The following is a 144179-nucleotide window of genomic DNA, read 5'->3' on the forward strand; positions in this document are numbered from 1 at the left end:
ACCTCATTTCTGTAAACAGACGGTTAAAGCGCAACATGGGGGTGTTTCGGTCTCACTTGTCTGTGAAAACTTTCTTCTCTGTATCGTCATGGATTACGTGAAGCGGGTGGCGGATGCTCTGAATCATATTCTGGACCTTAATCCGACCAGTGGGATAGATCCAGGTCAGTGTTAGCAGCGCGTACTGGACTTCATTTTCCACGATCATAGTCAGTCCTCCGACGACGACGCGGAGAACGACAGCGATGCTGAATCTGATATTACTACAGACTTGGAGAACATTTCAAACAGCGGATTTCAAACTTAATGTGAGGATGAAACGAAATATTTTCAAGAACCACCAGGAGACTGACGATACGTCCATTGTTGTTACAACGGAAAAGTAGATGACGTGATGAAGTCCGTTGAGGTTGGTGACATATTTTCAGATTTCAGATTTTCTGAGACTCATAATATTGATAGACTGTACATGTTGTTGTGTTGTTCGTACTTTTAAACTCTAAAATAATTCCACTTTTATAAACCATGTTTATTCTTACTGTTAAATAAAAGCTTTTTTAAAAAACAAAATTAGTTGTGTGTTGTTGAGCTGTTTGTGATTGGCCCATTCAGCAGCATGTTAAGTCGCCATGAGGCTTTGTTTGTCCGCCAACCCCATTTGCATTCTGGGAGCTGGCTGAATGACCCTGGTGTGGGTAAAACTTTGGAGGTGATGATCTCAGAAACACGGTTTGCCACACCCTTGTCATTAACAAGTCATAGTTTTAAAAATATTTGCTTGATTTGCACAAGTGACACCTTGTTTGGAAGCTCAGATTCTCCATTTTCAAATGATGCAAAAAAAACTCGAAAGCCACCAGATCACCCTATAGTACGCGGTGGGTCACATATGTAATTTTCAAATCCCTGAATTATATGTTAGGCAGTTGTAAGTGGTGCCCCCTGTTGACCCCTCTAAAAGTACCTGTCCAGAGCTGTCCAGAACAGTTGAAGTTCTTTCGGTAGCTCTTCTAATTACTGGGATATAGGGATTCAAAGGTGACCTCTGGGCAGGGTTCAAAGGTTAATATCTCAGTTTAGGGTCTACTGAAATCTCTTAACTTACATATGTTAACCAAGACGATGACACCTTTCAAAAAATGGGATTGGTTTTGTTCTACAGCAAAGTTAAAGAAATCCAACACTGCCGTTGCAGTGGGTTTTTCTTTTTTACTTTGAAACTTTGTAGAGGAGGATTAGAGGAATGGAGTCGAGGAGGAGGGGTATAGAAGGAGGAGGAGAGGAGGAGTTGAGGAAGAGGAGGAGGACAGGAGGAGTAGAGATAGAGGAGGAGGAGAGGAGTCGAGGTAGAGGAGAAGGAGAAGAGGAGGAGGAGAGAAGTAGAGTAGAGGTAAAGGGGGAGGAGGAGTAGAGGAGGAGGAGTAGAGGAGGAGTAGAGGTAGATTGTATAACATTAGGAGCGTAGCCCTTCTGGGGCAGAGCCTCCTTACATAGAACGCCTTCACACACTGCTGCTGTGACGTTTCACTGGTATACTTTGTTCTGATTGGACCACAGATTTCGGGTGCAAGGTTACCAATGAGATCTTTCCCGCACGGCTTAAAATAAGCGCTGCAGAGCGGCGTGGTTACTTCCTAGTTGTTTGTATCAAGCCAAAAGCTGAAACCATGTCTGGAAGAGGCAAACAGGGCGGAAAAGCCAGAGCTAAGGCCAAGACTCGCTCATCTCGTGCCGGTCTCCAGTTCCCAGTCGGTCGTGTCCACAGGCTGCTGCGCAAAGGCAACTATGCCCGGAGAGTCGGTGCTGGTGCTCCGGTCTACCTGGCGGCCGTGCTGGAGTATCTGACCGCTGAGATCCTGGAGTTGGCCGGAAACGCTGCCCGCGACAACAAGAAGACACGGATCATCCCCCGTCACCTGCAGCTGGCCGTCCGCAACGACGAGGAGCTCAACAAGCTGCTGGGCGGAGTGACCATCGCTCAGGGCGGCGTGTTGCCCAACATCCAGGCTGTTCTCCTGCCCAAGAAAACTGAGAAGGCCACCAAAGCAAAATAATCACATTTTGCTCAACAATCCAAAGGCTCTTTTAAGAGCCACCCACAACTTTGTAGAGAGTAACTCTTATCCTCCATCAAATCTCATTCTTTTCATTATTACTGCTGCTGAATATCGTTACTGTGTCGTTAGATAACCTCATTATACTGTTTTATTTTGTGGGAGTCCAAATGTTCGATGGAAATATTTAATTCAAATATTTATTTTTCCAAATGAAAAGGTGGTGTGTTTGTTTCACATATTGTCAATAGTCTATTAAATCTGAACAGATATATTCTCATCCAATAAGTATTTTTTAAAGACACATTGATTTCCAGCTTGACAATTATTCCAGAAAACACTTTTGATATTTATGGAGCAACCAACATGTTTAAACTACAGGGATAACAATTCAACTCATAGATTTTGTGATTTATTCATCTGCTTGGATACATATCCAAAACTGCTGACTTCCACTGCTCTTCTAAAAAATGATAAATCTCTTTATTCATTTGTTAATGTCATTTTAATTCTGATGGAGTCATTAAGATGTCATCTGTCATTTTTATAATTATGGCTGTTAAAATGCTTTACATTCTGATTAAAGTTTGATACACTGTGTGTATGTGGTGTCATAATGACACATTATTTTATATTTTGTGGTATTTAGAGTCCAACCTGAAGGACAGGAGAACTGTTTAATGTTGTGTAATGCTCTTTGTACTTCAGACGTACACGACAGCTTAGTCACTGAAACCCGCGCAATTTTGAATTCTGGCGCGTGATGACGAAACAATATGTGCAAGACTTGCACCACGGACTAGTGTGCTCTCCTCTACGTCCGCAGGAAAGCTGTAAATGAACAGGCTGACACAAGAAGTTGTTATAGCTTGTTTCGACTCGATCTGCAAACATGAGCGGTCGTGGCAAAGGAGGAAAGGGACTGGGCAAAGGAGGCGCCAAGCGTCACCGCAAGGTTCTCCGTGATAACATCCAGGGAATCACCAAACCCGCTATCCGCCGTCTGGCTCGTCGTGGCGGTGTGAAGCGTATCTCCGGTCTGATCTACGAGGAGACCCGTGGTGTTCTCAAGGTGTTCCTGGAGAACGTGATCCGTGATGCCGTCACCTACACTGAGCACGCCAAGAGAAAGACCGTCACCGCCATGGATGTGGTCTATGCCCTGAAGAGGCAGGGCCGCACTCTGTACGGTTTTGGAGGTTAATTGCTCTAACAACTGAATTAAACAAAGGCCCTTTTCAGGGCCACACAAACCTCCTCAAAGGAGCCTGACCCCTTGTGTAAACGATGTGTGATTTTCTTACCTAATGTACATAAACCCTTTGCTGCAACTGCTTTGGGTGGTGTACATATAAATACAAACTTCTCCATGTCACTGTATATATTGACAAATTGCTTTTGATGTTAAATTCAACTCACAAATACATACTTAAATGTTGTATTCCAACATAAGAATTTCCAAGAGGAAAACACAGGCTCAACGGAAAGTGTTTAATGTACATCATTTTGTTTAAAGGTTTATATTTTATCCATCAATTACATAGAGCTGATTCACCTACACGCGCTATTAAAATGAACAGGCAGAACATGCACAGCAGCACACGTTGCAGAAAACAGTGAGATTGTAAGCTACACACGAAAAGAACAAATTTAACTTCTGACAAACAGTTATAAATATTGGTGACAGAACAACGGAACTATGGTAATGAATCTTTGTGTTTCTGTAAGAAATAAATCCGTTAGAATAGATCCCATCTGGTCTCTAATGTGTCGCAGAAAATGAATAGTATATTATAGTATAGCCACACACAATGAGTGTGATACATATACACGAGAATGGTCGTAACATTGGTGTTGCAAATAACCAGGAAATGGTTAAATCCAAGCACATCTTTTTTCAACCGCCAATCTGCCCCTTCTATTTGTTTTCTGTTTGAAAACTAGTGGCACGTGCCACGCGTCTTGCAAGCACTGGCCAATGAAATTCAGGGAGTCACAGAGGCTGCTTTGCATGAGAGGGTTATATAGAGCAGCACCGCCCCTGAGCTTTTTTTTGGTGTTGTGCGTTGCTGCATGATCATCATGCCTGAACTCGCCCAAGAAGGGGTCCAAGAAAGCTGTTTCCAAGACTGCTGTCAAGGGTGGAAAGAAGCGCAAAAAGACCAGGAGAGAGAGCTACGCCATGTACGTGTACAAAGTGCTGAAGCAGGTCCACCCAGACACCGGGATCTCCTCCAAGGCCATGGTAGTCATGAAGTCGTTCGTCAACGACATCTTCGAGCGCATCGCCAGTGAGGCCTCTCAAAGGCTCACTACAACAAGCGTTTCACCATCACCTCCAGGGAGATCCAGACCTCCGTTCGCCTGCTGCTCCCCGGGGAGCTGGCCAAGCACGCCGTGTCTGAGGGAACCAAGGCCGTCACCAAGTACACCAGCTCCAAGTAACCACAGCCTGTAGCGCTGAACCAACGGTCCTTTTCAGAACCACCCAACATGTCATAGAAGGAGTGATCTCCACATCATTCTACTATTATTCTCCTGTTACATTGTATGTAACAGGAGCAACACTTGAATGAACAACACTTGAATTTCCACTTCAGGGGATAAATTCAGTACTTATCTCATTTGATGTTACTATACAGACAGGGCACCATATGCAGAGTTATAACATGCACATTTTATTTCACCTTATACACCAGACACATCTAATTTTAAATAATGTTCTACCTACCTGATCTGCTTTTACCTTCTTTTTTGTATAAATGGTCAATGTTTAAGATTTGATCTGTTTTGATAGATGTAATGGCTTTGAGTTATTTATTACATTAAATTACATCAAGAAATGTTAAATAATATGAAAGTAGAAAGTCAGAATTATCAAATGCCCAAACGCAAAACTTATAAACTACCAGGATAGCTAAAGTATTAATTCAATGAAGTATTCAACTGCATCACATCAGAATATTGCTTGAGAGTGTGATGGGTCAATGTACAAAGGATGTGAATGAATGAATTATGGTTTAGTCCCAGAAGCCAGTGCAGACCACAGCAGAGGAAACACACTGAAATTAGTGTCGTAGTCACAACAATAAATAAATAATAACAGTTGGACAGTGTGCGATCGAGGGCTCCATCCCTTCGCATCCCTTCTTTCCAAAACCTTTAACATTCCCTTCATCTTCCATTCAGTTAGAATATTTGTTTAGCAGTTTTAATTATACATTATTAACTTTTATTACAATTAGAACTATACCTGAGCAGCGTGCAACAGCGGCTGATGTAGGACAGCAGCTCCTGCACAGCGAGCTGCAGCAGGAAGTGGTTGCACCTTGCCTGGCCCACACGACAAGATTTTTCAAATCTTAATCAATGTTAAAAATGTGAGAGAACCCACACAACAAATATCATGATACATTTAACAGTTTTGTTCTTATAGTGTGTGCAGAGCAACAATGTGCCCATACAGCACACCACACACAAACAGATTCCTTCACCAACAACAAGAGTCCTAATATCATGAAGCCCTACAAGTTCATTACACGCAGGTGTGGCTATGTGAGGTTACCAGAGTCCCAACTCTCAAAACCGGAACCCTCATGTGACCAAACGTGACTTCAGAGTAAACAAACATAGTGGATGACGGGCTAGAACTAGCAGTGCTATTTTTTTGCACATTTGTTTTTACAGATAATCCAAAAGGAAAAATTTGAAACAGTGGATGAAGTCATGGAGACGGCGTAAACATTGACTGTACATGTTGCAACTCCAGTTTTATGCTTCGCAGCGTTCGTATTTTCAGCCATGGCTGCTGTTTTGTTGAGAACTTCTGTTTCATTCAGCTTGGCCTCAAATTGGCTATCGGTCTTTCCCACGTGACAATCCACAGAGCCCTCCTCATCGCCGCATGTTTAATAGTCAAGTAAAGTCACTTCATATATAAAGCGCATTTCATACCAGGGTACACAATGGGCTTTAAATGAATTACAATCAAAAAAAGAACATAGTTGTCAGCTGGTCATTTCAAAAGAATGCCCCTGAAACAACAGGAACAACAAAAGCAGCAGCAACAACAACAAAAACAGCGACAAAAGCAACTACAACCACAGTAGCAACAGCAGCAGCAACAACAGCAGCAACAACAGAAACAACAACCACAGCAGCAGCAACATCAACACCAGCAGCAACAACAAGAAAAACAACAGCAAAAACAGCAACAGCAGCAACAGCAGCAGCAAGAACAGAAATAACAACAGCAGTAGCAACAACAGACACAGCAGCAGCAATAGCAGAAGCTACAGAAACAACAACAGCAACAGCAACGACAACAACCACAGCAACAACCACAGCAACAAAAACAGCAGCAGCAACAACAGAAACAACAACTGAAACAGCAGCAGCGCAGAAACAACACAAACACCAACAGAAAAAGCAGCAACATCTACAGTAGAAAGAACAGAAACAGCAGCAAAAACAACAGCAGCAGCAAATGAGACAACAACAGAAACAACATCAACGGCAGCAGCAACAGAAACAACAATTCCAGCAGCAACAACAAAAACAACTACAGCAACAGCAGCAACAACAACAGCAACAACTAGCGCTAGCCACACCAAAGTCCTGCTCCACTAGTGCACGACAACAAGGGTTCCACCATCACCTCCAGGAAGAGCCAGACCTCCGTCCGCCTGCTGCTCCCCGGGAGCTGGCCAAGCACGCCGTGTCTGAGGGCTCCAAGGCCGTCACTAGGTACACCAAATCTGAGTAATTCAAATTGTCAGCTTCTCAAACCAAAGGTCCTTTTCAGGACCACCCACATTGTAACAGAAGCATTATTCCAGGGACACCCAATCCTGTTATTCAGGGACAACTACTATACAAAGGTTACATGTTGAACTATTGAATTGGCTCAAGTTAATCAGATTAACTGCTTTCATAATTATTTACATTATCATTGAGCAGAAACTTTTGAATGTTTTTTTTTTGCTCCTTGAACTGAGAGACTTGGATATATATTTATGTCAATGAAAGTCTAAATAAATGTCTCACGATCATTGCTATTCACGCTACAAAGCGTCAAGATGCACTTGTATCTTTGAGCCACTTGATGGCAGCAAATGAACTAATTGGCCGGAGAGCTGCAGTAAGGATAATCATATCAAACTCATCAAATGACAAGTTACAAGATGTTTGGGCAGCTTTTTACTAATGAGACCATTTAGCAATTCAATTTGTACGTGTGTTTTGTGGTGAAACTAAAACATGATTTCTGCAGGAAGAAAAAAGTACAACATACAAATATTAGTATAGCATACATTAGTATAGCAAACTTCATAAACCAGGGCAATTCAAAGTGTTATACATTTGGCACAAAAGACATTATATGAAAGCAAAGACAGTTTATCAAACACAGGATAAGATGTAAATTCCTTGTGCAAGCACATACCTAAGAGTGTCGTGATGAATGGTAGAACGTCTTAATGTCATCTTTTCGTCTTGGTGATGAATGGTGGTGAATGGTGGGAGCTGGATACGCATCATCAGTAGTGTGTCCTTGGATCTTGGGATGTTTCGGCCTCTACACTATACACCCTCCCCAAGGTGGCCAGCTACAGGCTGATCGGACCTGAGCTTGCGTGAGTCCAGACACGTCACGAGAAAGAAAGCCATAATGATGGCAGACTTCTCGAGGGACTATGCATGGCAGGGGCGTCCTACTCCCTGAGTCAAGCCAAAGCTGACCGCATACCTACTGGTTTGCTACTTTGGGGCCCAACAGGGGTCTTTCCTCCTCATAAAAAGCCACTGGCTGCTCCTTTCGGCTGCCTCTGATGCAGCTTTGATGGCTGAGCGCTGGTTCTGGCCTCTAACTCCCAGGTCAGCGAACAGTCTGGTGGTAGATCTTGCCACAAACCCTCTGCATCCGACCTCCACTGGGCGGACCTCAGCGTTCCAGCCACGGTGTTGTGCTTCAGCAGCGAGCTCGGCGTAGCGTAGATGTTTTCGCTCATAAGCCTCATCCACTGCGTCCTCTCAGGGTACTGTGAGTTCGATGATGTACACCTTCTTCAGGGAAGGAGACCACAGCATCAGGTCAGGTCTCAGGGTAGTTGTAGCAATCTCTGGAGGAAAAACCAGCTGTCGGCCAATGTCAGCCAGCATCTTCCAGTCACGGGCTAAGCGTAGCTGGCCTCGCTCAGATGGTGTAGAGCAGGCCTGGCCAACCCGCGGCTCGCGAGCCTCATGCGGCTCTTTGGCTGGCTTCATGCGGCTCTTTCACATGACAAGCGTCAAAAACTCAGAAAAAAAAAGCGCAGCCATTCATTCCCTATTGTGATTATAAAATCGCTATGGTATATCACTCGTTTTCCACCGCGGATCACTTCCTCATTTACTCAAAGCGAACAGCAGCAGGAGTCATGTCCCATTAACGCCTGTTTTATTAGTCCAAATGCCGCGTTTACACCAAAAGCGCCGGGGCGGCGCGCCTCCATACAAAGTCAACGCGGCATTAGGACTAATAAAACACCAAATAAGATTCAAAAAAATTTGGAAGTTTATTTTCAACACTATTGACATGGTTAGTAGTCAACATATAAGATGGATCGGCCGGCGAATTGCGTTGCGTATCAAACATCTCCGATGGAGAACTGTGAGGGCTGGAGGGGTGTGTGTGTGTGTGTGTGTGTGTGTGTGCGTGTGTGTGTGTGTGTGTGTGTGTGTGTGTGTGTGTGTCGCGACTCGCGAGCTGCAGGAGGAGGACCGACTGAAAGCTGCTTTAAGGGAAGGGACCATTGAGTTCTGGAGAAGTGTGCCAATGGAAAAATGCCCCAATGTCAAACGGGCTGCGCTTAAGATACTGTCAATGACACCCATGTGAAAGAATTGCTTCGAGTGGCAACAACGGAATTCAAGCCAGATTTGAAGAGCATTGTTCAAGATAAGGAATGCCAGAAGTCCCACTAAGCAACATGCATAGTAAGAGAAAAACGGTATTGTTAATTATTATATTTTTGTTTGTGGACTTGGTTGAACTGAGAGGTATACCGCGGAAACGCAGTACTTTCAGTACTTACAGTACTTACTTTTTTTTTTTTCAAAAATGTGGCCAGGACTCCGGAACACCTAGTCCCAGGTATATGTGGATGGCCAAAGCATCAGATCGTGTATGGTAGGCAAGAGCCAAAACTGATTCTTAAAGGTTAGGGTTTAAGGGACACTATTGAATAAATTGACCCAACATGAAAAAAATACATCCTTATCATTAAACTCTAAGTCCAATTCCCCCCTCTATGAATACATAAACAACAGTACTTTTTGAACTGAGAGTTTGTGTGTGTGAGACAGTGCACACAATGTTATATTTTTGTTTGTGGACTTGGTTGAACTGAGAGTTTGTGTGTGTGAGACAGTGCACACAATGTTAATTGTTGAAAATAACTGGCCTGTGGTCTTAGTACTCCATCCATCCATCCATCTTCAACCGATTATCCTTAGTCGGGTCGCGGGGGCTAGGAGTCAATTTCTGTCATTATCATGTTGGTGTGTGACATTTACAATAAATCTGGCTGAGCAGAGGTCTGTGTGTGTGTGTGTGTGTGTGTGTGAGGAAGGGATGGGGTGATGTTCATGTGTGCCCATGTGTATGATGTGGCTCTTTGCAGTAACACAGTAAAAAAAGTGGCTCTTAGTCTCTGACTGGTTGGCCACCCCTGGTGTAGAGCATCTTCTGGTTACCTTAGCCCCCTCACGGACAAAGATAGTTGCCCGTTGTTGGTTGGATGCTGGTGGTGGTAGGGAGTTGGTGGCAGTTCGTTTGTCCTCCAGAGTGGATGCAAGGACTTTCAGGACTTGGTTGTGACGCCACGTATAACGTCCTTGTGTGAGACTGGTTTTACACCCTGTAAGAATGTGTCTGAGGGTGGCTGGCATAGAACATAGGGCACACCCCGGATCTTCACCAAACCACTGGTGAAGTTTGACTGGTGTTGGAAGGACGTCGTATGTAGCTCTGATGGAGAGGCTCAACTGTCTCGCTTCCATGGCCCACATGTCTTTCCAGCTGATCTTCCTCCTCTCCACACTGTCCCATCTTGTCCACTGTCCTTGTTTGCCAAGAGAGACTGCCTTGGCCCATCGTGCAGCATCCTCCTGGTGACGTACTTCCTCCACCACCATCTTCCTCCGTTCTCGTGCTGTGGCCTTACTCCACGCTGGGGGGGTAGCTGTCAGCCCAAAGCCTCCTCTCCCTTGCTGAACATGGCCCACAATGTCAGCATGTTTGAGGGCTGCTGTTGCCTCCTCCACTGCTTTGGCTGGTCTCCATTTGCGGCCAAGGTTAAGGTTAAGGTTGGTGCATTGTTGCTCACCACTATGTCTCTGGATTCATTCAGTGTCATCTGGAGTCTTGTTTTTGCACACTTGAACTCCTCTGTGAGACTGGTGAGGGGCAGCTTGAGGATGCTCTCTCCGTAGAGGCCTATGGTGGTAAGGCATCGTGGAACTCCAAGCCACTTCTTGATGTATCCTGTGACTGTTCTTTCCAACTTCTCTACAGTTGAGATTGGTACCTCATAAACTGCGAGGGGCCACAACATCCGGGGTAGGAGTCCAAGCTGCAAGCACCAGGCCTTTAGCTTCCCAGGCAGTTGGGTGCTGTCAATGGACTGTAGGCCACTGCTGATGTCCTTACGCAGTTGTTGCACCTGGTGTATGTCAACAAATCTAAGCTGGAAAGAAATAATTATATCACAGAGATGAAGGGTTCATTTGAAACATGTCTACCCGGGTGCATTCATTTTCTATTTTCAAGTCAACCAGCTCAAATTGACGGCTCCAAAAAAAAGTACATGTCAAGTTTACTTATATAGATCTTAATCACAGTACAGTGTCCAAGTGCTTCACATTTACACTTTGCACAGGGACTGTGAAATACACATCTACTGCCATAACTTTGACAGGAAGAGGCCACGTGGCCAGTTGTAGTTCCAGTTTTCCTGGACCTTATTCAGTTTTTCAATATGTTTTTCAATGTTGTCGTCCAATGTTCATGTTTTTGTGTAAATGTTGTTTGTTTCTATGTTTATTTGTCTCACCGCGGTGATTCTCCCCCTCTAGAGTAGTGATCAGTTGTTTAAAGACCCAAACATGATAAATAGTTCTCCAAAGAGGGGGGTTGGTGGTGGCTCTCCATAACCAAAACTGTGTTTTTGTCATTCTACAGGTCGTCCACAGGACAGAGTTGTTGCAGCAGTTCTTGATGATTTAAGAATTAATAAAGAGTTGCATTGCAGGTTGAGAACTTGAACTCCACTTGCAGACTAACTCTGTCCTAGATGCGTTGGCATACAAATAGTCTGTGTTGAATGCCCAGCATGCTGACAGCAATGTTAAAAAAAATAATAATAATAAATGAAATGAAATAAAAAAAAAGAAAAAAAAAAAAGAAAGAAATACCACTCTGAACTATAAGCAGACAGTGGAAATTATAATATATACATTACTTTAAGATATACTACGCTATGCATATGGACTTTGTTTTCCTGCCTTCAGTGATACTGAACTTCTTATGTCTGTCCTTTTATTCTTTTATTACTGAATCTTTCTATTTATTATCCTGTTTTAACCTTTCTTTTGCAGAGTGCTGCTCCGTATCTACAGGTTCTACACAGGAATCAGGATTTTATGCTCAGTACTTAATCAGATAAATCAAGTCATTTGGATGAGGATAAGGATATTTTGATTATCATTCCACAACATGTTATACATGAAAGGGAAGGAAATAAAGTACTCAGGTCCCGGTACAGGTATAACAAAAAAAAAAACAAGAAAAAAAGCACACAGTTATATGAGGCTTTGTGTGGGTTTCAATTCCTTAAAGAACATAAAAACAAGTTATATATTATGAGGATTAAAGAAATTACATGTATTCTATTTATTTAGTGAATCTCACACAGTACACGTATTTTATTGCACCATAAATTCTAGTTACAAAATGGTTCACACTCGTAATATAGATCAACATATACTAGTTGTATGTTCAAGCACCTTGCAGTATGTGTTGTATTATCATGTAGAGTGAGAAACCTGCTAATTACACATGATACATATAGTAATCTGTAAAAGATCAAATCATATTGTAATAACTCCTCCTTTCATTTCCTGTTCATGCAATTTATATTTGACCAAATATGGTCATACCTGTGGAACAGGTCTTCCAGGTTAGCAGCTTCATGCTTGGATCAAACTGTCTTTGTAAAGTGTTTCCCTTGTTTCTATTTCTGTTCTTTCTGTTCATTTAAAATCATATTTCATTCATTCATGTATTTTTGTTTTACTTCTTCACAGTATTTAAACAGACACAAAGCCTCATCTACATCATCCGATGAAGTATGAGAAGATGATTTAGCAGCACATCCTGCTTCATATGTGGGCCACATGTAAATAGTGAACAGCACTTTGCAGAAAAGAAGACAAAGTTGAAACAGAATAATTCAAATGAGAATGATTCACTATTAAAAGAAGAACTTGGACACACACAACAAGTTGGGTCTCACTGCAGGCAGGGAAACTACAAACTCAACATGGCCGTAAAACCAATAAAGTTCAATCATTATCAATGAAACAAAAGAATCATTTTATTTTGGTACAAACATGTAATGTATGAGATTGAGTGAAACAACAGAATAAATGTCATTTGTTTAGTCCTAGAAAGAGTTGTTCATTCGTTGTCTGGGGCGGTTTCAACATGTGTGTTTACCAGTGGCTTTAAAAGTCATTTTACACACGAGCTACAACATATAAGGACAAGTTTTACATTGAATGCTTTGTCAAACATCTTCAGTGTCTCTGCAAAGCCTTTTTAGTAACTCACCAATGACTTTTCTTCAAATAAAAGACAATTGACGAAGGAAATGCGCTTGGAGTAAATCCTTCGTCACGGAGAAACAGCGATGATTTGAGAATCCGGGGGAAACGCTCCCGGCCTCGACGCCAAAAAGACCTTGTATTTATAGGTGAACATGTTGACTTGTTGTTTATTTCAACAACAATTATTACTATTGTTCTTCTGAGAAGACTTTATCAGGAAAACACGCAGGAGAAAACACAACGTGGTACCACGGAGAGACTCCGCTGGTAGAGTCTGTGCGGTTCTCATGGTGCGTTTAAGTCCAGCCCATTTCCTCGTTTCAAACACTCCGTTCAGTCACTGTTGCGGAAATCGCACCAGAGACCCGAGGAAAGAATGGCAGAAGCGGCTCCAGCAGCAGAAGCGGTGACGGTCACCGCAGCCGCTCCGCCGGCCAAGACGGCGAAGAAGATGATGAAGAAGGCACCGCCAGCGAAAAGGGCGGCGGCAGGACCCAGCGTCCGTGAGCTCATCCGCCAGGTTTTGTCCGAGTCCCTGGATCGCAAAGGGATGTCTGCTCCTGCCATCAAGAAAGCGCTGACTGGCCGCGGATACGACATGCAAGGAAGAAACTCTCGCGTCAATAATGTGATCAAGGCCATGGTGGGCAGCGGCATTCTGCTTCAGAAGACGGGACTCGGCGCTTCAGGCACTTTCAAACTCAACGAGACGCAGAGAAAGAAGCCCGAGAAGAAGCCAGCCACGAAGAAAGCAGCCGCCAAAACCCCTGCCACCAAGAAGCCAGCCACCAAGAAAGCAGCCACCAAGAAGCCAGCCACCAAGAAGCCAGCCACCAAGAAAGCAGCCGCTAAGAAACCGCTCGCTAAGAAAGGTGTCGCTAAGAAACCTGCCGCCAAGAAACCTGCCGCTAAAAAGGTCGGTGCCGCCAACAAAGCTGAAGTCAAGAAAACTGCTAAGAAGTCCCCGAAGAAAGTCACCAAGGCAGTGGTCAGGTCAGCCAAGAAGCCTGCTGTGGCCCAGAAAGCAAACAAGTCTCCTAAGAGCAAAGCAGCGAAGCTCAAGAAGGCAGGCAAGAAGTAACTCTGCTGCCTTCACCCCAACGACCCCAAACGGCTCTTTTAAGAGCCACACACAATGTCTCACAGAGCTGCTCCTTATCAAATCCTTTCCCCTATTCTTTATGTTATCTAATCATAGTGTTATGGTGCCGTACCATAAGCAATGACAGTAACTTACTACTCTATAATAATTATTACATAAACAAGCAGTGTATGTAATGCACATACAATTTTTCTAAATGCATTTATTCATATTTGACATCTAGACATGTACGCATGCATACATACACACATGCATACATAGACGCATACATACATACATACATACATACATACATACATACATACATACATACATACATACATACATACATACACACATGCATACATACATACATACAGACATACATACATACATACATACAAACATATTTGGATCTATTTGCTATTTTGTCTACATATATTTTTCTGATTCAGATTATATGGTTATGAAGTAGTAATTATTTATATTTTTATACTTATATTTATTATATATATTTGCCCTTTTATAATTTCGCTTAACAGGAACAATTATCTTGAATGTTGATCCTAAGTTCCTGGTTATCTCAAATGTATTCCTTCAAACTTCTAGTAACATGTCATAAACACGCAGCATTTTTCAAATCATCAGTCAATACTTGAACCATTACGTCAGAAAAATATTCAGAGGTTCCTCGCGCTCAAAAGGCGCGGGTTTGTTTTGAATTCCTGACGTCCAATCGACACTCGCGCACGCCTCACTTGGACCAATCAGCGTTGAGCAGCTCTCCGCACTGTCTATATAAGCTCAGTCCTCCCAGTCTACTTCAGCACAACTCCTCATCCAGCATGGCTAGAACCAAGCAGACCGCCCGTAAATCCACCGGAGGAAAAGCTCCCAGGAAGCAGCTGGCTACCAAAGCTGCGCGTAAGAGCGCCCCTGCCACCGGCGGAGTGAAGAAGCCTCACCGCTACAGGCCCGGTACCGTGGCTCTGAGAGAGATCCGTCGTTACCAGAAATCCACCGAGCTGCTGATCCGCAAGCTGCCCTTCCAGCGCCTGGTGAGAGAGATCGCTCAGGACTTCAAGACCGACCTGCGCTTCCAGAGCTCCGCTGTCATGGCTCTCCAGGAGGCCAGCGAGGCTTACCTGGTCGGTCTGTTCGAGGACACCAACCTGTGCGCAATCCACGCCAAGCGAGTCACCATCATGCCCAAGGACATCCAGCTGGCCCGCCGCATCCGCGGAGAGCGTGCTTGAAGCCACCGCTCAACAGTCCCCAAAAGGCTCTTTTCAGAGCCACCACACGCTCCGTTAAAGACATTGTTGCCTTACAACATCATATCAAATATCTGCTTTATACATCCGTGTGCCCAATCACTCCTAGGTACTTAACCCCTCATGAAATTCTACAACAACCAATAAATCTATCTATCTATCTATCTATCTATCTATCTATCTATCTATCTATTATCTATTATCTATTATCTATCTATATATCTGTCTAGCTGTCTGTCTGTCTGTCTATTATTACTGATGTTGAATATAGTTAAAGGGAGTATGGATCTTATAATGGAAACATTTTTCTTTTAATTCAAATATGTATGTTTTTTTCCAAATTAAACAAAATGACACAAGAAGTTGTTGTAGCTTGTTTCGACTTGATCTGCAAACATGAGCGGTCGTGGCAAAGGAGGAAAGACCGTCACCGCCATGGATGTGGTCTATGCCCTGAAGAGGCAGGGCCGCACTCTGTACAGTTTCGGAGGTTAATTGCTCTCACAACTGAATTAAACAAAAGCCCTTTTCAGGGCCACACAAACCTCCTCAAAGGAGCCTGACCCCTTGTGTAAATGATGTGTGATTTTCTTACCTAATGTTCATCAACCCTTTGCTGCAACTGCTTTGGGTGGTGTACATATAAATACAAACTGCTCCATGTCAGTGTATATATTGACAAAGGGCTTTTGATGTAAAATTCAACTCACAAATACTTACATACATGTTGTATTACAACATATTTATTCCAAAGATGAACACACAGATGCAAGAAAAAGTGTTTAATGTCCGTTGCAGAAAACAGTGAGATTGTAAGCACCCCACGAGAAGAACAAATATGACTTCCGACAAACAGTTCGCTAAATATTGGTGACGGAATAACAGAACAATAGTGGACAAATAAAGGAGCCCCTTATTAGGGACTCTTTGTGTTTGTGTCAGAGATACATCAGTTAGAATAGATCCAATCTGGTTTCTCATGTGTTGCAGAAAATGAATAGTGTATTATAGCATTATTATTAAGTATGTTATGAAAGTGTGATGCATCTACACTAGAATGCTCGTAACATTGGTGTTGTAAATAACCAGGAAATGGTCAAATCCAAGCATATCTGTTTTCAACCGCCAATCTGTCTCTTCTATTTGTCAGTTTGAAAACTAATGGTGCCATGTGTCATGTAAGCACTGGCCAATGAAATTCAGGGAGTCACAGTGGCTGCTTTGCACAAGAGTGTTATACAGTATAGTAAGCAGCACCGCCCCTGAGCTTTTTACAAGTGTTGTGTGTTGCTGCATGATTGTCATGCCTGAACTCGCCGCCAAGTCCGCGCCCAAGAAGCGCTCCAAGAAAGCCGTGGCCAAGGCCGCCCTCAAGGGCGGAAAGAAGCGCAGAAAGACCAGGAAGGAGAGCTACGCCATCTACGTGTACAAAGTGCTGAAGCAGGTCCACCCCGACACTGGGATCTCCTCCAAGGCCATGGTAGTCATGAACTCGTTTGTCACGACATCTTCGAGCGCATCGCCGGTGAGACCTCTCGCCTGGCTCACTACAACAAGCGTTCCACCATCACCTCAAGGGAGATCCAGACCTGGCCAAGCACCCCGTGTCCGAGGGCACACAGGCCGTCACCAAGTACACAAGCTCCAAGTAACCACGGCCTGAAGCGCTGAACCAAAGGTCCTTTTCAGGACCACCCAACATGTCATAGAAGGAGTGATCTCTACATCATTCTGCTATTATCAGTTCATTCTAATAATGCTGAACACTTGAATGTCATCTTCTAGGGGATAAATTAAGTAGTTCTCTAATTCAACCATATGCAAAGTCATAACATACACATCTTATTTCACATTATGCACCAGACAAATCTAATTTTAAATAATGTTCTGCCTCGCTGATCTGCTTTTACCTTCTTGTTTGTATAAATGGTCATTGTTTTATATTTTATCTGTTTAACTAGATGTACATGGCATTGAGTTCTTAGGAAAGTGTTTTAAGAATAAAATGCATTATTTATTGTATCATATTTCAGAAAGAAATGTTAAATAATTTTAAAGTAAGAAGTCAGAATATCCAAATTCCCAAGCAGAACACCTACGTATACACTTCCAGAATAAGTATTAATTTCATTAAGTATTCAACTGCATCACACTAAGAAACTGCTTAAGAGTGTGATGGGTGAATGTACAAAGGATGTGAATGAATTAATTATGGTTAGTTCCAGCAGACAGTACAGACCACAGCAGAGGAAACACATGGAAATTAGTGTCGTAGTCACAACAATAAATCAATAAAAACAGTTGGACATCTCCCATTCCGTCAAAGTTTTTTCTTAAGCAGTCTTAATTCTTCATTATTAGCAGTATTACCAATATTACTGTTGCAATTACAATTATTACAATTATTACATTATCCTAATTATTGTATCATCAGTCATATTGTTATTACTGTAAAGTACTGCATGGTATTTTCCCTACTATGCTGCAATTCAAGTCTATAGATATACTTACACAATATGGATATACACATATTCATTGCACCAGCATGTTTACTAGTACTATCACAGATGAATTACTATACTATGTTTTAATCTGTACATTACTTTAGTGTAACTACCACCTGCCTGTATTGGGCTCACTAGTTAAAATATTTCACACACTATATGTAGATTGTGTTAATATGTGTAATATATGCACACACACAATATATGTGTACAGCTATTGTTTTAACCTCTTGTGACCTGCACTGTTTTTTTTTTTACCTAAATTTCACCAGAACAACGAATTTTGGAGTCAGTGTCACACGTTTTTCCAAATTTATTTGAATGGTGAGATTATCTTTGACTTTCGAGATACTTTCGAGAAAATAAGTAAACTAAAACTAATCTGATAAAAGTACGCCACTGCGGAGAGGTGTGGGGTGCATGGATGGTTTAATATTTCATTTTATAAAGAAATAAAAACAGGATACTGGTTTCACTTTATCTCTATTTATAGGTGTATTAAATTGAAGGTTGGGCAAGAATAGAGATAAAGAGTCAGACCCTCAGCATGAATTTCATTCATAAATACAATTTAACTGGATATAATTCTCATAGTTTTCGCGCACGGCTGAAAATTTAATGTACCCATCAGCCAGTGCGGTCAACATTTCCATGGTAACAGCGAGCTGCATCAATCAGAGATGTTACACTTCGGGTTGTAGGTAGTGTGGTGCTTTACGTCGCAAATAAAACATGTTTTCTTTACAACAAGGTCAAAATCATACAGACTTGTAGCTTCTACAGGAGAAAAAAAAAATTATTATATACATTGTGTAATATTTTCTCAAATATTTATGAACCTTTCAAACTCAAAACCTTGCCAACTACAAAAACTACAAGTAAGGTGGTCATATCATTAGAAACTTAAAAAGGAAAATAAGGTATGGGTGAAAAACAACATGCATGTGTAACTAGGGTTTATCTTGTTCAGGGGATATATCTGCGTTGTCTGAATTTACATCTGTCCCACAACAGCAAGACTCGCCATCTCGCACATTTCTAAAATCGCCAGGAGCAGCCAAATAGGTTCACAAAACCTTTCCTGAAGGAAAATGAGATTTTTCCAGATTCGTGTTCCATTGTGGGTTTTTTCTTTATCCGTCAAGATATTTTCAACACCGAGTTTGATATATAAATAGTAGAAAAATATTTAACCGTGGAGTTATATATTCCAGTTAGATTACATGGGGAAACGCAGTTGCCTTACCGAAACGCTGAACAGCACTAAACAACGCCAATCGTTCATTTCCTTTAAAGCGAGGGTCCAGGTGAAGATCATTCATCCATATTCCATGTGATATGAAGTCACAATGTGAAACCGTTTTGATAGAATTCAACATTTATATTGTAGTACTTTTACACACACTGAGCCATTGTTGTGAAACAGTGAAGAAGAAGAAGAAGAAGCCTTCGCCTCACGCACCTACCTCATTTCCGTAAACAGACGGTTAAAGCGCAACATGGGGGTGTTTCGGTCTCACTTGTCTGTGAAAATTTTCTTCTCTGTATCGTCATGGATTACGTGAAGCGGGTGGCGGATGCTCTGAATCATATTTCGGACCTTAATCCGACCAGTGCGGTAGATCCAGGTCAGTGTTAGCAGCGCCTACTGGACTTCATTTTCCACGATCATAGTCAGTTCTCCGACGACGACGCGGAGAACGACAGCGATGCTGAATCTGATATTACTACAGACTTGGAGAACTTTTAAAACAGCGGATTTCAAACTTAATGTGAGCATGAAACGGAATATTTTCAAGAACCACCAGGAGACTGACAATACGTCCATTGTTGTTACAACGGAAAAGTAGATGACGTGATGAAGTCCGTTGAGGTTGGTGACATATTTTCAGATTTCAGATTTTCTGAGACTCATAATATAGATAGACTGTACATGTTGTTGTGTTGTTCGTACTTTTAAACTCTAAAATAATTCCACTTTTAAAAACCATGTTTATTCTTACTGTTAAATAAAAGCTTTTTTAAAAAACAAAATTAGTTGTGTGTTGTTGAGCTGTTTGTGATTGGCCCATTCAGCAGCATGTTAAGTCGCCATGAGGCTTTGTTTGTCCGCCAACCCCATTTGCATTCTGGGAGCTGGCTGAATGACCCTGGTGTGGGTAAAACTTTGGAGGTGATGATCTCAGAAACACGGTTTGCCACACCCTTGTCATTAACAAGTCATAGTTTTAAAAAGATTTGCTTGATTTGCACAAGTGACACCTTGTTTGGAAGCTCCGATTCTCCACTTTCAAATGATGCAAAAAAAACAACAACTCGAAAGCCACCAGATCACCCTATAGTACGCGGTGGGTCACAGATGTAATTTTCAAATCCCTGAATTATATGTTAGGCAGTTGTAAGTGGTGCCCCCTGTTGACCCCTCTAAAAGTACCTGTCCAGAGCTGTCCAGAACAGTTGAAGTTCTTTCGGTAGCTCTTCTAATTACTGGGATAAAGGGATTCAAAGGTGACCTCTGGGCAGGGTTCAAAGGTCAATATCTCAGTTTAGGGTCTACTGAAACCTCTTAACTTACATATGTTAACCTAGACGATGACACCTTTCAAAAAATGGGATTGGTTTTGTTCTACAGCAAAGTTAAAGAAATCCAACACTGCCATTGCAGTGGGTTTTTCTTTTTTACTTTGAAACTTTGTTGAGGAGGATTAGAGGAATGGAGTCGAGGAGGAGGGGTATAGAAGGAGGAGGAGAGGAGGAGTTGAGGAAGAGGAGGAGGACAGGAGGAGTAGAGATAGAGGAGGAGGAGAGGAGTCGAGGTAGAGGAGAAGGAGAGGAGGAGAGAAGTAGAGTAGAGGTAGAGGAGGAGGAGGAGTAGAGGAGGAGGAGTAGAGGAGGAGTAGAGGTAGATTGTATAACATTAGGAGCGTAGCCCCTCTGGGGCAGAGCCTCCTCACATAGAACGCCTTCACACACTGCTGCTGTGACGTTTCACTGGTATACTTTGTTCTGATTGGACCACAGATTTTGGGTGCAAGGTTACCAATGAGATCTTTCCTGCACGGCTTAAAATAAGCGCTGCAGAGCGGCGTGGTTACTTCCTAGTTGTTTGTATCAAGCCAAAAGCTGAAACCATGTCTGGAAGAGGCAAACAGGGCGGAAAAGCCAGAGCTAAGGCCAAGACTCGCTCATCTCGTGCCGGTCTCCAGTTCCCAGTCGGTCGTGTCCACAGGCTGCTGCGCAAAGGCAACTATGCCCGGAGAGTCGGTGCTGGTGCTCCGGTCTACCTGGCGGCCGTGCTGGAGTATCTGACCGCTGAGATCCTGGAGTTGGCCGGAAACGCTGCCCGCGACAACAAGAAGACACGGATCATCCCCCGTCACCTGCAGCTGGCCGTCCGCAACGACGAGGAGCTCAACAAGCTGCTGGGCGGAGTGACCATCGCTCAGGGAGGCGTGTTGCCCAACATCCAGGCTGTTCTCCTGCCCAAGAAAACTGAGAAGGCCACCAAAGCAAAATAATCACATTTTGCTCAACAATCCAAAGGCTCTTTTAAGAGCCACCCACGACTTTGTTGAGAGTAACTCTTATCCTCCATCCAATCTCATTCTTTTCATTATTACTGCTGCTGAATATAGTTAGTGGTGTCGTTAGATAACCTCATTATACTGTTTTATTTTGTGGGAGTCTGAATGTTCGATGGAAATATTGAATTCAAATATTTATTTTTCCAAATGAAAAGGTGGTTTGTTTGTTTCACATATTGTCAATAGTCTATTAAATCTGAACAGATATATTCTCATCCAATAAGTATTTTTTAAAGACACATTGATTTCCGGCATGACAATTATTCCAGAAAACACTTTTGATATTTATGGAGCAACCAACATGTTTAAACTACAGGGATAACAATTCAACTCATAGATTTTGTGATTTATTCATCTGCTTGGATACATATCCAAAACTGCTGACTTCCACTGCTCTTCTAAAAAATGATAAATCTCTTTATTCATTTGTTAATGTTATTTTAATTCTGATGGAGTCATTAAGATGTCATCTGTCATTTTTATAATTATGGCTGTTAAAATGCTTTACATTCTGATTGAAGTTTGATACACTGTGTGTATGTGGTGTCATAATGACACATTATTTTATATTTTGTGGTATTTAGAGTCCAACCTGAAGGACAGGAGAACTGTTTAATGTTGTGTAATGCTCTTTGTACTTCAGACGTACACGACAGATTAGTCACTGAAACCCGCGCAATTTTGAATTCTGGCGCGTGATGACGAAACAATATGTGCAAGACTTGCACCACGGACTAGTGTGCTCTCCTCTACGTCCGCAGGAAAGCTGTAAATGAACAGGCTGACACAAGAAGTTGTTATAGCTTGTTTCGACTCGATCTGCAAACATGAGCGGTCGTGGCAAAGGAGGAAAGGGACTGGGCAAAGGAGGCGCCAAGCGTCACCGCAAGGTTCTCCGTGATAACATCCAGGGAATCACCAAACCCGCTATCCGCCGTCTGGCTCGTCGTGGCGGTGTGAAGCGTATCTCCGGTCTGATCTACGAGGAGACCCGTGGTGTTCTCAAGGTGTTCCTGGAGAACGTGATCCGTGATGCCGTCACCTACACTGAGCACGCCAAGAGAAAGACCGTCACCGCCATGGATGTGGTCTATGCCCTGAAGAGGCAGGGCCGCACTCTGTACGGTTTTGGAGGTTAATTGCTCTAACAACTGAATTAAACAAAGGCCCTTTTCAGGGCCACACAAACCTCCTCAAAGGAGCCTGACCCCTTGTGTAAACGATGTGTGATTTTCTTACCTAATGTTCATAAACCCTTTGCTGCAACTGCTTTGGGTGGTGTACATATAAATACAAACTTCTCCATGTCACTGTATATATTGACAAATTGCTTTTGATGTTAAATTCAACTCACAAATACATACTTAAATGTTGTATTCCAACATAAGAATTTCCAAGAGGAAAACACAGGCTCAACGGAAAGTGTTTAATGTACATCATTTTGTTTAAAGGTTTATATTTTATCCATGAATTACATATAGCTGATACACCTACACACACTATTAAAATGAACAGGCAGAACATGCACAGCAGCACACGTTGCAGAAAACAGTGAGATTGTAAGCTACACACGAAAAGAACAAATTTAACTTCTGACAAACAGTTATAAATATTGGTGACAGATCAACGGAACAATGGTATTGAATCTTTGTGTTTCTGTAAGAAATAAATCCGTTAGAATAGATCCCATCTGGTCTCTAATGTGTCGAGGAAAATGAATAGTATATTATAGTATGATATTAAGTATATTATGAGAGTGTGATCCATATACACGAGAATGGTCGTAACATTGGTGTTGCAAATAACCAGGAAATGGTTAAATCCAAGCACATCTGTTTTCAACCGCCAATCTGCCCCTTCTATTTGTTTTCTGTTTGAAAACTAGTGGCACGTGCCACGCGTCTTGCAAGCACTGGCCAATGAAATTCAGGGAGTCACAGAGGCTGCTTTGCATGAGAGGGTTATATAGAGCTGAGCTTTTTTTTGGTGTTGTGCGTTGCTGCATGATCATCATGCCTGAACTCGCCCAAGAAGGGCTCCAAGAAAGCTGTTTCCAAGACTGCTGTCAAGGGTGGAAAGAAGCGCAAAAAGACCAGGAGAGAGAGCTACGCCATCTACGTGTACAAAGTGCTGAAGCTGGTCCACCCCGACACCGGGATCTCCTCCAGGGCCATGATAGTCATGAACTCGTTCGTCAACGACATCTTCGAGCGCATCGCCAGTGAGGCCTCTCGAAGGCTCACTACAACAAGCGTTCCACCATCACCTCCAGGGAGATCCAGACCTCCGTCCGCCTGCTGCTCCCCGGGGAGCTGGCCAAGCACGCCGTGTCTGAGGGTACCAAGGCCGTCACCAAGTACACAAGCTCCAAGTAACCACAGCCTGTAGCGCTGAACCAACGGTCCTTTTCAGAACCACCCAACATGTCATAGAAGGAGTGATCTCCACATCATTCTACTATTATTCTCCTGTTACATTGTATGTTCTATCTTTCCCCACTGAACAACACTTGAAATTCCACTTCAGGGGATACATTTAGTACTTATCTCATTTGATGTTACTCTACAGACAGGGCACCATATGCAGAGTTATAAAATACACATTTTATTTCACATTATACAACAGACACATCTAATTTTTAAATAATGTTCTACCTACCTGATCTGCTTTTACCTTCTTGGTTGTATAAATGGTCAATGTTTAAGATTCGATCTGTTTTGATAGATGTAATGGCTTTAAGTTATTTATTACATCATATTACATCAAGAAATGTTAAATAACATGAAAGTAGAAAGTCAGAATTATCAAATGCCCAACCGCAAAACCTATAAACTACCAGAATAATATTATATTATATTATAATATTAATTCAATGAAGTTTTCAACTGCATCACATCAGAGTATTGCTTGAGAGTGTGATGGGTCAATATACAAAGGATGGGAATGAATGAATTATGGTTTAGTCCCAGAAGCCAGTGCAGACCACAGCAGAGGAAACACACTGAGATTAGTGTCATAGTCACAACAATAAATCAATAATAAAAGTAGGACAGCAGCTCCTGCACAGCGAGCTGCAGCAGGAAGTGGTTGCACCTTGCCTGGCCCACACGACAAGATTTTTCAAATCTTAACCAATGTGAAAAATGTGAGAGACCCCACACAAAAAATATCATGATACATTTAACAGTTTTGTTCCTATAGCGTGTGCAGAGCCACAATGTGCCCATACAGCACACCACACACAAACAGATTCCTTCACCAACAACAAGAGTCCTAATATCATGAAGCCCTACAAGTTCATTACACGCAGGTGTGGCTATGTGAGGTTACCAGAGTCCCAACTCTCAAAACCGGAACCCTCATGTGACCAAACGTGACTTCAGAGTAAACAAACATAGTGGATGACGGGCTAGAACTAGCAGTGCTATTTTTTTGCACATTTGTTTTACAGAAAATCCAAAAGGAAAAATTTGAAACAGTGGATGAAGTCATGGAGACGGCGTAAACATTGACTGTACATGTTGCAACTCCAGTTTTATGCTTCGCAGCGTTCGTATTTTCTGCCATGGCTGCTGTTTTGTTGAGAACTTCTGTTTCATTCAGCGTGGCCTCAAATTGGCTATCGGTCTTTCCCACGTGACATTCCACAGATCCCTCCTCCTCGCCGCATGTTTAATAGTCAAGTAAAGTCACTTCATATATAAAGCGCATTTCATACCAGGGTACACAATGCGCTTTAAATGAACTACAATCAAAAAAAGAACATAGTTGTCAGCTGGTCAATTCAAAAGAATGCCCCTGAAACAACAGGAAAAACAAAAGCAGCAGCAACAACCACAAAAACAGCGACAAAAGCAACTACAACCGCAGTAGCAACAGCAGCAGCAACAGCAGCAGCAACAGAAACAACAACAACAGCAGCAGCAACAGCAACACCAGCAGCAACAACAAGAAAAACAACAGCAAAAACAGCAACAGCAGCAACAGCAGCAGCAAGAACAGAAATAACAACAGCAGTAGCAACAACAGACACAGCAGCAGCAATAGCAGAAGCTACAGAAACAACAACAACAGAAGCAGCAACAACAACAGCAACAGCAACGATAACAACCACAGCAACAACCACAGCAACAAAAACAGCAGCAGCAGCAGCAACAGAAACAACAACTGAAACAGCAGCAGCACAGAAACAACAGAAACACCAAAAGAAAAAGCAGCAACATCTACAGTAGAAAGAACAGAAACAGCAGCAGAAACAACAGCAGCAGCAAATGAGACAACAACAGAAACAACATCCACAGCAGCATTAACAGAAACAACAATACCAGCAGCAACAACAAAAACAACTACAGCAACAGCAGCAACAACAACAGCAACAACTAGCGCTAGCCACACCAAAGTCCTGCTTCCCAAAAAACAGTTATCCAAAAAACAGTTCAGGCGAGGGTGAAAGCTAGGAAATAGTAACGAAATCACAGTGCGAACAATCCGAAATCCGTAATCCAAAATCAGGTAAAGTTGGGAAACTTATGATTTGTGTTAGGATGGACTTCGGAGCAGAAGTGAAAAACTGGTAACATGCCTCACACTACAGGATAATCTGACACGATAATCTTTAGAACAATGAAAAAATCTGAACTTTGCTCACAATTGTCTGAAGGGGGGAATCGGCCCAAAGTGGGCTTTGTTATCTTGTAGTGTGAACCCCGTGACGTAGCTGATCCTAAAGGTTGTGACGAGGGTCTCCAACACACAGCCCAGGGGTGGAAGGGGGTCCCACATGCCTGTAGGTACACATAGTACTCACACAGAACTCACACAGCGGAGGAAGTACTCAAACCTTTTACTTCATTAAAAGAACAAATACCCTGAGACGAAGGTAGAAGTACCACATTGGCATTTGTACTTCAGTAGAAATATACAAGTTCTTGCTCTTAGATGTACTTCAAGTATTAAAAGTAAAAGTACTTGTTTTATCCGGTGTCCTGATGTAACAGAGTCTATAATACTTCATATAGTAACACGACTGTGTCAGAAATGAAAAAAATATATACATTTGCTTTGAAATGCCGTGAAGTTAAAGTCAAGTCTGAAACTAAATATACTGCGATACTAATATAATATACTATAATACTAAGTAAGTACAGATACTTGTACAATTCATATGGATGGTTAGGGGTGGGAAGGGAAATGTGTCTGAGGTTGCAGATTTTATTTTTATTTCTTATTCTTTTTCAATAATTATTATTTCTCCTTGTTTCTAAACACATCTTAGTTTTCTTTGTTTATATTTAAAATAACAGGCACACTTTTTTATTTGAGTATTGTTTGTGGTTTTTCATGCAGTTTAAAACAGAAGCCGTGAAACCGTCAGAACGTCTGGAAAATATGATGCTTCTTCTCAATGAAAACATTGAAGATAAAAAAGAATGTTCCAACAATATTCAAGCATTAGAATGACATTTATTTACAACGACAAATTAGGAATTAAACAATCAATAATTTACAATTACACTTCACAAGACAAAACTATCATTGCTTTGGTCTGTTCAGCCTTTTAGAAGCCAGCTGGTTGGAGTGCTGTAAAACATGTAATTCTGTTTAGAAAAATGGAGAACTGATGTCATCACATCCAAAGTTTAACATTTCACATATTCTTTGGGAAGTTTCTGAGAGCAACTCCTAATTAGTTTGTTAGTTTCTTTGTTTGCTCCAAAGATCGCTCTGTATACACCTCCATTCAAACGTACACCCTTGTACACTCCTCTGTGTACTACCCCCTTGTACACACCGCTCCCCCTTCCCCCTCTTACTCCCCCATCCCCAACTGGGTTCCTCCACACCAACCCTCTGACGCTGACACCTATGATGACGACTCCCACGTGTCATTTGCTATTTTTCCATTTGCTTGGATTTTATCCCACACAAGTTTTGACGTGGTGTATTGAATCTCCTTGAATTTATATGTTTGTTGTGTGTAGGTTTATGACAGGAGTGCTTTCTTTTATTGTGTTAATTTCTGTGTTATTTTTGTTGTATTCATATGTTTATATGAATCAAATAAACTGTTCGTCTCAGAGCGCTGCTCCCGAGTACGTCTCTCATCCGACCCTTGTACAAGCAAAACCAACGTCTGTCTGCCTCTTTATTTAAAACCACCGACTGACAAACTGAGGATTAAAGCAACCCTTTAATTTGTGGAACAGCGTTACCTGAGAATCAGCCAGTTTTAACTACATATGGAGCAGGTACGCTTCACCGAGGCCACCATGTTTCTACAGTAGCCCAGACGAGACAATCCACACACTGGCTCTAGAGAGGGACGTTCGCAAGTTTCCTGACCACCCTCTCTTCCACGGAGGCCGCCATGTTGCACCGCCATGTTGCACCACCATGGGGAGGGATGTTCAGTTGGGCTGAACAATTTGAGAAAATACTGTAATTGCCATTTCTTTCGACCAATATTATTATCTTTTGCATTATTCACTAAACACAAGCAATAAATCATTCTATATTAAAAGCAACACAACACTGGATACAGTCAACATATAAACTGCTCTTTCCTGTAGACCAGGCCCACGTGTTATGATCAGATGAGATGAATTGATGCATGAACTGATGAATAACATATCTATATCTAACTATTGGATTGTAAAAAGAAAAACATTCAAACACAGGAGAAGATTGACTGATTGAATCAACTTCAGGCTTGTAATCGTTTGAATCTGAAAATGAAAATTCCCCAAAAATGTTTCAGCAGAAATGTAGCACCGGTCTCACTGGGGGGCAGGGTGGAGATTTGGCTCCCAGACCAGGAAAGAACACCAGGAAGGAGAGCTATGGCATCTATGTGCACAAAGTGCTGAAGCAGGTCCACCCTGACACCGAGATCTCCTCCAAGGCCATGGTCATGAACTTGTTTGTCAACGACACCTTAGAAGGCATCGCCGGTGAGGCCTCTCACCTAGTGCACGACAACAAGGGTTCCACCATCACCTCCAGGAAGAGCCAGACCTCCGTCCGCCTGCTGCTCCCCGGGGAGCTGGCCAAGCACGCCGTGTCTGAGGGCTCCAAGGCCGTCACTAGGTACACCAAATCTGAGTAATTCAAATTGTCAGCTTCTCAAACCAAAGGTCCTTTTCAGGACCACCCACATTGTAACAGAAGCATTATTCCAGGGACACCCAATCCTGTTATTCAGGGACAACTACTATACAAAGGTTACATGTTGAACTATTGAATTGGCTCAAGTTAATCAGATTAACTGCTTTCATAATTATTTACATTATCATTGAGCAGAAACTTTTGAATGTTTTTTTTTTGCTTCTTGAACTGAGAGACTTGGATATATATTTATGTCAATGAAAGTCTAAATAAATGTCTCACGATCATTGCTATTCACGCTACAAAGCGTCAAGATGCACTTGTATCTTTGAGCCACTTGATGGCAGCAAATGAACTAATTGGCCGGAGAGCTGCAGTAAGGATAATCATATCAAACTCATCAAATGACAAGTTACAAGATGTTTGGGCAGCTTTTTACTAATGAGACCATTTAGCAATTCAATTTGTACGTGTGTTTTGGGGTGAAACTAAAACATGATTTCTGCAGGAAGAAAAAAGTACAATATACAAATATTAGTATAGCATACATTAGTATAGCAAACTTCATAAACCAGGGCAATTCAAAGTGTTATACATTTGGCACAAAAGACATTATATGAAAGCAAAAACAAATCTAAGCTGGAAAGAAATAATTATATCACAGAGATGAAGGGTTCATTTGAAACATGTCTACCCGGGTGCATTCATTTTCTATTTTCAAGTCAACCAGCTCAAATTGACGGCTCCAAAAAAAAAAGTACATGTCAAGTTTACTTATATAGATCTTAATCACAGTACAGTGTCCAAGTGCTTCACATTTACACTTTGCACAGGGACTGTGAAATACACATCTACTGCCATAACTTTGACAGGAAGAGGCCACGTGGCCAGTTGTAGTTCCAGTTTTCCTGGACCTTATTCAGTTTTTCAATATGTTTTTCAATGTTGTCGTCCAATGTTCATGTTTTTGTGTAAATGTTGTTTGTTTCTATGTTTATTTGTCTCACCGCGGTGATTCTCCCCCTCTAGAGTAGTGATCAGTTGTTTAAAGACCCAAACATGATAAATAGTTCTCCAAAGAGGGGGGTTGGTGGTGGCTCTCCATAACCAAAACTGTGTTTTTGTCATTCTACAGGTCGTCCACAGGACAGAGTTGTTGCAGCAGTTCTTGATGATTTAAGAATTAATAAAGAGTTGCATTGCAGGTTGAGAACTTGAACTCCACTTGCAGACTAACTCTGTCCTAGATGCGTTGGCATACAAATAGTCTGTGTTGAATGCCCAGCATGCTGACAGCAATGTTTAAAAAAATAATAATAATAAATGAAATGAAATAAAAAAAAGAAAAAAAAAAAAGAAAGAAATACCACTCTGAACTATAAGCAGACAGTGGAAATTATAATATATACGTTACTTTAAGATATACTACGCTATGCATATGGACTTTGTTTTCCTGCCTTCAGTGATACTGAACTTCTTATGTCTGTCCTTTTATTCTTTTATTACTGAATCTTTCTATTTATTATCCTGTTTTAACCTTTCTTTTGCAGAGTGCTGCTCCGTATCTACAGGTTCTACACAGGAATCAGGATTTTATGCTCAGTACTTAATCAGATAAATCAAGTCATTTGGATGAGGATAAGGATATTTTGATTATCATTCCACAACATGTTATACATGAAAGGGAAGGAAATAAAGTACTCAGGTCCCGGTACAGGTATAACAAAAAAAAAAAACAAGAAAAAAAGCACACAGTTATATGAGGCTTTGTGTGGGTTTCAATTCCTTAAAGAACATAAAAACAAGTTATATATTATGAGGATTAAAGAAATTACATGTATTCTATTTATTTAGTGAATCTCACACAGTACACGTATTTTATTGCACCATAAATTCTAGTTACAAAATGGTTCACACTCGTAATATAGATCAACATATACTAGTTGTAAGGTTCAAGCACCTTGCAGTATGTGTTGTATTATCATGTAGAGTGAGAAACCTGCTAATTACACATGATACATATAGTAATCTGTAAAAGATCAAATCATATTGTAATAACTCCTCCTTTCATTTCCTGTTCATGCAATTTATATTTGACCAAATATGGTCATACCTGTGGAACAGGTCTTCCAGGTTAGCAGCTTCATGCTTGGATCAAACTGTCTTTGTAAAGTGTTTCCCTTGTTTCTATTTCTGTTCTTTCTGTTCATTTAAAATCATATTTCATTCATTCATGTATTTTTGTTTTACTTCTTCACAGTATTTAAACAGACACAAAGCCTCATCTACATCATCCGATGAAGTATGAGAAGATGATTTAGCAGCACATCCTGCTTCATATGTGGGCCACATGTAAATAGTGAACAGCACTTTGCAGAAAAGAAGACAAAGTTGAAACAGAATAATTCAAATGAGAATGATTCACTATTAAAAGAAGAACTTGGACACACACAACAAGTTGGGTCTCACTGCAGGCAGGGAAACTACAAACTCAACATGGCCGTAAAACCAATAAAGTTCAATCATTATCAATGAAACAAAAGAATCATTTTATTTTGGTACAAACATGTAATGTATGAGATTGAGTGAAACAACAGAATAAATGTCATTTGTTTAGTCCTAGAAAGAGTTGTTCATTCGTTGTCTGGGGCGGTTTCAACATGTGTGTTTACCAGTGGCTTTAAAAGTCATTTTACACACGAGCTACAACATATAAGGACAAGTTTTACATTGAATGCTTTGTCAAACATCTTCAGTGTCTCTGCAAAGCCTTTTTAGTAACTCACCAATGACTTTTCTTCAAATAAAAGACAATTGACGAAGGAAATGCGCTTGGAGTAAATCCTTCGTCACGGAGAAACAGCGATGATTTGAGAATCCGGGGGAAACGCTCCCGGCCTCGACGCCAAAAAGACCTTGTATTTATAGGTGAACATGTTGACTTGTTGTTTATTTCAACAACAATTATTACTATTGTTCTTCTGAGAAGACTTTATCAGGAAAACACGCAGGAGAAAACACAACGTGGTACCACGGAGAGACTCCGCTGGTAGAGTCTGTGCGGTTCTCATGGTGCGTTTAAGTCCAGCCCATTTCCTCGTTTCAAACACTCCGTTCAGTCACTGTTGCGGAAATCGCACCAGAGACCCGAGGAAAGAATGGCAGAAGCGGCTCCAGCAGCAGAAGCGGTGACGGTCACCGCAGCCGCTCCGCCGGCCAAGACGGCGAAGAAGATGATGAAGAAGGCACCGCCAGCGAAAAGGGCGGCGGCAGGACCCAGCGTCCGTGAGCTCATCCGCCAGGTTTTGTCCGAGTCCCTGGATCGCAAAGGGATGTCTGCTCTTGCCATCAAGAAAGCGCTGACTGGCCGCGGATACGACATGCAAGGAAGAAACTCTCGCGTCAATAATGTGATCAAGGCCATGGTGGGCAGCGGCATTCTGCTTCAGAAGACGGGACTCGGCGCTTCAGGCACTTTCAAACTCAACGAGACGCAGAGAAAGAAGCCCGAGAAGAAGCCAGCCACGAAGAAAGCAGCCGCCAAAACCCCTGCCACCAAGAAGCCAGCCACCAAGAAAGCAGCCACCAAGAAGCCAGCCACCAAGAAGCCAGCCACCAAGAAAGCAGCCGCTAAGAAACCGCTCGCTAAGAAAGGTGTCGCTAAGAAACCTGCCGCCAAGAAACCTGCCGCTAAAAAGGTCGGTGCCGCCAACAAAGCTGAAGTCAAGAAAACTGCTAAGAAGTCCCCGAAGAAAGTCACCAAGGCAGTGGTCAGGTCAGCCAAGAAGCCTGCTGTGGCCCAGAAAGCAAACAAGTCTCCTAAGAGCAAAGCAGCGAAGCTCAAGAAGGCAGGCAAGAAGTAACTCTGCTGCCTTCACCCCAACGACCCCAAACGGCTCTTTTAAGAGCCACACACAATGTCTCACAGAGCTGCTCCTTATCAAATCCTTTCCCCTATTCTTTATGTTATCTAATCATAGTGTTATGGTGCCGTACCATAAGCAATGACAGTAACTTACTACTCTATAATAATTATTACATAAACAAGCAGTGTATGTAATGCACATACAATTTTTCTAAATGCATTTATTCATATTTGACATCTAGACATGTATGCATGCATACATACACACATGCATACATAGACGCATACATACATACATACATACATACATACATACATACATACAGACATACATACATACATACATACACACATGCATACATACATACATACATACATACACACATGCATACATACATACATACAGACATACATACATACATACATACAAACATATTTGGATCTATTTGCTATTTTGTCTACATATATTTTTCTGATTCAGATTATATGGTTATGAAGTAGTAATTATTAATATTTTTATACTTATATTTATTATATATATTTGCCCTTTTATAATTTCGCTTAACAGGAACAATTATCTTGAATGTTGATCCTAAGTTCCTGGTTATCTCAAATGTATTCCTTCAAACTTCTAGTAACATGTCATAAACACGCAGCATTTTTCAAATCATCAGTCAATACTTGAACCATTACGTCAGAAAAATATTCAGAGGTTCCTCGCGCTCAAAAGGCGCGGGTTTGTTTTGAATTCCTGACGTCCAATCGACACTCGCGCACGCCTCACTTGGACCAATCAGCGTTGAGCAGCTCTCCGCACTGTCTATATAAGCTCAGTCCTCCCAGTCTACTTCAGCACAACTCCTCATCCAGCATGGCTAGAACCAAGCAGACCGCCCGTAAATCCACCGGAGGAAAAGCTCCCAGGAAGCAGCTGGCTACCAAAGCTGCGCGTAAGAGCGCCCCTGCCACCGGCGGAGTGAAGAAGCCTCACCGCTACAGGCCCGGTACCGTGGCTCTGAGAGAGATCCGTCGTTACCAGAAATCCACCGAGCTGCTGATCCGCAAGCTGCCCTTCCAGCGCCTGGTGAGAGAGATCGCTCAGGACTTCAAGACCGACCTGCGCTTCCAGAGCTCCGCTGTCATGGCTCTCCAGGAGGCCAGCGAGGCTTACCTGGTCGGTCTGTTCGAGGACACCAACCTGTGCGCAATCCACGCCAAGCGAGTCACCATCATGCCCAAGGACATCCAGCTGGCCCGCCGCATCCGCGGAGAGCGTGCTTGAAGCCACCGCTCAACAGTCCCCAAAAGGCTCTTTTCAGAGCCACCACACGCTCCGTTAAAGACATTGTTGCCTTACAACATCATATCAAATATCTGCTTTATACATCCGTGTGCCCAATCACTCCTAGGTACTTAACCCCTCATGAAATTCTACAACAACCAATAAATCTATCTATCTATCTATCTATCTATCTATCTATCTATCTATCTATCTATCTATCTATCTATCTATCTATCTATTATCTATTATCTATTATCTATCTATATATCTGTCTAGCTGTCTGTCTGTCTGTCTATTATTACTGATGTTGAATATAGTTAAAGGGAGTATGGATCTTATAATGGAAACATTTTCTTTTAATTCAAATATGTATGTTTTTTTCCAAATTAAACAAAATGACACAAGAAGTTGTTGTAGCTTGTTTCGACTTGATCTGCAAACATGAGCGGTCGTGGCAAAGGAGGAAAGACCGTCACCGCCATGGATGTGGTCTATGCCCTGAAGAGGCAGGGCCGCACTCTGTACAGTTTCGGAGGTTAATTGCTCTAACAACTGAATTAAACAAAAGCCCTTTTCAGGGCCACACAAACCTCCTCAAAGGAGCCTGACCCCTTGTGTAAATGATGTGTGATTTTCTTACCTAATGTTCATCAACCCTTTGCTGCAACTGCTTTGGGTGGTGTACATATAAATACAAACTGCTCCATGTCAGTGTATATATTGACAAAGGGCTTTTGATGTAAAATTCAACTCACAAATACTTACATACATGTTGTATTACAACATATTTATTCCAAAGATGAACACACAGATGCAAAAAAAAGTGTTTAATGTCCGTTGCAGAAAACAGTGAGATTGTAAGCACCCCACGAGAAGAACAAATATGACTTCCGACAAACAGTTCGCTAAATATTGGTGACGGAATAACAGAACAATAGTGGACAAATAAAGGAGCCCCTTATTAGGGACTCTTTGTGTTTGTGTCAGAGATACATCAGTTAGAATAGATCCAATCTGGTTTCTCATGTGTTGCAGAAAATGAATAGTGTATTATAGCATTATTATTAAGTATGTTATGAAAGTGTGATGCATCTACACTAGAATGCTCGTAACATTGGTGTTGTAAATAACCAGGAAATGGTCAAATCCAAGCATATCTGTTTTCAACCGCCAATCTGTCTCTTCTATTTGTCAGTTTGAAAACTAATGGTGCCATGTGTCATGTAAGCACTGGCCAATGAAATTCAGGGAGTCACAGTGGCTGCTTTGCACAAGAGTGTTATACAGTATAGTAAGCAGCACCGCCCCTGAGCTTTTTACAAGTGTTGTGTGTTGCTGCATGATTGTCATGCCTGAACTCGCCGCCAAGTCCGCGCCCAAGAAGCGCTCCAAGAAAGCCGTGGCCAAGGCCGCCCTCAAGGGCGGAAAGAAGCGCAGAAAGACCAGGAAGGAGAGCTACGCCATCTACGTGTACAAAGTGCTGAAGCAGGTCCACCCCGACACTGGGATCTCCTCCAAGGCCATGGTAGTCATGAACTCGTTTGTCACGACATCTTCGAGCGCATCGCCGGTGAGACCTCTCGCCTGGCTCACTACAACAAGCGTTCCACCATCACCTCAAGGGAGATCCAGACCTGGCCAAGCACCCCGTGTCCGAGGGCACAAAGGCCGTCACCAAGTACACAAGCTCCAAGTAACCACGGCCTGAAGCGCTGAACCAAAGGTCCTTTTCAGGACCACCCAACATGTCATAGAAGGAGTGATCTCTACATCATTCTGCTATTATCAGTTCATTCTAATAATGCTGAACACTTGAATGTCATCTTCTAGGGGATAAATTAAGTAGTTCTCTAATTCAACCATATGCAAAGTCATAACATACACATCTTATTTCACATTATGCACCAGACAAATCTAATTTTAAATAATGTTCTGCCTCGCTGATCTGCTTTTACCTTCTTGTTTGTATAAATGGTCATTGTTTTATATTTTATCTGTTTAACTAGATGTACATGGCATTGAGTTCTTAGGAAAGTGTTTTAAGAATAAAATGCATTATTTATTGTATCATATTTCAGAAAGAAATGTTAAATAATTTTAAAGTAAGAAGTCAGAATATCCAAATTCCCAAGCAGAACACCTACGTATACACTTCCAGAATAAGTATTAATTTCATTAAGTATTCAACTGCATCACACTAAGAAACTGCTTAAGAGTGTGATGGGTGAATGTACAAAGGATGTGAATGAATGAATTATGGTTAGTTCCAGCAGACAGTACAGACCACAGCAGAGGAAACACATGGAAATTAGTGTCGTAGTCACAACAATAAATCAATAAAAACAGTTGGACATCTCCCATTCCGTCAAAGTTTTTTCTTAAGCAGTCTTAATTCTTCATTATTAGCAGTATTACCAATATTACTGTTGCAATTACAATTATTACAATTATTACATTATCCTAATTATTGTATCATCAGTCATATTGTTATTACTGTAAAGTACTGCATGGTATTTTCCCTACTATGCTGCAATTCAAGTCTATAGATATACTTACACAATATGGATATACACATATTCATTGCACCAGCATGTTTACTAGTACTATCACAGATGAATTACTATACTATGTTTTAATCTGTACATTACTTTAGTGTAACTACCACCTGCCTGTATTGGGCTCACTAGTTAAAATATTTCACACACTATATGTAGATTGTGTTAATATGTGTAATATATGCACACACACAATATATGTGTACAGCTATTGTTTTAACCTCTTGTGACCTGCACTGTTTTTTTTTTTACCTAAATTTCACCAGAACAACGAATTTTGGAGTCAGTGTCACACGTTTTTCCAAATTTATTTGAATGGTGAGATTATCTTTGACTTTCGAGATACTTTCGAGAAAATAAGTAAACTAAAACTAATCTGATAAAAGTACGCCACTGCGGAGAGGTGTGGGGTGCATGGATGGTTTAATATTTCATTTTATAAAGAAATAAAAACAGGATACTGGTTTCACTTTATCTCTATTTATAGGTGTATTAAATTGAAGGTTGGGCAAGAATAGAGATATAGAGTCAGACCCTCAGCATGAATTTCATTCATAAATACAATTTAACTGGATATAATTCTCATAGTTTTCGCGCACGGCTGAAAATTTAATGTACCCATCAGCCAGTGCGGTCAACATTTCCATGGTAACAGCGAGCTGCATCAATCAGAGATGTTACACTTCGGGTTGTAGGTAGTGTGGTGCTTTACGTCGCAAATAAAACATGTTTTCTTTACAACAAGGTCAAAATCATACAGACTTGTAGCTTCTACAGGAGAAAAAAAAAATTATTATATACATTGTGTAATATTTTCTCAAATATTTATGAACCTTTCAAACTCAAAACCTTGCCAACTACAAAAACTACAAGTAATGTGGTCATATCATTAGAAACTTAAAAAGGAATAAGGTATGGGTGAAAAACAACATGCATGTGTAACTAGGGTTTATCTTGTTCAGGGGATATACCTGCGTTGTCTGAATTTACATCTGTCCCACAACAGCAAGACTCGCCATCTCGCACATTTCTAAAATCGCCAGGAGCAGCCAAATAGGTTCACAAAACCTTTCCTGAAGGAAAATGAGATTTTTCCAGATTTGTGTTCCATTGTGGGTTTTTTCTTTATCCGTCAAGATATTTTCAACACCGAGTTTGATATATAAATAGTAGAAAAATATTTAACCGTGGAGTTATATATTCCAGTTAGATTACATGGGGAAACGCAGTTGCCTTACCGAAACGCTGAACAGCACTAAACAACGCCAATCGTTCATTTCCTTTAAAGCGAGGGTCCAGGTGAAGATCATTCATCCATATTCCATGTGATATGAAGTCACAATGTGAAACCGTTTTGATAGAATTCAACATTTATATTGTAGTACTTTTACACACACTGAGCCATTGTTGTGAAACAGTGAAGAAGAAGAAGAAGAAGCCTTCGCCTCACGCACCTACCTCATTTCCGTAAACAGACGGTTAAAGCGCAACATGGGGGTGTTTCGGTCTCACTTGTCTGTGAAAATTTTCTTCTCTGTATCGTCATGGATTACGTGAAGCGGGTGGCGGATGCTCTGAATCATATTTCGGACCTTAATCCGACCAGTGCGGTAGATCCAGGTCAGTGTTAGCAGCGCCTACTGGACTTCATTTTCCACGATCATAGTCAGTTCTCCGACGACGACGCGGAGAACGACAGCGATGCTGAATCTGATATTACTACAGACTTGGAGAACTTTTAAAACAGCGGATTTCAAACTTAATGTGAGCATGAAACGGAATATTTTCAAGAACCACCAGGAGACTGACGATACGTCCATTGTTGTTACAACGGAAAAGTAGATGACGTGATGAAGTCCGTTGAGGTTGGTGACATATTTTCAGATTTCAGATTTTCTGAGACTCATAATATAGATGGACTGTACATGTTGTTGTGTTGTTCGTACTTTTAAACTCTAAAATAATTCCACTTTTAAAAACCATGTTTATTCTTACTGTTAAATAAAAGCTTTTTTAAAAAACAAAATTAGTTGTGTGTTGTTGAGCTGTTTGTGATTGGCCCATTCAGCAGCATGTTAAGTCGCCATGAGGCTTTGTTTGTCCGCCAACCCCATTTGCATTCTGGGAGCTGGCTGAATGACCCTGGTGTGGGTAAAACTTTGGAGGTGATGATCTCAGAAACACGGTTTGCCACACCCTTGTCATTAACAAGTCATAGTTTTAAAAAGATTTGCTTGATTTGCACAAGTGACACCTTGTTTGGAAGCTCCGATTCTCCACTTTCAAATGATGCAAAAAAAACAACAACTCGAAAGCCACCAGATCACCCTATAGTACGCGGTGGGTCACAGATGTAATTTTCAAATCCCTGAATTATATGTTAGGCAGTTGTAAGTGGTGCCCCCTGTTGACCCCTCTAAAAGTACCTGTCCAGAGCTGTCCAGAACAGTTGAAGTTCTTTCGGTAGCTCTTCTAATTACTGGGATAAAGGGATTCAAAGGTGACCTCTGGGCAGGGTTCAAAGGTCAATATCTCAGTTTAGGGTCTACTGAAATCTCTTAACTTACATATGTTAACCTAGACGATGACACCTTTCAAAAAATGGGATTGGTTTTGTTCTACAGCAAAGTTAAAGAAATCCAACACTGCCATTGCAGTGGGTTTTTCTTTTTTACTTTGAAACTTTGTTGAGGAGGATTAGAGGAATGGAGTCGAGGAGGAGGGGTATAGAAGGAGGAGGAGAGGAGGAGTTGAGGAAGAGGAGGAGGACAGGAGGAGTAGAGATAGAGGAGGAGGAGAGGAGTCGAGGTAGAGGAGAAGGAGAGGAGGAGAGAAGTAGAGTAGAGGTAGAGGAGGAGGAGGAGTAGAGGAGGAGGAGTAGAGGAGGAGTAGAGGTAGATTGTATAACATTAGGAGCGTAGCCCCTCTGGGGCAGAGCCTCCTCACATAGAACGCCTTCACACACTGCTGCTGTGACGTTTCACTGGTATACTTTGTTCTGATTGGACCACAGATTTTGGGTGCAAGGTTACCAATGAGATCTTTCCTGCACGGCTTAAAATAAGCGCTGCAGAGCGGCGTGGTTACTTCCTAGTTGTTTGTATCAAGCCAAAAGCTGAAACCATGTCTGGAAGAGGCAAACAGGGCGGAAAAGCCAGAGCTAAGGCCAAGACTCGCTCATCTCGTGCCGGTCTCCAGTTCCCAGTCGGTCGTGTCCACAGGCTGCTGCGCAAAGGCAACTATGCCCGGAGAGTCGGTGCTGGTGCTCCGGTCTACCTGGCGGCCGTGCTGGAGTATCTGACCGCTGAGATCCTGGAGTTGGCCGGAAACGCTGCCCGCGACAACAAGAAGACACGGATCATCCCCCGTCACCTGCAGCTGGCCGTCCGCAACGACGAGGAGCTCAACAAGCTGCTGGGCGGAGTGACCATCGCTCAGGGCGGCGTGTTGCCCAACATCCAGGCTGTTCTCCTGCCCAAGAAAACTGAGAAGGCCACCAAAGCAAAATAATCACATTTTGCTCAACAATCCAAAGGCTCTTTTAAGAGCCACCCACGACTTTGTTGAGAGTAACTCTTATCCTCCATCCAATCTCATTCTTTTCATTATTACTGCTGCTGAATATAGTTAGTGGTGTCGTTAGATAACCTCATTATACTGTTTTATTTTGTGGGAGTCTGAATGTTCGATGGAAATATTGAATTCAAATATTTATTTTTCCAAATGAAAAGGTGGTTTGTTTGTTTCACATATTGTCAATAGTCTATTAAATCTGAACAGATATATTCTCATCCAATAAGTATTTTTTAAAGACACATTGATTTCCGGCATGACAATTATTCCAGAAAACACTTTTGATATTTATGGAGCAACCAACATGTTTAAACTACAGGGATAACAATTCAACTCATAGATTTTGTGATTTATTCATCTGCTTGGATACATATCCAAAACTGCTGACTTCCACTGCTCTTCTAAAAAATGATAAATCTCTTTATTCATTTGTTAATGTCATTTTAATTCTGATGGAGTCATTAAGATGTCATCTGTCATTTTTATAATTATCGCTGTTAAAATGCTTTACATTCTGATTGAAGTTTGATACACTGTGTGTATGTGGTGTCATAATGACACATTATTTTATATTTTGTGGTATTTAGAGTCCAACCTGAAGGACAGGAGAACTGTTTAATGTTGTGTAATGCTCTTTGTACTTCAGACGTACACGACAGATTAGTCACTGAAACCCGCGCAATTTTGAATTCTGGCGCGTGATGACGAAACAATATGTGCAAGACTTGCACCACGGACTAGTGTGCTCTCCTCTACGTCCGCAGGAAAGCTGTAAATGAACAGGCTGACACAAGAAGTTGTTATAGCTTGTTTCGACTCGATCTGCAAACATGAGCGGTCGTGGCAAAGGAGGAAAGGGACTGGGCAAAGGAGGCGCCAAGCGTCACCGCAAGGTTCTCCGTGATAACATCCAGGGAATCACCAAACCCGCTATCCGCCGTCTGGCTCGTCGTGGCGGTGTGAAGCGTATCTCCGGTCTGATCTACGAGGAGACCCGTGGTGTTCTCAAGGTGTTCCTGGAGAACGTGATCCGTGATGCCGTCACCTACACTGAGCACGCCAAGAGAAAGACCGTCACCGCCATGGATGTGGTCTATGCCCTGAAGAGGCAGGGCCGCACTCTGTACGGTTTTGGAGGTTAATTGCTCTAACAACTGAATTAAACAAAGGCCCTTTTCAGGGCCACACAAACCTCCTCAAAGGAGCCTGACCCCTTGTGTAAACGATGTGTGATTTTCTTACCTAATGTACATAAACCCTTTGCTGCAACTGCTTTGGGTGGTGTACATATAAATACAAACTTCTCCATGTCACTGTATATATTGACAAATTGCTTTTGATGTTAAATTCAACTCACAAATACATACTTAAATGTTGTATTCCAACATAAGAATTTCCAAGAGGAAAACACAGGCTCAACGGAAAGTGTTTAATGTACATCATTTTGTTTAAAGGTTTATATTTTATCCATGAATTACATATAGCTGATACACCTACACACACTATTAAAATGAACAGGCAGAACATGCACAGCAGCACACGTTGCAGAAAACAGTGAGATTGTAAGCTACACACGAAAAGAACAAATTTAACTTCTGACAAACAGTTATAAATATTGGTGACAGATCAACGGAACAATGGTATTGAATCTTTGTGTTTCTGTAAGAAATAAATCCGTTAGAATAGATCCCATCTGGTCTCTAATGTGTCGAGGAAAATGAATAGTATATTATAGTATGATATTAAGTATATTATGAGAGTGTGATCCATATACACGAGAATGGTCGTAACATTGGTGTTGCAAATAACCAGGAAATGGTTAAATCCAAGCACATCTGTTTTCAACCGCCAATCTGCCCCTTCTATTTGTTTTCTGTTTGAAAACTAGTGGCACGTGCCACGCGTCTTGCAAGCACTGGCCAATGAAATTCAGGGAGTCACAGAGGCTGCTTTGCATGAGAGGGTTATATAGAGCTGAGCTTTTTTTTGGTGTTGTGCGTTGCTGCATGATCATCATGCCTGAACTCGCCCAAGAAGGGCTCCAAGAAAGCTGTTTCCAAGACTGCTGTCAAGGGTGGAAAGAAGCGCAAAAAGACCAGGAGAGAGAGCTACGCCATCTACGTGTACAAAGTGCTGAAGCAGGTCCACCCCGACACCGGGATCTCCTCCAGGGCCATGATAGTCATGAACTCGTTCGTCAACGACATCTTCGAGCGCATCGCCAGTGAGGCCTCTCGAAGGCTCACTACAACAAGCGTTCCACCATCACCTCCAGGGAGATCCAGACCTCCGTCCGCCTGCTGCTCCCCGGGGAGCTGGCCAAGCACGCCGTGTCTGAGGGTACCAAGGCCGTCACCAAGTACACAAGCTCCAAGTAACCACAGCCTGTAGCGCTGAACCAACGGTCCTTTTCAGAACCACCCAACATGTCATAGAAGGAGTGATCTCCACATCATTCTACTATTATTCTCCTGTTACATTGTATGTTCTATCTTTCCCCACTGAACAACACTTGAAATTCCACTTCAGGGGATACATTTAGTACTTATCTCATTTGATGTTACTATACAGACAGGGCACCATATGCAGAGTTATAAAATACACATTTTATTTCACATTATACAACAGACACATCTAATTTTTAAATAATGTTCTACCTACCTGATCTGCTTTTACCTTCTTGGTTGTATAAATGGTCAATGTTTAAGATTCGATCTGTTTTGATAGATGTAATGGCTTTAAGTTATTTATTACATCATATTACATCAAGAAATGTTAAATAACATGAAAGTAGAAAGTCAGAATTATCAAATGCCCAACCGCAAAACCTATAAACTACCAGAATAATATTATATTATATTATAATATTAATTCAATGAAGTTTTCAACTGCATCACATCAGAGTATTGCTTGAGAGTGTGATGGGTCAATATACAAAGGATGGGAATGAATGAATTATGGTTTAGTCCCAGAAGCCAGTGCAGACCACAGCAGAGGAAACACACTGAGATTAGTGTCATAGTCACAACAATAAATCAATAATAAAAGTAGGACAGCAGCTCCTGCACAGCGAGCTGCAGCAGGAAGTGGTTGCACCTTGCCTGGCCCACACGACAAGATTTTTCAAATCTTAACCAATGTGAAAAATGTGAGAGACCCCACACAAAAAATATCATGATACATTTAACAGTTTTGTTCCTATAGCGTGTGCAGAGCCACAATGTGCCCATACAGCACACCACACACAAACAGATTCCTTCACCAACAACAAGAGTCCTAATATCATGAAGCCCTACAAGTTCATTACACGCAGGTGTGGCTATGTGAGGTTACCAGAGTCCCAACTCTCAAAACCGGAACCCTCATGTGACCAAACGTGACTTCAGAGTAAACAAACATAGTGGATGACGGGCTAGAACTAGCAGTGCTATTTTTTTGCACATTTGTTTTACAGAAAATCCAAAAGGAAAAATTTGAAACAGTGGGTGAAGTCATGGAGACGGCGTAAACATTGACTGTACATGTTGCAACTCCAGTTTTATGCTTCGCAGCGTTCGTATTTTCTGCCATGGCTGCTGTTTTGTTGAGAACTTCTGTTTCATTCAGCGTGGCCTCAAATTGGCTATCGGTCTTTCCCACGTGACATTCCACAGATCCCTCCTCCTCGCCGCATGTTTAATAGTCAAGTAAAGTCACTTCATATATAAAGCGCATTTCATACCAGGGTACACAATGCGCTTTAAATGAACTACAATCAAAAAAAGAACATAGTTGTCAGCTGGTCAATTCAAAAGAATGCCCCTGAAACAACAGGAAAAACAAAAGCAGCAGCAACAACCACAAAAACAGCGACAAAAGCAACTACAACCGCAGTAGCAACAGCAGCAGCAACAGCAGCAGCAACAGAAACAACAACAACAGCAGCAGCAACAGCAACACCAGCAGCAACAACAAGAAAAACAACAGCAAAAACAGCAACAGCAGCAACAGCAGCAGCAAGAACAGAAATAACAACAGCAGTAGCAACAACAGACACAGCAGCAGCAATAGCAGAAGCTACAGAAACAACAACAACAGAAGCAGCAACAACAACAGCAACAGCAACGATAACAACCACAGCAACAACCACAGCAACAAAAACAGCAGCAGCAGCAACAGAAACAACAACTGAAACAGCAGCAGCACAGAAACAACAGAAACACCAAAAGAAAAAGCAGCAACATCTACAGTAGAAAGAACAGAAACAGCAGCAGAAACAACAGCAGCAGCAAATGAGACAACAACAGAAACAACATCCACAGCAGCATTAACAGAAACAACAATACCAGCAGCAACAACAAAAACAACTACAGCAACAGCAGCAACAACAACAGCAACAACTAGCGCTAGCCACACCAAAGTCCTGCTTCCCAAAAAACAGTTATCCAAAAAACAGTTCAGGCGAGGGTGAAAGCTAGGAAATAGTAACGAAATCACAGTGCGAACAATCCGAAATCCGTAATCCAAAATCAGGTAAAGTTGGGAAACTTATGATTTGTGTTAGGATGGACTTCGGAGCAGAAGTGAAAAACTGGTAACATGCCTCACACTACAGGATAATCTGACACGATAATCTTTAGAACAATGAAAAAATCTGAACTTTGCTCACAATTGTCTGAAGGGGGGAATCGGCCCAAAGTGGGCTTTGTTATCTTGTAGTGTGAACCCCGTGACGTAGCTGATCCTAAAGGTTGTGACGAGGGTCTCCAACACACAGCCCAGGGGTGGAAGGGGGTCCCACATGCCTGTAGGTACACATAGTACTCGCACAGAACTCACACAGCGGAGGAAGTACTCAAACCTTTTACTTCATTAAAAGAACAAATACCCTGAGACGAAGGTAGAAGTACCACATTGGCATTTGTACTTCAGTAGAAATATACAAGTTCTTGCTCTTAGATGTACTTCAAGTATTAAAAGTAAAAGTACTTGTTTTATCCGGTGTCCTGATGTAACAGAGTCTATAATACTTCATATAGTAACACGACTGTGTCAGAAATGAAAAAAATATATACATTTGCTTTGAAATGCCGTGAAGTTAAAGTCAAGTCTGAAACGAAATATACTGCGATACTAATATAATATACTATAATACTAAGTAAGTACAGATACTTGTACAATTCATATGGATGGTTAGGGGTGGGAAGGGAAATGTGTCTGAGGTTGCAGATTTTATTTTTATTTCTTATTCTTTTTCAATAATTATTATTTCTCCTTGTTTCTAAACACATCTTAGTTTTCTTTGTTTATATTTAAAATAACAGGCACACTTTTTTATTTGAGTATTGTTTGTGGTTTTTCATGCAGTTTAAAACAGAAGCCGTGAAACCGTCAGAACGTCTGGAAAATATGATGCTTCTTCTCAATGAAAACATTGAAGATAAAAAAGAATGTTCCAACAATATTCAAGCATTAGAATGACATTTATTTACAACGACAAATTAGGAATTAAACAATCAATAATTTACAATTACACTTCACAAGACAAAACTATCATTGCTTTGGTCTGTTCAGCCTTTTAGAAGCCAGCTGGTTGGAGTGCTGTAAAACATGTAATTCTGTTTAGAAAAATGGAGAACTGATGTCATCACATCCAAAGTTTAACATTTCACATATTCTTTGGGAAGTTTCTGAGAGCAACTCCTAATTAGTTTGTTAGTTTCTTTGTTTGCTCCAAAGATCACTCTGTATACACCTCCATTCAAACGTACACCCTTGTACACTCCTCTGTGTACTACCCCCTTGTACACACCGCTCCCCCTTCCCCCTCTTACTCCCCCATCCCCAACTGGGTTCCTCCACACCAACCCTCTGACGCTGACACCTATGATGACGACTCCCACGTGTCATTTGCTATTTTTCCATTTGCTTGGATTTTATCCCACACAAGTTTTGACGTGGTGTATTGAATCTCCTTGAATTTATATGTTTGTTGTGTGTAGGTTTATGACAGGAGTGCTTTCTTTTATTGTGTTAATTTCTGTGTTATTTTTGTTGTATTCATATGTTTATATGAATCAAATAAACTGTTCGTCTCAGAGCGCTGCTCCCGAGTACGTCTCTCATCCGACCCTTGTACAAGCAAAACCAACGTCTGTCTGCCTCTTTATTTAAAACCACCGACTGACAAACTGAGGATTAAAGCAACCCTTTAATTTGTGGAACAGCGTTACCTGAGAATCAGCCAGTTTTAACTACATATGGAGCGGGTACGCTTCACCGAGGCCACCATGTTTCTACAGTAGCCCAGACGAGACAATCCACACACTGGCTCTAGAGAGGGACGTTCGCAAGTTTCCTGACCACCCTCTCTTCCACGGAGGCCGCCATGTTGCACCGCCATGTTGCACCACCATGGGGAGGGATGTTCAGTTGGGCTGAACAATTTGGGAAAATACTGTAATTGCCATTTCTTTGGACCAATATTGCGATCACGATTTAGTATAGAAATTCTTTAAGTTCCTTATGTTTTGCATTATTCACTAAACACAAGCAATAAATCATTCTATATTAAAAGCAACACAACACTGGATACAGTCAACATATAAACTGCTCTTTCCTGTAGACCAGGCCCACGTGTTATGATCAGATGAGATGAATTGATGCATGAACTGATGAATAACATATCTATATCTAACTATTGGATTGTAAAAAGAAAAACATTCAAACACAGGAGAAGATTGACTGATTGAATTAACTTCAGGCTTGTAATCGTTTGAATCTGAAAATGAAAATTCCCCAAAAATGTTTCAGCAGAAATGTAGCACCGGTCTCACTGGGGGGCAGGGTGGAGATTTGGCTCCCAGACCAGGAAAGAACACCAGGAAGGAGAGCTATGGCATCTATGTGCACAAAGTGCTGAAGCAGGTCCACCCTGACACCGAGATCTCCTCCAAGGCCATGGTCATGAACTTGTTTGTCAACGACACCTTAGAAGGCATCGCCGGTGAGGCCTCTCACCTAGTGCACGACAACAAGGGTTCCACCATCACCTCCAGGAAGAGCCAGACCTCCGTCCGCCTGCTGCTCCCCGGGGAGCTGGCCAAGCACGCCGTGTCTGAGGGCTCCAAGGCCGTCACTAGGTACACCAAATCTGAGTAATTCAAATTGTCAGCTTCTCAAACCAAAGGTCCTTTTCAGGACCACCCACATTGTAACAGAAGCATTATTCCAGGGACACCCAATCCTGTTATTCAGGGACAACTACTATACAAAGGTTACATGTTGAACTATTGAATTGGCTCAAGTTAATCAGATTAACTGCTTTCATAATTATTTACATTATCATTGAGCAGAAACTTTTGAATGTTTTTTTTTTGCTCCTTGAACTGAGAGACTTGGATATATATTTATGTCAATGAAAGTCTAAATAAATGTCTCACGATCATTGCTATTCACGCTACAAAGCGTCAAGATGCACTTGTATCTTTGAGCCACTTGATGGCAGCAAATGAACTAATTGGCCGGAGAGCTGCAGTAAGGATAATCATATCAAACTCATCAAATGACAAGTTACAAGATGTTTGGGCAGCTTTTTACTAATGAGACCATTTAGCAATTCAATTTGTACGTGTGTTTTGGGGTGAAACTAAAACATGATTTCTGCAGGAAGAAAAAAGTACAATATACAAATATTAGTATAGCATACATTAGTATAGCAAACTTCATAAACCAGGGCAATTCAAAGTGTTATACATTTGGCACAAAAGACATTATATGAAAGCAAAGACAAATCTAAGCTGGAAAGAAATAATTATATCACAGAGATGAAGGGTTCATTTGAAACATGTCTACCCGGGTGCATTCATTTTCTATTTTCAAGTCAACCAGCTCAAATTGACGGCTCCAAAAAAAAAAGTACATGTCAAGTTTACTTATATAGATCTTAATCACAGTACAGTGTCCAAGTGCTTCACATTTACACTTTGCACAGGGACTGTGAAATACACATCTACTGCCATAACTTTGACAGGAAGAGGCCACGTGGCCAGTTGTAGTTCCAGTTTTCCTGGACCTTATTCAGTTTTTCAATATGTTTTTCAATGTTGTCGTCCAATGTTCATGTTTTTGTGTAAATGTTGTTTGTTTCTATGTTTATTTGTCTCACCGAGGTCATTCTCCCCCTCTAGAGTAGTGATCAGTTGTTTAAAGACCCAAACATGATAAATAGTTCTCCAAAGAGGGGGGTTGGTGGTGGCTCTCCATAACCAAAACTGTGTTTTTGTCATTCTACAGGTCGTCCACAGGACAGAGTTGTTGCAGCAGTTCTTGATGATTTAAGAATTAATAAAGAGTTGCATTGCAGGTTGAGAACTTGAACTCCACTTGCAGACTAACTCTGTCCTAGATGCGTTGGCATACAAATAGCCTGTGTTGAATGCCCAGCATGCTGACAGCAATGTTAAAAAAAATAATAATAATAAATGAAATGAAATTAAAAAAAAATAATAATAATAAAAATAAAAAAAAGAAATAAATACCACTCTGAACTATAAGCAGACATTGGAAATTATAATATATACGTTACTTCACGATATACTACGCTATGCATATGGACTTTGTTTTCCTGCCTTCAGTGATACTGAACTTCTTATGTCTGTCCTTTTATTCTTTTATTACTGAATCTTTCTATTTATTATCCTGTTTTAACCTTTCTTTTGCAGAGTGCTGCTCCGTATCTACAGGTTCTACACAGGAATCAGGATTTTATGCTCAGTACTTAATCAGATAAATCAAGTCATTTGGATGAGGATAAGGATATTTTGATTATCATTCCACAACATGTTATACATGAAAGGGAAGGAAATAAAGTACTCAGGTCCCGGTACAGGTATAACAAGAAAAAAAACAAGAAAAAAAGCACACAGTTATATGAGGCTTTGTGTGGGTTTCAATTCCTTAAAGAACATAGAAACAAGTTATATATTATGAGGATTAAAGAAATTACATGTATTCTATTTATTTAGTGAATCTCACACAGTACACGTATTTTATTGCACCATAAATTCTAGTTACAAAATGGTTCACACTCGTAAAATAGATCAACATATACTAGTTGTATGTTCAAGCACCTTGCAGTATGTGTTGTATTATCATGTAGAGTGAGAAACCTGCTAATTACACATGATACATATAGTAATCTGTAAAAGATCAAATCATATTGTAATAACTCCTCCTTTCATTTCCTGTTCATGCAATTTATATTTGACCAAATATGGTCATACCTGTGGAACAGGTCTTCCAGGTTAGCAGCTTCATGCTTGGATCAAACTGTCTTTGTAAAGTGTTTCCCTTGTTTCTATTTCTGTTCTTTCTGTTCATTTAAAATCATATTTCATTCATTCATGTATTTTTGTTTTACTTCTTCACAGTATTCAAACAGACACAAAGCCTCATCTACATCATCCGATGAAGTATGAGAAGATGATTTAGCAGCACATCCTGCTTCATATGTGGGCCACATGTAAATAGTGAACAGCACTTTGCAGAAAAGAAGACAAAGTTGAAGCAGAATAATTCAAATGAGAATGATTCACTATTAAAAGAAGAACTTGGACACACACAACAAGTTGGGTCTCACTGCAGGCAGGGAAACTACAAACTCAACATGGCCGTAAAACCAATAAAGTTCAATCATTATCAATGAAACAAAAGAATCATTTTATTTTGGTACAAACATGTAATGTATGAGATTGAGTGAAACAACAGAATAAATGTCATTTGTTTAGTCCTAGAAAGAGTTGTTCATTCGTTGTCTGGGGCGGTTTCAACATGTGTGTTTACCAGTGGCTTTAAAAGTCATTTTACACACGAGCTACAACATATAAGGACAAGTTTTACTTTGAATGCTTTGTCAAACATCTTCAGTGTCTCTGCAAAGCCTTTTTAGTAACTCACCAATGACTTTTCTTCAAATAAAAGACAATTGACGAAGGAAATGCGTTTGGAGTAAATCCTTCGTCACGGAGAAACAGCGATGATTTGAGAATCCGGGGGAAACGCTCCCGGCCTCGACGCCAAAAAGACCTTGTATTTATAGGTGAACATGTTGACTTGTTGTTTATTTCAACAACAATTATTACTATTGTTCTTCTGAGAAGACTTTATCAGGAAAACACGCAGGAGAAAACACAACGTGGTACCACGGAGAGACTCCGCTGGTAGAGTCTGTGCGGTTCTCATGGTGCGTTTAAGTCCAGCCCATTTCCTCGTTTCAAACACTCCGTTCAGTCACTGTTGCGGAAATCGCACCAGAGACCCGAGGAAAGAATGGCAGAAGCGGCTCCAGCAGCAGAAGCGGTGACGGTCACCGCAGCCGCTCCGCCGGCCAAGACGGCGAAGAAGATGATGAAGAAGGCACCGCCAGCGAAAAGGGCGGCGGCAGGACCCAGCGTCCGTGAGCTCATCCGCCAGGTTTTGTCCGAGTCCCTGGATCGCAAAGGGATGTCTGCTCCTGCCATCAAGAAAGCGCTGACTGGCCGCGGATACGACATGCAAGGAAGAAACTCTCGCGTCAATAATGTGATCAAGGCCATGGTGGGCAGCGGCATTCTGCTTCAGAAGACGGGACTCGGCGCTTCAGGCACTTTCAAACTCAACGAGACGCAGAGAAAGAAGCCCGAGAAGAAGCCAGCCACGAAGAAAGCAGCCGCCAAAACCCCTGCCACCAAGAAGCCAGCCACCAAGAAAGCAGCCACCAAGAAGCCAGCCACCAAGAAGCCAGCCACCAAGAAAGCAGCCACCAAGAAGCCAGCCACCAAGAAGCCAGCCACCAAGAAAGCAGCCACCAAGAAGCCAGCCACCAAGAAAGCAGCCACCAAGAAGCCAGCCACCAAGAAGCCAGCCACCAAGAAAGCAGCCGCTAAGAAACCGCTCGCTAAGAAAGGTGTCGCTAAGAAACCTGCCGCCAAGAAACCTGCCGCTAAAAAGGTCGGTGCCGCCAACAAAGCTGAAGTCAAGAAAACTGCTAAGAAGTCCCCGAAGAAAGTCACCAAGGCAGTGGTCAGGTCAGCCAAGAAGCCTGCTGTGGCCCAGAAAGCAAACAAGTCTCCTAAGAGCAAAGCAGCGAAGCTCAAGAAGGCAGGCAAGAAGTAACTCTGCTGCCTTCACCCCAACGACCCCAAACGGCTCTTTTAAGAGCCACACACAATGTCTCACAGAGCTGCTCCTTATCAAATCCTTTCCCCTATTCTTTATGTTATCTAATCATAGTGTTATGGTGCCGTACCATAAGCAATGACAGTATCTTACTACTCTATAATAATTATTACATAAACAAGCAGTGTATGTAATGCACATAAAATTTTTCTAAATGCATTTATTCATATTTGACATCTAGACATGTATGCATGCATACATACACACATGCATACATAGACGCATACATACATACATACATACATACATACATACATACATACATACATACACACATGCATACATACATACATACAGACATACATACATACATACATACAAACATATTTGGATCTATTTGCTATTTTGTCTACATATATTTTTCTGATTCAGATTATATGGTTATGAAGTAGTAATTATTTATATTTTTATACTTATATTTATTATATATATTTGCCCTTTTATAATTTCGCTTAACAGGAACAATTATCTTGAATGTTGATCCTAAGTTCCTGGTTATCTCAAATGTATTCCTTCAAACTTCTAGTAACATGTCATAAACACGCAGCACTTTTCAAATCAACAGTCAATACTTGAACCATTACGTCAGAAAAATATTCAGAGGTTCCTCGCGCTCAAAAGGCGCAGGTTTGTTTTGAATTCCTGACGTCCAATCGACACTCGCGCACGCCTCACTTGGACCAATCAGCGTTGAGCAGCTCTCCGCACTGTCTATATAAGCTCAGTCCTCCCAGTCTACTTCAGCACAACTCCTCATCCAGCATGGCTAGAACCAAGCAGACCGCCCGTAAATCCACCGGAGGAAAAGCTCCCAGGAAGCAGCTGGCTACCAAAGCTGCGCGTAAGAGCGCCCCTGCCACCGGCGGAGTGAAGAAGCCTCACCGCTACAGGCCCGGTACCGTGGCTCTGAGAGAGATCCGTCGTTACCAGAAATCCACCGAGCTGCTGATCCGCAAGCTGCCCTTCCAGCGCCTGGTGAGAGAGATCGCTCAGGACTTCAAGACCGACCTGCGCTTCCAGAGCTCCGCTGTCATGGCTCTCCAGGAGGCCAGCGAGGCTTACCTGGTCGGTCTGTTCGAGGACACCAACCTGTGCGCAATCCACGCCAAGCGAGTCACCATCATGCCCAAGGACATCCAGCTGGCCCGCCGCATCCGCGGAGAGCGTGCTTGAAGCCACCGCTCAACAGTCCCCAAAAGGCTCTTTTCAGAGCCACCACACGCTCCGTTAAAGACATTGTTGCCTTACAACATCATATCAAATATCTGCTTTATACATCCGTGTGCCCAATCACTCCTAGGTACTTAACCCCTCATGAAATTCTACAACAACCAATAAATCTATCTATCTATCTATCCATCTATCTATCTATCTATCTATTATCTATTATCTATTATCTATCTATATATCTGTCTAGCTGTCTGTCTGTCTGTCTATTATTACTGATGTTGAATATAGTTAAAGGGAGTATGGATTTTATAATGGAAACATTTTTCTTTTAATTCAAATATGTATGTTTTTTTCCAAATTAAACAAAATGACACAAGAAGTTGTTGTAGCTTGTTTCGACTTGATCTGCAAACATGAGCGGTCGTGGCAAAGGAGGAAAGACCGTCACCGCCATGGATGTGGTCTATGCCCTGAAGAGGCAGGGCCGCACTCTGTACAGTTTCGGAGGTTAATTGCTCTAACAACTGAATTAAACAAAAGCCCTTTTCAGGGCCACACAAACCTCCTCAAAGGAGCCTGACCCCTTGTGTAAATGATGTGTGATTTTCTTACCTAATGTTCATCAACCCTTTGCTGCAACTGCTTTGGGTGGTGTACATATAAATACAAACTGCTCCATGTCAGTGTATATATTGACAAAGGGCTTTTGATGTAAAATTCAACTCACAAATACTTACATACATGTTGTATTACAACATATTTATTCCAAAGATGAACACACAGATGCAAAAAAAAGTGTTTAATGTCCGTTGCAGAAAACAGTGAGATTGTAAGCACCCCACGAGAAGAACAAATATGACTTCCGACAAACAGTTCGCTAAATATTGGTGACGGAATAACAGAACAATAGTGGACAAATAAAGGAGCCCCTTATTAGGGACTCTTTGTGTTTGTGTCAGAGATACATCAGTTAGAATAGATCCAATCTGGTTTCTCATGTGTTGCAGAAAATGAATAGTGTATTATAGCATTATTATTAAGTATGTTATGAAAGTGTGATGCATCTACACTAGAATGCTCGTAACATTGGTGTTGTAAATAACCAGGAAATGGTCAAATCCAAGCATATCTGTTTTCAACCGCCAATCTGTCTCTTCTATTTGTCAGTTTGAAAACTAATGGTGCCATGTGTCATGTAAGCACTGGCCAATGAAATTCAGGGAGTCACAGTGGCTGCTTTGCACGAGAGTGTTATACAGTATAGTAAGCAGCACCGCCCCTGAGCTTTTTACAAGTGTTGTGTGTTGCTGCATGATTGTCATGCCTGAACTCGCCGCCAAGTCCGCGCCCAAGAAGCGCTCCAAGAAAGCCGTGGCCAAGGCCGCCCTCAAGGGCGGAAAGAAGCGCAGAAAGACCAGGAAGGAGAGCTACGCCATCTACGTGTACAAAGTGCTGAAGCAGGTCCACCCCGACACTGGGATCTCCTCCAAGGCCATGGTAGTCATGAACTCGTTTGTCACGACATCTTCGAGCGCATCGCCGGTGAGACCTCTCGCCTGGCTCACTACAACAAGCGTTCCACCATCACCTCAAGGGAGATCCAGACCTGGCCAAGCACCCCGTGTCCGAGGGCACAAAGGCCGTCACCAAGTACACAAGCTCCAAGTAACCACAGCCTGAAGCGCTGAACCAAAGGTCCTTTTCAGGACCACCCAACATGTCATAGAAGGAGTGATCTCTACATCATTCTGCTATTATCAGTTCATTCTAATAATGCTGAACACTTGAATGTCATCTTCTAGGGGATAAATTAAGTAGTTCTCTAATTCAACCATATGCAAAGTCATAACATACACATCTTATTTCACATTATGCACCAGACAAATCTAATTTTAAATAATGTTCTGCCTCGCTGATCTGCTTTTACCTTCTTGTTTGTATAAATGGTCATTGTTTTATATTTTATCTGTTTAACTAGATGTACATGGCATTGAGTTCTTAAGAAAGTGTTTTAAGAATAAAATGCATTATATATTGTATCATATTTCAGAAAGAAATGTTAAATAATTTTAAAGTAAGAAGTCAGAATATCCAAATTCCCAAGCAGAACACCTACGTATACACTTCCAGAATAAGTATTAATTTCATTAAGTATTCAACTGCATCACACTAAGAAACTGCTTAAGAGTGTGATGGGTGAATGTACAAAGGATGTGAATGAATGAATTATGGTTAGTTCCAGCAGACAGTACAGACCACAGCAGAGGAAACACATGGAAATTAGTGTCGTAGTCACAACAATAAATCAATAAAAACAGTTGGACATCTCCCATTCCGTCAAAGTTTTTTCTTAAGCAGTCTTAATTCTTCATTATTAGCAGTATTACCAATATTACTGTTGCAATTACAATTATTACAATTATTACATTATCCTAATTATTGTATCATCAGTCATATTGTTATTACTGTAAAGTACTGCATGGTATTTTCCCTACTATGCTGCAATTCAAGTCTATAGATATACTTACACAATATGGATGTACACATATTCATTGCACCAGCATGTTTACTAGTACTATCACAGATGAATTACTATACTATGTTTTAATCTGTACATTACTTTAGTGTAACTACCACCTGCCTGTATTGGGCTCACTAGTTAAAATATTTCACACACTATATGTAGATTGTGTTAATATGTGTAATATATGCACACACACAATATATGTGTACAGCTATTGTTTTAACCTCTTGTGACCTGCACTGTTTTTTTTTTACCTAAATTTCACCAAGAACAACGAATTTTGGAGTCAGTGTCACACGTTTTTCCAAATTTATTTGAATGGTGAGATTATCTTTGACTTTCGAGATACTTTCGAGCAAATAAGTAAACTAAAACTAATCTGATAAAAGTACGCCACTGCGGAGAGGTGTGGGGTGCATGGATGGTTTGAAATGTCATTTTATAAAGAAATAAAAACAGGATACTGGTTTCACTTTTCTCTATTTATAGGTCTATTAAATTGAAGGTTGGGCAAGAATAGAGATAAAGAGTCAGACCCTCAGCATGAATTTCATTCATAAATACAATTTAACTGGATATAATTCTCATAGTTTTCGCGCACGGCTGAAAATTTAATGTACCCATCAGCCAGTGCGGTCAACATTTCCATGGTAACAGCGAGCTGCATCAATCAGAGATGTTACACTTCGGGTTGTAGGTAGTGTGGTGCTTTACATCGCAAATAAAACATGTTTTCTTTACAACAAGGTCAAAATCATACAGACTTGTAGCTTCTACAGGAGAAAAAAAAAATTATTATATACATTGTGTAATATTTTCTCAAATATTTATGAACCTTTCAAACTCAAAACCTTGCCAACTACAAAAACTACAAGTAAGGTGGTCATATCATTAGAAACTTAAAAAGGAAAATAAGGTATGGGTGAAAAACAACATGCATGTGTAACTAGGGTTTATCTTGTTCAGGGGATATATCTGCGTTGTCTGAATTTACATCTGTCCCACAACAGCAAGACTCGCCATCTCGCACATTTCTAAAATCGCCAGGAGCAGCCAAATAGGTTCACAAAACCTTTCCTGAAGGAAAATGAGATTTTTCCAGATTCGTGTTCCATTGTGGGTTTTTTCTTTATCTGTCAAGATATTTTCAACACCGAGTTTGATATATAAATAGTAGAAAAATATTTAACCGTGGAGTTATATATTCCAGTTAGATTACATGGGGAAACGCAGTTGCCTTACCGAAACGCTGAACAGCACTAAACAACGCCAATCGTTCATTTCCTTTAAAGCGAGGGTCCAGGTGAAGATCATTCATCCATATTCCATGTGATATGAAGTCACAATGTGAAACCGTTTTGATAGAATTCAACATTTATATTGTAGTACTTTTACACACACTGAGCCATTGTTGTGAAACAGTGAAGAAGAAGAAGAAGAAGTCTTCACCTCACGCACCTACCTCATTTCCGTAAACAGACGGTTAAAGCGCAACATGGGGTTGTTTCGGTCTCACTTGTCTGTGAAAATTTTCTTCTCTGTATCGTCATGGATTACGTGAAGCGGGTGGCGGATGCTCTGAATCATATTTCGGACCTTAATCCGACCAGTGCGGTAGATCCAGGTCAGTGTTAGCAGCGCCTACTGGACTTCATTTTCCACGATCATAGTCAGTTCTCCGACGACGACGCGGAGAACGACAGCGATGCTGAATCTGATATTACTACAGACTTGGAGAACTTTTAAAACAGCGGATTTCAAACTTAATGTGAGCATGAAACGGAATATTTTCAAGAACCACCAGGAGACTGACGATACGTCCATTGTTGTTACAACGGAAAAGTAGATGACGTGATGAAGTCCGTTGAGGTTGGTGACATATTTTCAGATTTCAGATTTTCTGAGACTCATAATATAGATAGACTCTACATGTTGTTGTGTTGTTCGTACTTTTAAACTCTAAAATAATTCCACTTTTAAAAACCATGTTTATTCTTACTGTTAAATAAAAGCTTTTTTAAAAAACAAAATTAGTTGTGTGTTGTTGAGCTGTTTGTGATTGGCCCATTCAGCAGCATGTTAAGTCGCCATGAGGCTTTGTTTGTCCGCCAACCCCATTTGCATTCTGGGAGCTGGCTGAATGACCCTGGTGTGGGTAAAACTTTGGAGGTGATGATCTCAGAAACACGGTTTGCCACACCCTTGTCATTAACAAGTCATAGTTTTAAAAAGATTTGCTTGATTTGCACAAGTGACACCTTGTTTGGAAGCTCCGATTCTCCACTTTCAAATGATGCAAAAAAAACAACAACTCGAAAGCCACCAGATCACCCTATAGTATGCAGTGGGTCACAGATGTAATTTTCAAATCCCTGAATTATATGTTAGGCAGCTGTAAGTGGTGCCCCCTGTTGACCCCTCTAAAAGTACCTGTCCAGAGCTGTCCAGAACAGTTGAAGTTCTTTCGGTAGCTCTTCTAATTACTGGGATATAGGGATTCAAAGGTGACCTCTGGGCAGGGTTCAAAGGTTAATATCTCAGTTTAGGGTCTACTGAAGTCTCTTAACTTACATATGTTAACCTAGACGATGACACCTTTCAAAAAATGGGATTGGTTTTGTTCTACAGCAAAGTTAAAGAAATCCAACACTGCCATTGCAGTGGGTTTTTCTTTTTTACTTTGAAACTTTGTAGAGGAGGATTAGAGGAATGGAGTCGAGGAGGAGGGGTATAGAAGGAGGAGGAGAGGAGGAGTTGAGGAAGAGGAGGAGGACAGGAGGAGTAGAGATAGAGGAGGAGGAGAGGAGTCGAGGTAGAGGAGAAGGAGAGGAGGAGAGAAGTAGAGTAGAGGTAGAGGAGGAGGAGGAGTAGAGGAGGAGGAGTAGAGGAGGAGTAGAGGTAGATTGTATAACATTAGGAGCGTAGCCCTTCTGGGGCAGAGCCTCCTTACATAGAACGCCTTCACACACTGCTGCTGTGACGTTTCACTGGTATACTTTGTTCTGATTGGACCACAGATTTCGGGTGCAAGGTTACCAATGAGATCTTTCCCGCACGGCTTAAAATAAGCGCTGCAGAGCGGCGTGGTTACTTCCTAGTTGTTTGTATCAAGCCAAAAGCTGAAACCATGTCTGGAAGAGGCAAACAGGGCGGAAAAGCCAGAGCTAAGGCCAAGACTCGCTCATCTCGTGCCGGTCTCCAGTTCCCAGTCGGTCGTGTCCACAGGCTGCTGCGCAAAGGCAACTATGCCCGGAGAGTCGGTGCTGGTGCTCCGGTCTACCTGGCGGCCGTGCTGGAGTATCTGACCGCTGAGATCCTGGAGTTGGCCGGAAACGCTGCCCGCGACAACAAGAAGACACGGATCATCCCCCGTCACCTGCAGCTGGCCGTCCGCAACGACGAGGAGCTCAACAAGCTGCTGGGCGGAGTGACCATCGCTCAGGGCGGCGTGTTGCCCAACATCCAGGCTGTTCTCCTGCCCAAGAAAACTGAGAAGGCCACCAAAGCAAAATAATCACATTTTGCTCAACAATCCAAAGGCTCTTTTAAGAGCCACCCACGACTTTGTTGAGAGTAACTCTTATCCTCCATCCAATCTCATTCTTTTCATTATTACTGCTGCTGAATATAGTTAGTGGTGTCGTTAGATAACCTCATTATACTGTTTTATTTTGTGGGAGTCTGAATGTTCGATGGAAATATTGAATTCAAATATTTATTTTTCCAAATGAAAAGGTGGTTTGTTTGTTTCACATATTGTCAATAGTCTATTAAATCTGAACAGATATATTCTCATCCAATAAGTATTTTTTAAAGACACATTGATTTCCGGCATGACAATTATTCCAGAAAACACTTTTGATATTTATGGAGCAACCAACATGTTTAAACTACAGGGATAACAATTCAACTCATAGATTTTGTGATTTATTCATCTGCTTGGATACATATCCCAAACTGCTGACTTCCACTGCTCTTCTAAAAAATGATAAATCTCTTTATTCATTTGTTAATGTTATTTTAATTCTGATGGAGTCATTAAGATGTCATCTGTCATTTTTATAATTATGGCTGTTAAAATGCTTTACATTCTGATTGAAGTTTGATACACTGTGTGTATGTGGTGTCATAATGACACATTATTTTATATTTTGTGGTATTTAGAGTCCAACCTGAAGGACAGGAGAACTGTTTAATGTTGTGTAATGCTCTTTGTACTTCAGACGTACACGACAGCTTAGTCACTGAAACCCGCGCAATTTTGAATTCTGGCGCGTGATGACGAAACAATATGTGCAAGACTTGCACCACGGACTAGTGTGCTCTCCTCTACGTCCGCAGGAAAGCTGTAAATGAACAGGCTGACACAAGAAGTTGTTATAGCTTGTTTCGACTCGATCTGCAAACATGAGCGGTCGTGGCAAAGGAGGAAAGGGACTGGGCAAAGGAGGCGCCAAGCGTCACCGCAAGGTTCTCCGTGATAACATCCAGGGAATCACCAAACCCGCTATCCGCCGTCTGGCTCGTCGTGGCGGTGTGAAGCGTATCTCCGGTCTGATCTACGAGGAGACCCGTGGTGTTCTCAAGGTGTTCCTGGAGAACGTGATCCGTGATGCCGTCACCTACACTGAGCACGCCAAGAGAAAGACCGTCACCGCCATGGATGTGGTCTATGCCCTGAAGAGGCAGGGCCGCACTCTGTACGGTTTTGGAGGTTAATTGCTCTAACAACTGAATTAAACAAAGGCCCTTTTCAGGGCCACACAAACCTCCTCAAAGGAGCCTGACCCCTTGTGTAAATGATGTGTGATTTTCTTACCTAATGTTCATAAACCCTTTGCTGCAACTGCTTTGGGTGGTGTACATATAAATACAAACTTCTCCATGCCACTGTATATATTGACAAATGGCTTTTGATGTTAAATTCAACTCACAAATACATACTTAAATGTTGTATAACAACATAAGAATTTCCAAGAGGAAAACACAGGCTCAATGGAAAGTGTTTAATGCACATAATTTTGTTTAAAGGTTTATATTTTATCCATGAATTACATATAGCTGATACACCTACACGCACTATTAAAATGAACAGGCAGAACATGCACAGCAGCACACGTTGCAGAAAACAATGAGATTGTAAGCTACACACGAAAAGAACAAATATAACTTCTGACAAACAGTTATAAATATTGGTGACAGAAGAATGGAACTATGGTATTGAATCTTTGTGTTTCTGTAAGAAATAAATCCGTTAGAATAGATCCCATCTGGTCTCAAATGTGTTGCAGAAAATGAATAGCATATTATAGTATGATATTAAGTATATTATGAAAGTGTGATGCATATACATGAGAATGGTCGTAACATTGGTGTGGCAAATAACCAGGGAACGGTTAAATCCAAGCACATCTGTTTTCAACCGCCAATCTGCCTCTTCTATTTGTTTTCTGTTTGAAAACTAGTGGCACGTGCCACGTGTGTTGCAAGCACTGGCCAATGAAATTCAGGGAGTCACAGAGGCTGATATGCATTAGACTGTGATATAGAGCAGCACCGCCCCTGAGCTTTTCATTAGTGTTGTGTGTTGCTGCATGATCATCATGCCTGAACTCGCCGCCAAGTCAGCGCCCAAGAAGGGCTCCAAGAAAGCTGTTTCCAAGACTGCTATCAAGGGTGGAAAGAAGCGCAAAAAGACCAGGAAGGAGAGCTACGCCATCTACGTGTACAAAGTGCTGAAGCAGGTCCACCCCGACACCGGGACTCCTCCAAGGCCATGGTAGTCATGAACTCGTTCGTCAACGACATCTTCGAGCGCATCGCTAGTGAGGCCTCTCGCCTGGCTCACTACAACAAGCGTTCCACCATCACCTCCAGGGAGATCCAGACCGCCGTCCGCCTGCTGCTCCCCGGGGAGCTGGCCAAGCACGCCGTGTCTGAGGGAACCAAGGCCGTCACCAAGTACACCAGCTCCAAGTAACCACAGCCTGTAGCGCTGAACCAACGGTCCTTTTCAGGACCACCCAACATGTCATAGAAGGAGTGATCTCCACATCATTCTATTATCAGTTCATTCTATTAATGCCGTCACTGCTATTAATATTACTTCCATGCTGCTACTTTGCACAAACACAGCAACACTTTTCTCCTGCATTTGTTTTAAATATTTATATGCCTTGCGTTTGAGCCGCTTTTCATTACATAATAATAAAATGTTTACTGTTTGATTGCTTACTGTAAGCCCATGTGTATATAATCTATATATTATTATTTAATGTACATTCTCCTGTTACATTGTACATTTTATCTTTCCCCACTGAAAACACTTGAATTTCCACTTCAGGGGATAAATTAAGTACTTATCTCATTTGATGTTACTATACAGACAGGGCACCATATGCAGAGTTATAACATGCACATTTTATTTCACATCGTAAACCAGACACGTCTAATTTTAAATAATGTTCTACCTACCTGATCTGCATTTACCTTCTTGTTTGTATAAATGGTCAATGTTTAAGATTTGATCTGTTTTGATAGATGTGATGGCTTTCAGTTATTTATTACATCATATTACATCAAGAAATGTTAAATAATATGAACGTAGAAAGTCAGAATTATCAAATGCCCAAACGCAAAACTTATAAACTACCTGGATAACTAAAGTATTAATTCAATGAAGTATTCAACTGCATCACATCAGAATATTGCTTGAGAGTGTGATGGGTCAATGGACAAAGGATGTGAATGAATGAATTATGGTTTAGTTCCAGAAGCCAGTGCAGACCACAGCAGAGGAAACACACTGAGATTAGTGTCGTAGCCACAACAACAAATCAATAATAACAGTTGGACAGTGTGCGATCGAGGGCTCCATCCCTTCGCGTCCCTTCTTTCCAAAACCTTTTACATTCCCTTCATCTTCCATTCAGTTAAAATATTTCTTAAGCAGTTTTAATGATACATTGTTAACTTTTATTACAATTAGAACTATACCTGAGCAGCGTGCAACAGCGGCTGAGGTAGGACAGCAGCTCCTGCACAGCGAGCTGCAGCAGGAAGTGGTTGCACCTTGCCCGGCCCACACGACAAGATTTTTCAAATATTAACCAATGTTAAAAATGTGAGAGACCCCACACAAAACAACACATCATGATACATTTAACAGTTTTGTTCCTATTGTATGTGAAGATATATTTTGATTATCATTCCAGGACATGTTATACATGAAAGGGAAGGAAATAAAGTACTCAGGTCCCGGTACAGGTAATAACAATAATAAAACCAAGAAAAAAAAGCACACAGTTATATGAGGCTTTGTGTGGGTTTCAATTCCTTAAAGAACATAGAAACAAGTTATATATTATGAGGAGTAAAGAAATTACATGTATTCTGTTTATTTGGTGAATCTCTCACAGTACACGTATTTTATTGCACCATAAATTCTAGTTACAAATTGGTTCACACTCGTAATATAGATCGACATATACTAGTTGTATGTTCAAGCACCTTGCAGTATGTGTTGTATTATCATGTAGAGTGAGAAACCTGCTAATTACACATGATACATATAGTAATCTGTAAAAGATCAAATCATATTGTAATAACTCCTCCTTTCATTTCCTGTTCATGCAATTTATATTTGACCAAATATGGTCATACCTGTGGAACAGGTCTTCCAGGTTAGCAGCTTCATGCTTGGATCAAACTGTCTTTGTAAAGTGTTTCCCTTGTTTCTATTTCTGTTCTTTCTGTTCATTTAAAATCATATTTCATTCATTCATGTATTTTTGTTTTACTTCTTCACAGTATTCAAACAGACACAAAGCCTCATCTACATCATCCGATGAAGTATGAGAAGATGATTTAGCAGCACATCCTGCTTCATATGTGGGCCACATGTAAATAGTGAACAGCACTTTGCAGAAAAGAAGACAAAGTTGAAGCAGAATAATTCAAATGAGAATGATTCACTATTAAAAGAAGAACTTGGACACACACAACAAGTTGGGTCTCACTGCAGGCAGGGAAACTACAAACTCAACATGGCCGTAAAACCAATAAAGTTCAATCATTATCAATGAAAAAAAAGATTCATTTTATTTTGGTACAAACATGTAATGTATGAGATTGAGTGAAACAACAGAATAAATGTCATTTGTTTAGTCCTAGAAAGAGTTGTTCATTCGTTGTCTGGGGCGGTTTCAACATGTGTGTTTACCAGTGGCTTTAAAAGTCATTTTACACACGAGCTACAACATATAAGGACAAGTTTTACATTGAATGCTTTGTCAAACATCTTCAGTGTCTCTGCAAAGCCTTTTTAGTAACTCACCAATGACTTTTCTTCAAATAAAAGACAATTGACGAAGGAAATGCGCTTGGAGTAAATCCTTCGTCACGGAGAAACAGCGATGATTTGAGAATCCGGGGGAAACGCTCCCGGCCTCGACGCCAAAAAGACCTTGTATTTATAGGTGAACATGTTGACTTGTTGTTTATTTCAACAACAATTATTACTATTGTTCTTCTGAGAAGACTTTATCAGGAAAACACGCAGGAGAAAACACAACGTGGTACCACGGAGAGACTCCGCTGGTAGAGTCTGTGCGGTTCTCATGGTGCGTTTAAGTCCAGCCCATTTCCTCGTTTCAAACACTCCGTTCAGTCACTGTTGCGGAAATCGCACCAGAGACCCGAGGAAAGAATGGCAGAAGCGGCTCCAGCAGCAGAAGCGGTGACGGTCACCGCAGCCGCTCCGCCGGCCAAGACGGCGAAGAAGATGATGAAGAAGGCACCGCCAGCGAAAAGGGCGGCGGCAGGACCCAGCGTCCGTGAGCTCATCCGCCAGGTTTTGTCCGAGTCCCTGGATCGCAAAGGGATGTCTGCTCTTGCCATCAAGAAAGCGCTGACTGGCCGCGGATACGACATGCAAGGAAGAAACTCTCGCGTCAATAATGTGATCAAGGCCATGGTGGGCAGCGGCATTCTGCTTCAGAAGACGGGACTCGGCGCTTCAGGCACTTTCAAACTCAACGAGACGCAGAGAAAGAAGCCCGAGAAGAAGCCAGCCACGAAGAAAGCAGCCGCCAAAACCCCTGCCACCAAGAAGCCAGCCACCAAGAAAGCAGCCACCAAGAAGCCAGCCACCAAGAAGCCAGCCACCAAGAAAGCAGCCGCTAAGAAACCGCTCGCTAAGAAAGGTGTCGCTAAGAAACCTGCCGCCAAGAAACCTGCCGCTAAAAAGGTCGGTGCCGCCAACAAAGCTGAAGTCAAGAAAACTGCTAAGAAGTCCCCGAAGAAAGTCACCAAGGCAGTGGTCAGGTCAGCCAAGAAGCCTGCTGTGGCCCAGAAAGCAAACAAGTCTCCTAAGAGCAAAGCAGCGAAGCTCAAGAAGGCAGGCAAGAAGTAACTCTGCTGCCTTCACCCCAACGACCCCAAACGGCTCTTTTAAGAGCCACACACAATGTCTCACAGAGCTGCTCCTTATCAAATCCTTTCCCCTATTCTTTATGTTATCTAATCATAGTGTTATGGTGCCGTACCATAAGCAATGACAGTATCTTACTACTCTATAATAATTATTACATAAACAAGCAGTGTATGTAATGCACATAAAATTTTTCTAAATGCATTTATTCATATTTGACATCTAGACATGTATGCATGCATACATACACACATGCATACATAGACGCATACATACATACATACATACATACATACATACATACATACATACATACACACATGCATACATACATACATACACACATGCATACATACATACATACAGACATACATACATACATACATACAAACATATTTGGATCTATTTGCTATTTTGTCTACATATATTTTTCTGATTCAGATTATATGGTTATGAAGTAGTAATTATTTATATTTTTATACTTATATTTATTATATATATTTGCCCTTTTATAATTTCGCTTAACAGGAACAATTATCTTGAATGTTGATCCTAAGTTCCTGGTTATCTCAAATGTATTCCTTCAAACTTCTAGTAACATGTCATAAACACGCAGCATTTTTCAAATCATCAGTCAATACTTGAACCATTACGTCAGAAAAATATTCAGAGGTTCCTCGCGCTCAAAAGGCGCGGGTTTGTTTTGAATTCCTGACGTCCAATCGACACTCGCGCACGCCTCACTTGGACCAATCAGCGTTGAGCAGCTCTCCGCACTGTCTATATAAGCTCAGTCCTCCCAGTCTACTTCAGCACAACTCCTCATCCAGCATGGCTAGAACCAAGCAGACCGCCCGTAAATCCACCGGAGGAAAAGCTCCCAGGAAGCAGCTGGCTACCAAAGCTGCGCGTAAGAGCGCCCCTGCCACCGGCGGAGTGAAGAAGCCTCACCGCTACAGGCCCGGTACCGTGGCTCTGAGAGAGATCCGTCGTTACCAGAAATCCACCGAGCTGCTGATCCGCAAGCTGCCCTTCCAGCGCCTGGTGAGAGAGATCGCTCAGGACTTCAAGACCGACCTGCGCTTCCAGAGCTCCGCTGTCATGGCTCTCCAGGAGGCCAGCGAGGCTTACCTGGTCGGTCTGTTCGAGGACACCAACCTGTGCGCAATCCACGCCAAGCGAGTCACCATCATGCCCAAGGACATCCAGCTGGCCCGCCGCATCCGCGGAGAGCGTGCTTGAAGCCACCGCTCAACAGTCCCCAAAAGGCTCTTTTCAGAGCCACCACACGCTCCGTTAAAGACATTATTGCCTTACAACATCATATCAAATATCTGCTTTATACATCGGTGTGCCCAATCACTCCTAGGTACTTAACCCCTCATGAAATTCTACAACAACCAATAAATCTATCTATCTATCTATCTATCTATCTATCTATCTATCTATCTATCTATCTATCTATCTATCTATCTATCTATCTATCTATCTATCTATCTATCTATCTATCTATCTGTCTATTATCTATCTATCTATCTGTCTAGCTGTCTGTCTGTCTGTCTGTCTGTCTGTCTGTCTATCTATCTATCTATCTATCTATCTATCTATCTATCTATCTATCTATTATCTATTATCTATTATCTATCTATCTATCTGTCTAGCTGTCTGTCTCTGTCTGTCTGTCTATTATTACTGATGTTGAATATAGTTAAAGGGAGTATGGATTTTATAATGGAAACATTTTTCTTTTAATTCAAATATGTATGTTTTTTTCCAAATTAAACAAAATGACACAAGAAGTTGTTGTAGTTTGTTTCGACTTGATCTGCAAACATGAGCGGTCGTGGCAAAGGAGGAAAGACCGTCACCGCCATGGATGTGGTCTATGCCCTGAAGAGGCAGGGCCGCACTCTGTACAGTTTCGGAGGTTAATTGCTCTAACAACTGAATTAAACAAAAGCCCTTTTCAGGGCCACACAAACCTCCTCAAAGGAGCCTGACCCCTTGTGTAAATGATGTGTGATTTTCTTACCGAATGTTCATCAACCCTTTGCTGCAACTGCTTTGGGTGGTGTACATATAAATACAAACTGCTCCATGTCAGTGTATATATTGACAAAGGGCTTTTGATGTAAAATTCAACTCACAATTACTTACATACATGTTGTATTACAACAAATTTATTCCAAAGATGAAAACCCAGATGCAAAATAAAGTGTTTAATGTTCATTTCTAGAATCAAAGGACCAATGAATGAGATTTTATTTAAAATTGTATATTTTACCCATGAATTACATAGCTGATGAACCACAGCAGCACACGTTGCAGAAAACAGTGAGATTGTAAGCACCCCACGAGAAGAACAAATATGACTTCCGACAAACAGTTCGCTAAATATTGGTGACGGAATAACAGAACAATAGTGGACAAATAAAGGAGCCCCTTATTAGGGACTCTTTGTGTTTGTGTCAGAGATACATCAGTTAGAATAGATCCAATCTGGTTTCTCATGTGTTGCAGAAAATGAATAGTGTATTATAGCATTATTATTAAGTATATTATGAAAGTGTGATGCACATACACTAGAATGCTCGTAACATTGGTGTTGTAAATAACCAGGAAACAGTTATATCCAAGCATATCTGTTTTCAACCGCCAATCTGTCTCTTCTGTTTGTCAGTTTCAAAACTAATGGTGCCATGTGTCATGTAAGCACTGGCCAATGAAATTCAGGGAGTCACAGTGGCTGCTTTGCACGAGAGTGTTATACAGTATAGTAAGCAGCACCGCCCCTGAGCTTTTTATAAGTGTTGTGTGTTGCTGCATGATTGTCGTGCCTGAACTTGCCGCAAAGTCCGCGCCCAAGAAGCGCTCCAAGAAAGCTGTGGCCAAGGCCGCCGTCAAGTGCAGAAAGAAGCGATCCAGACCTCTGTCCGTCTGCTGCTCCCCGGGGAGCTGGCCAAGCACGCCGTGTCTGAGGGCACAAAGGCCGTCACCAAGTACACAAGCTCCAAGTAACCACAGCCTGAAGCCACCCAACGTGTCATAGAAGGAGTGATCTCCACATCATTCTGCTATTATCAGTTCATTCTAATAATGCTGAACAACACTTGAATGTCCTCTACTAGGGAATAAATTAAGTAGTTCTCTAATTCAACCATATGCAAAATCATAACATACACATCTTATTTCACATTATGCACCAGACACATCTAATTTTAAATAATGTTCTGCCTCGCTGATCTGCTTTTACCTTCTTGTTTGAATAAATGGTCATTGTTTTATATTTTATCTGTTTAACAAGATGTACATGGCATTGAGTTCTTAGGAAAGTGTTTTAAGAATAACATTTATTGTATCATATTTCATCAAGAAATGTTAAATAATTTCAAAGTAAGAAGTCAGAATTCCCAAATTCCCAAGCAGAACACCTATGTATACACTTCCAGAATAACTAAAGTATTAATTTCATTAAGTATTCAACTGCATCACACCAATAAACTGCTTAAGAGTGTGATGGGTGAATGTAAAAAGGATGTGAATGAATTAATTATGGTTAGTTCCAGCAGACAGTACAGACCACAGCAGAGGAAACACATGGAAATTAGTGTCGTAGTCACAACAATAAATTAATAAAACAGTTGGACAGGATGCAATCTATGTCTCCATTTCTCTGCTTCCCTTCTTTCCAAAACTTTCAACATTGCCTTCAGCTCCCATTCAGTCAAAGTTTTTTTAAGCAGTCTTCATTATTAGCGGTATTACCAATATTACTGTTGCAATTACAATTATTACAATTATTACATTATCCTATTTATTGTATCATCAGTCATATTGTTATTACTGTAAAGTACTGCATGGTATTTTCACTATGCTGCAATTCAAGTCGGTAGATATACTTACACAATATGGATATACACATATTCATTGCACCAGCATGTTTACTAGTACTATCACATATGAATTACTATACTATGTTATTATCTGTACATTCCTTTAGTGTTACTACCACCTGCCTGTATTGGGCTCACTAGTTAAAATATTTCACACACTATATGTAGATTGTGTTAATATGTGTAATATATGCACACACACAATATATGTGTACAGCTATTGTTTTAACCTCTTGTGACCTGCACTGTTTTTTTTTTTTTACCTAAATTTCAACAGAAAAACTAATTTTGGAGTCAGTGTCACACTTTTTTCCAAATTTACTTGAATGGTGAGATTATGTTTGACTTCCGAGATACTTTCGGGCAAATAAGTAAACTAAAACTAACCTGATAAAAGTACGCCACTGCGGAGAGGTGTGGGGTGCATGGATGGGTTGAAATTTCCATTTTTAAAGAAATAAAAACAGGATACTGTTTACACTTTTTCTCTATTTATAGGTCTATTAAATGGAAGGTTGGGCAAGAATAGGGATATAGAGTCAGACCCTCAGCAAGAATTTCAATCATAAATACAATTTAACTGGATATAATTCTCAGCGTTTTCGCGCACGGCTGAAAATTTGAATGTACCCATCAGCTATGGCGGTCAACATTTCCATGGTAACAGTGAGCTGCATCAATCAGAGATGACGCGGTTACACTCAGGGTTGTAGGTAGTGTAGTGCTTTACATCGCAAATAAAATATGTTTTCTTTACAACAAGGTAAAAATCATACAGACTTGTAGCTTCTACAGGAGCCAAAACAAATTATTATTTACAGTGTGTAATATTTTCACAAATATTTATGAACCTTTCAAATTCAAAACCTTGCCAACTACAAAAACTACAATTCTGCACCATTTGGTTATGCATCATGATGCAATGGCTTCATGGGTAAGGTAGTCGTATCATTATAAACTTAAAAAGGAAAATATGGTATGGGTGAAAAACAACATGGATGTGTAACTAGGGATTATTTTGTTCAGGGGATATACCTGCGTTGTTTGAATTTACATAAGTCCCACAACAGCAAGACTCGCCATCTCGCACATTTCTAAAATCGCCAGGAGCAGCCAAATAAGTTGACAAAACCTTTCCTGAAGGAAAATTAGATTTTTCCAGATTCGTGTTCCTTTGTGGGGTTTTTTCTTTATCTCTCAACGTATTTTCAATACCGAGTTTGACCTATAAATAGTAGACAAATATTTAACCGTGGAGTTATATATTCCTGTTAGATTACATGGGGAAACGCAGTTGCCTTACCGAGATGCTGAACAGCACTAAACTACGCCGATAGTTCATTTCCTTTAAAGCGAGGGTCCAGGTGAAGATCATTCATCCATATTCCACATGATATGAAGTCACAATGTGAAACCGTTTTGATAGAATTCAACATTTATATTGCACTACTTTTACACACACTGAGCCATTGTTGTGAAACGTCGAAGAAGAAGAAGCCTTCGCCTCACGCACCTACCTCATTTCCGTAAACAGACGGTTAAAGCGCAACATGGGGGTGTTTCGGTCTCACTTGTCTGTGAAAACTTTCTTCTCTGTATCGTCATGGATTACGTGAAGCGGGTGGCGGAAGCTCTGAATCATATTCAGACCTTAATCTGACTTGTGCGATAGATCCAAGTCAGTGTTAGCAGCGCCTACTTTCCACGATCATAGTCAGTTCTTTGACGACGACGCGGAGAACGACAGCGATGCTGAATCTGATATTACTCCGGACTTGGAGAACATTTCAAACAGCTTATTTCAAACTTAATGTGAGGATGAAACGGAATATTTTAAAGAACCACCAGGAGACTGACGATACGTCCATTGTTGTTACAACGGAAAAGTCGATGACGTGATGAAGTCCGTTGAGGTTGGTGACAGATTTCCAGATTTCAGATTTTCTGAGACTCATCATATATATAGACTGTACATGTTGTTGTGTTGTCCGTACTTTTAAACTCTAAAATTATTCCACTTTTATAAAACACGTTGTTGAGCTGTTCGTGATTGGCCCATTCAGCAGCATGTTAAGTAGCCATGAGGCTTTGTTTGTCCCCCAACCGCATTTGCATTCTGGGAGCTGGCTGAATGAACCTGGTGTGGGTAAAACCTTGGAGGTGATGATCTCTGAAACACGGTTGGCCACACCCTTGTCATTAACAAGTCATAGTTTTAAAAAGATTTGCTTGATTTGCACAAGTGATACCTTGTTTGGAAGCTCCGATTCTCCACTTTCAAATGCAAAAAAAACAACAACTCGAAAGCCACCAGATCACCCTATAGTACGCGGTGGGTCACATATGTAATTTTCAAATCCCTGAATTATATGTTAGGCAGTTGTAAGTGGTGCCCCCTGTTGACCCCTCTAAAAGTACCTGTCCAGAGCTGTCCAGAACAGTTGAAGTTCTTTCGGTAGCTCTTCTAATTACTGGGATAAAGGGATTCAAAGGTGACCTCTGGGCAGGGTTCAAAGGTCAATATCTCAGTTTAGGGTCTACTGAAATCTCCTAACTTACATATGTTAACCTAGACGATGACACCTTTCAAAAAATGGGATTGGTTTTGTTCTACAGCAAAGTTAAAGAAATCCAATACTGCCATTGCAGTGGGCTTTTCTATTTTACTTTGAAACTTTGTAGAGGAGGATTAGAGGAATGGAGTCGAGGAGGAGGGGTATAGGAGGAGGAGGAGAGGAGGAGTTGAGGAAGAGGAGGAGGACAGGAGGAGTAGAGATAGAGGAGGAGGAGAGGAGTCGAGGTAGAGGAGGAGGACAGGAGGAGGAGGAGAGGAGGAATTGAAGAAGAGGAGGACTTCAGATAGAGGAGGAGGAGAGAAGTCGAGGTAGAGGAGGAGTAGAGGAGGAGGAGAGGGGTGGAGTAGAGGTAGAGGAGGAGGAGAGGAGTCGAGATAGAGGAGGAGGAGGAGAGGAGTAGAGTAGAGGTAGAGGAGGAGGAGGAGGAGTAGAGGAGGAGTAGAGGTAGATTGTATAACATTGGGAGCATAGCCCGTCTGGGGCAGATCCTCCTCACATAGAATGCCTTCACACACTGCTGCTGTGACGTTTCACTGGTATACTTCGTTCTGATTGGACCACAGATTTCGGGTGCAAGGTTACCAATGAGATCTTTCCCGCACGGCTTAAAATAAGCGCTGCAGAGCGGCGTGGTTACTTCCTAGTTGTTTGTATCAAGCCAAAAGCTGAAACCATGTCTGGAAGAGGCAAACAGGGCGGAAAAGCCAGAGCTAAGGCCAAGACTCGCTCATCTCGTGCCGGTCTCCAGTTCCCAGTCGGTCGTGTCCACAGGCTGCTGCGCAAAGGCAACTATGCCCGGAGAGTCGGTGCTGGTGCTCCGGTCTACCTGGCGGCCGTGCTGGAGTATCTGACCGCTGAGATCCTGGAGTTGGCCGGAAACGCTGCCCGCGACAACAAGAAGACACGGATCATCCCCCGTCACCTGCAGCTGGCTGTCCGCAACGACGAGGAGCTGAACAAGCTGCTGGGCGGAGTGACCATCGCTCAGGGCGGCGTGTTGCCCAACATCCAGGCTGTTCTCCTGCCCAAGAAAACTGAGAAGGCCACCAAAGCAAAATAATCACATTTTGCTCAACAATCCAAAGGCTCTTTTAAGAGCCACCCACAACTTTGTAGAGAGTAACTCTTATCCTCCATCCAATCTCATTCTTTTCATTATTACTGCTGCTGAATATAGTTAGTGGTGTTGTTAGATAACCTCATTATACTGTTTTATTTTGTGGGAGTCTGAATGTTCGATGGAAATATTGAATTCAAATATTTATTTTTCCAAATGAAAAGGTGGTTTGTTTGTTTCACATATTGTTAATCGTCTATTCAATCAGAACAAATTTATTCTTATCCAATAAGTATTGTTTAAAGTGAGGTGTCTGGGAATGTTTGGCGTCCCAAGAAAGCCCCCATTGTATAATATAATTACTAACAGATGTTGCCAGGGGTCTCAAGAAAGAGAGCCCATTGCCAGGGGCCCCGGTGATAAGGGAGGTGAAATGTGAACTATGATCCATAGATTGGAATCAGATGGGTAATGTTGTCTCTGGACAAGCATAAAAGACACTTCTTAGTTCCATTCGGGAGGGAACACATTTGTCTTCGGTTCCCTCCCAGACATTCCATGGCAAGTCTGGTTTGATGCTGTTCTTACTTGTAATAAATGTAATATTATAATCAAGTCAGCGTCAGAGAGTCCTTCTTCATCTACACATCATCAACAACGAAGAAACTACAAATTGGCGTCACAGGATCTGTTGGGCCTCATCTGCCACTGCCATCGGCTACAGCAAAGTCACCACTTTAAACACCTCAGGGTGAGTGTTCTCTCACAAATACGAGCTTCTGTGTGGTCTGAGAAGCGGTAGTGTTTTGTGCAGGTAGGCTGCACTGACGAGCAGATTGTGCGGAGATGAGCGATGATGTGTTGATGTGTGAAGTGAGTTTCCGTCTAAATTGGGGTTTATTAAGTTGTAAAAGATGTAAATAAGGGAATTAGGAGAGTAATAAACAAAGAAAAAGAGAAATAGAGAATAGAGATGAGAGAAATAAGAAATAAGTTAAAAGAGAATTAAGTTGAAGTAAAAAGTACTAGTAGAATGGCCGAATTAGTAATAAAAAGTAACCAAATAACCATGCAAGATTAATGACGACAGGGCCTGTGTCTTCTTAACAGTAAGACATGTGTACATTAGCTGCTGGGTGAAAGTTGGCCGTATGAAAATATAGTATAGCCAAATCTGTGGAAGAAAAACAAAGAGGAAATAACCCTGGCCAGGGGAATTGGCTAAATATGAAATAATTTGAAATAAGATGAAAAAGATGAAAGTGAAAAAGAGTTAAAAGTTCAAGGATTAAAAGAGGAAATAAGATGAAAAATAAAGTTGGAGAAAAGTGGGGAAAAACAGGGCTTAACCAGCCTAGGAGAACCAACATTGAACATGCAGGATGAAAATTTCTGATTCAAAAGATAATTTGTTAAAAGTTTGGCCAAAGTGAAAATTTTGATGAAATTAGAAAAGCATAAATGAGTCGACGTTAAAATATAAAGTTTAGCGCTGTTGAAATCTTTGGAGGATCAGACAACTGCTGGACAGACATGTCTTTTCCTTTTTTGTGTGTGAGTGTGTCTGTGTGTGTGCGTGCCGCAGCTAAAGATGTGTGAAGAGATTTGTGTATTGTTCATGTATATGTATAAATGATATATAGAATATATGCGTTATTAAATAGGTATACATAGGTGGTGAGTGGTTTGAGTAATACATAAAGAAAGACATTTTTGCCTCTTTAGTGATAAAACTTATATGAGCCTTTTTCAAGGACGTTTGTACAATTGATAAAACATATGAGCCTTTCTTGAAGGACGTTTTGTACATTTGATAAAAAAGTATGAGCCTTTCTTTAAGGACGTTTATACATTTGATAAAAATATGAGCATTCTGAGAGAAGGAGTAGAGCCAACCACTTCCTGCACAGCGAGCTGCAGCAGGAAGTGGTTGCACCCTGCCTGGCCCACATTACAAGATTTTTAAAATCTTAACAAATGTTGAAAATGTGAGAGACCCGACACAAAACAACATATCATGATACATTTAACAGTTTTTTTCCTATAGTGTGTGGAGAGCAACAATGTGCCCAAACAGCAAACCACACACTAACAGATTCCATTCACAAACAATAACAGTCCTAATATCATGATGGACTCTCAAAACCGGAACCCTCATGTGACCAAACGTGACTTCAGAGTAAACAAACATAGTGGATGACGGGCTCAAACTAACAGTGCTATTTTTTTGCACATTAGTTTTACAGAAAATCCAAAAGGAAAAATTTGAAACAATGGATGAAGTCATGGAGACAGTGTAAACATTGACTGTACATGTTGCAACTCCAGTTTAATGCTTCACAGCATTCGTATTTTCTGCCATGGCTGCTATTTTGTTTAGAACTTGTTCCGTTCCGTTTCTGTAAATTACGGGTCAAGTTTTCATTCAAACCTCAGGAGCAGCAGCAGCAACAGAAACAACAAGAACAGCAGCAACAACAACACCAGCAGCAACAACAGAATCAACAACAACAGCAGAAACAACAGAAACAACAGCAGCAGCAGCAACCGTGGCATCAGACAGAAAGAACAGCAACAACAGAAACAGAAGCAACAGCAGCAGACAACAGAAACAACAACAGAAACAGCAGCAGAAAATGTCCGTGCAATCACAAGAACAGTCAGCGTGGAAAAAACAGATCTCCCAGCATACAGAGCACACACACACACACACACACACACACACACACACACAAATATCTCACAACATAGAAAACACACAAAAAAACAACAAAAACCACAACAAAAGCCACTACAACAGCAGCAACAACAGCAGCAACAACAGCGGCAGCAACAGAGACAACAGCAGAATGCTGTTACCAGCAACAGAAACAACAACAACAGCAACAACAACAGCAGAAACAACAAAAACAACTACAACCGAGGGTCAAAGCCAGGAAATAGCAAGGATATCAAAGTGCAAACAATCCAAAATCCCTAATCCAAATCAGGTAAAGTTTTCATTCAGACCTTGGGAGGGAATGCCTTTTGACTCTCTCTCTATCAAAACCCACACCCACTCCCACCCTTCTTATAATCTTCTCACTGTAATCTCACAACAGAAACAACAACAACAGCGGCAACAGAAACAACAATACCAGCAGAAACAACAGAAACAACAAAAACAGCAATAACAACAACAGCAAAACAAAACAGCAACAACAACAACAACAACAACAACAACAACAGCAGCAAAATGTGCAGTAACAACAGAAACAACAGTAGCAGCAGAAACCCAAACACACACACACACACACACACACACACACACACACACACACACACACACACACACACAGATGTCAGCCGAACAGCAAGGTCCCTCGGCAAGGTGTTCCATTTACTTGGGACATAGACAAGGCAGCCTCCCCTGCTTTAGAGTCGATACTAGGGAATAATTAAAAGACCACTGCCTGTGGACCTGAGAGTTCTTGCTGGTTCGTGTATAATTATTTTATATACTGAGGTGCAAGGCCATTTATAACTTTATATACATGTAGCAGAATCTCAAAATCAATTCTAGTTTTGGAAGGGAGCCAATGTAGAGATCTAAGAACAGGTGTGATGTGTTCAACTTTTTTGTCCCAGTGAGAACGTGTGCTGCCGCATTTTGGATTAACTGTAGCCACTGCACAGCTGATTTTGGATGGCCGGTTCATAGGAGCTGGAATTTTCTGTCTTTGAGCCTTTGCACCAAAGATGAGTATTTCTGTTTTGTCTTTGTTCAGTTGTAAAAAGTTTTGTGACATCCATGCATTCATATCATTAATACACTGAGTGAGGGAATGTATGCGGAGTAGGTCATCAGGAAAAAGGGATATGTGCAGTTGTGAATCATCTGCATAATTATGGTAATTTATTTTGTGTTTCTTTACAATATGTGCAAGTGGGAGCATATAGAGGTGTTGCAGAAATTAAAGGGTGGCTTTAATCTGCAGTTTGTCAATCGGTGGTCCAAGGTGCAAGGGTCGGATCATAGATGTGCGAAGCAGCAGCTCTCTGAGTCGAACGGTTTATTGTGGGAAGTCAGAAACAATATAGTCAGTTTGGCGTTACTGGTCATTGGTGAACTATGTGACAAATGTTGTTCTCGATCTCTGAAGCTGTGTCAAGGTAAGGCATATATGTTTATGTGATTACATAGATTTATACATGTGACATTATTTTGTTACAGAGGTTAGACAATAATGGGCCCAGAATCAAACCTTGGGGCACTCTACATGTGGGACTCAACGTATCCTTTAGGGTCATTTGGCAGCTTTTGACTTTATTTTTGCATCATTTGAAAGTGGAGAATCGGAGCTTCCAAACAAGGTGTCACTTGTGCAAATTAAGCAAATTTTTTTAAGGCTATGACTTGTTAATGACAAGGGTGTGGAAAACTGTGTTTCTGAGATAATCACCTTCAAAGTTTAGTAATAGACTAACAGAGTCTAGCTAGTTGTCGCATGGCTAATTAACATCCTGCTGAATGGAGACTTGACACCCTGCTGAATGGGGCAACCATTGCTTTGTTCTTGTGTTTTGAGGGAATAGTTGAACAGCGTCATCAACACACAACTATTGAAAAAAAAAAGTTCCCCCTGAAGAATCACCACCTTACTGCGGTGGAGACACACAAAGCCCCTGGTAGGGTCTCCCAAGGCAGAGTGGTCCCAGGGGAGGGACAAGACAAAGAGCGAAGGACTGAAACAACAACAAAAGGCAATCTGGTACCTCGCCCGGAATAGGGAAACCTGGGCCCCGCCTCACCGGAGAGCATCTGGTGGCCGGGCCTTGACTCATGAGGCCCAGCCGGGCACAGTCCGAAAAAACGCCATGGAGCTGCCACCCTGTGGGCCCACCACCTGCAAGGACAGGCTTTGGAGTCGGGTGAAATGTCAGCCGGGCGGCGGGCAAAGGCGGGGGCCTGGGACTGTTGATCCTCGGCATCGTAGACTAGTTCTAGAGATGTGGAATGTCACCTCTCTGGCAGGGAAGGGGCGGGAGCTGGTGCAGGAGGTGGAGTGGTACCAACTAGATATGGTTGGGTTCACCTCTACGCGCAGCACTGGCTCTGAAACCAAACTCCTAGAGAGGGGCTGGACTCTCTCCTTTTCCGGAGTTGCCCAGGGTGAGAGGCTGTGGGAATACTCACGAGCCCCCGGCTGAGTGCTGCTGTGTTGGAGTTCTCCCCAGTGAACGAGACGGTCGCCTCTATGCGACTGGGAGTTGGTAAGGGGAAAGCTCTCACTGTTGTGTGTGCTTAAGCACCGAACACAAGTTCAGAGTATTCAGCCTTCTTTGAGTCTCTGGGTGGCGTCCTGAAAGGGGTCCCGTCTAGCGACTCTATAGTTCTACTGACTTCAACGCTCACATGGGCAACGATAGAGAAACCTGGAAGGGGGTGATTGGGAGGAACTGATCGGCCTGTCTGATCTGAATTTGAGTGGTGCTTTGTTATTGGATTGCTGTGCTAGTCATGGATTGGCCATAACGAACACCATGTTTGTGCATAGGGTGGCTCATAAGTGTACGTGGTACAAGACCACCTTAGGTAAAAGATCGATGATCGACTTTGTGGTCGTGTCATCAGATCTGTAGCCATATGTGTTGGACACTTGGGTGAAGAGAGGAGCAGAGCTGTCAACTGATCACCGCCTGGTGGTAAGTTGGATCAGATGGCGGGGGAGGCTGCCAGACAGACCTGATAAGCCCAACCGTGTAGTGAGGGTGAACAGGGAACACCTGGTGGATGTCCCTGTCTGCAAGGTCTTCAACTCCCACCTCTGGAGGAATTTTTCGTGCATCCCGGGGAAGGTTGGGGACATGGAATCCGAGTGGGTCCTGTTCAAAACCTTGATTGCAGAAGCGGCTGCTAGGAGCTGTGGTCGGACGGTAGTTGGTGCCTGTCGTGGTGATATCCCAAGAACCCATTGGTGGACACCAGCGGTGAAGGTCAGATTTTTTTCAGTTTGAATAGAAAGATTTGCATATTATAGTTTCTTTGATTACTGAGTGATTTAATAAATAACTCATATTGATGAAGCTTTTGTTCCCCAATTAAGATGCACTGTGGAAACTTCCAAGAATGTAGGTTCTAATTTATGACATGGTGCTGGTAAGCTTCATATAAGGCTCACACCAAGATATGTGACAGACAGAGTGGGTGTTTTTGCCTGTGTGTGTTTTTTCAGGAAAGACCAGAAAGGAAGTTACAAAGAGAGGGAGAGTGTGAAATTGTCCTTTGTTTATTTACTAGTGAATGACCGGTCAAAATGTAAGACTTCAGGCATTTTTCTACCTCTAACTAAAACACTAACCAAGACAGCAGAAGGTGAAGGTGCAATCTCTTACTATGCGGATTGCATTTTAAGGACCTGTTTGATTTTTGAAACCTGTTGACATCAACCCACTTCTAAACTTTCATGGAAAAATATATACAAACAAAGCTGATATGTTAAGCCAAACAAACAAACCGAGCCATGAGAAACATATTCTAGACGTGACATTTATTTTGCCATCTCTATACAATTGGGTGAAGAAACAAAAAATTCCACTAACTCAACTTTATAAAGTGACCCACTGATCATCACGATTTGTCTGCTGTTATCTGGAGATATTCATCTGTGCATTGGCCCGCTCCACACTAAACCAGAGAATGAAGTTAACATCATAGCAAATGTTACACACAATACAACTGTCTGACAGGTACGCACTTTGTGTAGTGACAAGTTATTGCTTGATCATGTACATCAAACTAACTATGCGGTTCCATGCCTTTCGACTGTCGGGAGCGAGGGGGACACTGCACTGGCTGAACCACAGAATTCTCAGACCATTGTTGACTTTGGTTCAGGTAATCAATGTGTAGTAGGAAAGACTGCAGACAATCTAAACAGGTAACTGGTTGTTACAACTCAGCTTGTTAGGGGAAAGGGAAGCAACATTAAACTTGTTTTAGTTGGTATGAGAAAGTTATTAACAAGGAACTTAGACTGCTTAATACAAAAACACAAGAGGCAAACTACAAAGGAAAATAAGGCCTCCTACACACAGTCTCAACACTTTCAGGCAGAGCAGGAGACACAGTGGCAAGCTGCTCACATTAAATTACAGCTGTCCCCAACTGACAAGCAGGCCAAACATTTGTAGCATCATCACCTAACTGAAGCCTCTGGATTGGAGCACGGGACCAGGTGCCTCTCCAATCAGGATCACCGAAGATGCCGACCAGAAGGTGGGAGGAGCTGCTGAGCCTTGACCCACACTGAGTTTGACAGCCAAAAAAGGGAAAAACACTAAAAAGGGTTACACACATCCCACCCAAAACAGAAGTTGGCCATGGCCTTAACACTGTTAAATCCGGCAATCTCAAAGAACAGGAAGTGGGAAGTCTTTCAGACTGTTAATCATTCAACAGCAGTTTGGGATCTTCAGGCTAAGCCAAAGGGTCTCTTATGTGGGCATCTGAACAATAGAAGCATTCAATCTAAACTTGATCAAGTCCATCCTCTTTTACTGGACTCCAATTTAGACTTCCCTTGTTTATTTGAGACTTGGCTGCTTGAAATCCCCCCCATCAGCAGCTTTGAAAGTGCCTGGTTTTAACATTTACAGGGAACATTTTACATTTGCAAAGGGAGGAGGGGTTTTGATTTATGTGAAAGATAGATTGATTAGATAGACTAGATTCCACTATGACTCAAATTGAATTGATATTTAGTAACAGGCCTGATATGTTAACTGGTCTCTACGAACACAATCTGACTTTGATGGTGTGAGTAAATATATATATATATATACACTGTATATACTCTATATAACATTATAGATTGAACTAATCCTCGACAGCAAAACTATATGTGTGTATATTACAGTATACATTACATGAATATATTTATAATATTACTATCATTCATATTGTGGGTAATCATGATATACAGCTTCATTGATCAGTCAGAGCCAAAATTAAAACATGTATAAAGACACTGGGTGTAACTACGCAACCAGTTCGAAACAGGCACTGAAACGGTTAATCTGGCACACACACACACACACACACACACACACACACACACACACACACACACACACACACACACACACACACACACACACACACACACACACACACACACACACACACACACACAAAGCGGGGAGTCTGAAACTAGATACTCGGGGGATGGGGCGTGTCAGTTTGTAACAAAAGAATATAGCGGGGAAAAGTTTGGCGGACTTCTTGGTGAACTGTCTGCTAGATGAGACACGCAGCTTAGAACTCACTACATCGACGTATAAAGGAAATACAGGTAAACTGGTTTTATGGTAGATTCTCAAACCGTCCAATAAACTTTCCTCAGGTCAAAGTTCCAGTTTCAACTCATCATTCCAGATTTGGAAATATTGGACATGACAATGGCCAGCAAACTAACCTATAAGTGATGTAGCCCTTTTGTCAGGGAATATGAATCCCCATGAATCACCAAAAACAAACAGAAGTTTAAAAGTGTTGTTCAAAATATTGAATGGGATGATCTGCTGTTGGAAATAGACCATGGGGAAGACGGTCAAATATTCTAAAAAAGAATAAAATAATATATAGTGCTATTAAAGATTTGAACTGCAAATTTAGGCACAAAAAAAACAACATCACTATCCCTTGAATAAATGCGGATATTTTGAAAGTGATGAAAGAATGAGAAGGATCTTGTCTTAATAACTCCAATTAAAACTAAATTGAGACATGACAAAAACCAATCCTTTGCTAAGGAACAAGATGGTAAAGAAATTAAGAAATAAATTATTTTTTTGTTGACCATTATAGAAAAGGCAAGAGGTTATTCTAAAATTATCTGGAGCCAGTCAAAAAAAACCTAACAGAGCATCAAAATTTAGAAGGGAAACCGCTTGAACTATAAGTAAATGGGAAGCTTACAAACAATCCAGTTGAAATAGTGAAAGCTCATAACTACTATTTTATTATTTATGTAGCTACCATTACACAATGTCTCTCGCCTGAGTACACAAATGTTTGTCCAGCTAATATAATGGAGCTTTCAGCATAAGGAATGTCACAATCAGCAAAAACAGACAAAAAAACAAAATGGGTCTAAAACAGCATGCATATTCTTCATCAAGACAAACAGTTCTAGTATAGAGCCAGATGTGTTTGTATCAGGGGAGAGGCTACAGGTGGTATTTGAATTCAAGTGCCTCAGAGTTCTGATTAATTCCAAACTTTCTTTCAAGGCTCAGGTGAAAAAGGTCTGTAACTGGGTCAAATTCTTTCAACTTGATTAAATACAGTCGTGGACAAATTTGTTGGTACCCTCACAGTTTATTGAAACAATGCTTCATTCCTCCTGAAAAGTGATGAAATTTAAGGCAATATTCTCATGTATACCTGCATGCCTTTGGTATGTCATGGAGTATAGCAAAGAAAATTTGAAAAGAGATAAATTATTGCTAAAGAGATCAATTATATTCTAAAATATAAATTAAAGTCTGGCTTCATGTACTTGCGTTTATTTCTTATTGTGGTTTGGCTTTTATTATGTCATGTAACGGGTGTGGTTAGGACCCAATTGCAGCACAAAGACAGGCAGGGATATTTGGTAATGTCTTTTATTTGTAGAGCAGACGGAAGACAGGCAGGGAGCAGGCAGGATACATCGTCGGGGACAGCCAGGTTAGATAAGGAGGAGTGCAGACAGAGGACAGGCGGGAGGGCAGGCAGGATATGTGGTCGGAGCGAGGCAGAGTCGGTAGCGGGGAGTCAGTGCGGGGAGTCAGTCCGGAGAGTGCTGGAGAGTCTGGTGCAAGCATCGAAGACAATCTGGCAATGGGTGACTGGTGAGAGAGGCATATATAGGGGTTCGATTACAGATCGGGAACAGCTGTGTGCGCAGGTGAATGGAGGTGGAATAATGGGACAGGTAAGGAGAGGGAGGGGAAAGTAGAAGAAGGCGGAGATCTTGACATGTCAGAGTAATTTATGTATTTTATATTGAAGCGAGCTAGGGCTTCTTTGAGCAAGCAAGAGGCAGGAGATTTGACTTTTCAAACAAGCAGGATCTTTATTACTCAGAGCGCTCAGCGTTTAACCACCACACTGTTATCATGGCACACAGGTCACTAACGGCACACACACTCTCACTCCTGGTGCAACAATCTTAACACATAAAAGTCATAACAATCTATCATAACACATGTGACATGGCTAACTAACACTAACAATGGCATAACAATAAACATTACTGTAACTAAGAACACATAAAACAAACCCTTTCCCCGACAACCCCAAAACACACAATAAACAAATCATGCTGGGAAATCTGCGCCCTAACCTCTAGGAGAGGCTGCACCTCTGTCCCTGACTCACCTTCAGACAGAGCCAAGGATAGCTAGGGGGCAAGCCGATCATGATGAATAACCACCACCTGGTTCCTTTTGATCAGTCGCACCTTGTACACCACATCAGACAGTCTCTCAAGGATTGTATGGGGTCCCACCCAGTGGCTCATCAGCTTCGCAGAGAGGCCTTTCTTCCACTCCGGGCTGTAGACCCACACCTGCGTCCCGGAGCCAAAATACTCCCCTTTGGTGCGCTGGTCGTAAGCACTTTTCTGACGGGACCCAGCATTGGCGAGAGCCTGCCTGGTCACTTCATGCACCGCCCAGAGCCACTCCCAAACGTGGTGAAAAAAGTCCATGCCCGGCTCCCTGGCCACCTCTGGTTTGGGGGGAGGGCCAAACAAACAAGTATGAAAGTGGTACAACCAGAACGGAGTGGACAACACCGATTTTTCCTTGGACCACTGAGACAAGGGAATCTGCCAGTAGCCCTTGGTTAAATCCAGTGTCGTGAAAAAATGTGCTGTATCAACAGGTCGAGAAATTCATCTACACAGGCGCGTTCACCCTTCGGTAGTCTACACAGAATGGGACCTTCCCATGTGCTGGCGGGTCTACCCACGATATATAAACCTCTGCAAAGCGTCTAACGACGTCGGTGGAGCTTCTAAAAAAATAAAATAAGATAAGCAAAGAGACAATCCAGAAGTATGCGGGACAACTTCATCATTGCTGTTATCCCAGAGAACAACACAGAAAACATGATGAAAGACTTCCTCCACACCACCCTGAAACTCCCCATGGACACTGTGAAGCAGATCACCTTCCACCGGGTTCACCGACTGGGACACCGCGTGGGGAACTGTCCCCGCTCCATCGTTGCCAAGTTTGAACACTTCAAGCATAATCAGCTGGTTAAAAGCAACGGTATGAACAATCAATTCACCCGGAAGATCAACGATTGACCGAAGGTGCTATACCGCATCCTGAAGGAGTCTGTTATTCCAAGACTCCTCCACCACACCCTGGTTTTTCTGATTATAATGTATGTATTCCTGTAATTCTGGTAAATATATGCTGAGAGATGTAGAAATTGGCATGCTATCTATGTCAGGATATAAAATATTGCTTACTCTCATCATGTCACCTTCATAATTCCCCCTCCCTTCTTCTCTCATCATCTGATCTCCGTAATGCCTCCCTCCCTACTTCTCCCATCACTCTCACTCTAGTCTGTCTATCCCTATATGTACTGTATGTCTAACTCTGCAATGTTCTATGTTTATTTTTGTCTATTTGTCATTTGTTTGTGTAGATATGTATCCCTACAAACTTCCTGTAATACAAGGACAGTAATTATGGGGGTGGTAGCTCAGGCAGTAGAGCTGGTGGTCTAGTGATCCAAAGGTTGCTGGTTGGATCCCAGGCTCCTCCTGCTAGCATGCTGTAGTGTCCTTTAGCAAGACACTTAACCCCTAATTGCTCCTGATGGCTGCGTCCGTCGGTGTTTGAATAATTGTAAGTCGCTTTGGATAAAAGCGTCTGCTAAATGACTTAATGTAAATGATTAAGTCATACACTGGGGAACACACTCTTTGTGACTCAGTCACAGAGCCTGAAGCCCAGTCCCCCGCTTGCTCACTGTTCACTGTTTGTTGAAAGTTTATTAATATTACATGTATCATGTGTCCAAATTGCACCAAATTTGACACTGCAGTCCTTGGGTCCCCAGCAATACAGCCTCCAAGTGTGAAGTTGATCAGATGAATGGTTAATCGAAGGATGTAAAGACAGAGAGAGATTCTTTCCTTTATAGTGAGATTAGATGCATTGCCTCTGGTGATGTGTTTTTTGCTCTTCAGGCCTCAGAGTTTGAGACCTGAGATTCTCCTTTGGAAATCCTTCCTGTGTTACAATCAAACGTGAAACACAAAAAACGGGGGGAGGCTGGGTTTACAACTAACTGAGCTCGCTAATTTGCCTTACATTCCATTAATTCCAATAACAATCTTCTATACATCTGCCAGGATGTTGGAGATCCAGTTCCTGCCTTGGGGTTATTCCAGACATTTTTACATTTCATGTGTGAAGCAACTATCCAGATCTGACAGTTCTCCACAAAAGAGTCTTGTGTGTTGGAGACTCACAGCAATAAAACAGTGTTCTTATCTGAGAGTTCAACCCACAGACCTGGAATGTCTGAGAAGGCCCAAATTAAATCCAGTATTATGAGAAGGCTGTCCACTATATACGTATATGTTAAGCCCATGGCCTCCCAGCGCCACTAGAGGCCGCTCTTGCCCCATCTGCTGCTCCTCCCTTCTGCCAATTCCACACACCTGGGACCAATTACCTACCTCATCAATGCAGCATATATGCTCCAGCTCCCCAGTCACTCGGGGCCAGACCGTCAGTTAACTTACCTAAGTTGGTACTGCTTCTGGTTCTTAGTTCCTAATATTTAGTTTCAAGATCATTTCTCCTCGTGTTTCGTCTTGCCCTAACCCACTTGTGTCCTCTCCTCAACCAAGTCTGTCCGTCCCGCTCCATCCAGCCCGGTTCCCCGTCTCTCCACCCGGATCCTGGACCCCTCCTTCCCGGTTGTCACCATCCCTGTCCAGCCCTGCTCCATTCCTACCCGACTGGATCCCTCCGGTCACCTCCACTGTGTGTCAAATAAACATGCTTCAAAAGCACGACACAGCGATGCGAGGCAGAAAGGGTTACCCCCTTTCTGCCTCGCATCGCTGTGTCGTGCTTTTGGGTCCCTTCTAGACCCGGTCGTAACAATATATAAAACATTTTTTTATATATACATACATACATGCTCACACGCACACACACTAGTGGCATAGGCCAGTAAAAAATTGGATGGGCCATCTTTTCCTCGAAAAAAGGACTACAAACTGAAAAAACAGCGACTGTTTTACATTGCAACAATCTCCCTTACAACGGCAATAACAGCCAAACACTGACTACAACATGCTCAACCAACAGAGCTCAGTCTATAAAGGCTGGACAGTATAGACTGGAGATTCAGTGGGGGCTGTGGGTTCAGTAAGTGTGGGCTCAGGGGGTTCTGTCTTGCTGACATTCCCCTCTGGGCAGGTGCTGATAAAGTGACCTCTCTTGTTAAACAGCCAAAGATTTTCATTGTCAGATGAAGCGATGTAATCCACCTCCTCGATTCTGTATTTCAATGTTATATTCAGTTTCGTTGCATTGTTTTTAAAAACCAGGGTTAGTCAGACGACTCCACTTTCTACTAACTGCTCACTTTATATACACTGTCCGGAAAATCACCACTGCATTCTGGAAGTGATTTTTACAGAGGACTAGCCCACCTTATCCCCCGCTGGTAAACGGCATTCCTCCACGGAGCAGCTGATCGCCAGGACGAGCTTCACCGCATGCCGGCGAGTGATCCGGGCCCAGGCCCATTATGGCCTACACCATTGATATACACTCAAGCGATGGCATTGCTTAAACTGGCCAAAGCCCAAAAGAAGAACAGATGAAGAGACACCATGAAGGAACATCTCATCAAGTATCTCCTTCAAGTCCTGGATGGTACAGGACTTCAAAACGACCACACAAACCAGATCTGTTGATGTTCTCTGTGGCCTACAAGGGTTTAGGGGTCATAGAGAAGGTTTAATGCCAAGACTGATGTCCCTGCAGATAGTTCCTCCCTCCAGATATAAAAGTAGTAGACCTCTAGACGACCTCCAAATACCAATCTCCAAAGCAATGTTTAAATGATGTTTACAGTATTTCAAAAAAGAGAAAACAGAAAAACTGTTACACAACTTTGTGGACAGAGAAATACTCTATGTGTGTGTGTGTGTGTGTGTGTGTGTGTGTGTGTGTGTGTGTGTGTGTGTGTGTGTGTGTGTGTGTGTGTGTGATTTGGACATTTGGTTGTTTATGGTCCTTCAGGATTGTGGGGGAAGCACATTTGGAACTCCATCTTCACCACGTATCATATTGTCACGTTGACTTATCACTGCAATTCCCTGTGTTCGCCCGCAAGCCGTGAAATGTAAATGTCGCAGAGGGGACAAGGAGGAGGAGGAGGCGGCTAATTCTTCCATTTCCTGCAGGATGCTTGAGACTGTCAGTCGGCCATACAGTATGTTCTCCCTTTGTTTGTAGTCTGGTTCAAGTGTTTAGTTTAGAACTATCGGCTCCATGAGTGAGGGTGCATTAAAGATTATCCGAGGAAATGTGAAAATGCATTCTCTAACTGGTGATTGTCTTAAGAGAATAAGAATCGGTTTCTTCCGACAAGTATGTTTTCACGTACAAAGATTTTTTTCATGGTGAGGATTGGTAGGTTTCTCTTCGGAAAATGGCATTTAAAAAGCTTAAAGCAGGAGGTACACTTAAAAAGGCAGGATAATAAAAGACCGGGGACCAAAGGAGGAAAAAAACAAAACACTGACTCAGATTGAACCTTGTTTACCGGTTTTTATTCGAGTACCAGTTTATATTTGAGGAAATACGGTATGAAGTCCATCCCCTGCCATGACCCAACTGCATTTGGACCAATCACGACAAGGGGAGGTTTCCAAATGAGAAAAAAACAAAAAACAAAGTTCAACTCAGGGGCTTGCGCAAAGAACACAGCAAGAACCCAGATCACCACGTCTATATGTTCTTATCTTGTTCTGAAGACGTATTTTTTTAAGAAAACACATGCAAATTAAGAAAACGTCTTCACCAATATGACAACACAGCACACACAGCATTAAGAAAACGCACTCCAATCCAGATGTGTCGAATGAACTGCAAGGCAAAACGCTGCAGATCTTTATCTGCAATACAATACAATATAAATATGTGCAATTGATAAATACAAAAAATTACTTTTATATCAATCCATGGTTTTTATTTAAGCCATTTTAGTGTCATAATCCAGAGAAAACAGCTTCTACCGGCTCAGTGATAGTGTGGTGTCGTTCGCGAACGATTCAAATGTTTTGGCCGCAAACAAGGATACACTCAGTGAATCTCTGCGAACTAATCAATGATTCAGTGAATCAATGATTCGTGAGACGTGATTCTGAATCAGCTCAACTGAACTGATTGATGAACAGATCATTTCAGGAAGTGATTCAGTTCAGTTCGTTCACTCAAAAGATTTGAACCGTTCTCTATCATGGAGTTGTTTACTCTGGAAAATTGCACTTAAATGGCTTAAATAAAAATGTAGATTGACATAAAATATGTTTTTTCTATTTTCTAATTGCAAATATTTTTATTGTATTGTATTGCAGATAAAGATCCGTGGTGGTTCACTTCTTTAATGTTGTGGCCACTTCTGTAATGCTTTTGTGTTTTCAGTGAATGTGGTTGTGTTTTCAGTGAATGTGGTTGTGTTTTCCATTAATGCAGTTGTGTTTTCCGTTAATGCGGCTGTGTTATTTCCCATTTGCAAAGCGTTTTGCGATGCAGTTCGTTCGACACATGTGGATTTGCATCTTTTGCTGTGCATCTTTTGTTTATTTGCATGTGTTTTCTTAAGTTGCAGTTATGTTGTGGCTTTTGCATTAGTGTTTTATCTATTTGCATGTGTTTTCTTCAGTTGCAGTGAGATGAGCTCTTGGGGCCACCATATATTTGAATGCATTCACATTTTCACATTCACACTCTTGCTGCAAGTTTCGGTCCAACATTGCAGCGGGAATTTACTTTGGCAATTAATTTTTTTTAATTGGATCTGGGCTTAAAACTACGGTGGCCCTGAGAGCGCAATGCACCATAATTTAAGAAAAGATGATGAAAAATTGATTGTAATTTTTTGGGTGAAACAGGGGATTCACTCACTCACAGTACCCCTGTGAAAGATTCAATGAATCTGTGATTCAGTGAATCAGTGAATCACTGAATCTTGGTCTGTGATGGTTATTACTTGTATAAATTCTTATATATAATTTCAGACACAAAATTTTAATTTAGTTTCATATATTTTATTGCAGATAATCAGTGCACCGGTGTGGCTCACTTCCGTAATGTGGTTGTGTTTTCTGTTAATGCGGTTGTGTTTTCCGTAATTTGCTTGTGTTTAGTCTATTTGCATGTGTTTTCTTAAGTTACAGTGTGTTGACCTCTCGTGACCACCGTACACTTGGTACACAATCTTCCATGCATTATCACAAAGTGATGGAAGAGGGGTGGTGTATCTCCCTCAAACTTAAAGTAGACACTACAGATAGAGGCAGGATGAAGAAGGAAGGAGAAGTGAGGACATGGGAGTATGGAGACATTGAGGAACACAAGACACTCATCCGGGGCTTTGATCTGCATGACAAATACCGACTTGTGGCTCTTACGAGTCGGTATTTATGAGCTCCAACTATAAACTGAAAAACGTACACCTAAAATGAGTACTCTGCACTTGTCCCAGCGGGTTGTCCTCCACATCCAGATCCCCCTCCTCCTCCTCCACTGCGGAGGATAAACACCTCCATTCCTGAGAAACCCCAGACTGTCACGCTTCATAAAGGCTTCGTTTTTTTTGTGGCATTCTCAGATGAGGAGTGAGTACACACAACGCAGTCAGGGACTCAATTTGATGCTTGGCAGAGCATTGACGTTCAAAGGCTTGGGGGGCGAAGCGGAATGAGTCACACAACCTCAGGTGCTGTTTCTTAGTGGCTGCTAATTCGCTGCCTCCTGAACGGTTACGTAACATACATTCCAAAGGGAAACAGAGATCGCTCTCATGATGGTTCATCTCTCAGGGGCATCTTTGGAGTCCACCCTGTAATCCAGGGGGTTCGGGCGGGCGGGGGGCTAAATCAAACCTGATTTATTAGCAGTTATTGGTGTATTAATTGGAAATAGAGAGCAAGGTTTTAAAGATGAATAGTATATTAAAAAAATTGATCCTCAACCCTTTTTTTAGGTCAAGGACCCACCATTTGAACCGTATTAGACCATGGACACCATTTGATCAGATTAAGTCTCTGTAGGAACCCCGATCTGAAAAGAGTTTTATAAGTTAGACATGATTGAATCCATACTTCCACATCTGTCTATACATAGGGAGATCACAGTGAAACTATGATCAAAAGAGTCATTATTGTATGTTCTGTAACGGTGCAAATGTCTGAATGAAATAATGAACATTAGTTGTTTATAATTTTGGTGGGGACCTCCTGGATCCTCTTGAAGGACTCCTGGGAGGTCCCCGGACCCCATGTTGAGGCCTACTGGATTACAGCACATAATTACGGTTTCTTTAATGATTTATTTGTGTAATCAAATCCTCATGCAGACCTTTTGAACTAAATTGGACTAACTGGGAAACATAGGCCTCTCCTCTTGGCAACCCCCCTTGGGGACCGCGCTCCCCGGGTTGGGAATCTCTGCTGTAATCTGGACATAATCTACGTCTCTCTTTTCTCAGGCATGCTAATGAGCACATTAATAAAGGAATGCGGATCCATTTTTAATGATTCACTGGCCCCTTTTACTTTCAAGTGATTAGTCTCTGCTGCTCATGTCTCCATTCAGGAACGAGGTTGGAGATTGGATGAAAAAAGGACGGCATCGAAAGAAAGAGTGATTTGTTTGTGTGTGTGTGTATGTGTGTGTGTGTGTGTGTGTGTGTGTGTGTGTGATAAAGGATCAGTTATCTCCATTTCAAGGACAGTGTTTATAGCACTTTTAAAGAGGAGGAGGAAGAGAAGAAAGTACGATGATGTTGTAGAAGTGCTAATTTCCACATCAACTCAGTATTGAGGCAATGGAGTGATGGGTGAGAGAGAGACCTACAGATGGAGGATAAGAGGGAGAGGATAGAAAGGGAAAGACAATGATATGGTAGGAGTTCTCAATTTCCTGTTAACATGAACTCTGCATTGTGGAGATGGAGATGGATGGGTGGGTGGTGTCTAGAGAGAGATGGGGGGGTTGTTGAGATGGTGTAAGAGAGAGGGGGAAGATTAGAGAGAGAGAGAGAGAGAGAGAGAGAGAGAGAGAGAAAGAGAGAGAGAGAGAGACTTTTCCAGAATCAGAGAGGGCACAGAAGAAGAAAGTCCAGTATGGTGAAGACACCCCCACCACATACAAACTGGACACCCCACCTTCAGCTGACAACGGCACAGAAGAACCCCACTTAGATGTCAACCCCCCACCGCGGAGCTCGCTTGTTGAACTGAGAGACACCCCTCACCCAGATTCAGTAACACAGAGGGGCCGGTAGACCTGTCGGCTCTCTGGGCGGACTCCAAGACAATGAGGAGGCTTTACAGCAGGTGACGAGGCAGCTCAGGGAAGAGGTGAAAAAGTGCCAGGACACGGTAAGAAAGCTGACCAGCGAACGACCTGTAAGAGCATCGTCTACCACCTGACAGGCGACAGCTGAACAACAGAATCCAGATGAAGGAATCCAGCTGAACAACAGAATCCAGACGATGTGGGAGAGAAAAAACTTTTCCCAAACCACAGAGTTGCTGAACTCTTTCACACCGCCTTCATCCAAATGGTAAATGCACAAATCTCCAGAGAATGTGCAATCAAGCCAAAATTTAACTTGGCGTCCCACCCCACCATGGACAAGCACAGCCTGTACGACCAGGTGCACGTCCGCAAGGCAACAATCCCAACATTGAATGACGTCACACTCAATTGCAGATCGAACAAATCCTACAGGACACCATGCTGCTGCACCCAGAGGGCATCCTGCAACACCCAGACAACACCCTGCTGCACCCCAGGCCCCATACAGCACATTTGCACAGGATGGGAGCAAAACAAGCCCCAACCCTACACCTGCAGAGCCCCACCCTGTGACCTCAGCATACACCAGATGCTCAGCAAGCTCTATGCAATCATGGACCAGGCCTAAAATTTAAAACCACTGGAATAATAAGACCATAAAGCACGGAATACAAATCTTTCACTATTTCATCCTGGGATATATAAGGTCTGAGGTCGACTACCTTTGCAATTAGGAGCAGAAACCCAGACATCATTGTCCTACAGAAGACATGGTACAAACGAGATGGTCCCACTGGCTGCCCTGCAAACTACAGAGAGCTGGTAGCACCATAACTAGGTTAACATGGATCAAACAGGGAAGAGACTCAGGAGGCGTGTTTATATGGTACAAATTAGAAGTAACCCACTCTATTAAGCTAATCAAAACAAGAGCTTTTTACATCTGGTTAGAAATAAATAAGGAACTTACCTCAACCGAGGAAAACATCGCCCTTTGTGCTATTTACATCCCCCCAATCGAATCACCATTGGATGACATGTTCTTCATTCTGGAGGAGGAGATTAACCATTTCCAGTCTCAGGGCCTCATTCTGTCAATGCCAGGACAGGACGAGAACCTGTTGCACAGGGAGACAAACACCTTCCAGGAAGTGGAAACCCCTATCCGATATGCCCCCTCATACACAACTACAACAAAGCAACAAATAAACATGGTCGCTGGGCGCTACATAGTTAACGGCAGGCTTTGAGGGACCCCTACAGAAGTCACACCTAAAGCTCTTCTCTGGATAACAGTACAGTAGATAACTTCATCACTGACCTCAGCCTGGTGTCTCTCAGAGCGTTCACTGTCAGCCCACTAACACCCCTGTCAGACCACAGCCAATCCACAGTCTACCTGAATAGATCAACACACAATCAGGAAGTATCAAAGGCAATCAAACTACATTCTATTAAAAAAGCAACATATGGAAGGAAGGTAGTGAGTTAACCTACCAAAACGCTATGAGGCAACAACAAGTCCAATCAATCTAAGACTAGTTTCTGAAAAAGAAAAAAAAAAATCACTATAACAGTGAATATGTTAAAAGGGCAGCAGATAAATCTTAATGATATTTTGACCATCCAACCTCTTTTTCAAACCTTAAGGCCTCAAATAGAAACTCCAAAAAAAGTAACAGAGAATACTCATATCCAAGAATTACCAATCCAAAACTAAGGAAATCCTTGACCATGTACAGACTTGGAGAGAGGCTGCCACAGACAGATCTGGCTCCCCAGAGAAGAAAGACTGCACCTGCTGTAACAAGCTGGAGGTGGAAACCCAGCTGCACTTTTTAACACCTGCCAACTGAACCAAGACACCAGAGACATTCAGTATACTACCCACAGATTACAACCACCCAAAAAGACTTTGAAAACATGACTAATACCAAAAAACTTCCACATTTGCTGGGCAAAATATAGCAATGTGTAAACACAGCAGCAAGATTTGTGAGTTGTTGTGATCGAAAAACGGCGTCCAATGGAATACAAGCACCATGAAGACTGTCAATCACCTGTGTATTCCTGCACTGACCATTTGCACTTCACTGATCTCTGTACATAGAAATACTTACTGTACTTACTATATACAGTGACATACATATAAACATATTTTCCACCCAGTTGTATTCATATTAAGTCTACATTTTTCTGTTTAATTTTAAGTTCTTTTTTACTTATCTGGATTTAAATATATATATTTTTATTAACAGCAAGATCACAATTCTTCCATGTATGTACATTCATTTCATTTAAACGTTTGGTTTATTACACACTTGCTTTGGCAATGGAAAGCGTGTTTCCCATGCCAATAAAGCCCCATTTGAATTGAATTGAACTGAATTGAACTGAGAGAGACCGACAGAGGGGAGAGAGGTGTGTGTGTGTGTGGGGGGGTGAACACGGAGATCAAAACACTAAGAGACAGAACGAGAGAGTTCCAACAGCACGGGGAGGAACAAATAACTGCAGGAATAATAATAATAACACACACACACACACACACACACACACACACACACACACACACCTGTCTATTCTAACTTCCATGTGCTTTTTCTCTCCTCTTCTCCCCTTCTTCATCCCTCTCCCTTCTCTTCCTCTCACTCCCTCCTCTCTCTCTCTCTTACCCCCTCTCATCTATCATTCCCTATATTCATGTCTTCTGCCACCCCCCCATCTCTTTCTCCCCTCTCTGTCCGTCTCGCTTTCCTTCCTCTCCCCTGTCGCTCTATTTGCCTCCTCTCGCTCCCTTACTCCCGCTATCTCACTCTCCCTACCTCTTGTTCTACTCCTCCCTCCTTCCCTTTCTCTCTCCCTTTCCCTCCTTCCCTCCCTCCCTCTGCATGCTGTCTAAGCTGTGCTCAGACTCTGAAGCAGAGCCTCAGTGGAGCTATAATGAGCGGTGGATGTGCCGAGAAGCAACATCCCCCTCGGAGCAGCAGCATCCACCGCGTCAGCCACAGGAAACTAGGGAGACCGCAGAAAGAGGGGGAGGAAAATAGGAAAAGGGAAGAATAGGTTCACAAGTTGGGTTGAAAGGAGCCTGAGCTGCTGCTGCGGGAGGAACCAGGAGTGGAGGCAGCGGTAGCGTCGCACGACCCTCGGTGCCCGTCCGTGGGGTGAGGACGGAGGAACGCCACCCGCCTGCAGCCATGGAGGAGATGCTGACCTGCAGCAGGAGCCCCTTCTCCCAGGTGTTTGGAAGACAGGGACAGCTCATGCAAGCCAGTGAGTCGCCCATCTTCTCCTCTATGTGTAGTCGGGTCCAGATTTTGTGAGATACATCTATCTATCCATCTAGTATTCAAATTCCTGAACTATTTGTGATGATCGTGTTTGGTTTCTGCTATCAGCTGAGACCAGATCATTCCAGAAGTTTGATCTCCTCCTCTGGAGAAATTATTAGGGTTGCTCAACAGCAGAGCATGAGCAGGTGTTACACACTCACTGAGAACTTTATTTGGAGCACCCGTACACCTAATTATTCATGAATTACATTTCACTGCATATATGTATGAAAGTATGTATATGTATGTGACGAATAAACCTCTTGAATCTCTCGAATCTTGAATTATCTAATCAGCCAATCTTTTGGCAGCAGTGAAATGCATAAAATCTTGCAGATACAGGTCAGCAGCTTCGGTTTATATTCAGGTTGTGTACTCATTCTATTATTTAGGACAACTAATGGGGAAACATGAGACCAGGGAGAATTGCATGTGGGCATGTATTTAGTTGTAAACTCAGAACTGAGGATTACAACGATGTAAGTCAGTGGGACAGTGTGACATTATCTAAAAAGGGACAAACTTAGGCGGTCAGTACATAACAGTTCACATCAACCGTCAGAATGGGGAAAAAATATGATCCCTGTGTTTTCCACCGTGGCATGATTGTTGGTGCCAGACAGGCTGGTTTGAGTATTTCTGTAACTGCCGATCTCTGGGGATTTTCACGCACAACAGTCTCTAGGGTTTACCTACTACCAGACCTCCAGAAAGTAATTTGATGTAAAATCCACCAATTGTGCTCCTCATGGACTCAAATGGGAGGTATGTGGGAGAGAAAAAACTTTTCCCAAACCACACAGTTGCTAAACTCAAGTGCCGGACATGGTGTGAAAAACAAAAACCATCCAGTGAGTGGCAGTTCTGCGTACGGAATAGCCTTGTTGATGAGAGAGATCAACAGAAAAAGGCCAGACTGGATTGAGCTGGCTAAAAAGCTTCAGTAACTCAAAAGCTCTGTACCACTTTGTACAATTGTTGTGAGCAGAATGCACAACACGTCGAACCTTGAGGCGGATGGGCTTCAACAGCAGAAGATCACGTCAGATCTGAAGATCTGAAGATCTGTCAGCCAAGAATAGAAAGCTGAGGCAGCAGTGGGCACAGGCTCAACAAAACTGGACAGTTAAAGGAAAAGCGTAGCTTGATCTGATGAATCTTGATTTCTGGCACACAGATGGTAGGGACAGAATTTGGTGCCAACAGCATGAATCCATGGACCCAACCTGTCTTGTGTCAACAGTCCAGGCTGGTGGCGGTGGCGATACAGTGTGGGGAATTCTTTTTTGGCACACTTTGGGCCTGTTTATACCAGTCAATCATCGCTTGAATGCCACAGCCTATTTGAGTATTGTTATGTGACAAAGCCGGCCACCATCCAAAGCATGTGTGTGTGTGTGTGTGTGTGTGTGTGCGCGCGTTCACCCTTCAGTAGTCCACGCAGAACCAGATTGACCCATCAGGCTTACTCACCAGCACGATGGGACTAGACCAGTCACTTGTGGATTCCTCTATTATGCCCATCTCCAGCATGGCCTCTTATTCCGCCTGAACGATCTTGCGTTTGTGTTCGGGCAGGTGATACAGCTGAGAGCACACCTTCACCCCTGGGGTCGTCTCCACATGGTGGTGTATGAGTGACGTGAGGCCTGGCAGCGAGGAAAAAACGTCAGGAAGCGATGCTGAAGTGCAACTACGTCTGCCCTCTGGGACGGAAAGAGATGGTCACTTTACAGGGCCGTGGTACGATCGGCCGCTTTTTGAACCTCCGGCCCCAACTCATCCCGCTCAATGATCGGCGTGACCAGAGCCTCCCTCCATTTTTTAAGAGGTTTAGGTGATAAATCTGTGTCACCCCCTGCTTGTCAGACCGTTCGACCTCATAATCGACCTCGCCGTGTGACCACAAAAGGCCCATGCCACTTTGCGAGAAATTTAGAGCTGGACGTAGGGAGCAACACTAGCACCTTGTCTACCGGTGCAAATTGTCTGAGTCGAGCCCCCCCATCGTATAAGAGGCGCTGACATTCCTGAGCCCGGAGCAAATTCTCCCCTGACAACGGCCGAATCAACGCATGGAGCTTTGCTCTCAGGTCCATAACATACTGTATTTCATTCTTACTGGTGCTAGGACCTTCCTCCCAGTTTTCTTTAATTAGGTCTAGCACCCCCTGGTGTCTCCTGCCAAAAAGGTGTTCAAAGGGAGAAAATCCCGTGGAGGCCTGGGGAACCTCACACACAGTAAACAACAGGGGGTCCAACCACGTGCGCAAACTTTCGAATCATGTTTTTCAGCGTTTTATTTAAACGCTTCACCAGGCCGTCAGTCTGGGGATGGTAAACGCTGGTCCAAATTGAGCGGACGCCCAGTAACTCGTAAAGTTCTTGAAGTGTACGTGACATAAAGTTAGTGCCCTGGTCGGTCAGGATTTCCTTTGAAATCCCGACTCAGGAGATGACCTGAAACAGCGCCTGCGCCACACTTTTGGCTGTAATACTGAGCAGGGGCACTGCTTCTGGGTACCGGGTTGCATAATCCACAAGGACTAACACAAAACAATACCAAACGATACGATTTCTCGTGACCGAGGTGACCGACCATGAGATCATGGTGAGCCGCCTGGAAGAGCATTTCCCGGCGGACTTTCGGTACAAACAACTGGGTTATCTCCTCTCCTGTCTGAGTGTCACGGCTCACTCGATATAACCTGCCCCTAATCAATACGGGTGAGTGAGAACCGCGTCTGGGCGCGTTAATAGGCCATCAAGTACCCCTGGCTCAAAGGCTCCGCGTAGGGTGGCGTAGCCTCCCCTGACATTGTCCTCCGGGGCACCGCAACAGCCTGGGGAAACGCGGAATCCCGCGTGGGTCCTGGGGACAGATGCAGGAGGAATAGCGTTCCACTCCTGGGCTGCTCACCAGCCCGTGTGCCGATCTCCTCTATAAGATAGACAAAACATTAAAAAAACTCCCTGCCTTGAATCGGCCCTTGGTGGCCATGGGTGCTTGACCACGCCCCTTTGTCTGCCACAAGTATATATATTATATATGAGCGACTCCCAGCCTATGGGCGAGGGTATTGCAAGTGGGCCGCAAAATCATGTGCAAAACACATATATTTTATTGAAAAAATAAATAAAAAATTATTAATTTCAAAACATTTTTAAATTAAAAAAAAAAAATGAATCATTTCATGGAATTTTTTCTTTAAAACCTTGATGCATCATCACTGATAGATAGGAACTTATGTTACGGCGTACAACGTCCAAGCTATCGACGTACACCTGTACATTTTTTAACTTGTCACTTGCGGTGATAATCAAAATGGAAGGTTGGCTAGCATCAGGCACAACACTGAAATGGAAAGGCGAACAGGCGGGACAGTCCCACCTGTCAAATAAAAAATAAAGGTTCAGGGAAAGTATAGCGATGAATATTTATTACTGGGATTTTTTTGGACAGGCCTGAAAGATGAACCGTTCCTGCTGTGCGTGGTGTGTTCCGAGATTTTATCAAACGAAGCTCTGAAGCCATGTAAACTGTGCCGTCACCTCGAGACAAAGCAGGACATGTCCAAGCCGCTTGAATTTTTCCGATAATAAACTCAAGGCGTATCAGGGCAAGGAGAAAGTCATCGAAACATCATGTATAGGCACCGAGATTGCAAATCCCAATCTGTCCAACACAGCTGTGCGGTTTCTGAGTCCCGAGGACTTATCTCTGTGAGACTGACTTTTCGGCGCTTGTGGCATTGAAGACGAAATACAGGACTAAACTGAACGTTAAGCCAGATCTTCACCTGAGACTGTCGTCCCTTACAGTAATCAAAAAATAAAGAATAAAAAATATCAAGTGCTGTAAAAATCTTAAGTAATGACTAATACGTGTAAGATATACTTCAACATTATTTCATACACCAACAGCATACTTCTACATCACAAATGTTTCTCATAGATTAATTGAATTCTTTATTTTCACACGGAGCCTGCGGGCAGAGATGACCCGACTCTTAACGCACCAAGTTCACATGGTTTTATTTTCATTTTATTTATTTTTCTATCTCCAGATTCAGAAGATCCTCTGTCTTCAGGGGAAAACAAAATTTCCCACCCACCTGTAATATTTTGTGCGTTCACACAGACAATTAGCATAAAAAGTGTAACAATCAGAATAAAATAAATAATTACAAATGAATGATAATAAAAAAAAATACAAGAAAAAGTTAAGTAAAAACTATAATTTGAATTGCAAAAAAACCCCACAAATAGCTGAAAAGATACAAAAAGAAATAGTAAAACGATAGTAAAATAGCATGGATACATGATATGCTGTATGACACAGCTGAGTCTTTAAAACAGTCGTTCCCAATTATGAGTTATGATATTAAAAACCATGTTGACACAAGCCCACCCTCATCTTGGCTCCCCCGCAAATCCAGGCCCCCTTCCACAAACTGATTGGTCAGATTGAGATTTGTATTTGTTTTTTCTTAAACTCCTGAAAGCAGCCTTGTTCCCACTCTTTTTCATCTATTAAGTAGAAAAAATGAACTTGTCGTCCAAAAAGGGAGGGAGCTCATAAGCCTCGCCCTCAAAGCACTTTCATGGTCTGTCCAAGTATGTCCCTATACAGTCCTTACGACAATGTTATTTATTTATTTATTTTTGAATAATGGCTTCAAAGACAAAACTTTGTAAAATATATTATTCGTTTTGTGTATTGATTAATTTAATATCGACTCTGTTAGCTCTGTGTCACAATGTAATAAGATGTAAGGAATGAAAATGATGGAATGTAAACACCGGCATGTGGAGGAAAGGAAAACTAGTTACGGTAAATCAATAAAATTGGGGAATTGCTCGTTCTGAGATTAATTTGTTATATTTGATGAGAGCTGCATGCATTTTGTCTTTTTCTTTCCAGGACATGTTGTTATGATGGTTCTCCAGCATCAATGGAGATCAAAGTTTGTTAAACCGGACCTCACTTTTGGAATGAAGTCGTTTCCGGGTCTTTCTTGGCACTAAAATGCCAATGAGGGCCGTGTGCCCAAACATGTCTGTTAACATGAAACGTGGGGAAAAAACACATGTTTCATCTTTAAGACAGTGTTTCCCAATGAAATATTCCTATGGCCCTTTACCACGGTCCTGGTTACCACTAAAAACTTCATAAACATGTAGAACTGTGCTTATAATTATGGCCTACTAATAGTCAATCATCCCTGACTCAATTTGTTCGTATAGCGAACAAATCTTTTTAATGACTCTGGAGTCTTGTGTCACTCCCACAAAAGACTGGGTGATGGAGTGAATCTTCAATTCACAAACTGAAAATAATTTACTCTCCCCCATCGTTCAGGAAGTCCTCCCTCGCTCACTGTGCGTTACACCAACTGAATGAAACGAACAAAGAGTCGGAAAATGGAACGACTCTTTTTTTAAACGGAGTGAGTCGTCAAGAACCAGATCTAAAAAAAGAGTAAATCCTTTCATCCCCAAGAAAAGTTAACTTGAAGAGCTGCTATTCAGTTTGATGAATTAGTGCAGCCTTGCAATTTTGATCTTGCAACACAGACAGTCATCACCGTTATTTTTATTTTTTTTTTGGAATTCGCACATTATTAAGTTCTAATGAGGGCGTAGGAGAGAAGAGTGAACAATGGTTTTATCAGCTTAGTGGCTTTCCCCCCTGCAAAGCAGAACGAATATGAACAATAAAGCGAGAAACAATGATGTCCCCAACCTTGACAAAAAATGTTCTCAACCCTTTTTCAGGAGCCTTCATGTCTTTCATTCAGTTTACTTTACTTTATTTTATTTTTATATCTACTTCCACTCTTAAATCTCCTTGAGTCGGGGAGTACTCTTTTATAACCCATCGTTTTTTTAATATATATATATTTTTTCCAAAATGGGTTCAGACTGTTTTTTATTTCCAGTGGATTTCTCTCACTCCTCCACCCTCTGCTTTTGGAAGGTGAGGGTGTCGGGTGCAGCAGAGCAATGAAACCACATTATCATTCCATGTGAATTCTCTCTTGCTCTCTCTCTCTCTCTCTCTCTCTCTCTCTCTCTCTCTCTCTCGCGCTCCCCACGTTATCTATGCTCTTTGAAGCCGCTGCCGAAAACGTCTGCCAGTTCGGAAAAGAGAGAGAGAGAGAGAGAGAGCGAGAGACCAAGAGAAAAAGAGAGATGTGCACAGAGAGGGGTGGAGGGTGGGTGGAGGAGCTAAAAAATAGTGTGAATAAGAAATAAGCGGATTTTTTTTGTATTTTTTCCTTCCTATTTTTAGCATTGGCCTTACACAGCGTTACACGCGGCGTCAGCTTTGCGCTAATCCCTTGTTCTGCTGGAAAAAGCGCAATCTCTGAGAAGTCATTATGTGAGGATTTTCTCCTTATCTATTGCCGTCTCCCAGCACCGGACCTGGTTCACCACCACCACTAGCGTGATGCATGTGGGGGGGGGGTATATATTTTTTCATTATTTTATATCATTTTTTTCATATACACCGACCAGCCACATTATTAAAACCTTGACAGGTGAAGTGAATAACATTGCTCATCTTGTTCCAATGGCACTTGTCAAGGGGTGGGATATATGAGGCAGCAAGTGAACAGTCAGTTCTTGAAGTTGATGTGTTTGAAGCAGGAAAAATGGGCAAGCGTAAGGATCTGAGCGACTTTGGCAAAGGGTCAAATATGATGGCCAGATGACTGGGTCAGAGTATCTCCAAAACAACAAGGTCTTTCGGGGTGTTCCCGATATGCAGTGGTAAGTACCTACCAAAAAGGGGTCCAAGGAAGGACCACCAGCAACAGGGTCACGGGTGACCATGGGCTCATTGATGCACATGGGGCAAAGGCTAGCCATCTCGTCTGATCCCACAGAAGAGCTACTCCAGCACAAATTACTGAAAAAGTTAATGCTGCTATGATAGAAAGGTGCCATAACACACAGTGCATCACAGCTTGATGCGTATGGGGCTGTGTAGCTGCAGACTGGTCAGAGTGCCCATGCTGACCATATATATATATATTGCCAGGTGAATCATCATATGTGGCTCTTTGTTCTGTGATCAGAGTTTGTGATGTTTCCTCTGGAATCCCTAATGCGATGGCTCCTCATTATTGAAAGTAACGGCAGACTGTCGACGCTACAGTCCAACAGCTTTTTGAAATAATTCAAATTAAAAAGATTTGGACATTGGGAATCCTGCCTTTCAACTTTCCAGTCATCCATTCGCTTATAATTCTGAACGTTGAAACGATGCGTTTTCTATCACCCAGCAGTGGTTGGTCCACCGGAGAGGGTTGGCGGGGCTAACACAATAGATTCACTCTTCTTCAACTTTGCAGCTCCTGCGCCGGGTGCAGAGAAGGCAATCAAACTTGACTATATACTGGAAGTACAGTAAAAGTCATAACAAGGTTCCCATAGGTGAACCTGTGGAAGAATCATTAACGTGAGCCCTGGCGGCAGCAGTAGCGAGCCTCGGCCGGTCACACAAAACACCTCACCGAGGGGACGGCAGCCGGCTGAAAGTCATATGGCGTACATTTTTTTCCAGTGTTTTTCCAGCGTGAATAAACGTTTATTATGGCTGAACAAATGCAGAAAATACAGATGACTACTGATGATGAAACTTCAAAAACAAGTGTAAATCCAAAGAAAAATAAACAAATTTGACGTTCAGATGAAGGCAACTGACTGACGTCACACAGGCGACACCAGACTTGGACAAAGAAATGGCCCTAGATTTTTATCCTTTTTCACGCAGTGTGAAAGGTTTGTGGCCACCACTGTGAGGATACAATAATTGACTCAGGCAGTCAGTGTTTCATCAATGTCTCATATTTGAATGGGCTGTATAATCTATTTCAAAATAGGAAATAAGTTAGATAATGCCATTGCCAATTTGATCACTTTGACTTTGAAACTTGAAGGACTTTCAACGACTCTTTCGGGCCGGTCTATAAACAATAAATAATGACAAACACCAGGTACTGATTGTACACATTTGTACTACTAAAGTACAGTTTAACACAACAAACAAACAAACTCTAAATAATATTTAAAACTGAACAACAATTTAGTACTGTAAATGTTTTGGCCTTCTGCTAAGGTACAGACCATTACTCTTGGCCTGGGTATTGCTTGTCTATACAACAATACAAAAATAAATATATAAATAGAAATTATACATATATTATAAATATTATCTAAAATTGATATTTCCATGACTTGAAGGCACCACGGTAGCATTTCCGACAGGCCTTGAATGCAGAGGTGCTATTGCTGCTGCTACTAGTGCTCGCAAACATATCACTTATCTTCATGCCAGTTGTAGCATCATCTTGAAGTGACTTCATTTTTTTTATCTCTACCCTTTTAAGCACCACCTTTTCCTCAGATTTTTGTCCTTTTTGACTGACTTGGTCATGATTCCACCTGTGCACGCACTCCCGTTGTCTGCTGGGGTTGGGGGGTTGGTGGGGAGTGTGCATCATCAGCCCACTTTGATTATGACCTGTTTTTGTGTAATGGCCTTCTCAGGCAGCCCACAGAGGGACCGGCTCACCGAGATTTGTCCCGGTGAGCCGAGGGGTAGTCAGACTATGGGCGACACTATTTGGAACGCTGGGAAGTCAAAGTACAAAAACACACCTGCAATCCAATTACCGCCATAGGTGAGTACTAAAAACAACGAAACAGAAATCTTCAAGATTGCCAGTTAAAACTTGTGAGATTTGGGAATTGAGATTATTATTTTTTTCTCCCTACTTACGTTTACCCTTAAATCTCCTTTAATTCCCTAAATCCCTGCTCAGGAGGCGTGGATGAGAGGGGAACATTTATTAAGGTGTTGACCACTTCCAGGTGTTAAAAAAAAACATATTTCACATCTTCTTTGATGTGATTAATTCCCTCTCCCACACACACACACACACATACACACACACATACACACACACGGCGGTAACAGATTAGCTTCGTGCTCCTGGTTTTTCCCCCAAAAAATCATGTGGAGGAGGGAAGTCATGCTGCAGGAGCTGAGCTGAGCCACATGCAAAAAAAATTATTTTATGCTCATTTGTTGTAACACCCCCACTCACACGCACCCACACACACGCACACACACACACACACACACACACACACACACACACACACACACACACACACACACACACACACACACACACACACACACACACACACACAATGTTTACATATTTAAAATAATTCCATAAAAGCAGTATGAAATGTCATAATAATTAATAGAATACACTTCCTTTGTCTAAGCTTGAATTGAGATTAAGATTTTTTGCCATCAACAATAGTAAACAGCATATAGAGGAACACATGGATAACGCTAACACATGGAACGGCTGTGTCAGCTAACAAAAGTATCAAATAGGGGAATTTTTAATCAAAATAATCTTACCAATTACCACTTTCACTGACTAACTACTCCTGAGATGTGCGTATGGGGTTGTTGAATGAAACTCCAAAACTAAAACGAGCAAAGAAATGCATTTCTCTTCTGATATTTGGGTTACTTTTCAAAGTGCCGGGGTATGTTTGTGCTTTTAATGCAACTTATCTGTGGAACATTCAGGTATATTTGGGAGTATATTTGTGCTGATAGATTGCTGCAAACTTGTGTTCATGTGAAATGGGTCATTTTGAGCGTCTTGGAAGTTTGTCAGTTGCTGAAATACGCCATTTTTTTCTTTTTAGACTGTCATAAATAGACAATTTTTCATCCTTTGTCTCATCTTTTTATAGATTTTTATCCTTAAGTTAGATTTTTATCTTTGAATTTGATGAATGAGAGTTCAGGCTTTGTTTCCTGCTGAGAAGGTTCAGGCTCTATAGATTTTTATCTATCAGATAATAATAATATGGGATTGTTTATTTATCTGATATACATTTTTCTTACTAGACATGCATAATAGACTTGCATTTCTTTTAAAAGCTGTTGATGAGTGGATGCAGCACGCCGTCACGACCCCAGTACGAGGCCGACCCCAGTTCTTGGATATACTGGTGAAATCTTTAAACCGTAGATGAGATCCTGCGCTTCTTCTTTTGGCTGCTCCTGTTAGGGGTCGCCACAGCGGATCATCTGCCTCCAACACCTTCTGTTCTGCGCATCTTCCTCCCTAACACCAACCGCCTGCATGTCCTCCCTCACCACATCCATAAAGCTTCTATGTTTCCAAACCATCTCAATCTGGCCTCTCTCACTTTTCCACCAAACTGTCCAACCTGAGCTGTCCCTCTAATGTACTCATTCTTAATCCTGTCCATCCTTGTCACTCCCAGTGAAAATCTCAACATCCTCAACTCTGCCACCTCCAGTTCAGCCACCTGCCTTGTTGTCAGAGCCACCGCCTCTAAACCGTACAACATAGCTGGTCTCCCTACCGTCCTGTAGACCTTCCCCTTCACTCTTGCTGGAACCCTTCTGTCACAGATCACTCTTCTCCACCCACTCCACCCTGCCTGTGCTCTCTTCTTCAGCTCTCTCCCGCACTCTCCGCTGCTTGGGCTGGTCGACCCCAAGTACTTGAACTCATCCGCCTTCTCCAACTTCACTCCTTGCATTCTCAGCTTTTCGCTGCCCTCCCTCCCATTCAGGCACATGATGAGGTCCTGCACTAATGTAGAATTAAATAAAAACCATTCTAGCATCTTGCCGAGAAAGCACGGGATGATGGGATCATTATGTAACGTAACAGGGACGAGAGGAATGTGTCACCTGGCCAGTCAGTAGCAGATCATCCGCACCAGCAGGTCCATAGATCCTCACATTCCTTTCAGGAATTAGACCTGGCCCAGTGCTCCCAACCTCCCTTAATGTATATACAGTAATGTTTACCAATCTCTTTCCCAACACACTTTTTTTTTCAGTGAAACTGTTGAATTCAATTAATTAGTGCAGCCTTGAAGTTTTAACCTTGCAACACAAAAGCTGATTCACATTAGTTCTCTTTTAAAGTAAAATTTGAAAAATACTGATGTACGGAGCAAAACCTGGGGAGGGATGGTGGTTCAATAATCGGTTACATGGAAGTGAGAATATGCACTTGTTTCTCTCTCTCTCTCTCTCTCTCTGTCTCTCTGTCTCTCTTTCTGTCAATGGCTTATTTTAGTGGCGAAGGTTGAGATGCTGCAGTGGCTGGGAGACCTTCAAACACTCCCACATTAAAGCCTCAAAGCATCTGCTCTTTTCGGGAGTAGTTTAGACATTTAGAGCGCTCTGTGCTTTTTGGAAAATAAAACAAAATATAAACGAAGAATAAAAAGATAGGTTCTCCTGTCCTGCCACCTCTCCTCTCCGTCCTTCAGATGACAAAGCATTCTGCCGACCGGCGATGAAGATCAGGAAGATGACGATTCTGTCAATGTGCTGCTTCCCTGCTTGTCATTTTTATTTTCTTCTCCTCTACGATGCCTGTTCCCTAATGCATTTTAAATAGCATGAACTCAGCATTTTTTTTCCAATGCAATGTGGTGGGTTATGGTTGAACACTTTTTAAAGATTATTTACTATCTTACAGTTTATACTATAATATAAGTAGGTTAAGCCGGTTAAACCTTTTTTTTTTAACCGTGTATTGCCCAAAAATTGAAAAAAATGAGCAAATATTTTTCCATCTTTCAGATGTTGTTGTCCTCTGATGCAGAAATTAAAGGGTTTTCAATTTTTTCATGTTTTAGTACGTTTTTAGGGAAATTATGTAATATTGCAACATTGGCCCTAGTTGGGAGCAGAATTTCTATATTTGTACTCACATTGTCTGAACAAATATACAGAACAATTAAGGGTTAATTTGCAGGGTTGATTGTTTATTTAGCCCTATAACAATATAGACCGTTAATAATATTGTATTTACAAAACTGAATTTGGTCTTAGTCCCAGTGTTCAGCCATGTTAATTTGCAATGATAGTCCCAAAGACAGTTATTTTCCTCTAAAATGCCAAGACGAACATTGCACTTGCTACATAGCGTGTTGGTGTATACTATATTGCAGTGTCTGCAGCATCCTCTCTTCATCTTCACTGGGAAATGTGCGATTAGGTCCTTGTGTACATCCAGTTGGGGGTGTAGAGATGACCCTTTGGCTGGGACCCTGATTGATGGTCTCTTTTGAGCATTCAAAGGGCTTCTTGATGTCACTGTTGGTTTGACTGGACTCCCATTGCCTGAAGATTGTCGTCCTCTCTTTGGTGTGTTGAGAGTTGTGTTCACCTGAATTGGTTTACAACAGAATCAATGAAGATACATATCAAAAATACCTGACATACATGATAATGTATGTAATGCATTTTAGGATACATTACACATGTATTTTAACCATATTAGGATACAGGCCAAAATTTTATTTTATTGTGTATTATTATTTCCTTCCCACAGCTAAGGCTCTAGGGAGGGAGACGAGTCTTTCTGGCTGTGGTGCGTCAAGATGGAGGGAGTTTTTATTGTCCCTTTAGACAATAAGGTACCCTGGCCACAAGTATAAATGACAAAGCGATGATTATTATAGTTGAGTGGATAATAACCATCTCTGGCGCAGGAGGAATGGCGTTCCACTGCTGGGCTGCTGACAAGCCTGTGCGCCGATCCCCTCTGTCCCCTTCCCCTGACTCGAGTCGGACCAATCAGTGCCGCACAGGCGCTGTGGCTACGGGAAAGGTGCTGTTGTCCACAGCTGGCTCTTGACCACGCCCCTTTGTCCCCAGGTACCTCCTCCGCCCAACTTAGGCTGGGGAGCAGTCCGGCCGACAGCCGACTGCCCCCCCCCCCCCCCCCCCCCCCCCCAGAGCGGGAGAGAAAGTCAGCCACGACCATCTGCACTGTCGGCCTGTGGACCGCCCAGCAGTTAAAGGGCTGGAGAGCTAGGTACCACCGGGTGATTTGGGCTTTTGTGTCCTTTATGCGGTGGTGGGGCGTGGTCTGAACAGAGGGTGAGGAGTTATTAGCGGGGGGTACCGACTGCTCACTTGATATCGAAACACTCCTTCTCCACCGTGCTGTACCTCGACTCCCACTCTGAGGGCTTGCAGCTGAGGTACAACACAGGATGCTTGGTCCCCTCCACCTCCTGGGACAAGACTGCGGCCAGCCCTCTGTTCAACGCATCGGTCTGCAGACAGAAAGTGAGAGAGGAGTTAGGTTTAAACAGCACTGGCTTTCCATAGAGAGCTGACTTTACACTCGTAGATGTCTGCTGGCACTTCTCTGACCTTTGAACCGGATCTGAAGCACCCTTTCCAGTTAAGTCTGTCAAGGGGCTGGTTAGCTCTGAAAAGTTGGGGACAAAACTCCTGTAGTAGCCGACCAGCCCCAAGAACTGTCTCACCTCCTTCTTGGACTTGGGTCTCGGCGTGTGGGACCAGGCCTTTGCCCAAGTGGTATCCCAGATACCGTACCTTCCGCCGTCCCACGGCACATTTCTTTAGGTTGGCAGTGAACCCAGCCCACCTCAGGGACTCAAGCACAGTGCCCACATGCTGCATATGCGGCTCGCAGGTGTCGCTGTGAATAATAACGTCATCCAGGTAGGCCGTGGCGTATGCTACATGCGGACACAGGACGCGGTCCATGAGTCTCTGAAGGTGGGTGGGGCATTGAACAACACAAACGGAAGTGTGCAAAAGTGGTATAAGCCAAACGGTGTGGAGAACACCGGTTTTTCCTTGGACTCCTGAGAGAAGGGAATCTGCCAGCTGAAAAACAAGCTGTACCTAATCGGTCAAGAAGTTAATCAGCCCGGGGCATCAGGTAGGTGTCAAACTTGAACACCGCGTTCACCCTTCGTTAGTCCACGCAGAACCTGACTGACCCATCAGGCTTACTCACGAGCCCGATGGGACTAGACCAGTCAATCGTTGACTCTTCTATTACGCCCACGTCCTGCATGGCCTCTTATTCCGCCTGCACAATCTTGCGTTTGTGTTCGGGCAGGCAATACGGCCGAGAGCGCACCTTCCCTTTCGGTGTTATGTCCACATGGTGGTGTATGAGGGACGCCAGGCCTGGCAGGGAGAAGAAAACATCAGAGAAGTGACGCTGAAGTGCAACTACTTCCGCCCTCTGGGATGGAGAGAGATGGTCACTTAACAGGGCCGTGGTACGAACGGCCACTTTTTGGACCTCCGTAACCAACTCATACCGCTCAATGACCGGCGTGACCAGAGCCACGGACGCCCCCCCCCCCTCCATTCTTTTAAGAGGTTTAGGTGATAAATCTGTGTCGCCCCCTGCTTGTCAGACCGTTTGACCTCATAATCGACCTCGCTGTGTGACCTCAAAAGGCCCATGCCACTTTGCGAGTAATTTAGAGCTGGACGTAGGGAGCAACACTAACACCTTGTCTCCCGGTGCAAATTGTCTGAGTCGAGCCCCCCGGAGCAAATTCTTCTGTGATAACAGTTGAACCAGCCCGTGTAACTTTGCTGTTAGGTCCATAACATACTGTATTTCATTCTTACTGGTGCTAGGACCTTTCTCCCAGTTTTCTTTATTTAGGTCCAGCACCCCCCGGGGTCTCCTGCCAAAGAATAGTTCAAAGGGAGAAAATCCTGTGGATGCCTGGGGAACCTCCCGCACAGAAAACAACAGGGGGTCCAACCACTTGTCCCAATTACGGCTATGGTTGTGAACGAACTTTCCAATCATGTTTTTCAGTGTTTTATTAAACTGCTCCACCAGGCCATCGGTCTGGGGATGGTAAACGCTGGTCTGAATTGAGCGGACGCCTGGTAACTCGTAAAGTTCCTGAAGTGTACGTGACATATAGGTAATGCCCTGGTCGGTCAGGATTTCCTTCTGAATCCCAACTCGGAAGATGACCTGAAACAGCGCCACACCTTTGGCCATAATACTTCACAGGGGCACTGCTTCTGGGCACCGGGTTACATAATCCACTAGGACTAACACAAAAAGATACCCGCGGGGCACTGTGGTCTAACGGCCCGATAAGGTCCATACAGCGTCTTTCAAACGGGACCTCGACAACGGGGAGGGGTCTCAACGACGCTCTTGGTGTAGCTGGAGGGTTGACTAACTGGGCCTCAGGACATGCAGTGCACCATTTAGGCACATCTGCCCAAATGCTCAGCCAAAAGAAGCAGGCCATTATCTGCTTTCATGTTTTCTCATAACCGAGGTGACCAGCCGTGGGGTTATGTTTAGGCACCAACAACAGGGTTATCTCCTCTCCTATCTGACTGTTACGGCTCACTCGATATAACCTGTCCCTAATCACCGAAAAATATGGGTGAGTGAGCACAGCATCTGGGCGCGTCAACACGCCATTGATTTTAACTACCCCCTCAAAGGTGCCGTAGGGTGTCGTCTCGCGACTGCTCCAGCGGAAAATCATCAATAGGAAGGTTAAAGGGACCGGGGTAGACCCTAGTTGGGATCCCGCCAACCCTGCATCCATCGCGCCCGCCAATGACCCCTCCGCGTCACTGTGTGCCACACAACACTTACATTTCCCTACCTACCGTGAATGCTGCCCAATCCGTGCCCAAAATCTGGGAGTGCGACAGGCGGGAATTAATCGCAGCCTGTAATGTATGCTTTGGGGATTGTGCGGGGAAGAAAGGGCCGTCTCCAGACGTCTGTGGGTGCAGCGGAGCACCAGCCTTTCTGGGGTCCTGCGACCCCAGCCCCGCTTGGGTCCTGGGGTCAGACGCAGCGGCCATTAAGAAGCTCTCTGCCCTGTGTGGCCGCTGATACGGCCTAATTGAGGCAGATTGGCAACCACAGGAAAGGACCATTGGATATTTGTGAATTTCCCCATGCACACAACAAACCTCCACCTGTGATGCTTCCACCAAAGCCTCAGGTTGAACCAAGCATTGCTGGACCATTGTCTGCGAGTAGTCCGAGTCCGACAAAGCCTGATGTCTACCGCCTTGTAGCCTGACCGGTACTTGGTTGGCTCCTTTCTGACCGTCAGAGGGGTGACCAAGGCGACCCGGACCACCTGGCCGAGTTCCATCCGAGGACAGTTGTGGCCACCGCGCCGGGCTGGGGACCCTGCAAGACCAGACCCGCGTCCTGGAGTCGGATGCGGGTCTGGTCCTCCGGCCGGCTCCCTGTTGGCGGCGGCGGGCTGGTGAGGACGCGCCCCAGCTGGCAGCAGAGGTAGTCCCGCTCCTTCTCCAGGTCCGCGATGCTTTTCTGCAGCCAGCGGATTGGCTAGGGGGCGCCTTTTGCTCAGTGCCCTGCCCCTCCCGGGTCCCTGATCAACTCCCTGTGGAAGTTCCTGCCCACTGGTAAGGGTTTAGGGAGGGAGTCTTTCTGGTCGTGGTGCAGCAACATTGTAAGAGTTTTTATTGTCCCTTTAAACAATAAGGTACGCTGGCCACAAGTATAAAAGACAAACCGATGATAATTATGATATTGAGGTGGATAATTTTAATCTCGGGCGCAGGAGGAATGGCGTTCCGCTGCTGGGCTGCTGACGAGCCTGTGCACAGATCCCCTCTGTAAGACAGACAAACATTTAGAAAACTCCCTCCCTCGAGTCAAGGCAGCTTGGTTGCCGCGGGAAAGGGAACCGTGCTGTCGTCTGCAGCTATTGCTTGACCATGCCCCTTTGCCTGCCACAATTATATTATAATATTATAGGTAAAAATATATTTAAAAAAACAACAAACAGTAAATAGCAGAAAAGGATTCTCGTCGGGCTTGGTTGTTGCGGGGGCTGCTTGGAGGGGTGGTCTGGCTTCTGTGCTGCTGGATGGTCCCAGCGGGGGCTGCTGGGCAGAGCAGCTTGCTATGGGTGGTTAATTATGTTGGTTGCGGTGGCTGCTTCTCCCCTGGTCCTCCGCTGGGTGAGGCTGCTGCCAGTCAAGAGAGGGCTGGTGCCGATTGACCTGTTGGTGGCTCCAGTGTGCCTTCGGATGGCCATTCTGTGTTCCTTCCCCATGCCGGGGAATCCCTGTTCAGACGCCATTGTGGCGGATCCGCCTGCCACATGCCCTCCGAGTGATGTTTTCAGGGCCCACCAACACAGAGACAGAGGCAGAGATGTTGCAAACACACCAGTTCATAGTAGAGAGTGGGCAAGATGGAACAAGCTGGGAGCAGATGGAACATTGTTATGATAGAGGCTCTGTGAGTGTGTGGGAATGGGGGTTTTACCTGTTGCTCGTTGATTGCTCCAACAAACAACAGGCATACAGCCACCCCGATCCCGGGCACAATTACCTGAATCCAAGACAGGTGTGGCTGCTTAAACAACACCACACCACCCCCACACCACAAACACTTACATCCCCACATCCAGGAACATTCTCATCTGTTTCTTCCTCATGCACCAAGCAGCTATTTGGGAAAACAAAGCCCAGAAAAAATAACAGGATCACTTAAATGTATTTTTTAACTGATGAGATACAGATACCGTTTCAAATGCTGCTGCAGATAGTCTGGACTCTGTGACAATGTCACAAAGAGTGTCTTTCCCCGGTGTATAACTTTTATTTGCAGTTTTATCTTTCATTGTGGAAGACAGGACTGAAAAATCATACAATTCACAGCTAATAATTGTCACAGGTTATTTTCTTCATATAATCTAATGGAGTAGCTTAGGTCTAGTAACACTTATTATGTTTATATTAAATTAATTCATAATAGAAAATTTAGAAACTCCACGCATTGGTACTGTAGAGTTGCCAGTTCAGCCAGATAAGCTTTGCTGTTCTGTTATTGAGGTTTTGCTTTAGTTCATACCCGGCAACCCTCCCAACTCACTTGAAGCTGCAATTCACAGCTAATAATCATCTAGTTAGCATCCTGTCCTATATCACAGATGATTTTCAACATATTATTTTTTTATATCTTTATTTTTATTTATCATATGAAGAAAAAAAATCTCAAGGCGTTTGTTTTTTGGGCCTGCCGGCTCAGTAAGTCAGATCAGTCAGTTTGTGATTCTAATCTCTCCTCACGGTTTATCTCTTCGTCTAAACCTTTCACTTCATTACTTCCCAAACACTCCCCACCCCCCCACCCCCCCCTCTCTCACTCTCTCTCTCTCTCTCTCTCCATCCAAACCATACCATCCCTGGAGTGAAGGAGAGATCATGGAAGAGTGATAAAAAAAACTCTTTAATCATAAAGGGGGATTAGGAGGAGAGCGGTGAACGTGTGAGGAAGATCACACATCCTTGTTCTGCGGCGAGGTCGTTAGAGGATCAGATTAATTGTCCACAGCCCCCGGTGAGATGTCGCTTTCCATCAGGGTTAACCAGACCTTCCATCACTCCATCCCTCTTTTCTTCCCTCATGATGCAGGGGATACCAGGGAAAAACAAGATGGAGAAGCTCAAAATCAGGCCACATGTGTTTCTTTGTTTTCTTTTCTCCCTTTTCCATTCTCCCTGTTCTCACTGTCAACGCTATTGTCAAATCTATTTATAAACGCCACGGGGGTGTGTATAAATAACAGTTAATAAAACCGCTGTTTGTTCTGTATCCACTCAATGTCAATTTCCCACTGAACATCAGTATTTATTGCGTTTCCAAACCTTTTATCTTGCTGATAATAAACTCGTACTCGTCGGAGATCCCGTCCATCTCCACGTCCTCCGCTAAATGGGCCACGTGATCCTCATCGGAGTAGTTGGAGACCCCGTCCATCTCCTCGTCCTCCGCTAAATGGACCACTTCCTCATCGGAGGAGGGACCCCCAGGGTCGACATCCTCCGCCTCTGAAACATCGCTGGAGGACGCAGATAAGAGAGGTGGTGGGGTCTGCGGTCGGGAGGGTTGACCCGGTCTGGAGGGCTACTCAGGATGGCACTGATGGAACCTCCTGATGAGGGTGTGGTCCAGAATGTGCCTCGCAGGGACCCAGGACTTCTCCTCTGGGCCGTAACCCTCCCAATCCACCAGGTACTGCAGGCCTCTCCAAAGCCGGCGGGAACGTAGGAGACGGCGGACAGAAAAGGCAGGACCCCCGTCAATGAAGCGCGGAGGAGGCGGGGGAGGCGCCAAGGGGACCAGAGCACTCTCCCAGACCGGCTTAACTTTGGACACATGGAAGGTAGGATGGATGCGCATGGACCTGGGGAGCTTGAGCCGCACTGCCACCGGGTTGACGACCTTCGCAATCATGAACGGGCCGATGAACCGAGGAGCCAGCTTTTTGGATTCCACCTTAAGGGGGAGGTCCCGGGTGGAGAGCAAGACCTTCTGGCCCGGCTGGTACTCCAGGGCCTGGGAGCAGCGACGGTTGGCGGAAGAGGCGTTGCGGCCAGCAGCTCGGAGGAGGGCGGACCGGGCCCGGGTCCAGGTCCTGCGGCAGCGGCGAATGAAGGCCTGGACGGACGGGCAGGACGCCTCCTTCTCAAGGGCCGGGAACAGAGGCGGTTGGAAGCCGTAGGCGCACTGGAAGGGGGAGAGGCCTGTGGCCGAACTGGTCAGGGTGTCGTGGGCATATTCCACCCACAAAAGCTACTCGGATCAGGACGGCGGGTGTTGTGATGTCATGCAGTGAAGGGCCGTCTCCTCTCCATCTCCTGGTTCTTCCGCTCCGTTTGGCTGTTGGACTGGGGGTGGTACCCTGAAGAGAGGCTGACGGTGGCCCCAGGAGCGCACAGAACTCCCTCCAGAAGACAGAGGCGAACTGGGGACCCCGGTCGGATACAACATCTACCGGGATGCCATGGAGGCGGACGACATGGTACAATAATAGCTTGGCAGTACCCTTGGCCGACGGGAGCTTCGGTAGAGGCACGAAGTGAGCCATCTTGCTAAACCGGTCCACCACGGCCAGGATGGTAGTGTTGCCGTTAGACGGTGGCAGACTGGTAATGAAGTCCACGGAGATGTGAGACCAGGGGCGATGAGGAACCGGCAGTGGGTGTAGGAGACCAGCAGGAGCAAGAAGAGAGGGTTTGTGCTGGTTACAGATGGGGCAGGCATTGACGAACCCTCGGACGTCCTCACCCAGGGAGGGCCACTAGAAGCGACGCTGGACGACCTCCTTCGTCCGCTGGATCCTCGGGTGGCAGGTAGGTCGGGAGTTGTGGGCCCACTGGAGAACCTCGGACCGGAGGTCAGGCAGGACGAACAGACGGTCGGGTGGACATGCGTTGGGTCCAGGTTGGTTCTGGGCGGCGGCTCTGACCTTCTCTTCCACATCCCAGGTGAGTGTGGCAACTAGACGGGGGGACGGTAGAATGGTGTCAGGGTCAGCAGCATCTTCCTCCTCCTCCTCCTGGAACTGCCCGGACATGGCGTCAGGTTTGATATTGCGTGACCCCGGCCGATAGGAGAGGGAGAAATTCAACATTGTTAGGAAGAGCGCCCAACAGGCCTGAGGGGAGTTCAGTCTCCTGCCGGACTGGATTTACTCCAGGTTCTTGTTGTCGGTCCACACCAGGAACGGCAGCTGGGTTCCTTCTAGCCAGTGTCGCCACTCCTACAGGGCCAATTTGACGGCAAGAAGCTCCCTATTCCCGATGTCGTAGTTCCTCTTGGCTGGGGTTAAACGCCTGGAGAAGAAGGCGCAGGGATGAAGCTTCTGGTTGGAGGCGGTTCTCTGGGACAGAACAGCTCTGACTCCCATGTCGGAGGCGTCCACTTCAACCACGAACTGCCGTTGGGGGTCAGACAATACCAGAATGGGGGCTGAATTGAACTGTGCCTTCAGGGCCAGGAAGGCGTCGTTGGCGGCGGCAGACCACCGAAACGGCATCTTGGAGGAAGTTAGGGCTGTGAGGGGGGCAGCCACCGTGCTGTAGCCTCGGATGAACCTCCGATAGAAGTTGGCAAAACCGAGGAAGCGCTGGAGTTGTTTGCGGGTGTCCGGGGCGGGCCAGGTGGTGACGGCGGAGACCTTAGTGGAGTCCATCTGGATGGTCCCCCTCCCTACGACGTACCCCAAGAAGGAGACGGATGGGACGTGAAACTCACACTTTTCCACCTTCACAAAGAGTGAATTCTCCAAGAGGCGCTGCAGGACCGTCTGGACGTGGTGGACGTGCTCAGCTTGGGATCGGGATAAGATCAGGATGTCGTCGAGGTACACGAAGACGAATTTGTTGAGCATGTCCCTGAGCACGTCATTGACCAGGGCCTGGAAGACGGCGGGAGCGTTGGTGAGACCAAAGGGCATCACCAGATATTCATAGTGACCGGAGGGAGTGTTGAATGCCGCCTTCCATTCGTCTCCCTCTCAAACCCAGACCAGATGGTAGGCGTTGCGTAGGTCGAGCTTGGTGAACACTGTGGCCCCCTCCAGGAGTTTGAAGGCTGATGAGATGAGGGGCAGGGGATAGCGGTCCTTGACCGTAATGTCGTTGAGACCGCGAAAGTCAATACAGGGGCGAAGCGACTTGTCCTTCTTCTCCATGAAGAAGAAGCCCGCCCCTGCCGGGGATGAGGAGGGACGGATGATGCCCGCCGCCAGGGCATCGTTAATATAGGTGTCCATGGCCTCTCTCTCCAGGGCGGACAGGGACTACAGGCGGCCTCTGGGGGGGGTGGAGCCGGGCTGGAGGTCGATGGCAATATCGTACGGCCTGTGAGGGGGAAGGGATGTCGCCTTGACCATGCTGAAGACCTCCCTGAAGTCGAGGTACTCGGCGGGGACCCCCAACATGTCGGGTGTGGAGCTGGAGCTGTTGGGTGGCTGAGGTGCGGCAGCTTGCTTCAGGCAAACCTGATGGCACGCAGGACTCCATCCCCAAATAGCCCCTGTGGTCCAGTCAAGGTGTGGGTTGTGACGCCCTAGCCAGGGGAACCCCAGGAGGAGAGGGTGACGAGGTGAGCTGTATCGTCTCATGGTGGTTGCCGGACAGGAGCATGCGGATGGGCACTGTCTGATGGGTGACTGTCCCCAGGAGGCGGCCATCCAGGGCTGTGGCAGGTACCGGAGAAGGCAGGAGAACTCGACCGACACCCAGCTGCTGTGCTAGGTTATTGTCGATGATGTTAACATCGGAACCAGAGTCGATAAGTATGGCAAGGGAATGTGAGCCTTGGGGCAGGAGCAGCCAAGCCTGGCAAAGGGGGCGTAGGTTGGAGGGGGATTTGGAGGTGTGCCTCACCAGGACCTCCTCCCTCACTGGCGAGCCTGGCCCTTTTACCGGACACCCAGAAATGTAGTGTCCAGCTAGACCGCAGTAGAGGCAAAGGTCCCCCACCCGGCATCTCTCCTTCTCCTCTGGGGTGAGGCTGGACCGGCCAACCCGCATGGGAGAGGCCTCACTCGTGGGGTGACAGGCCGGAAGAGCTGGCGACCCGGAGGAACCTGGAAGACGGGTTGCTGAGCGGCGCTCCACTTGCCTTTGACAACTCTCTCTCTGGCAGGCCTGGATGCGTCGGTCAATACGGGAAGCAAGCTCAATGATGCCATCGAGAGAGGTGGGCAGGTCGTGGGAAACTAGCTCATCCTTCATGTACTCTGCTAATCCCATCAGGAACACGTCAATCTGGGCTGCCGGGTTCCACTCGCTCAGTCGAGCCTGGGTGCAGAAGTCGATCGCGTAATCGACCACGGAGCGGGACCCTTGACTGAGACCCAGGAGATCACCAGCAGCATCGGGACCTTGTGATGTCACCCCGAACACCTTGGGTAGCTCGGCGGCGAAGGCGTGGAAGGAGGAGCAGGCTGGTGTGCGTCGTTCCCACTCGGCCGTTCCCCATAGCCAAGCACGGCCCGTCAGGTGATTTACGGTGAACGCCACCCTGGCTTCCTCGGAGGCGAAGGTGTGGGGCTGCAGAGCGAAGAGGATGGAACAGTTCGTAATGAACGGACTACAGCCGTCTGCGTCTCCGGCGTAGCGTTCTGGAACCCCCACCTGGGACTCCAGGGAGTACCCAGGCTGGGCCGGTGCAGGTGGGTCCGGGGAAGCAGGCGGCGGGATGAACTGACCAAGAGCGATGGCGAGCAGCTGGACCTGGGCAGCTAGCGTGGCGAGCCCTTGCTCCTGGCTAGTCGCTGCTAGCCGAACGTCCGCTGAGGTGGAGGCTCGGACAGCCTGCTGGTGTTGGAGCTGTGACTCCACCCTTCCCAGGCATGCCAGCAACTCGGGGTTGTGTGCTGGGTCCATTGTTGGCCTAGATTGTACTGTAACGGGTGTGGTTAGGACCCAATTGCAGCACAAAGACAGGCAGGGATATTTGGTAATGTCTTTTATTTGTAGAGCAGACGGAAGACAGACAGGGAGCAGGCAGGATACGTGGTCGGAGCGAGGCAGAGTCGGTAGCAGGGAATCAGTCCGGACAACGCTGGAGAGTCTGGTGCAAGCATCGAAGACAATCTGGCAATGGGTGACTGGTGAGAGAGGCTTATATAGTGGTTAGATTGCAGATCTGGAACAGCTGTGTGCGCAGGTGAATAGAGTTGGGCTGATGGGACAGGTAAGGAGAGGGAGGGGAAAGTAGAAGAAGGCGGAGATCATGACATATACATATATATATATATATCTATATGAAATCAGCATATACACTGATCAGCCACAACATTGAAACCAATGACAGGTAAAGTGAATAACATGCTCATCTCGTTCCAATGGAACCTGTCAAGGGATGGGATATATTAGGCAGCAAGTGAACAGTCAGTTCTTGAAGTTTATGTGTTGGAAGCAGTAAAAATGGGCAAATGTAAGGATCTCAGCGACTTTGACAAGCGCCAAATTGTGATGGCTAGACGACTGGGTCAGAGCATCTCCAAAACAACAGGTCTTGTGGGTGTTCCTGGTATACAGTGGTTAGTACCTACCAAAAGTCGTCCAAGGAAGGACAACAGGTGAAGCAGCGACAGGGTCAGGGGCATCCATGGGCTCACTGATTTGCGAGGGGAGGGAAGTCTAGCCCATCTGGTCTGATCCCACAGAAGAGCTACTGGAGCACAAATTGATGAAATGGTTAATGCTGGCTATGATAGAAAGGTGTCACAACACACAGTACATCCCTGTCAGAGTGCACATGCTGACCATTGTCCACTGCCAAAAGCTCCTACAATGGGCATGTGAGCGTCAGAACTCGACCAGTTCGTGGTCGGAGCAGGTGTAATGTAAGAAGGTGGCCTGGTCTGATGAATCATGTTTTCTTTCACATCATGTGCTTCCTTTACCTGGGAAGAGATGGCACCAGGAAACCTTGCATCCTGGCATTCATGTGGATGTTACTTTGACACGTACCACCTACCTATACAATGTTAGGGACCAAATACACCCCCAATGCTATTCCCTGAGGCAGTGGCCTCTTTCAACGGGAACAGGATAATGCGCCCTCCTACGCTGCAAAAATTGTTTAGGAATAGTTTGAGGAACATGACAAAGAGTTCAAGGTGTTAACTTGGCCTCCCAATTCCCCAGATCTCAATCCGATTGAGGATCTGGGCGATGTGCTGGAACAACAAGCTCCATCCATGGGTGCCCCACCTCGCAACTTACAGGACTTCAAGCATCTGTTGCTAATGTCTTGGTGTCAGATACCACAGGAGCCAGGGTGTCAGATACCACAGGAGCCAGCCCAGCCAGCAGGCAGGGGGCCCATCCGGCCGCCCACCCAGCCGCCCCCAGCCAACCACCCCCCACACAACCCGCCAGCGACCCGCCACCCAGGAAAACCCTAGTGCTCAATATGTGCTGTAGCAATTGCAGTTAAAATTTAAAATTGCAGGGTTAAATTTGCAGGGTGTGGGGGGGTCCTTCAAGTAAGCCGAACCCGAATCACTTGCACCCCTCCTGCCAAGCAGACCCTGGTCTCGTGGAATGTTGTTCGGAGTAGGATTGGTGTGCGAGTGTATGTGTTCAAAGCTAATATGTGTGGGATTAAAATTTCGGGACGGACGAGAAAATCGTCGGGGGGGGAGTGTGATGGGCAAGATGGCAGCCGCCCGACACATCCAAGCCCTAGGCCTATTGTGTTGTGTATGTACTGAGTATGAGTTTTGGCACTGGGAGAGATAGGCGAAGCGCAACAACATCAACGCAGGGGCACAGCAGGCCGGGGAGTGTCTACAGGGACCCCCCCCCGGACCAGACCGCACCATAGCAGGCCCACCTCCCATACCTGGAGGCACCCAACCTACAGCGACCATCCATGGGCGCCGAGCAGCCCACCATGCACCTCCGCCATGCGCCTCTGCCATGCGCCTCCACCATGCAGGGAAGCGCCGCACCCCCATCAGGTCCCTGGTCAGCCCCGGCCGCCGAGCATGCAGACCACAGAACAGAGGGTGGCAGACGCCCCCACCCCCACCCACAGAGGACAGGTACCCGGGCAGCCCAATATAACGACTTCTCATATTTTCATCAAGGAGGCCCCCCCATGGGATGTGGAAGGACATGCCACAACCCCCAACCCAAGCCCCAAACCCACAACCACACCACAGACCAACAGACGGACCTCACCTGCAGGCACTCCCCAGGAGTACAGGAGGGTTAGGGCGCTACCACCCATCCCCACTAACACCCCCGTGTGGCCCAGGACCCCCCCCCCATGACCACAGGACTAAGCGCCATGGACGTCCGCACAGCCGCTGGGCACCCACCCAACAGCAGAGCCCCCGATGAGACCAGGAGGACCCCCACTTACCCCAAAAGATGAGGAAGACTCATATATTAATGGATGAAGTTATGTCAGTGATAAAAGTAGTCCATATTTCATTAAATGAATCAACCTTGTTTTTGGATATTGCCACGATTTTTTCCATTGAGATGTATTCTATTAATAAATGTAACCATTGGCATGTGCTGATATTATCTCTGTTTTTCAATTGTTTGGGTGATCAGGATGGGTTGGTGGTGTTTAAATGGTGAGTCAACTGAGGATAGGTCACAGAGGAGACATACTGTTGGGGAGACTGGAATGCTGCGACCCAGAAGGGTTGATAGCGTCCAGCATGCATAGATAGGTAGGCAGAGCCAGATGGCATGAAAGTAGTCATCTCTGGTCATAATGGAATAGTGAGAGCAAACGTCTTTATCAACAAAACTCAATTTGAACATTTTGTGTTTCATGATCTGAGCTCTGTGCAGAATCTTATATTGGATAAGTTGCATATTTTGGGGCATAGTGAAGGTACTGATTGACAGGTTGATATTGGTGGAAACAGCAAGGTCTCTTTCCCATTCCATGGTAGGTAAGGATGAAGTGTCACCTGTTTTTAATAAAAGTTTGTACATTCAGGGAAAGAGATTTTTTAAATTACCGATACGAGTAGGTTCAATCATTGGAGGTTTTCAGGTTCAATCATCGGAGGTGGTTGTAGGATGTTGTTTGTCAATTTGATTTTAACTTTTAGAGACTGCTGTAGTTGAAGAATTTGAAAGAAGCCGCTATTATAACTTTGGGTTAAGGTTAGAAAGGACATAAGCAAATTGTTTTCAAAAATGTGTTCCAGATGAGTAATTCCTTGTCTTTTCCAAGACCTGAAGATTATTGGTCTGTTTTTAACCAGAAAATCTGGGTTGTGCCAGATTGGGGTGAATTTGTTTGGAGATAGAGTGTGACCACTGAGTTTGAGGAATCTCCACCAGGCTGACAGAGTCATTGCGATTAATGGGTTTTTAAAGCAATTATGTTTCATTATTGATTCAGTAAGGAATGGGAGATCAGATATTGATAAGTCCTGACATTCTGTTTGTCCAATGTCTGGCCATCCATGGCCCAGCTGTTGCTCTGGTTGTAACCATTTCATTATAAATTGAAGATAGTTCGCTAGAGAGTAGCATCTGAAATTTGGGGCTGCTAGGCCTCCACAATTGCTAATTCCCGGTTTCTTGTCTTTCCAATAAAATGTATTGATTATTGAGTCTAGAGTATTAAACTAATGTACTGTTGGTTGCACTGGGGTCATTGAAAACATATAGTTTATTTTTGGTAGTATATTCCTTTTCACTGCTGCTATCCTACCAATTAATGAGATGGGTAGGTTGTTCCATCGAATTAGGTGTTCTTCAATGGATTTGAGCAATGGAGTAAAGTTAAGGGTAAACAAATCTGAAACATTAGTGGAGATATCAACACCAAGGTGTCTAATGTTGCTTGTTGTGATGGTTAAGGGAAGTTTCTGGGTTGCAGCATTGCAGTCCTCCCCACTGAGTGGTGAGACTGTGGTTTTAGTCCAATTCATTGAATAGTCTGAGATAGCAGGAGAATTTAGAAATAAGATTGAACACTTCCAGTAGGGATGATATTAGGAACAAAATATCGTCTGCTTACAAAATGATTTCGTGAACAGAGTTTCCTGTTTGTATGCCAACAATATTACTGTTTTGACGGATGGCCACCATGAGGGGTTCAATAAAGATGGTGAATAGTAAAGGGGAGACCGGATATCCTTGTGTTGTGAAGCAGAATGAGAGTTGTACAGGATTCTGATCCATTGAATGAGGGACTCTCCAAAGCCAAATTTGTTGAGGGTTGAAAAGAGACATGTCCAATTAACTCTGTCAAATGCTTTTTCGGCATCTAAAGAGGCAATAACATTATTTAAGTTGTTCCTTTGAGATATGCTGTTCAGACTGTATAAACATCACATGTTGCTGGATGAGTGGCTGCCCTTGACAAAGCCTGTTTGGTCTGGGTGAATTATGAATGAAATACATTTTTAAATTCTGTTGGTTAGTATTTTACTAATAATCTTTAAATTGCAATTCATTATTAATTATACAATAAATTGGAGGTGAGGGTTGGGTCCTATTGGGTTTGAGCAAAACCAAAATGAGAGCGGTATTCATGTATGGAGGCATGGTGGAGGTTGACTTAATGTCTGTAACCATTCTGATGAATAATAAGTAACAGAGTTACTTGTCAAGAAAAAGTAGATTCTAGAGAAGCTTTGTTGGGGTGGTGAGTAATATGTGTATTCTCTATTATGTGGATTATTTGATCGCCAACAATCGGCAAGAGCAAGATAACTCATCAATTGTTTTATATTGTCGGATGAACGCCAGGGCTTGTGATTATTTCCGGTTTGTGAATGGTCTAAACTTGGACCCAGTACTGGGTTGAAGTCTCCTACCAGTATAATAATTGAGTCAGAGCATTCTAAGAGTTTTGAAAATATATAGAAATTTCGGTCATCCTCATTGGGGCCAGAAATATAAGCTATGGTTAATTTTATGTTACGTAAAATTCCGTTAATCATTATGGTAGGGAATTCCTGTGTCTGATATTGTGGTTTTATTCTGATATGGAATACTTTTGTTGATCAATATAGAAACACCTCTTTTTTTGAGTTGTATGATGCAGAAACCATCTGATTAACCGATTTAGCTTTGAGTTTGAGGTGCTCGGATGCAGTGAGGTGAGTTTCTTGCAGTAGACAGAAACTGGGGTTCATCCTGGTGGGGTGATTTAGGATTTTGCTACATTTAGCTGGTGAGCGAAAGCCTCTCACATTCCAACTAACAAACTTGATTTTTGTCATTGAGGTTAGTTAAGGGGTGATGGCACAGTGCATCCAAGGCAATAGCTATTATACCATGCCAATGTTTTCCCATTGATAAGTCTGAGTTTTCCTCTTTTACATTCTGTGACAGATTCGCCACCACACACCACCCAAGCGACGTGTTCAGGGCCCTCCGGCACAGAGACACAGACGACGGGGGGGTTGATAACACCAGTTTATTGTAGAGATGAGGCGAGGTGGAATTAGCCAGGGGCAGATGGACATGTCATGACACAGGGCTCCCATCTTGACTGAGTAGGTGGGGTTTTTAAACCTGGTGCTTGTTAGCCCAAACAACAAGCATCAGGTGTGGCTACTTAAGCCACCCCATCCACCACACATTCCTTTTTACTGTCCGAGTATTGGAGGAAGTTTGTAGGGATACATTTCTACATATACAAATTACAAATAGACAAAGATAAACATATAACATGCAGAGTTAGACATACATATTGTGGGAGACTGAATAGAGTGAGAGTGATGGGAGAAGTCAGGAGGGTGGGATTGGGAAGATGAGATGATGGGAGTGAGCAATATTTTAAATCCAGACATAGATAGCATGCAAATTTCTACATCTTGCTGTATATAATTACCAGAATTACAAAAATAACAGACCGTCTATATATAGTTTATCAACAACCAGTGATACCTGTTTACCCTTCTGCTGGTTCTCCTTCAGGATAGGGTATAGCACCTTCCATCGGAATTGGTCGTTCATACCCAGCATGTTTCCTTTCAGCTTTCGTCCTTTGCTTTTAACCCACTCCTTGTGCTTGAACTGTTCAAACTTAGCAATGATGGGGCAGAGACGGTTCCCCACACGGTGTCCCAGTCGGTGAAACCGGTGGAAGGTGATCTGCTTCACGGTGTCCGTGTGGAATTTCAGGGAGGTGTGGAGGAAGTCTTTCATCTTGTTCTCTGGGATCCCAGAAAATATGAGGTTGTCCCACTACTTCTATTGTATATCCACTACAGTCTTTTCTCTATTTTATTTTTTTAAAACCTCCATCTCCGTTGTGAGGCACTTCACAAAGGTTTTTAGATCCACGTTGTCTTTTTGCATCTCGCCGACCATGGGGTGCAGGGAATCATGGCTGGCTTTGATCTCGGAGTGGACCAAGCATCTGCAGCTTCTTGTTAATATCATTCAAGACACTTACCTCATCAGCGCTGGGGATTAGATCGTCTGTGTCTGTAGCTGAGTCTGCCTTCTTTCTCTTAGCTGGATTGTTACGGTCCTGGTCCTCTTCCATCACATACTTGTTATAATAATAATTTATATAGTCCTCGAGGTCCTCCATTTTGGTTTTGCGCAGTGTTTTATTTATGTGTGTATACAGTATATATATATATATATATATATATATATAGATATACACACACACACACACACACACACACACACACACACACACACACACACGTATATATATAAATATATTTTTCAATTCGCTTTGTTATTTGTCTTAGCTGGAGCAGATTGTTGGTGTTTTAGTCTGTGCAGCAGGGCGCCACCATGTTCGATCTGTGCTCACATCCGTCTTCTCGCGAGATCACAGCATGCTCCCCTCCTCACCTACAATTTACCTCAATACCTCACACACAATTTTGTAAGTTATTAACGGCAATAGCTATGAATTACTATTTATGAATCCATATTTCACTCTGCATCAAAGATTGTGTCAACTATCTGTGGGAGAAGGCCATTAAAAAAAATGGTCATTAATCAAATAGTAAGGACCCCCACCAAAAACATGCACACATCATCGTCTAACCAGTGATGGACACTCGTTACCAGGTCGCCAGGCGCGTCGACGAATGCTGCCCACTGCTCCTGGCTGCCCCCCCGGAGGAAGGACAAGCCAGGATGGGTTAAATGCAGAGGCCTCATTTTACCGGCCACCATCCAACCACCATCCATGTACATGTGTGTGCGTGTGCATGTGTTGTAGTGTGGTGTGTTGTGTGATAATTAAAGATTCTTCTTCTTCTTCTAAAATTATCACAACTACCGTGCACTATTTGGGAGTTTTAAAATTATTTGTGAGATCACATACAATATATTCTATAATTTTTGAATAAAATATATCCCTATATTGATAAAGCAGCCAAGTGCTGGTTCTGCCGTCCTAGTGAGGAGGCTCACTTTCTGTTGGAATTAAGACCCTCCATTCAGCATCCAGTGTGACTTATCTAACTCTGTGTGAATTATCTGACTCTATGTGACTTATTTGACTCTGTGGGACTTGTCTAACTCATCTAACTCTGTGTGACTTATGTGACAACTGGTGACTTATCTAACAATGTATGACTTATCCGATGCTCTGTGAGTTATCTAACACCATGAACTTATCTGACTCAAGAACCGAATCTCAAAAAAGAATGGAACCTTTTGTGGCAGATTCGCCTACCATGCGCGACCCAAGTGGCGTTTTCAGGGACCTCCAGCAGAGAGACACAGAAGATGGGGTTGTAGACACACCAGTTTATTGCAGAGCGTGGGCTAAGTGGAATTAGCCCAGGAGCAGATAGAGATGTGTCATGACATGGGCTCCTCTCCTGAGTGTGTGGGGGGATGGGGGTTTTAACCTGTTGCTCGTTAGACCAACCAACAAGCAACAGGTATGCAGCCACTCTGATCCTGGATCCACCAATTACCTAGATCCAAGTCAGTTGTGGCTGCTCAAACCACACCATATACCCCCGACACCAAACTAAGGCCAGGGAGAATACCTGGCCGAAGTCTACTCCCCCCCCCCGTCCCACCAAGCAGAGAACAAAAAAAAAAAAGAATGCCTAAAAGACTCTGAAACAGGGTTGCTATAACTGAAAAGGACAGACTCTGACGTAGGGTTCCTATACCTTAAACCAACAAATGTCCAAAAAATTAACTGGCCAATCGATCTGGTTCCCTGAAACACCACGATCAACCGGCTTCCTTCCTCTTGGGCGTTGACAGACTGCCACCTCCTCCCTTCCGGAGCATGGGGCCTCGGGCTGCTGTCCTGGCTGCTGAAGGTGTGGCCGGACTTGGCTGTTGTGGGGGCTGCTTGGAGGGGTTCCCTGGCTGCTGGGCTGCTGGATAGTTGCGGCAGGGGCTGCTGGGCAGAGGAGCTAGCTGCAGGCAGGTTACCCGTGGTGGCTGCTGTGGCTGCAGAAGTGCAACCTTGCAATTTTGATCTTGCAACACAAAAGCTAATTTGCCTGCATTTATTTAAATAAGAAAAACACCAAAACAGTTACTGTTCTCTCGAAAAATAAAAAGTCATTTCTAACTTATAATCATACAAAATGGAAGGTGTTGCCGAAACAGTGGAATGGAACCTACGTTCTTCAGATGAAGCATCCCAATCTAATTCCACTTCCTGTACTAGACCCCCTCAGAGGGTTCCATTAAACATCTAATCCGTCTGGTTCGTGTTGTGACAACATGTAGCAGCCTGCGAGTCCCGCGGTCAGATCAGCAGCGATGACAGGAGGAGGAATGGAGATGTCACATACCATTTATGTTATCCTGCCACCCAAGCTAAAATGTTAACAATTTAAAAATAAAGTTTCTCAAGTGAGGGTGGAGAAGCAGCAGCAGCAGCAGCAGATCTGTCAACATCTTACCACATCCCATAAGAGAGGTCAAGCACTCAGGGTATCTTTGTTGCCAAAACTCTGCTTTGGAAATTACATTTTGTTTAGTATATACTGTATCTTAGGGCTGTCAAACGATTAAATACCTCAAGATTAATCACATTGATATTGGTGTGATTGATATTAACGGGTTAATCAATTAAATAAATCGATTAATCAATGAGAAATTTACTTTTGCTCAAATTTGAATCAGAATCAGTATCAGAATCAGAAATACTTCAATAATCCCAGGGGGAAATTACTAAAACCTGACTTGAACTTGAACCTAACAAAGCATTTTTTTGTAATATTATAATAATTTATATAACATCAATTATAAAGCAGTGCATGGAGTTACAGCCATACTATAATTATTGAGAGAAGAAACACAAAATATTCTTAATCAAAATGTATTTAACACAATTTTCACCATAAATAAGCCACTATGGTTCTCCTATGGTCCTCCTAATAATGACGTTATCAACTTAATGATGTTATCATTGTAAAATATCCATCTCAGCAAAGTACTCTCTATCTGTTGTAGTGGAAGAAGACAGAGCTCTCCCATTTTCTACAACATATTTTGTGAAGTGAAATCTACTAGGGAGCTACTAGGGAGCGAGGGTGCTTTTGTTGGATGCGTTTTTGGATTCAGTGTAAATCCCCCTTAGTCGTGCGTAATGTGTGGGATTTAAATGTTACGTGAAAGTTTCATTGAAAAAAAGACAGGAGGGGAAGAAATACAACTATAAGGTTTATTTTTTTTTTCACATTGTTCCATCTGGAGTTTTCTTAACAGTTTGGCAGTAGACCTTCACTTCATAATGGAATTTAATGGATTTTTGGTGAAAGTTCTGCGTCAAAGAAGAAAAGCCAACATGGTTCTTCTCTCTGAACCATGTGAAAGGTTCATGCACTTTTTGGAAAGTTAATCACTGTAGCTTTATTTTGCGGAGCGTCTCCTGTTTATATTCCACTTCTTCACAGGAGTCACAACATTCTTCATGTCTGGGATTTTTGGGAAGGAATGAGATGAATTCCTCCCCAAATAAACAATCACCATATGTCCAAACAGAAGACGAGGCAAAGTATTTACCTGTTTATTTTTGAGCGCTGTCCTTCTGGATATTGATAGTTCTCCTTACAAACTTTAGTGTGATATCATTTTGGGGTTTGTTTTAGGAGCGGACTACCCAGCTCTCGAACAAAACCTCAGATCCTCTGTGCAGATTTTGGAGATTCGGCTCCCCGTCACAAGCCCCACACGTCGCTTTGTGTTGTTGAATTGAAGGATCTCAATTAACTTTTCTCTTCTGGAAATGAGAGAAGAGAATCGGGAATGTAAAATTTGATGGTTGCTACGGACTCCAGTCGCAATTTTTGGCTTTGCATGGAGAAATAAGCTAAAATATACAAAATGTACAAAAATGGAGAAAACGAAGGGTCAAAGTTTCACACAAGATGGTTGCAATGTGACGTTAGTTTCACATTCCCTATAGAATACAGTTTTATTCTGTTGAGGTTTTCGTGCTGCGGCTCCTTTTCTTTTCTTTAAAGTAGTGGTATTTAACCTGTGGGGCAATTGCAAGGGTGGCGCGACAAAATGAAAGATCAAAACAATAATAGTTGCCTTACGCCTAATATACATATTAAGCACAGATTTAACATGACTCATTCCATAAGATAATAGTTTATGTTGAAATTAATACAATTTGTTAATTTTTCATTTTCATTCATTTTAATTATTTGTATTTGTCACTTGTTTTTGCTCTGAATTGTATTATTATTAATCTTCCTGGCGTTTTTCGGGCTAAAAATATTTGACAACCGCAGTATGCGCATGGTTGAGGTTACACTGGAACCGGGACCTTTCGGACATCTTGTTGTTTGAGTGTGATCGATGTCCAAGTACATTTGAAGCGGAAATTTGTGGAAAAACTGTCTTAATTTTACCGTAGGTAGAATAACGTCGGCGCAATTGGATTCGTTTCGGGAGCGGGGCGCTTTGTGACATCATCATACGCAGTTATATCAGCCTCGTCTCTCGGAAGCCATTCACGTCCAGCCGATTAAAGGAAATTCGTAAAACTGTAACTCGTGCTGTACAGGCTGTCATAAAACCCTGAAAACTATAATCGGTCAAAGAAGGCGTCTTCATACCGCAGGAGGTTCTAACCTTTGCAGGAACCATCCCTTTCTTTTGTGTCCATACTGCATGATCCAGGAACGATCGTACTTACTAAAACACTGTCCTTGGGGGACATTTAAACGGACCTAACGACCCAAGAGGAACATTCAGTGACGTAGGTGATAGGCCCGTGGATTATTGTCGGCTCCAGTTAGCCTGCTCGCCGACTGGACTTTCAGTTGAGTGCAAATTGCACTTGTTTTTCTGTCTGATCGCAATTATCCATGTGTGGCAAAGTAAATGATCTGTGCATCCATGCGCCTTTGGGAGCCTGTTGCAGGTTCCATGGAGCGCGCACACACACACACACACACACACGGCTCCACGGACACGGAACACATCAGGCTGTTTTGTTTCGTTCAATGGAGGAAAACATAAATAAATATAAAATCATTTAAAAAACACTATTTTTAGTTGTTTAAATTGGGGAAAGGACGTCTATTTTCACATTTACGCCACTGATCTATACTTGCCTGTTTCACAAATTATCAGTATTAAATAAATATAAAACTTGAAAAATAATTGTCTCACAGAAGTTATTTGGATTTCAAGTGTTTTAGGAAAATGTCAAATTTAAGGAAATCCTTGGGGGTGCTGTGCCTGCCGGCCACCCTGGACCCATGGACTGGTGTCCTACTGTACTACGTACTGCAAGATCTATTATAATTTTACTCATATAAAATGTAGTAAAAGTATAGCTAAATGATACCTTTATTGAGTATTCAAGTATAATTTAAGTATAATTGAAACTTTAAAATTGTATGACAGTATTTAAAAAAAACAATAAAATAAAAAAAATAAACTCATTGTTCAGAATTTAATCCTGTGCCTTCAGATGCTCTGTTGTCCAATCATTATGATGAAAAGTATGTCTAATTTGTCAGATATTGAAAAATACAATATATATTTTTTTTGTTTAATCTGCAACCAAAAACACAGGATCCCAGCGGAATAGAGGTTTTCCAAGGTGGGTGGAGGGCTATTAAAAAATTCCTTTTAGAAGAGCTCTGCAAAATAAAAAGACAGAAAAAACGGAACTTTTTTTTCAATAGCAGCATTATTGATGAGCAGGGCTGATCAGAGAGTCAAACGCAACAAAATAGGAATAATAGTTGAAATGGAATTCTCATTAAGATCCCCTTCAATGCTGTTACATTCCCACACAGAGAATATATTATTTGCTTTGTTATATACTGCCTCACAGCCTTATTTCAACACTTTATTTCGGCATAGCCTCTCTCTGCGTGTATGCCCAGAATAACAAGAGCTCGTAGGGGCTGGAATCGCATCAGAATCAGTATTTTAACTATACTTTAACCCTAGTTTAGTGATCAGCAGTGATATAGCACAATACATAACAATATATTATATTGTTATTTACAGAGGATGAAATGAAATACAAATGAAAGGAAAAACAAAGTGCCTTCGTAAGGTGTTAGGTGTGAACTTCTTCAATGTGTCTTGGCATAGATTCCCTACTGGAGTCGGATGGAACTCCCTCATCCCAAGAGATATTTCCTTATTTGGTGTTTTGATGATGATGGTGGAGAGCGCCGTCTGACATGTCGCTCCAAAATCTCCCATCGGTGTTCGACTGGGTTGAAAATTGTTAATGGCTGATATGATTTAAATCATTTTCATCCTCACAACTGTTTTATTGCTCAGAACAACTTAGTATTGATCTGCAGTGACTCTTCCCTCTGAGGCTGGATTCAGCTTCTCTATCTGCACGGGAGCCAATGTGCACGGGGCTGTTTTGCTTTTAAACTTGTACGGATTTTATGTATAACATTACGGGTCCCCTGGGGGGCAGTGTTGTTTAAACTTTAGAACTCAAGAAATGCAGATATGCAAATACACTGTATATACTGCTACATTTTCTTTTCTTTTACGAACCCGCCCCACCACAGGCAGTTGGACAATTCAACCAATTACCGTGTTTTGACGTGGAGGACTGTGCAGCGCGTTGAGATTTGGGAGGCGTGCGCGTCGGCTCCTCTGCGACCTATGGTTACCCATAACCCCCTTTGCTGCATAGCTCCACAGAAACCATAACTACAGAGAAGCATAAACCAAGCTTAAAGGTGGATGCAAGAGGTAAAGAACAAAAGATTTAAGAACCGCCGGAGAACATGTCCAGCATACCCAATAAGAACTCCATTTACTTCATTGCATATCTAGGGTGCACAAAGTGATTCTGTGGCACCTATTTCCAGAGCGAGTTGCTGGAAACAGAAAAAAAACCAGCAAAACAACAATAGAGGAAGCACAAATGCGACAACGGGAGGAGTCGGATGTGGATTTGGTTTATTTAAAGACGGAAAAAGAAAAGAAAACGAAAAGGGGTTTGAAACGAGGCTGACCAGTGCCGCTGAACCCTCCGATGTGCATTGATCTTGTTATTGGCATGATATTAACGTCTTTCTTCAATAAATCCAAAAGTTGCACAGAGAAATGCACAGAGAATAGAAAACGTAAAGTTCTCGTGTATTAGAGAAGGGGGGTTCCCAACCTGTTGAGAGATACCGCTACAGAAGGTCACCAGAGATCCTAAAGTCACAAGGTCACGAGGCCTTGGACCATTTAAGAACAAATGTTTCCTAATAAGTCAAAATATTGGATCAAAACTCCACATTTGAGTGTTGAGTTCAAATATGAATTGTAAAATGTAATACCATGACTATATGGTCGAATGCAGTGGTTCTCAACATGCGGTCACATGGGGACCCCCACAAGGTCCTGAAAGAGGCTCCAGGTGCCCCAAGCGAAACAGTTTATGGTCAAACTAAAGTGAAACGCATGACTATACACTGCACTGATCAGCCACAATATTAAAGCCACCTGCCTAATATTGTGTAGGGCCCCCTCACGCCACCAAAACAGCTCTGACCCGTCGAGGCATACTTTAAATCCTGTAAGTTGCGAGGTGGGGCCCTCATGGATCAGACTTGTTGTTCCAGCACATCGCCCAGATGCTCCATCGGATTAAGATCTGGGGAATTTGGAAGCCAAGACAACACCTTGAACTCTTTGTCATGTTCCTCAAACCATTCCTGAACAATTTTTGCAGCGTGGCAGGGTGCATTATCCTGCTGAGAGCGAACACTGCCATCAGGGAATACCGTTGCGATGAAGGGCTATACTTGGTCTGCAACAATGTTTAGGTAGGCGGTACAGTGCGTGTCAAAGTAACATCCACATGAATGCCAGGAACAAGATTTTCCCAGCAGATCATTGCCCAGAGCATCACACTGCCTCCATCGGCTGGCATTTTTCCCATCGTGCATCCTGGTGCCATCTCTTCCCCAGGTAAACGATGCACATGCACCTGGTTATCCACAGGATTAAAAAGAAAACGTGATTCATCAGACCAGGCCACCTTCTTCCATTGCACCATGATCCAGTTCTGATGCTCACGTGCCCACTGTAGGAGCTTTCGGTGGTGGATAGGGGTCAGCATGGACACTCAGACTGGTCCGCGGCTACACAGCCCCATACGCATCAAGCTGTGATGCTCTGTGTTCTGACACCTTTCTATCATCGCAGCATTAACTTTTTCAGCAATGTTTGCTACAGTAGCTCTTCTGTGGGATCGGAGCAGACAGGCTAGACCTCACTCCCCACGTGCATCAATGAGCCCATGGGTGCCCATGACCCTGTTGCCGGTTCACCAGTTGTCCTTCCTTGGACCACTTTTGGTAGGTTCTAACAACTGCATACCAGGAACACCCCACAAGAACTGCTGTGTTGAAGTTGCTCATATCCTTACTCTTGCCTATTTTTCCTGCTTCAAACACATCACCTTCAAGAACTGACTGTTCACTTGCTGCCTAATATATCCCACCACTGGAACGAGATGAGCATGTTATTCGCGTCACCTGTCAGTGGTTTTAATGTTGTGGCCGATCAGTGTATTTTCTAACGTGTGCTAATGTTCTCAAAACCTTGCTCTCTCTACTGTGAAAATACAATGAATTCAGATAAAATTCGACCACCAACCACAAATAAATACATGGAAAATAAATGTAACACGCATTGTAAACAGGGGAGTTTCAAATTGAATGAGGTTTTATTTTGAAAATGTGCAATTTTGTGCAACATGACATTCTGGACATTGTGGAAAGGTTAGGAAAATATCACGTCATGTTTGACCAAATCTCCCTGCCCTTCATATCCCATATCCTGGCATTTAAACTATCACAGTTTCACAAATCAAAAAATTGATTGATAAGGTTTATTTTGATCTGTTAGCCTCAGAACATGTTTAAGAAAGACTACTTAAAAAAATAAAGAGCTGTTTTTTAAACTAAAAAAAACAAATGCAAATAGTTTGCTCCTGTCTCCTTTTCTTTAAGTCTTTTCCTTTTTATTCCCTTTTTGCTGTACCTTTCTCCTGGTGGAGGAGAAGCAGCGTGGAGGGGATGGGTGGTGCCGGGTGAAAAGAGAGCGGGAAGAAGAGAGAGAGAGATAGATAGATAGAGAGAGATCAGAGGTAGAAGAAAAGTGCAAGCGCTGAGCAAAACCCACAATTTCATTTCATTTGCATCAGCAGTAATTCCTTAAAGATTTTCTTCCTCTTCCTCTCTGTCTCACTCTCTCTCTCTGTCTCACTCTCTCTCTCTTTCTCTTTCTTCTTCATACATACATTTCATGGATTTGGGGCATTTATTCCAGTTATACTATGTGTTGGCTATTAGAACAGAGGTTCCGAACCCATGGGGCTAGACCCCCACAGTGGGTCACCAGAGAGCTGGTCCTGAGGCCTTGGGACGATTTCAGACATAATCTGTTTCCTTATACATCAAATATCCACCTTTGAGCATCAGCACAAATAATATTTGTGCTATTGCAAAATCCATGACTATACAGGGGTTCCCAACCTGTGGTGCTAGACCTCCACAGGAGGTTGCAAGAGATCCCAAAGGGGCATGACGAAGCCTTGAGACCAGGGGCGGTTCAAGGCATGGGCAAATGGGGGCATGTGGGGACCTGTTGTTTATACATCTTTTTTTTGGGGGGGGGTGGGTAGGTGGGGATTACAATCCCGTAATTCAAATTGTGCTTGGGGCAATTTGAGGCTTAATATGTTTCTAAGTGAGTCAAATATTTGTAAAAAACACCCCCATAATATTTGAGTGTCAAATTGAGCTAATATATATATATATATATATATATAACAAAAAATGAAAATGAAACACAGCAATTATTAAATAGCAATTATTATATTCTAATTCCAATAGAAGTTTATGCATCCAAACAATTTTGCTTAAAAAAGAAAAATAAATGTCCCCAACACTGACGTTTATATTTTGCTCCATTGAGCTGGTAAGTTGTATATGTATGCCCTTTGTGCTCTGATGGATCAGAAGTGACCTTTAACCCTGTTGAGAACAACGTTGGGTTATTGGATGATGAATATTGGTCATCAATATTCACTATAGGCGTCAAAGCGAGAAACTGATCACATCCAAAAAACATTGATTTAACATGCTTGACTGTAGAGAATCTGTCAGAAATCCTACCGTGGGTTAATTCCATAATGTCTTCATTGTCACGTGAAGGCTTTTAATGTTTATTATTTAACACCCATTTATTATTATTGGTTAAAAATGATTGTACTATAATTATTATTATTATTATAGATTTATTGTCATGCTGTTGGTCATTCTAATTTCCGCCACATCTGTTTGTAATATTGGTATTTTTGCAGCAGAGGGCGCTAAGAGCGAGGAGGTGAATTCCTGCCTGGTTCAAGCGGTACAATGTGCATCAGTTCTGCACAGTTCAGACCACTGGTTCCCAAACTGGGGTCCGCGGCTCTCCATGGATGAATTGCAGGGGGTCCGCAGTAAGATCATTATTTTTTATAGATATCTATATATATATTTTATATATATGTATAAATATATATATATATACATATATATTTTTTTATACATATATATATATATATATATATATAAAATATCGCAAATAAATTGAAAATTCGATTTTTTTTTTGCCTTTTGAATTGAAGAGGTTGAACCACAACCTTTGCATCAGTGAGGCAATGTCTTTCTTATTTTTTGGGGGGATCTGTGAAGGTCTGTGGGGCGACAGTCTGTCATCCTCCTCCTCTTCTGCCTCTCTTCCTCTTCTTCTCAGATCCAACATCAGTCTCTCCATTCTCTCACCTCCGGGGGTTCCCCCCCCCCCCCCCCCCCTCTTATCTCCCCCGCCTTAAGAACCCACTTGTCAAGTTTACTCACTAAAGCCTGTTTGGAAATGTCAGCCATGATGAAAGATATTTTTTCCCTTCTGATTATGTAACACGTTAATCTATGCTTCTTCCCTTTCTGCGTGGGCTTCACGGATTCGTATTCACGCCGTGCAGACAGCCGATGCTTCTCTGCACGAAATAAATCCCCCCCGCTCTTATTGGATTTAAGAGGTCGTCGTTCTTTATTTGGCAGCGATGTGGAGAAGCAGGATGCCGGGAGGAAAGAAAGGAACCAACGACTCGCCATTAATATCATCTGACCTTTAGATCAATGTTCTTCAACCTCTGTTCCAAAAAATAAATAATGGAACATTGCTTTTGCATTGCAAGATCAAAATTGCAAGGCTGCACTAATTCATCAGCCCCATAAAGAACAGAAGCTCCCAAAGAAGGAGTTTGAACTCCTTTGGAGATTCGGTTCTTGATGATGCAGTAAATAGAGTCGTTCCATTCGTCACACTCTTCCGTATATTCCATTTAGATCATATTCCTTTGTTTGGTTCAACCGGTGTAACGCACGGTGAGCGAGGGACGACTTCCTGAATGAGGGACGAGGGTCGGAAGAGTGTGAATGGAATTCTCCCAAGAATCGTTTAATTCTGTCAAAATGATTTATTTTGGTGGCATGAAAAAAGTAAAAATGTCTCATTCAATATGTTGCCTCTTTGACTTGGAACGAATGCAATCGAGTGCAAGTGTTACGTAACCACTAACAGGACATAATAATGAGCACAGTTCTACATGTTTCTGATGTTTTCGTGGTCAACAGGAAAGTGGTGTAGGGATTGTTTCACCGTAAAAAGTGTTGCCCTGGTCGAAATAGGGTTGGGAAATCACTTCTTTCGACGCTCCATCCATCCTGGATTACTCCCTTTTCAAAGCTGTTTTAATTACGATTTTTGGATGTGAAACAGCATGCAAGAACGCGGTCTGCAACCATATACTCCCCCCAACAAACCTCCTGGAAGATAAGGAAAGTGGTACTGTGCAGGGTCAGGAAACGCATTACAAGACTTTTGCGTTCTTTGAGATGAGATTTTAGTGACCCTTTCCACAATCCCGTGCTCCTGTGAACGCACCTTCAAGACTCTTATCGCAGCAGGAATTTTCAAGAGTGAAGGAAAATGGGGTTTGAGACGTGAAGGAGGAGGGGGGAAAAAACAAGATTCAACCGGAATCTGGAATGACTTACTACATACCATGAACCATGTACTATCGTCCAACGTACAAACGATGAAAGGATCATTATGTCACTTGGACGCATTTCCTCACAAATGGTTCTCTTCTGGTTTTTGGGTTAGGGATGGTTTAGTTAAGCTGTAAGGATTGAGATGGTTCTCTGTAAGTTTTAATGGTTTACGTTGAAGTATTTTGAGCTCGGTGTGTTTAAGGTCAGAGTAAGGACCCGGGAGACGCTTCTGAGGTGTCGTTTGCTGCAGAAAAGATGAATGACCTGCAACAGAAGAGTGATCCATGAATAAATAGCAGACACACCAGTCGGGCTCTGAGGGTGACAAAATAACGTAGAAAAAGATGTAAAAGATTAGATTGACAGCCGTTGTTTTGTTTGTGTGTCTGGAATAACAATATTATTAATATTGGGTATTATTAGCATCGATAGAGACTTAGAGGCTTTCTCACAGTGAAGCTAAGAAAAAAATAGATGGCAGGAGCCAATATGGGAGTTTATACCTGCATTAGTGTTTTGATTATGCCAGGCCAGGAAGCGGCGCTGTAACTATTCTTGTCAAATTCAATTAGGTAATTAGTTCTCGACTGAGCATTGGCTTCAATGTTTTTGTTGGAGAGAGAAGCGTGAGGTTCCCACTGCAAAACTACAAATTAAATGCAAAATCAACGAGTTAAAACTCACTTTAATGCATGGACGCTGCAGGGTGAATGAAAGAGGAAGGAAGTATAGTTCAATTAAATTTAAGCAGTATCAGTTTTCAGGGAGTTCATCGTCTTCAAGATTCATCTACACAACAAGGTCAGTTGTGAATTGAGTTAATTTTCTTTTTGAATGTTGGCAAATTAACCACAACCTCCTTTTAACTTTCTGCATGTGTGGCGGACTCCGCCACCAACAATGGACACAGCATATAGAGGGAGCTCATGCATAACACAAACACATTTAATGGCTTTTCCTTTAAAGTACCATTCAAATAAATCAGCAATATATAATACATATGGAATAAAAAACAAACAAACACATAATCTGACGCATTACCTCTTGGAAAAAGGTTTTGGTCACTTCTTCTTTACAGTAGATTTAGGGGGGGTATTTTAGCAGTCTGCTCAGATGTAAAAAAGGTTGTTGTCAAAATGCAATGCAAATTGTATTTTCAGCAACATTTCAACCCCGTGGGTGGCCGCTGCACATTTCAGACTTAAGGAGATTAATGGAAAATAGAAGTGGGCTGTGTGTGTGTGTGTGTGTGTGTGTGTGTGTGTGTGTGTGTGTGTGTGTGTGTGTGTGTGTGTGTGTGTGTGTGTGTGTGTGTGTGTGTTTAGTTTCTCTTTTGTTTGTTTTCATCTTCGTGCAGTATTTTGAGTGTGTGTACACAGAGGAATACAAACTCAGAAGAGATTGGGTTAAAGTGGAAAATCTAAGTGGAAAGCAGAGATCTGCCAGAGCAGGAAAACAAACACAGGATGGATCTCCAACGGACATGGAACATTCTGAGAGAGGGGGAATAGAGAGGGGGAGGAGAGGGGAAGGAAGAGAGCAATGGAGAGGGAGGAATAGTAAGCGATGTCGAAGGATAAAGAGAGAGAGAGGAATATGGAGAGAGCAGAGAGCGAGGGACACAGGGTGGAAAAGAAAGAGTGATTGGGGGAGAGGAGTGAAGAGCGAGAGAAAGAGTGAGGGTGGAGCAAGAGGGGAGCAGGGAAAGGAAGAAATGAGGAAGAGGGTAAAGGGGGAGAGAGAAAAAGAAAGAATGCAATGACAGCGTGGCGGATGGAAATGTAGTGTCCATGTTGTTGCTCTTCTGCAAAGAGGAAGAGGAGGACGGAGGAAGAGGAGCAGGATGGAGGAAGATGTTGGCAGTGTTCTGTTGTAACCTCTTAAATCAGTGACACTCCAACCACAACCTTAAAACGCCTTAAAATGACATAAGAAAATGTTGCTTTTTTGGGGTATTTGTCCTATTGCATCCAAGACAGTTAATCTGCAAGTGGAGTTCAAATTCTAACCTAAAAATCCAATATTTAAATATAGCTGCAGGCAGCAGTACACAGGTCCATTATCGACACCATTTACAAATTTTCGAGTTCCCAGAGAACATCCTGTCAGTTCGCACTGTCGCTCTTCTTTAGGTAAGCATTACGTCTAAAACGAGTTAAACTTTCAGAGTTTCCAAAAAACGCAGCATTGACTCACATGATGACACGGAGTCTTGTGACACGCAGATTTACTAAGACAAACTGATACACTTGTTGCATGTTATGACTTTATTCTAAAAAAGAGGAGGTGGCTGCATCTACCTGTAGTCCGGAGTCCTGTCTCACGGTGTCTCTGTGGAAGGAAATCACTCCGTGTGGACATTCCCAACATCACGGTTCCATTCAAACAGACGTAACACACCGTGCATGTGTGGCGATAGTGGCGCCGCCCCTAGCGGTCGCCTGCGCCGGCGCTCGGGTTTCTTTCTTACTCTTTAGTATTTTTTTCCTTTTTTTATCACAATGTTCGCCAGAAAAACATCAACAATTAACTCATACGGCCGCGATGCACTCATGGATATAAAAATTTCCCTAAACGAACAACTTTGGGACTTTTTATCCGTGGGAGCAGAGTGGCCGGCGGAAATCCTACGCGGGAACACTCGCAACAACAACTACAACAACAAAAATGGAGTCGCTGTTCCACGAGCCGGCCCACGGAGGAAGCACCGAGGTAAACGAGGCGGCATTCGGGTCAGAATGAGGACGCAACCTTACCGTCCACCTCTGCCAAGCATCCTTCTTGCGAACGTCCAGTCCCTGGAGAACAAGATGGATGAACTTCGAGCGAGGATTCAATTCCAGCGTGACACGAGGAACTGTTGCGTCCTCTGCCTGACGGAAACATGGCTGAACCCACTGGTGCCGGATGAAGCCATACGTCCAGCCGAGGCCTTCTCCGTGTTCCGCGGCGACAGAACGGCAGAGTCGGGGAAATCCAAAGGTGGAGGCGTCTGCCTAATGGTAAACAACCGCTGGTGTAACGCCAACAACACCAAATTCCTCTCCCACTCCTGCTCGCCGAACCTGGAACAGCTGACCATACTATGCCGTCCATTTTATCTCCCCCGGGAATTCAGCACGGTCATCATTACAGCCGTCTATATCCCACCGCAAGCGGACACCGACGCAGCTCTGTCGGTTCTGCACGATGTGTTGTGCGGATTTCAGAACAGACATCCCGACGCGGCTGTGGTGGTGACTGGGGACTTTAACAGGGCCAACCTGAAAAAAGTTCTGCCGAATTTCCACCAACACATCACGTGTGCCACCAGGGGAGACAGAACTCTGGACCATTGTTACACTCCTTACAAGAACGGATACAAGCCCGTGTCGCTTCCTGCTTTCGGGAAATCAGATCACGCCGCGATCTCGCTGCTTCCTGTTAACAGGCCTCTGATCGCGCGGGATCTGGTGATGACGAGGGAAGTGAAGCGGTGGACGGACCAATCAGAGGCTGCGCTTCAGGACGCTCTGACTGACGTAGACTGGGACATGTTCCGAGCGAGTTCAAGTGACGTCAGCGAGTTTACGGAGGTTGTAGTGAGTTTTGTGGCTACGCTCGCGGATGAAATCGTTCCTACGGTGAAAGTTGGGATATTTCCAAACCAGAAACCATGGGTTGATAAATCCATCCGCTGCGCTCTGAATGCGCGCACGGCCGCTTACAACGACGGACTTGTATCTGGCAACATGGACAATTACAAAGCGGCGTCGTACAATCTGCGGAGGGCGGTGAGGGACGCTAAACGGACGTACAGAGACACCGTGGAGCTGCAGATGGAGCGGGGGGACACAAGACGCTTGTGGCAGGGGCTGCGAACAATAACTAACTACAAGAGCAGCTCCTCCCCAGCCACGAGTGCGGACGCCTCCCTGGCCAACCAACTGAACTCCTTTTATGCGCGGTTCGAGTCTGGCAGCAGCACCGCTAGCTCGCCGGCTAATTGGAGCTACACCGCTGGGGATGAGCGCGCACTCTCAGTGTCCGTGCACGAGGTCAGGAGGGCTCTGATGCGGGTGAACACCAGGAAAGCTGCGGGTCCAGATGGCATATCTGGACGAGTACTGAAGACCTGTGCTAACCAGCTAGCTCCGGTGTTCACCACAATATTCAACATCTCCCTGGCTGAATCAGTGGTCCCATCCTGCTTCAAGAGGTCCACCGTCGTTCCTGTCCCGAAGATCGCCTCTCCAACCTGCCTGAATGACTACCGTCCGGTGGCCCTCACCTCGGTGGTCATGAAGTGTTTCGAGAGGCTGATTAAGGATTACATCTGCGCCTCCCTCCCCCGCACCTTGGACCCGTTGCAGTTCGCGTACCGGCAGAACAGATCCACGGATGACGCGGTCTCTCAGGTACTGCACACCACGCTCACGCACCTGGATGGCCAGAAGGGGGCCTATGTGAGAATGCTGTTCATTGATTATAGTTCAGCTTTCAACACCATCGTCCCCACCAGACTGGCTGTCAAGTTGTTGGAGCTAGGATTGAATGCTCCGCTGTGCACCTGGATCCTGGACTTCCTCACAGGCCGCCCCCAGGTGGTCAAGGTGGGGAAGTACATGTCAAGCTCCCTCACCCTGAATACAGGATCCCCCCAGGGCTGCGTCCTCAGCCCCCTACTGTACTCCCTGTACACACATGACTGTGTGGCCAGGTCCAGCTCCAACACCATCATCAAGTTTGCTGACGACACCGTGGTCGTGGGCCTGATCACCGACTGCGATGAGAAGGCCTACCGCGAGGAGGTGGCTGACCTGTCACTCTGGTGCCAGGACAACAGCCTCCACCTGAACGTCAGCAAAACCAAGGAGCTGATTGTGGACTTTAGGCGTGGATCACAATCGAGGACGCACGCGCCGTTGTGGATTAATGGGACTTCTGTCGATAGGGTGAGCAGCTTCAGATATCTGGGAGTCCACATCACAGAGGACTTAACATGGACTGTTCATACAGACACTCTGGTGAGAAAGGCGAGGCAGCGTCTCTACCACCTCAGGCAGCTGAGGAAATTCCGGGTCTCGGTGAGGATCCTCAAGTCCTTCTACTCTGGAGCAGTGGAGAGCATCCTGACAGGCAACGTCACTGCCTGGTTTGGGAACTGTACTGCCCAGGACAGGCGGGCCCTGCAGAGGGTGGTGCGTTCAGCTGAACGTACCACTGGAACTACCCTCCCCCCCTTGCAGGAGTTATACACCAGGAGGTGTAGTAGCAGAGCCCGTAGGATCATGAAGGATCCTCATCACCCCAACAACGGACTGTTTCAGCTGCTGCGGTCAGGCAAGCGCCTCCGCAGTCACGCAGCGAGAACAGAGAGACTGAGACGGAGTTTCTTCCCTCAAGCCATCAGAACTGTCAATGCTGACCTCACCAGGGGTCCTAACTGAGCCATGCACTAGGCTCCACTACCTACTGTACTGTATGTAGCATACTGTACCGCATACTGTATCACTGTTCAGGGTTGTTCGTGATGCCGTATTGCTGCGCCGTACTGTTGTATACTGTGCTGTATTATCCCAAACACTACCTCACACTATTCACATTCACATGCCACTTTAATTCACATGCCACTTTAAATGCACATATCTGTATATACATAGCCATATTCCTTCAACATTACATTTCACTGCATATATGTATGGAAGTATGTATATGTATGTGACAAATAAAAATCTTGAATCTTGAATCTTGAATGTCCTTCAGAGACATTTCATAAACTTTTTTAACTTTCAGGACTGAAATAAAAACTACACGTTGCTCTGGAGCTGCAAGTGAACTGCATGTGTGAGGACATGAACACAGAATATGCTTTGGACTGTTTTTTACTCCTTCAGTTTTTATTTTAAGACTGGCTCAAATGTAGCAGGAGGGACACGACACAGGGTTAGTGGAACAGACTGCGTTTATATTTCCAAAAAGGACAAAATAATAAAATATCAAACAAAACACCCCGCCGATGTCAAGCAGGTAAGGCCCATATACACATGCAGTTTGTAACCACTACAGAGTGATGGATTCCACACTATGTAACTTGAACGGAGCAAATGTGCATTCGTAGCCACAACCTGCAAATATATACTGAATTGAATGATGATGTGACAGTGCATGTTATTCCACAAACTCATTTCGCTCCACTACCTACCGGTAGTCTTTGAACATTGCTGTGTTGGTGATGCACAAAGGTTCGGCTACCTCTGGTCAATTTTCATTGGTTTTTCACTAATTCCTGCTCAGTATTTGGATGAAACTTGAACCACGAGATGTCTGAGTCACCCCAGTTCAAATGAGATCTCAACTGTGTCCGTAGCTGCAGTGGTAGCCCTGTTCCAGACACTTTTAGCCTGAAAAGTGCCAAGGAAAAGGAAAATGATAAAAATCCAAACAATAACAATCCCTACGGGATGGACCTCTGATAATAATCAAGAACCGCTTACAATAACTCCTTTGGATGGCCTGTGGGGTGACAAAAGCACAGCATTTGTTAACCTACAGAAGGCAAGAACATTCCGAGCCCAAAGCACGTAAGCAAAATGACAGTTTTAAAAATATCAAGCCTTAAAACGAATTTAAAGATAGAGGGAAAGATACTGAACTGAAGCGTTACAGCAGCTCACATCTAAACAAATAGGCAATACAAATTAAGGTTATAAAAAAACTGTATAATAACATAGGAAATATGAAAAAACAAATGGAAATATATAATAAACCTAAAAATAAATAATAATACAAAAATATAAAGTCTTACATTTGAATATATAAGGTGCTACTTTCAACATAAACTTTTTGTCTGATTGGATATAGTTTATTTTTTCATATCCTTTTGTTGTCAAAGTGAGATGTCAAAGTGACATTTCTGATGTTATGGAACCCTAAACCTGCCTTCATACAAATCCAAGAAAATCATCATAATTACCCGTCAAAAAAAAAAAAGTTCTGATTATATTTATTCCAGTTTCTAACCACTTACTTAGATATCTGACTTAAAGCACACCGTTACAACACAGTAACACTATCTGATCCCTAAACCTAAGAGTTTCAGTTATATTCCAAACTTCTGGTACAAACCCCATTGCAACTAAACCAGAATTTCAATCAAACTAATCTAAACGGTCTTGTATCAACGTTGTATAATTTATAATTTCATTTGTTTTTAATTTGGGTGACGTTTTCCAATCTTAAAGTACTGCCAGATAATGGCGACAAACAAGAATTTCAGCTTCAACATTTATACGTCTATGATTCATTATTTTGGAAGAAAACGCACCAAAACAAGGATACAGATTTATTGCTGACGTGGAGTGTATGGATCTACCAATAGCTCCTTCAAATCCCCCGTCCAAGTATTATTCTGTTTCTGTGGTTTGAAGCCGTTTGTGTTTAAATTTCTCGTCCCTTTTATTGATATTTTTGTGTATTTATTTTCATTTTCCCTCTCTCTTTTACAGCCGTGCAGTCTCTGAACAGCCTGAACGACCAGATGGCCAGTTTTATGGTGACCGGACCCAAGTCCCTGGAGCAGGAGGAGCGAGCCTCCCTCCCCCCGGAGAACGAGACACTGCACAAGTCCATGACACTGATGAGGCACCTCCTGGTGGATGCTCAGGTAAGAAGAACTGTCAGAACGCATAGAACCTACTCAACCCACAGAACATAAAGAACCTAAAGACCAGTCAGAACATAAATAACCTACAGAATCTAAAGAACCAACAGAACTTACAGAACCTACAGAATCGAAAGAACCTGCACAACCGAATGAACAGTCAGAAAATAAAGAACCAAAATAACCAAAATAACCTACAGGAGCTAAAGAACCTCAGAACCTAAAGGGCCATGACGCTGGTAAAACCAGTGGTGTAGTCTAGTTTATTGTCGTGGGTATACTGTGATGATTCCCTGCCAGTGGGGGTGGGGTGGAGGCTGGGGGCGGGGGGTGGTGTTAGAGAGTGAGAAAGTCTCCCCATTTGCAAGGGGCTCTTTTTGTTGCATTCAATTTGGAAAAGGAGTGAATTAAATACATCTACAGTATATTGAAAACAAACTTTGTTTGGAGAAAAGATGGCTCTGATCACGCAGCGGAGCGGTCTTCAGAACCTCTCTGCCATGAGGGGATGGCTTCTGAAAAAATACCTACCCACCTTCTCACAGCCCGGTGGCAAATGCCAGGCATCGGTCCGTGGCTCGATGGTTGAGAACCTCTGCTCTACGGAGACTGACACGGGACTCACAGAGCAGAGATGGCTCCCTCGCCATTACATTTTCACCACTGCTCTACACTTGCCTGTTTTACCAATAATCTGGCTTAATGTCTCTTAAAGTCAGTCTTAAATTTAAAACATAAAATAATTGTCAGACAGTAGCTAGTAGTTAGTAGTAGTTATTTTGATTTAAAGTGTTTAATGAAAATGTAAAATTGTAAGAAAATCCTTAGAGGAGCTTGCCGGTGCTATGCAAAATCCTGACGGGGCTATAGCACCGGCAAGGTCCTCTGAGAAATGTATTTTATTGCAGTTATACTCTATCCAGTATTTGCGAAACAAAATCACTGAAGTGAAAGTTCATCACACAGACTACACCCCTGGGTAAAGAACCAGAGACCACCTTATCAGAGATGATTTGTCCACAAATCTGTCTTACATTTTGTTAAAATTGGACTTACAAATGTCTTAAAAAGCAATGACTGTGACTCTCTGACACCCTGATTATAGAGCCATATAAAAAAATATGTAATACAGTATATATAAAAATAATTGTAATATAATATGCATATTAGTTGTGTGTACCAATATAACTGAAATATAACTGAAATGCTCACAAATTAAAACCTTGACAAATAGGTGCAGATGATGATTTATGATTTTTATTTAAACAGCGCACCACTTAGTACCATACAGACATTTCAAAT

General features: G+C 43.2%; 17 protein-coding genes and 3 pseudogenes across 20 annotated transcripts; all 20 read left to right on the forward strand.

Annotated features, from left to right (window-relative positions):
* Window positions 1-1667: 1667 nt before the first annotated feature.
* LOC307241576 (histone H2A) lies at window positions 1668-2379 on the forward strand (the record flags this gene model as incomplete). The annotated part of the gene is made up of 1 exon (XM_080015744.1): window positions 1668-2379. One exon carries the CDS (start codon window positions 1668-1670, stop codon window positions 2052-2054), a length of 387 nt encoding a protein of 128 aa, XP_079871870.1. The 3' UTR covers window positions 2055-2379.
* Window positions 2380-2946: 567 nt separating this feature from the next.
* Window positions 2947-3258, forward strand: LOC307241584 (histone H4; the record flags this gene model as incomplete). The annotated part of the gene is made up of 1 exon (XM_080015752.1): window positions 2947-3258. The coding sequence occupies one exon, from the start codon at window positions 2947-2949 to the stop codon at window positions 3256-3258; it is 312 nt and encodes a 103-aa protein (XP_079871878.1).
* Window positions 3259-4131: 873 nt separating this feature from the next.
* Window positions 4132-4499, forward strand: LOC307241286 (histone H2B 1/2-like; annotated as a pseudogene). Its single transcript has one exon. The product of its transcript is annotated as a histone H2B 1/2-like (transcript).
* A 10015-nt stretch (window positions 4500-14514) lies between these two features.
* LOC307240862 (histone H3.2) lies at window positions 14515-15487 on the forward strand. Its single transcript, XM_080014754.1, has one exon. It carries the CDS (start codon window positions 14847-14849, stop codon window positions 15255-15257), a length of 411 nt encoding a protein of 136 aa, XP_079870880.1. The 5' UTR covers window positions 14515-14846; the 3' UTR covers window positions 15258-15487.
* A 1082-nt stretch (window positions 15488-16569) lies between these two features.
* On the forward strand, window positions 16570-16927 carry LOC307241287 (histone H2B 1/2-like; the record flags this gene model as incomplete). Its single annotated transcript, XM_080015327.1, has 2 exons — window positions 16570-16755; window positions 16853-16927. The coding sequence occupies 2 exons, from the start codon at window positions 16570-16572 to the stop codon at window positions 16925-16927; spliced, it is 261 nt and encodes an 86-aa protein (XP_079871453.1).
* Window positions 16928-20910: 3983 nt separating this feature from the next.
* LOC307240674 (histone H2A) lies at window positions 20911-21595 on the forward strand (the record flags this gene model as incomplete). Its single annotated transcript, XM_080014514.1, has 1 exon — window positions 20911-21595. One exon carries the CDS (start codon window positions 20911-20913, stop codon window positions 21295-21297), a length of 387 nt encoding a protein of 128 aa, XP_079870640.1. The 3' UTR covers window positions 21298-21595.
* Window positions 21596-22190: 595 nt separating this feature from the next.
* LOC307241769 (histone H4) lies at window positions 22191-22502 on the forward strand (the record flags this gene model as incomplete). The annotated part of the gene is made up of 1 exon (XM_080015989.1): window positions 22191-22502. One exon carries the CDS (start codon window positions 22191-22193, stop codon window positions 22500-22502), a length of 312 nt encoding a protein of 103 aa, XP_079872115.1.
* A 10364-nt stretch (window positions 22503-32866) lies between these two features.
* On the forward strand, window positions 32867-33768 carry LOC307240861 (histone H3.2). Its single transcript, XM_080014753.1, has one exon. The coding sequence runs from the start codon at window positions 33204-33206 to the stop codon at window positions 33612-33614; it is 411 nt and encodes a 136-aa protein (XP_079870879.1). The 5' UTR covers window positions 32867-33203; the 3' UTR covers window positions 33615-33768.
* Window positions 33769-34953: 1185 nt separating this feature from the next.
* On the forward strand, window positions 34954-35311 carry LOC307241288 (histone H2B 1/2-like; the record flags this gene model as incomplete). The annotated part of the gene is made up of 2 exons (XM_080015328.1): window positions 34954-35139; window positions 35237-35311. 2 exons carry the CDS (start codon window positions 34954-34956, stop codon window positions 35309-35311), a joined length of 261 nt encoding a protein of 86 aa, XP_079871454.1.
* Window positions 35312-39292: 3981 nt separating this feature from the next.
* LOC307241624 (histone H2A) lies at window positions 39293-39977 on the forward strand (the record flags this gene model as incomplete). Its single annotated transcript, XM_080015810.1, has 1 exon — window positions 39293-39977. One exon carries the CDS (start codon window positions 39293-39295, stop codon window positions 39677-39679), a length of 387 nt encoding a protein of 128 aa, XP_079871936.1. The 3' UTR covers window positions 39680-39977.
* Window positions 39978-40572: 595 nt separating this feature from the next.
* Window positions 40573-40884, forward strand: LOC307240934 (histone H4; the record flags this gene model as incomplete). The annotated part of the gene is made up of 1 exon (XM_080014850.1): window positions 40573-40884. One exon carries the CDS (start codon window positions 40573-40575, stop codon window positions 40882-40884), a length of 312 nt encoding a protein of 103 aa, XP_079870976.1.
* Window positions 40885-41522: 638 nt separating this feature from the next.
* LOC307241289 (histone H2B 1/2-like) lies at window positions 41523-42120 on the forward strand (annotated as a pseudogene). Its single transcript has 2 exons — window positions 41523-41528; window positions 41777-42120. The product of its transcript is annotated as a histone H2B 1/2-like (transcript).
* Window positions 42121-46525: 4405 nt separating this feature from the next.
* On the forward strand, window positions 46526-46882 carry LOC307241290 (histone H2B 1/2-like; the record flags this gene model as incomplete). Its single annotated transcript, XM_080015329.1, has 1 exon — window positions 46526-46882. The coding sequence occupies one exon, from the start codon at window positions 46526-46528 to the stop codon at window positions 46880-46882; it is 357 nt and encodes a 118-aa protein (XP_079871455.1).
* Window positions 46883-51573: 4691 nt separating this feature from the next.
* On the forward strand, window positions 51574-52263 carry LOC307241663 (histone H3.2). Its single transcript, XM_080015858.1, has one exon. It carries the CDS (start codon window positions 51701-51703, stop codon window positions 52109-52111), a length of 411 nt encoding a protein of 136 aa, XP_079871984.1. The 5' UTR covers window positions 51574-51700; the 3' UTR covers window positions 52112-52263.
* A 1156-nt stretch (window positions 52264-53419) lies between these two features.
* On the forward strand, window positions 53420-53777 carry LOC307241291 (histone H2B 1/2-like; the record flags this gene model as incomplete). Its single annotated transcript, XM_080015330.1, has 2 exons — window positions 53420-53605; window positions 53703-53777. The coding sequence occupies 2 exons, from the start codon at window positions 53420-53422 to the stop codon at window positions 53775-53777; spliced, it is 261 nt and encodes an 86-aa protein (XP_079871456.1).
* A 3982-nt stretch (window positions 53778-57759) lies between these two features.
* On the forward strand, window positions 57760-58390 carry LOC307241788 (histone H2A; the record flags this gene model as incomplete). The annotated part of the gene is made up of 1 exon (XM_080016013.1): window positions 57760-58390. One exon carries the CDS (start codon window positions 57760-57762, stop codon window positions 58144-58146), a length of 387 nt encoding a protein of 128 aa, XP_079872139.1. The 3' UTR covers window positions 58147-58390.
* A 649-nt stretch (window positions 58391-59039) lies between these two features.
* On the forward strand, window positions 59040-59351 carry LOC307240974 (histone H4; the record flags this gene model as incomplete). The annotated part of the gene is made up of 1 exon (XM_080014904.1): window positions 59040-59351. One exon carries the CDS (start codon window positions 59040-59042, stop codon window positions 59349-59351), a length of 312 nt encoding a protein of 103 aa, XP_079871030.1.
* An 884-nt stretch (window positions 59352-60235) lies between these two features.
* On the forward strand, window positions 60236-60612 carry LOC307241621 (histone H2B 1/2-like; annotated as a pseudogene). The gene has a single exon. The product of its transcript is annotated as a histone H2B 1/2-like (transcript).
* Window positions 60613-64638: 4026 nt separating this feature from the next.
* Window positions 64639-65391, forward strand: LOC307240806 (histone H3.2). Its single transcript, XM_080014672.1, has one exon. The coding sequence runs from the start codon at window positions 64894-64896 to the stop codon at window positions 65302-65304; it is 411 nt and encodes a 136-aa protein (XP_079870798.1). The 5' UTR covers window positions 64639-64893; the 3' UTR covers window positions 65305-65391.
* Window positions 65392-71204: 5813 nt separating this feature from the next.
* Window positions 71205-71591, forward strand: LOC307241498 (histone H2A; the record flags this gene model as incomplete). The annotated part of the gene is made up of 1 exon (XM_080015633.1): window positions 71205-71591. The coding sequence occupies one exon, from the start codon at window positions 71205-71207 to the stop codon at window positions 71589-71591; it is 387 nt and encodes a 128-aa protein (XP_079871759.1).
* Window positions 71592-144179: the final 72588 nt, after the last annotated feature.

This window comes from Zeus faber, assembly GCF_960531495.2.
Source record: "Zeus faber genome assembly, chromosome: 15".
Lineage (NCBI taxonomy): Eukaryota > Metazoa > Chordata > Actinopteri > Zeiformes > Zeidae > Zeus > Zeus faber.

What these genes read in the sequence shown, in the direction of transcription:
- LOC307240862 (XM_080014754.1), top strand. Translation starts at nt 14,847, where the DNA reads ATGGCTAGAACCAAGCAGACCGCCCGTAAATCCACCGGAGGAAAAGCT.
- LOC307240861 (XM_080014753.1), top strand. Translation starts at nt 33,204, where the DNA reads ATGGCTAGAACCAAGCAGACCGCCCGTAAATCCACCGGAGGAAAAGCT.
- LOC307241663 (XM_080015858.1), top strand. Translation starts at nt 51,701, where the DNA reads ATGGCTAGAACCAAGCAGACCGCCCGTAAATCCACCGGAGGAAAAGCT.
- LOC307240806 (XM_080014672.1), top strand. Translation starts at nt 64,894, where the DNA reads ATGGCTAGAACCAAGCAGACCGCCCGTAAATCCACCGGAGGAAAAGCT.